Raw genomic sequence first — 144,179 nt, 5'->3', positions numbered from 1 at the left:
TAGCCATTACAAGTTCTGGAACAGAAAAAAACAGAACAAATTCTGTAATCAAGCCAAATCATTCATATGAACTACCTGAAAAAATATGACTAAACTGCAATGTTTTTACACTGTGAAGAACTTTGACTTTTCTAATCACAGTAATGTAGATTTCCACTTTCCCAGCACACTATGGAACACATGACAGCATTTCAGATTGTTAGTTTTTTTAAAAAAAAACACACACACACACAAGTTATTAATGTAAAAGATACTGTCTGGCCTCTTAAATGAATAAAATGACACAGGCAGAATGAATTAGATTCCCTTCAGTTCTCCGAAGCAGATTCTCCTTTGTGCTTTGACAAAGCAAAACAGCTGCTGCTGGAGCTATCGTGCCCTCTGCTGGAGAAGTCAAAGAATACATGTTCAAAACAGGTCGTGGTTCAATGAAAACAAAATGTGAAGGGCAAGATGTTCTCTTCTTGTGGAACACAGGAATCTACACTTCCATCAGTTGCCTGCTTGTTATGATTACTTCTTATCAGATGGATTTGGCCAGTCTAAGAGGTTCCTGTTTGGGTGGACCTTGGGCAGTGTGCCCCACTATATGACCTACTCACAGATTTCCACATCACCTACAGCTCAGTCCAGTGTGTGTTCCTGAGGGGCTGCTTAAAGGATTTATTTTTATTGCTTTTTAAATGTATTGTTTTCCTCAGGAATTCAGTAGTGTCTCGCCACTAATGGAGCTGGTAACACTGAACCTCACAATAGAGTCTGCTGTACGGTTATCACTAGGGCTAGCACCAGCATACCCTGAGGGGCAAGGGCCCAGGGCTTCTAGCAGGGCCCACTGTCACCAACTCCTTGCCCACATACCTGCCTTGCCACCCACCAGTGCACCTTTACCCTTACCAACACTTGGCTTCTCACATTCTCAGCTGCATACACTGCTGGGGAAGGTGGTATGCGGTGGTGACACTTGGCAACCACCAGCAGTGGCACTCCTAGTCATGCACTGCCTGGCACTACTGGGGAAAGAGACTGTGGGCAGCTATGGGTGCACTGGGAGGGATCACGAGTAGATGGAGAAAGGGTACACAGGTTGGTGTGGGGCGTACATGTGGATGGGGCGAAGAATGCTGTAAGTGGGAGGCTGGTAATGGGCAGAGGAGGGGATGTGTGGCCATTTTCTACCCAAAAGCTGAAACCAGCTCTGATTATCACAAACTAACATGGCTGGAATTGTTCAATCATACAAGTTCATTGCTCGGTGGCTGCAATTGGCTCACTTGTGATCATTTTGAGATGGCATTTGATGTGGTGAATCTATCCCACTAGGTAATTTTTGTGATGAACTAATGCCTCCCAAACATGAGGAGACTGGGACTTTACTTTCTAGCTCAACCCAAGGTGACTTTTGATAGAAAGGAGTCATGTAACCAAGCCAAAGTCATGTTGCTTTTCCTGTCTGGTTAGTGATGTAACTGTCATGCCCAAATGAACTACACTGTACACATTGCATCTTTCTTTTGCAGATTCCCCTTTGGATGTTATGATCTAATCTTTCAAGTGGAGGATAGCGGTTAGTGTTAGAGTAGGAATGGAGAGATCCAGGTTTAAACTTCTATTAAGCCTTGAAGCTCATTGTATCTCTCTCTCAACCTAACCTACCTTACAAGGTTCTTGTGAGGATAAATGGAAGAGAGGAGAACAGTGTATGTTATCCTGTGCTCCTTTAGAAGAATAGCAGGATAAAGATGTACTAACAGTGTAAATGCAGAAGTGACCCATGAATTTGGTCAAATGTATAGGATCATCATCTATGAAGTCAAGTTCCATATTTCATAAAGAGAATCAGTTTGCTTGTGATATATTTACCAGTAATAGTTTTTTTTAAAACCTTGTGATGGCTTCACTTCCAATGGTCATTCTAGGAAATACATGAAACAGTCTCCATGTGGATCCTACTTTTAGTTATTTTCTCTAGATTACTTCTTGACTTGAAACTTGAAGTGTTCTGGATTCAAAAGTGTGTGCTTCTGTTACGTTTTTCTACATAATTATAATTTTCTCTTTCACTGGATACAATCAAATGCTCTGTTGAAAGTAAGGAGAATTTAAAGACTTCTATAGAATACTTTCTTTTCCTCCTGCATCTTTTTGTATCTCAGGAATAAAACTTCAAAAGAGTCCTATCATCCATGGTATGACAATAACAAACACTTCATGAGGAGAAAAGAGATTCTGTATTTGATAAGAAACCGAAGTTATCCTTGAAAGTAAACAGGAGTTAAAGGAGACAGATGTATATTGCAGAGCCTTCAAAGAGGGTTGCATAGTAGGGCATACTCTTGTTCCAGAACCTATAATGAGGATTAACGTTTATCACTGCACCACTGAAACCATGGCTGGGAGACGGAGGACAGTCTAGCGCTGTGTCTTAAGGGAGTTTGAACTCCCTTACTGAAACATTTCAAGGGATACCATTTAAAATATGGTACTGCTTCTGTGTTGCCATAAATCAGATATATACATTTCAGTCATCTAGGTTTTCTTCTTTGGTATCTCTCTGCAAGCAACTGTTAAATAGGCAGTAAAAATGTATGGGAAAGTACAGGAGGCAAATTTGCCATAATGTTGGAGAATGCACAATTTATGACTGGTCTGTTCCACAAGAGTGGTGAGAATTCTCCCTTTTTTAAAAAAGCAAAGCCCCCCTGCTTAAAGGCTTCCTTTAATCAGACATTCCATTCCATTACACTTTCAGTAAAAAACTACAAGATTATTTCCATCTCAGCAAATTATGAATATTTTGTTGCACAGTTTTCTAAACACTGTTGTCAGGGGCCCAGGGCTAGCGAGGCTGCACAAGCAACCACATGATCATGGGTGGGGGGGGCAATGAAACAAGGAAAAGTACTCCCTATCTGTATCACTTGCATCAGAAAGGATGCTGGAAAGCATCTCTTGCGGGACATACGGCAACCTCCTCAGTGCTGCAAAAGAACTGATGGTTAGATGCTGTCCTACGGTTTCAATGTTATTACCCCATTTTAACTATTAGGTCTTGCCAGTGTACACTTCGAATGTGACCACATCTACCGAGAGCCTTTGGGCCACTTTGCAACTAATTAACTAATTCTCTACATTGTTACTTCTGTGTTCTTGCAATATGATTGCTGTTTGTCTGTGACTCTTTGAAAAAGATTGATATTGAAACGGGCCAATGAGGATCTAGATATCCCATTAGCGTTATTATGAGACTCTTCACACTCTCCACAGCCACTTAATGAAGAACCTTCATGTCAAGTCTTATTTCTTCTAATGCCATTGTGATATAAGTGCTTTTTGGACCTTCTTTACTGTTGGACTTATGTTTGATTGTTGGATATGCTCTGTAGACTAAATTTGTTATATGCTGCTACTCATGCACTTTAATATTTCCATGCTGTTATATGCTGCTACTCATGCACTTTAATGTTTCCAAGAACTCAAGGCATCCTTTGGTCCCTTTCATATTGGCTCTTTAACCCACTTCCACTTCTGAAAGCAGTTTTTTTTTTAAGGCTTCACATACCTTAAGGATAAGACATAACAACAAAAATTCAGAGTAAACACGTTTTGGAAAACCTAGATTAAAGCTTCATGAACTGAGAGGACAGTGTTTTATCCTCAAGGAGTGTGAAGCCTTTAAAAAAATTGTCTTCAGAAGCTAAAATGCGTTAAAGAACCTATATGAAAGGGACAGTTGATGTATTTATTAATATTTTTCCTGCTTTTCCTTCTGAAGTCTTATCATTCTCTTCTCCTCCATTTTATCTTCATAACAATAGTGATAGTGATAAAGTGTGTTGCCAACTTTGGTTTTGACTCCAAGTCTGGTGGCTTTGAGAAAGAAGTAAGAACGGCAGGAAAAGATAGGCACGCAGCAAAGTCACTTTCTCCATTACTGAACAACTGTGAGTCTCTCTATACAAGACAACTTACATGGGGATGCTCAAGTGACTTACTTTCTCTGTGGTCTTATATTCAAGTATACTCTGTCTCCCTAGCAGTGCATGTGTATCCACAATGGGAGAACAAGTATAAGATCTTTCACTTGATCCTACTTGTGTAAGATGTCTTGTGTAGAGAGACTCTGTCCCAGAAATATCAGCATCTGTGGAATTTCATTCTGTCTTACACCTTTAAAAGGCACACAGCTAGGTTAGGCTGAATGTGTGAGACTGGCCCAAGGACACCCAGCAAGCTTCCATGGCAGAGTGAAGATTTAAACCTTGGCCTTTCAGATTCTAGTCTGACACACTGACCACTGCATGTTATTTTTTAAAACTATCTGATCTTTGCTTTGTCTAACCAGGGCTTTTTTTCTGGGAAAAGAGGTGGTGGAACTCAGTAGTGGAACGCAAGACATCACTTTGGGTCAGCTGGAACAAGGTGGGAGTTTTTTAAAGTTCAAATTGCCCGTAGCAAAAATGATCATATGGCTTGTGGCCCCGCCCCCTGATCTCCAGACAGAGGGGAGTTTAGATTGCCCTTTGCACTGCTCAGCGGCGTGGAGGGCAATCTAAACTCCCCTCTTGTCTGGAGATCAGGGGGCGGGGCCACAAGCCATGTGACCATTTTTAAGAGGTGTCGGAACTCCGTTCCACCACGTTCCCGCTGAAAAAAAGCCCTGGTCTAACCTCAAATTATCTGAAACAAAATAAGAAGTTTGTTATGACGTATGAATGTAGCCTAATTGTAATAACTGTCAGTCCCATACTCTGACCACTTAAGCATAACTGCTCAAGCCACCTGCTCTGCATTTATGCTCAATATTCATTTGGTGCTCAAAAGCATTATAATACATTAACGAAATCAAACTTAAGTATTTCAGAATCATCATGTGCATTACGGGAGTGATTTGGTGGGGTAAGGGCCATCGTTTTTTTAAAAAAAAGAACTGCACAAGTGTTACGCAAAATGCTTTCATAGTTTTACTATAGTTTCAGTCACATGGAAACACTGATTGGTACTGTGCTGAAAGATGACTGGTGTGTATTTAATGGTATTTGCAAACATAACTGCACTTTTCACAGTATGGCATATAGAAGGGACATATTAGTCCACTTCTTATTTATACTCATATATGTGATGTTGCCATTAACTACCAAGATTGAAGTACAAAACCTGGAGACACTTCCAGATTTAAGAACTGTGCAGAACTGGAGGTTAGATCAGTCCTGCATGGAGTGCCAAGACAACATCCATATATTGTGGGACACCATGCTATTGTAATCATTTGTCTTCTGACTGATAACGACTTCAGCAGTGCATAATCCAACCATGAGTGGATGCAGCCCAAGTGTAACCTGCTGCTTAGCAAATGTTGTTTATTTGAATGGAGCTTGCATGGAACTCCTGTGAGACTCCTCCAAAAATGACTGACATTTGCTCAGCTGCAGGGCTTACAGACTTTGACTAAAACAGTGGCTATCACTAATACCAAAAAGAAAAATGTCAAGAAGGAAATAAGTTAAATATTGCAAATGAAGTATGCTTATTTATCAATTTATATATATATATATAAAAATCAATTTCAGTAGTTGGTTCACTGCAAAAAAAAAAAGAAAAGAAAAAAGCAAGAGCAGTACTCAGAAGGATATGCCAACACCTACATCAAAATCCCTGGAACAATAGCTCAAAAAAAGAGAGAATGCCAAATATCTTACTGCAGAGTAAACTGACTATTGGAGTAAATCGACTGTTCATTTACATACCTGCCTAGGAATACTGGAGTGAAGAGTCATAAATGGTCTTATTATATAAAAGTATTAAGAGTCGCTGAAGGAAAACAGGACTATTGTTGTGCATGAAATCTGTTGTATGGCCAAAGTATTGGCAGTTAGCAATGTGCAGCTATACCCACCATCAACCTATCTATCAGTGTTGCACTAGAAGGCATCCTAATGCAAACACAATCCAAACACAACCCTCAATTGCGTTCTGAGCATTCAATTTGATCTGTAGTTATAACTTTCATCCATGAAGTGTTTTGGTGGCCTGAACTTTCTGGCTGTTTAGACAGCTGTATAAATCTTCAGCAGAAAGACAGAGCTCTGTTCAGTTGCAATGAGTGATCTATGTTGATACCTGATGGGAAGAATCAAGAAATTGCTTCTGTATACACCATTAAACTATGAAATTATAAATTTGCGAAAGAAGCCTTGTACACACAAATTTAGATTGTATTCTGACATTATGAATAAACCATGGCTATTTCCATATGTTCTAAAAATCGTGCCCCCTCACCAAACGCTGGCGGCTTCTTTGTGCAATTTCTGACGTCACTGCTTCCAAAAGAGGAAGGCAATTATGATTCGGTTTTTGTGATGCCACGAAAACGGAATCATAACTGCCTGCTTCCATTTTGGAAACGGTGATATCAGAAATCGCACAAAAAAGCCACCAGCATTCTGTGAGTGGGGCACTATTTTTAAGAACGTGTGGAAATGGCCCATGTTGCACTCCTTTCCCTCTGTCCCTCCCTCCTCACATACCACACTGAAACTGAAGGCTTACTGCTTTAGAACTCACTACAATTTGTTGTGAACTCCAAACAGGAAATTTGAACCAATTGTGGTTTGTTTCTTCTCTACAAACTAGGATTAAATCACAGTTTTGAATGGTATAGGCAAAAAATAAAGTGCAGTTTATCACAGCATCTGATTGCACAAATTGTGCTTAGTCTGAAACCAGGCAGCACACAAGAAAAGTGGTGTGGAAGCACAGGAGCTTGAGGACTTCTGCATCATTTTGCGACACCGGGATTGGGGCGGGTCGACACTGCTGATACTTTTAGATCTCACAGCAGCGTTCAACACAGTCGATCATAATCTTCTGACCCACCACCTTGCCAATGTGGGGATTCTTGGGACAGCCCTGCAATGGCTGAACTCCTTCCTTCGCAATTGGGGACAGAGGGTGGCACTTGGGAAACAGATGTCCGCTCGCCATTCTTTGGTATGCAGTGTCCCTCAGGGGGCGATACTTTCCCTGATGCTATTTAACATCTATATGTGCCCCCTCGTCCAGTTAGCTCGCAGCTTTGGGCTGGGTTGTCACCAGTATGTGGATGACACCCAGCTCTACCTGCTGATGGACAGCCAGTCTGATCTCGCTCCAGATTCCTTGGCCAAGGGTCTTGAGGCTGTGACGGTATGGTTACATCAGAGTCGCCTGAAATTGAATCCCCTGAAGACAGAGGTTCTGTGTTTGGGTCGTGGGGCGATCAAGCTGGGGACCTGGCTCCCAATCCTTGACAGGGTACAATTGAAACCTTCACCGACAGTGAGGAGCCTGGGTGTGACCTTGGATGCCACACTTTCAATGGAGGCCCAGGTCATGACCATTGCCAGGTCTGCCTTTTTTCATCTTCGACAGGCCAGGCAACTGGCGCCCTATCTTTTGCCCCAGGACGTGGCCACAGTAATCCATGCAACGGTCATCTCCAGGTTAGACTACTGCAACTCACTCTTATGCTGGGCTGCCCTTGGGACTGACCTGGAAGTTACAGCTGCATACCTTCGGGACCACCTCTTCCATTACGTCCCCTGCAGGGCATTGTGTTCTTCAGACAAGCAACTCCTGGTGGTCCCCGGCCCAAAGGACATCTGTCTGGCCTCAACCAGGGCCAGGGCTTTTTCTGCCCTGGCCCCGGCCTGGTGGAATGCTCTCCCGCTGGAGATCCAGGCCCTGCAGGCCCTGTTACAGATCCGTAGGGCCTGTAAAATGGAGATGTTCTGCCAGGCCTTTGGCTGAGTGCCAGCGGGTGTCCCCCTTCTTCCATCTAAGACCACCACTTTTTGGGGGGCTGCCCTCAGCCATCTACTATGCCCAGGGCTTTTTTCCACCTGGAACACAGTGGAATAGAGTTCTGGCACCTCTTGAAAATGCCGGCGTGGAGGGCAATCTAAACTCCCCTCTGTCTGGAGATCAGGGGGCGGGGCCACCAGCCATGTGACCATTTTCACCAAGGGCGATTTAAACTTTAAAAAACTCCCCCCTTGTTCCAGCTGACCCAAAGTGACATCATTGTGCAGTCCTGAGTTCTACCACCTCTTTTCCCAGAAAAAAAGCCCTGACTATGCCCATATACGGACTCCCAAATATTTATTTAAATAGCCTGCGCCTGGACTATTTTAATGACTTTTTAAAGATTATTTTTGATTTTATGGTTTTGTGATTAATTCAGCGTTTTATGTATGTTGTTAGCTGCCCTGAGCCCATTTGTGGGGAGGACAGGGTATAAATCAAATAAATACATAAATAAATAAATACATTTTCTTTGTAAGCAACCCGTTATTTGTTTATGATGTCTGAATGCTGATTCTGTTTCAGTCATGGTTGCAATAACTGTCAGATGAGATTACTTACTTGAATTGGTATCTGGGTGAATTTTTATGCAAGGGTGAGAGTGATAAACTGTGTTGCCAACTTTGTTTCTGATAAAGGCTCCGAATCTAGTGGCTGGAAAGAAGAAAAAAAATAAAGGAAAGGCAGAAATTCAACAGAGCCATCCCCCTGCCCCAATCACTATACAATGCCAGGAATATCGGCATCTGTTAAATTCCTTCCTGTCCTACAGCTTTTCAAAGTACAGAACCTATGCCAGGCAAACTGTTGGCAACACCAGAGACAGAAATGGGGTCTGTATATTATATCCAGTCCAGATTTCACACTGCATCACTGACACTTGAGACCGCTTGTGGGTGCATGGAGGTGAATCTTTACCCACCTTCCCCATGATGTTCCCTACAAACCCTGAAAAAAATACTCTGCCAAGGGTCAGGTAGCCTAGGTAAACAAAATGAACTACCACGCAGGAGGCTGCAGTAAAGAGAAGGGCCGTTTCCACACGACTTACCTGTATGCGGCATGTCCCAGTAAATCGCGCAAAAAACGCGGAAGATTGCGTTTCCTCGTGCGAGATTTGCTCGATGTCACGCAATGTCGGGCAAATCTCGCGTGAGGAAACGCGATCTTCCGTGTTTTTTGCACGATTTACCGGGACATGCTGCATACAGGTAAGCCTTGTGGAAACGGCCAAGGAATTGGGCAAAATTGTTCTGGTATCTCCCTCTCTTGGGCAAACGGGTAATCTTCCTATCCTGTACCTTCTCTGCTAGCAGGAGCAGGGCAAGGCGGTTTTGCCTGCTTACTTCTCCTCAGCGCAGCCCGCTGTGCATTTTGTTTATGAGGATCCCTCAACCGTCATCAAAGGCTTTTCAGGGAAGGCAGCCCACTGATGGGATGAGGGAAAGGTAAGATAGATTCAGCCCTGTGAGCTTTGTGCTTGTACTCTCCATAGGGCCCAATCCACAGTATGTGCGCCGTGCTTCTACTGCAGAAGCAGATGTTGTCTTGGCATAGACTTACAGGGATAAGGAAAGTAACTCTTACTGAATCACTACATATTACAAAGCTCTTAAAGGCAATGAAGAAAAGGTAAAAAGCCTTAGCAACAGTTTTTACACATTTTTCCCAAGCTCATGAAGCAATTAGAAAGTGAATGGTGGGGCTTTCACAAACTGTGTTAGGAAATTGGGATGAGTTTGAACCAGCTGGTATGAAAAGGGCATACTTGACAAGCACTTGTCATATTTGAGAAGAGCAAAGGACGCCCACAAAATTCTCCATTGCCATGATACCCGATCTTGTTTGGGGTGCAGAACTGGTTGTTAGTGATCTACCATTCTTCCATTTTTGAGTTCTTGACATTATCTAGTCCCCTGAGTGTACAGAGTTTGGCACAGTTTTTATCTGGAGTATTCTTCTTACAGGTTATGAATGGCTACGGGCATATATACACATTGCAAAAAGAAATATCAATCGCATTGCATCCAGAGAGCCAGTTTGGTGTAGTGGTTAAGGGCAGCAGGACTCTAATCTGGAGAACCAGGTTTGATTCCCCACACCTCCACTTGAAGTCAGCTGGATGACCTTGGGTCAGTCACAGCTTCTTGGAGCTCTCTCAGCCCCACCCACCTCACAGGGTGATTGTTATGGGGATAATAATAACATACTTTGTAAACTGTGTCTGGAGTCTGAGGCTCAGCCCCCAGACTTACCAGGAAGAGGGGATGGGAGACAGTTGGGGGACAACTACCCAGACACCCCAACGAACACCCAGGGCCAGCGCGGACCAACAATAGAAGGGGGGAAAGAGGCACCCCAACCACAGGAGGGGGGAGCAGCTCCCAAGCCCCAGAGGGTCAGGCAGAAGCCAACTAGCCCCACCCTCCGGTGGGAGACCAAGGGGCCGGGCAGGGAGAGTGAGGAGAACCATCAGGAGGGAACTAGACCTGAGAGAGAAGGTACAGGGAGCAGGGGCTGCCAGCCAACAAGCCAGCCAGCAACCTTACCGGCAGGGGAGGAAAAGCAGCAGCAAAAACAGCTCAGGACCACGCCTCAGCCTCCAGGCAAGCTAGAGGGGATTAGCCAGGACCAGGAAAAGCTGGGAGCAAAGTCATCCCAGGTGTGGCAACCTGAGACACTCAGCAGGGAAAGCTTGGCAGCCAGCCAGGAAAGCACAGCTGTGGCTGATCAGGGCAGCCAGCAGAGAAAGCCCAGGTGTGGCTGCCTGAGACATCGAGGGCTGTGGCTAGAATGCAGAGGGGGGCGTGGCTGGCAGGTGGAGCTGGGGATAGTTGAAAGGATATAAGGAGAATCCACCCTGGGAGGGGGGGGGAGGAGAGCAGTGGAGAGGACCAAGACCAAGACCGACAACTGGATGGAGACAGCTGTTGTGGAAGGCAGCCAGGACTATGTCAGGTTGAAGGGACCTGCGGGTGGACTGAGAGGGTGTGAGGATGAGGTATACCCCCCTCCTTCCACAGAGCAGGATCCCGCATATTCTTTGAAGGTCTTTTAAGGCTGAAGTCAGGCATGCCAGTGTCTCACAGGGCGGCACCTATGGCAGAATCTGACAAACGGCTCTGAGTGGGCGTTAAGTTGTCCTGAAGGGCAGTATATAAATCGAATGTTGTTGCTATTATCTGTGTGTATGTGTGTTGGGATTTAGTCAATGCACACGTGATCACATACAGGGTCTCCCCCTCACAAAGCATTTTAAACGATATGCACATGTGCTCATATCCAACAGTAATGATTGGGGGTGTGGAGAGAGTGAACTACAAATGGCAGTAAAAGCCAATGTGGCCTTCGAGAAATTTTTAGAAATTCTCCTAGATAAAGTGGAATGGAAGTGAAGAGAAATATTTGGCAGTGTCACTTCATGAAATAATAACTATGTGGAAGAGGGAACATCCACCATCCTACTTTGAGACTAGCAATTTGACTTAAAAGTCTAACCTGGCCCATAAGTGTGAGCCTGCAGTGTGACCAAAGGGCTTTTAGCACCAATAGCTTGGAGCTGGGAGGAACATAAGCTGAGAGAACAAGACAGCAAGTGGTCTGCCTGACTAAGTATTTTTTTTAAAAACGTGCCCTATTTTAGTGATGGCGAACCTTTTTGAGCCCGAGTGCCCAAACTGCAACACAAAACCAACTTATTTATTTCAAAGTGCCAACACTGCAATTAAACCTGAATACTGAGGTTTTAGTTAAGAAAAAACAACTCATACAGTTGTCCGAACTAATTAACATCTCTCTCTCTCTCTCTCTCTCTCTCTCTCTCACACACACACACACACACACACACACACTCAGGAACCACAAATGAAAGTAAAGCAAGTTAAATCAAAGTTTGCCCTTCTTTACACCAGCAGCCCTGCTTGCAAGCTCTCTCTTTCTCTCTCTCTCTCTCTCACTCACTCAGGAGCCACGGATGAAAGTAAAGCAAATTAAATCAAAGCAGCTTACTCTTCTTTAGAAAGCCAGCCCCAGCAGCCCGGCTGCTGCCTCCGCTTCCTGCTGCTAAAGAGACGGGCAGCAGGGAGGCAGCCTTGAGGAAAAGGAATCACTTGGGCAGGGTCAAAACCCATGTGATCTCTGCTCAGAGCTACTGGAACACCGTTGCAGGCGTTCCCCCTCCAAATGAGCCCTGGACCTAGCAATCGGCGACTTAGCTCGCATGCCCACAGAGAGGGCTCTGCGTGCCAGCTGTGTCACGCGTGCCATAGGTTCGCCATCGCTGCCCTATTTGTTTCCATTGTTATTTTTATAACATAGGCAACTTTGGGTCCCCATTGGGCAGAAAAGTGGTATATAAATACTTAAATAAATACCTTTATACTGACAAGGATCTTGTTCCCCCACCCTCATTCCCCACCCGCAGTGCTCAGCAGAACCTATCAGAGGAGTCTTAAGCAAGTTTATATTATAAAGGAATCCTCATAAATTTTGGTGGTGATTTAAGATGCATGCATACACAAGACAATAACAATGGGACACAAACTGCCCAGGATTATAAAATAAATTGTACCATACCTTACCTCCTACTGGTCAAAGCATTCTCTGTGTTCACAGTCTTCTAATCTTAAAGGGGGAAATGTTGACAAAAGAATTAATATGATGGATGTACATGTTAACTTACAGATTCCTTGTCCTTCTAGGGTTCCAGTGCAGGGCACTCTGTTCTTTTACCCAGAGGTGCGATCTTGTGGCCCCTGTGATGAGCAGACAGCAACTCTTCCATCAGTGATTCAAAAAGTCTTATGGCATCATGCAGCCATTCTTGAAAGAGGGGAATGAAGACACTGCGCCCCTAGTATCAGTTATACCCCATAGGAACAGCCTACCATTCTGCACACAACCATTCAGACCCATGTAGAATTTGCACGTGTGCCATGCAGCTTGTGGTAAATGAGATTCCTCCCCCCCCACACACCCACAAAAGTGGGCATGCTCATAGAGCGCAACGTCATACAAATGGCATCTTAGTCAAAGACCCAAGAATATTGAGTAAGGGTGTACACTTGCTTTTAAAACAAACACAAGATAAAAAGAGCCCCTAAAAACAAATGGAGAAAAACAAAACAAATGACAAACCAATGAAAGAATTTCATTCATTTTTCATCCATGTTTCCATTACATGACAGCGCAAAGCAGTGGCAGAGAGCCATTTTGCAGTGGCTACACTGGCTGGAAGAACATGCAGGTTTCACAGAGAGAGCAGCATGACAGGCCTGGAAACTCTCCAACCTGCCGCAAAGAATCATCTGAGCAATGAGGAACCCATGAGAAGTATAATTGTCTTTAAAATGGCCACCCCTTTGTCCTGTCTCCATGAAATCTGGCAGGTCTGATGCTTTGAATAAGTAGTAGTAGAATACCTGAAAATGAGCAATAGGCCTCCTGCCCAAAAGAGCTGGGCATCATTGCAGCCAGCTCCATTTGAGGCAGCTCGGCATCTAACACATGAAGCAGACTTGACCAGGACTCACCATTCTGTCCTGAGGAATTTGTTTCCCTTTTAAAACTTTTTAAAAAGGGGTAATAACCACCAGCCTGAAGAAAAGTTCTGGTGAACTCGAAAACTCTCACATTTTTAGGTGTCATGGGGTTGGTCCTATAATAAAAGGTGGGATGTGGAATGATATGGTATAGCCTGATTCTGTCAGATCTCAGAAGCTAATTGGGACTCAGGACTCAGTACTTGGATGGGGAACCACCAAGGAAGACTCTGCAGAGGAAGGCAACGGCAAGCCCCCTCACTTGCCTTGAATGCCTCAAACAATTCTACAACAGCCCATGTATATTATTTAATATCAAACAATTTCATACATGAAACCACTGGGAAAATGATACTGAAATTGTCTATTAAAACAAAGTCTTGCATAATTGCCACAGCACACTGCCATTAAAATGCATTGGAGCCACTCAAAGACACAGTTTTTAAAAGTACCTTTTGGTGCAGTCTTGGTCTTACTGGAAACCTTGGTGGCAGCGTCAGTTGGTAGACCAACATAAACACCCCCATAATTCCTTAAGGGAAATCATAAACATGAAACATGGAATAAGGGCTTGCCTCCTACTCATATACGAAGCACATATTCTCTGGCAATGCCTTCAAATGGCACAATCTCAAGGGACTGACTGCCATAAGGGATAGTGAGTTTTAGGTAGCTTTATGAAAGCACTATACAAATCCACAGAGGACAGGGGACAGTTTGAAATGTATGGAGGAGAGTTACTATATGGTTTGGTTGTTTATGGAATTTATCAACCACTTTTCACAAAAGTTGAACATAATTTTAAAAGAACAATAAGAAAAAAGGAAAGCAAAACATATCAAGATCAAAACGAACATCATAAAGCAAAATAACAGAGCAAAAGTTCCTCAAGGGATGGCATTCCATAGCTCTCCAAGGCCACCACTGAAAAGGCCCTGTTGAGTAGATGCAAATCTGGTATCCCTTGAAGCTGTAATTTAAAACAGGGCCTCTTCAACTGATTTTAGATTGTGGGGAAGATCATATGAGATTAAGCATTCCTTGACATTAGAAACTGCCCTATCTTTCTTTTCAGTTCTTGAGAAGATGGTTGACGACCACTTTCTTCAAAGTGGCTTGCAGGAGACCCTCTCCCCCCAAAATAAAAATATTATTTATGTATTAGGCTGGTCAAATTCATATATCCTGGCTAAATGGCAGCATCTGCAAAGAGCAAGGATCAAGAGGACTCCTACTAGTAACACGAGGTAATCTTTCTTGTCTGCACCCTCAGGATGAATCAGCCTAAACTCATCAAAGCCATAGTCAGCAATAGAAGGCCGAGGGACCTCGGGAACTGAACTAATAATTAAAGAGGCAGCTGAATCAAATTGGATGTGAAAGGTTTTGCCTGCAAAGTACCTTTCAAAAGAGTTTTGTGGGATTCAGATGATTCTACAGATTCTTTAGACGAATCAGAATTTTAGCCACCCAGAAAAATCCGCCTGACAGCAGATGCCATGTTAGCAGAGAAGAACCGTTTCTTCACCAGCAGAATCACCATGCAACAATAGGCTCTTGATTTATTTATCTACCTCATTTATACCCTGCCTTACTTCCCAGTGGAGACCTAAAGCAGCTTGCGTCACTGCCATCTCCTCCATTTTATCCTCACAACAATCCTGTGACACAGGTAAGGATGAGAGTATGTGACTGGCCCAAGGTCTCCCAGCAAGCTTCCCTGGTAAAGTGGGGATTCAAACCCGGGTCTCCCAAATCCTAGTCCAACACTCTAGCCACTATACCACGCTAGTGATTTTATGTTGTGCCTCTACCTGAGTCTTCTACCACTTGCTCTCTAGTTATTGTCCCAACGGCATCACCTCCCACTGTGAGAAGCACCTTGGTTTTACACACCAGGAGCAGATGTCCAGCAATAATCATGTTATATTAAGGACTTTGTGTAAATAAGTGTCTGATGCTTACACAAAGTCAAATCATTGTTCCACTGAGCTCAAAATTGTCTACTCTAACTGGCAACAACTCTCCAAGCACTCAGATTTCCAGCAGTGCCTGATGCTTTTAACGGAAGACAACGGAAAAGGGACTGAACCTTGAACCTCTGCAAGCAAACCACATGACTTAGAACTCCAATGCAGCCTTCTGAAAGCATATCATTAACAATGCTCAACCCATCTTCTTTGTATTATTATTAACAACAATAACAGCTTCATATTTAGATAGTGCTTTAAAAGCACTTCACATTTCACTTATCTTACAACAACACTGAAGTCAGATCAACATTATAATCTCTGTGTTGCTGATGTGGGACCCAAGGCTGATAGAGACAAGGAGCAGCTATTTGGAGTTTTGACTGGGATGTTATCATTGCCACTGCCTTTCAATTATTTATTCAGTTCCTGAAAGGCCAATCCAGTCTCCTGTGACCTCAAAGTCTTCAGAGATTTACAGTAATCTGTATGCTGTTCTCCCTACATAACTGAAACACACAAAGTCGCCTATTTCATGATGTTTGAATTCCCAAACCTAAGTTGCAGTTGCCATGAATGTAAAACAGAGAATTCTTGCCATTCAGCTATACCTAAACCCTGGGAGGCTCCACCTTGGTAAACAATCCAAGGTGCAGCTGTTGATAGGGGATAAAAAACTGAATCCATTCCTGGTTTTTTTCCTTTATTTTTGATGAATAACTTCAGTTTAATCCATTACAACATACCTCTTTTTGTCATCTTCTGACACTGATTCTTCTGCTCTGGAATGACAAAAAAGGATGCTTGCTATCAACCAGATTTTGGCAAATGTTCTTATTCTTTATTACATTTATATCCCACCTGCTTCCACCACTGTTCTCAGCCTGCCAGTTAAGATCTGCCTCTCAAGCCCTGCTTTCTGCACACCTGCCTTCCTTGATGAGGTGGGTAGCAACTAGAAACAGAGCATTTTCAATCGTGGCATCTTCTGTACAGAATGCCTTCCCCCTTGAAGCTCACCTGGCACTTTCCATAATGTCTTTTAGGGGCTAGGCCACAACATTTCTTTTTATTGGAGCTTTTAACTGAGATGTTCTATCTTTTTTTTGCTGTTTTGATGTCTGTTTCTGGTCTGAGGTCCGCTTTATGGCTATCTTTATGTTGTTTTTATAAACCTGGCTTATTTTTTTTTAAGTCTTGTTTTATTTTTATATTGATAACTTAAGGTTATTTTATGGTGCTTTAACCTGTAAGCCACCTCAATCAGTACTCTGGAAAGGGGACATAAATTGTCCTACATAAATAAAATAAAGGCAGCATACACAGAGCTCATAAGGGACCTCCACTCCAAGCAATGATCAGACTCATGTCTACTTGGCTTCAGCATGGGCCTTCCAGCCATATCCTTGGCACTCATGCATTAACTCTTTGCAAATGTCATTCATGACTCATTTTCCTACTTCACAGAACATGATGGAGGCAAAGAGAGGAGGAAGTAATGGCTTAAAATGACAGTCTGCCATTGATTCCAGAGTTGGTGCAACATAGTGGTTGCAAGAGAATTAAAAATTACCATTTACTACTGACTGACTCATTAGATCTTGCTTTTTAATGAATTTTATAATGTTATTTATTCTTATTAATCTTTTTGATTATGTCTGTTTCATCCTATTTTACCATAGGGGCCCTCTTTTATTTGTGTGTTTGGAAGGTAAGGAGAGTCAGGGCCAGAGTGAGGCTAATGGGCACACAGCCCCATTTGCAGCACTGATTTGCCCCATATGTATAAAAATTGACATTGCAACTTGCATCTAAAGAAGGAGAGCCCATTTCCAGGAAGGTGGGCAGTGAAGGTTGGTGGTCTCAAAAAACAAAAATTCCAAACTTTACCCTCGTGAGTGACTCACTCGTTTTTCCCACCCAGTATTTCTCCTTGCACTTTCACCTTCTCATGCTTACCTTATCCTGCAAAAACAACCTTTAATTAATAAGACTGAGCAAGGCAACGTGCTTATGAAAAATAAGGGGTAACTTAAGGAAACTGTTAATGAACTGTGGTCATTATAGCAGGCAACCATTATAGAACCACACAGTATAAGACTTCTCATTCTAAACAATAGAGACTGTCTTACCCATGGGTATATGAACTTAGCTACTGGGTTGTACAGTTTCTGATTTTCCACTCTTTTCTTTAAAGTCCAACAGAGCAAGGAGGGCTTGTTACAGCCATGCCCATGAATGTAAGTGGTGTGGCTCAAAACAGTTGAAATGCTGTGACCGGATTTTCCCAGCGTCTTTTAAAGCTACATTGCACGCATACACGCCTGCATGAGGAAGCAACATTCCACATGCTTCTGTTGGATGAAAAAAAAATAAAGATATAAATAAATAAGTGAATAAATACATAATTTGGACAGTAGATGGTGCTAAATTCTAGAGCATTCTAGGACAGGTACAAATGTTTTAACTTCAGGGCCCCTCTGGTCTCCACCTACTTTTAAGGGCTCTAGGTTAGATGGCAGCCCTTCTTCCTTTTCCACAACTCCACTGCTGCTGTGGAAACAGTAGGGACCAGCATCCAATGCAGAGTCCTCTAAAGCAGACAGAAACCCTCTCTCCTACTATTAATGGCATTCAGTTTTTGCCAGCATCCGCCCATTGAGCAATGCTGCAGTGGGATGAATGCGACCAGACCACTTGTTAAGCAGTCAAAAAAGCTCCCATGGGCTGCAATTGTTCATCTCTGCTCTGGAACCTCTAAGCAAGGTAAGAATTGAATAGAACCAGTAGGACTTAATTTTAGCAGGTCTATGCTGTTTTGGTCAAATACAAAATATATATGTTTGGTTCGCTTTAGACACTCCCATGTATAAAAAGTTCATCTGATAAAAGTTCACTTGATAAAAAAGATCTTCCCCATCACCTTCCTCTCCTTGCCTGCCTCATGGCAATCTTAGTTTTTTAAGGATTGCACTGTATTCCCTTTTCTGCTGATTTGTAAACTGTCTTGGAGCCTAGGTTGGGACAAATGCTGCAGAGATATTTCTTAAAATAAAAACAAAATAATTAGCCTTGGTGGTGGATATACCTTCCCTTCCTCACAGAATAACCATATTAAGAGTCAGATTAAAGATGCCATTTTCAGTTCCTTACAAACCACAATGTTAGATAGATAAGCAATGCTGCTGTGGTTAAAGATTATGTAAGCACACTTCATGTGGTGTAACCACAGAGCACATACTGTGATTACAAATTAAGAGCAAAGTTGTGCGACTCCCTACATGCCCTCAGAACAACAGGAATCTGGATCATGGTGACTTTTTTCCATTTTAGGTTGCTTTGGTGAGATGTTTCTCACTTCACAAACTTTGCAATTAGAATTGCATAAAAAAAATATTTGCAGCCTGATTCTATGCACGTTTAGTCAGGGGATAAGTTCTACTCTTAAGCATGTGATTAGAGCCACAGTCTTTGTTACAATTGCCAGTCCTAATGACTCAGCAAATTCAAGAGGAAAAGGCATTCCATAAGCCAGATGCCACTACTGAAAAAGCCCTGCCTCTGGTTGTCACCTGCCTCACCTCTGAAGGCAGGGGTACAGAGAGTAGGGCTAGCAAGCTGAACAATATGCAAGGAGGAGGTCTTTCAAGTGCCCTGATCCCAAGCCATTAAGACTGTAAAGGTAAGAATCAGCATTTTTATTTGTGCCCAGAAACAAATGAGTAGCCAGTGAAGATCTTTTTGAGTGATACAGTCCCTGTATCCTGCCCCTGATAATAACATAACTGCTGCATTTTAGATGAACTGCAGTTTCTAGACCATTTTCAAAGGGAGCCTCATGTAAAGCACATTACAGTTATCTATAACCTGGATATAATCAGAGCATGGGTTGCTGTGGCCTGATCACAGTTTTTGAGGAATGGCTGTACCTGGTTTCTCAGCAGAAGGTGATCAAAGGCACTGTGTGCCTCAGAGCTCTGCCTACAGTTGGAGGCCAGGACCCAGCCATTACCTCCAAGCTACAACCTGGTTCCTTTAGGGGGAGTGCAACCCCCTCCAGGACAGGCTGACTCCTCAGTCCTCAAGCAGCTTTGTCTTTGAACAGCAGTAACCCAGTCTTGTCTGTACTGAGCTTCAGTTTATTATCCCTCATCCATCCAAGTACCATCTCCAGGCACCTGTTCAGGACTTTCCCAGACCCACCTGACTCAGCTGTTAAGGAAAAGTAGAGCTGGGTGTCATACGCATATTGCTGGCTCTTCACTCAAAATCTTCTCATGACCTCTCCCATTAAACAGCCTGGAGGACAAGATGGAACCCTGTGGGACCTCATCGCATAAATGCCATTCGGCCAAATAGCAGTCTGCCAACAACACCTTCTGGAACTTACGGTGGAATAAAAATGTGTTATTCTTTAAGGCATCACAAGACTCCGTCCTGTTCATGTTGGCTATGACAGACTACCATGGCAACCCTTCTGTGAAAATGGATCTGCTTGCTCTATCGCTGTCATACGGATATCCTTCCTGTACCTCATTCCTCCACTCAGGCCTGTGCTTTGATTTTGTTTTATGAATGAGGAGGCACGGCTCAGTGGAAAAGCATCTGCTTCAGCTGCTGAAGGTCCCAGATTCAATTCCCAGTATCTCCAGTTGAAAGTATCAGGTAGGAGGTCATGCGGAAGGCCTCTCACGGAAGCCCCGGAGAGCTGCTGCCAGTCAGAAGACACAACAACAACCTGATAGACCAATGGCTTGACTCAAATCAATATAAGGAAGCTTCATGGGTGTTCCTGTGCCTAGTCAGTGCAGAGTTACTCCCAAAACAAGTTACTAATTATAGTTAATTATTGCCTATTATTAGACAACTGCAAAGTGTTTCTTTTTGACTGCCCCCCCCCCAATTGCCCAGCAGGTTGATACAGTGGGAATTATATTTGATTTTGTGTTGTACAGAGCACCATTTTATCCCTCCTATACCCCTGTGAGACTGGCTGGGCTAAGAGAATCACTGGCCCAAGGACATCCAGAGAGCTTCACAGCCGAGCAAGGATTTGAATCTGGGTCTTTCTAGTAGGACACTATAAACACTGTTACACATTTCTTTCCTTGTCAGGATTTTTTTCTCCATCTTATTTTTTTTCTCCAGTTAGAACCTAATTAAAAGCTACTGCTATGCAGGATTATGCTGCTATGTGGAGGGGGCTTAGTGGAGGTGGAGAACAACCTGAAGACGAGTATTTGGGCCTTCTTCCCTCTCTCTCCAGGTCCTGTTACCCAGTCTGTCATCTGCCCCCCCCCCCGCCCACCCACTTGCTATATATTTCATCTGGGGGCTTCTTGCTACAAGGAGAAGGTGGGTGAAGCCACAGGTGCTTCATCTTAATTTATATATAAAATACTTACCCATCTTTTGCTGTCCCTGTAGTCCCTAGAATAAAAAGAAAAATGTGAAGATATAACTTTATAAACTTGTAAAAATAAGCAACACCAGCATACCATTTTGCTCTCTGCAATCTCAGACCCTGGCATGGCTGGGCTCAACAGGGTTGCCCTATTCCCATCACCACCACCACTAACAGACCCAGCTTTCTCCACTACCACATTCCATGCAACGATTAGCTTACCTGTTGGATTTGTGCCTGTCAAAGGTCACAGAGCCTAGCAGGGGGAAATGACACCTTGGCTATGACTAACCCACTTTCTCATTCTGGTGGAGGCTGCTTTACCTGCAGCTTTGGCAAGACCCAAACCACGTTCTGGAAATTGGATAGCTGCTGCCATCTGTTGCACAACATCTCTACCCCTCTCTGTACCATATTTTCCACACTGTTTTGAGTCACTGGTATTGTAAGCATACTTGCACATGCAGGAAGTTAGCAGTACATTATGGAGGGGGCTTGGAACTAAGGTAGCCAGCTCTGGTTTGGAAAATTCCTGAAGATTTGGGAGTGGAGCCCGGGAAGGGCAGGGTTTAGAGACAGGAGGGACCTCAGTAGGGTATAATGTCATACAGACCTCCCTCCAAAGCAGCCATTTTCTTCAGCGGAACTGATCTCTATCATCTGGAGAATAGCTTTAATTCTGGGAAATCTCCAGGTCCCAACTAGAGGTTGGCTATCCTACTGGAAACAGCAGGGGGGTGCTTTTCCTAGGTTAATTTCTGAGACACTGTGGTGTCTCTTGCTTTCTTTTAACCTTACAAAGGTGCTCTTTCTACTGAATTGTCTTTTTCATCCAAAGTTAAAAGCTGTGTGCTTTTAACTTTGGTACCATTTTTATTACCAGTTGTTTAGAAAATAGCTATTACAAACATATCCTTCAAAGGAAAGACATAAAAGTCAGTGAGGATCCTTCAATTTTGCAAAAACAACAAAAAAGAAGAAAATCATTCCATCGTATCTGTGGCCGTCTTTTCAGGACTCACTCAGCTACTAAGTGCAAGGAAAAGAGGATCAATTAAGGCTGACCTGTTTTTGTTCACCCACATCACAAAAAGCTACTTTCACTGAATCAGACCAGAGTGGCTTAGGTATTAGACACTTTTTTGATCGAAGGAAAAAAATTATTTATTCAATCATATCTGAAATTTGCTGCAAAGAAGAAGTATTTTCATCCTGATTTAAAAATTCCACACCATGGTTATGTGACCACATGTAATGGCTTACCATGCACAGGGAATTATGGTTGCCAACTCCAAGTTGGGAAATTCCTGGAGATTTGTGGGTGGAGCCTAGGGAAGGCTGGGTTTGGGGAGGGGAGGGACCTCAATGAAGTAGAATACCATAAAGCTCACCCACCAAAACAGACATTTTCTCTAGGGGAAATGCTTTCTATAGCCTGGAGATCAGCTTAATTCTGGGAGATTTCCAACACGGAATTGCTCCTACACAATGGGTCTTGCTCGTGGTTTCATGCTGATGCTTTGTAGCTATCCAAAAGAAACAAGAAGCATTTCTACAGTTTCCCACTCTAATGAAGAGGACGATCAGAGCCTCTGGACCTCTGCAAATGCACAGAGAGACTTCTCCTTTGCCAATGGTTCACTTACTGAATCTGTTTGTAGTTGCAGCTAAGTAGGGTTGCTTTTGAAAGGTTACGTCACAGAGGAATGGAGAAGATGGCAAAGAAAATCAAATCCAAGCACTGGCCATGGGAAAACTCCAGATGGCCAGCTCTCATTAATCAGAACTTGATTTTTAATCTGCAGCCAGCAATGCCATCCTAAGCAGGGTTACAGCTTTTTAAATTTATTGAAGTCAATGGGATTTGAAGCGCACAGCTCTGGTCACGATAGCTCTGTGAGCCCCTACTTTCTTTAATCACTATAATCAAGCAATACTCTAGCCCACATTCATTTTAAAATAAACTGGAATCTTCAGGCAGTTTTGCCGCAACAGACTAACAGGACTATTCCAGTGAAATACTTTCAAAGTTTCTCATGTTCCTCTGTTGCATTTGACCAGTTGCGGGGTTTATGCCCATAAATTACAAGCACACTCATCTAAGAAACCAAGCTATTTTCAGCACACAAGTTGTATATCAGTATTTGTTTCTGTGCGTACTTAATGCATCTTTATTTAAAATAATAATAATAATGTAAAATAATTATTTTTAAAAATATTAAAATGATTAAGATAATAATTCTGGCCCAGACTGGCCCAGACTTTATTGTAATCACAAAAAGTATTTGTAATTTGTATACCTCTGGATATCTAGTTTATTTAAAACAGCTATACACTGCCTTTTCATTCTGAGAATTTGCAAAGTAGTTCAACGTTACAAAAACATTAAACAGAAACAAGAAAACACAACAAACCTGTGTACAGACAGCTAATTATGTACTGTCCCAAATGTCAAATCTTAATCTGACCACTGAACCCCTGGTGGGTCTACACTGGGGACAGAGGCACCCCAGGTAACTCAGAACGGGTCAGAGTGCCACAATTTTGGTGCTACCCCTTAAAAAGCCCCATCTTGAATAGCAACACAAAGGGAGAATGCAAGTTCAGGGTCTTTTAAAGTTGTGACTAGAGATGGGCATGATCCCAAAAAAACTAACGATCCAGCTGATCATGGATCAGCGCTGGTGACGATCCCGAATTAACGATCCACACCAATCATCTCCCATTCCTGATCCGTGGATTGTGGATCATGGAGGCCAAAGCCGGCCGCTCTGCTATTCCCAGCTATGTGGGAAGGTGGGTGGTGGCAGCGGCCGCCGAGCCTGGTGGGCACAGGGAGGCGGCGACGAGCCGCCTCCCCCTCAGGTCCCATTCAGCAACACAGGAAGTCTGTTTGGCCATCAGAGCTGCCTATCAGGTTTGCAGGGATGAGATTGGAGTGCCCATGGCTACAGAACACCCCCTTCCCCCTCCCTCCCCTGGGTGTCTTCTCCCAACTTGTGACTGCTTTGCTGCTCCGTGGTTGGAAGGAAGCCCTGCTGATCAAGGAAAGCTGGGCTTCCATTCGGGTTTCCAGGGCGACAGAAGGAGGGCAAACAGAGCTCAGACTTTCCCCTGGCTCCATTGCCAGGGGAATAGATTGCTGGCGCCTGAGTGTCTGGATCCCCGATCCAAGCCCAAACGCAATGATCCAGGCCTCTCTCGATTGCTGGATCGTTGGCCATGGATGATCACGATCCGCCGGGTCACGATCACACGATCGCCATTATCGTGGATTTTTTTCGATCGTAATGTGGATCATGCCCATCTCTAGTTGTGACAACTTAAGCTGAATTCATGGTGAGGCATCAAGAATATTAATGAGCAGTCATCTTCAGGCTGATGCATAGCTCCTACCAGCTTCTCAAATTTCAGAAGCCACAGTCCCTGTGTTTACAAACTGATCTCCACAACCCCTGAAGACCTTTCTGAGAAATTACAAAGTCAAGCTGCCAATCAGAGTAAACAGTGCTGAGCTAGGTATGAGCCATACCTTACATAAGCATATTTGATGTTTGTACAAAGACAGGAGATGCTTGACAGTTCCTTTTCACTCGTTTCCCTCTCCCTGTGAGAAGAGTAGAATTGCTTGCCCTTTGCCATGCGGGATAGTAATGTAAGACTCCCGAGTCATCGATTTACAGTATGATTCACCAGTTGGTGGGTGGCTTGTTTCCATGCAAAATACCGCCCATTGAGAGACACTATCTGGCTCAACTAAACTTTCAGTTAGATCTGCTAAATGCCCCAAACAACCAATTCATGCAACAGGACTGGAAGAGGAAGAATGAAAAGCAAAATGCAAGCAGAAGTGGCATTTGTCATGGACTAGGATCTTTAGGCTGTCTGGGTATGTGCCTGAAACACACACAGATGAGAGAGAGAAACGGACAAAGTCTTTCAGTTTAGACAACACTTACAGTGCCTTCCTAGGCAAAGTTACTCCCCTCTAATCCCATTGACTTCAATAGTCTTAGAAGGGTGTAGCTCTGCTTAGGATGACATGGTAAGTCATCTTTAAGCAAAGCAATTAATTGTACACGACAATTAATGGCTGGTTTTTCCATACTTCTGGCACCAGTTTATATCCTGGTTTGGACTCATACAGGTTATATGAGTTTATAGGAAACAACCAACCTGGAGAACAATTATTAGCGAATAATCTTGATTGAGTAGTGTGTTTTTGAGTTAGAAAAGCAAACATTGTGTTAACGAAATCATCTTTGAATGAAAATAAGAGTTCCAAGATTTCAAAGCACTTTTCTCCACAAATCTAATTAACCCTACCAGTTAGAATTCTAGGTTCAGTAGACTTCCCAGAAGTTTCTCAACCAGTAATTCCACCATCTATCTATTTATCTATCTAACCATAGGTGCCCTAACTTACTAGCAGAGTACATGATCTGTCTGTGGTACGTCCCAGATTCACTACCTGGAGTCTCTAGATGACTGGGAGTGAACTTGCCTATCCTACTTCAGTCCATCCTTCAGCCCTATTCCATAGCCAACACACAAGAGACTCTGGCAGCTTCAACAACAGGTCTCTTTATTGCTTCCAACTGGGGAAAAATACTTATACACATACGCTGAGAAACTGTAACCAAGAACAAGACCTAAGTGAGGCTCTTCCCATACTGGTCTCGAGAGAGAAACAGAGACTACTTCTTGAGGGCTCACTTAAAGATATATGTATCAACCTATCTAAATAATCTCAAACAGCAAGTGCTAAAAAAGCCATTGGCTGCCTGAGACCCTGGAGCGGTGCTGTCGATCAGAATGTATTGTGTTGGATGAACCAGTGATCTATTTCTTATGTTCAATAAGGACAATGGTGTTCTCGGAAGCTTGAGGTAAATTTCTTTTTAGCAAACTATCTTGAGTTAAACAGACTATTGACACTTGACAGAAAGTTCGAATATTCTATAAGGCTTTTCTGACATGACAGTGACAGCAAAGAAGAGAGGAATGATAAATAGTCTGAGCCTCCCTTAGACAATTTCTGTGCAGGGCTAATGGGGTCCTTTTCTCCCCACTCCTTACAAAAAGCATTAGGAGGAGAGAACCTGAAGCAGGAACAGTGACTCCAGGGAATGGGAATGAGGGGTGGAAATTTGCTAGCAGAATGCTTCTGAGGTAAAAATCCTCCAGCCCTAGTGCCTGCTCTAAGAGCCGGACCACACAATACGAATTACACGTGAATGGCACGAAAACTTACTTACACGTGTTCCAACATTGTTTTCAACTACACGCGCCAGGACTGCAGGACCTCCATCAAACCTGTGTTCACGGTGGCACGGGTTTTCTCCACGTACCTCCAAGATATCCCATCATGCATCTCCACTTTGCACAGATAGGAAGTGGAAGATATAGGAAATAAGGACACTCTGAATTGACGACTTATTGATCGTGACCGCGTACACGCGTCATCGCGGCAACATTGGAGCAGAAAATTTTGAATGTGTGCTTGGACCAGGACACGTGCTCATCGATAGAATGCTGGACACGGGCATTTGGGGTAAGACAGGACGTCTGACACTTGCTCGGTCTCGTGTAATTCGCATCGCGTGGTCCGGCTCTAAGTGCTCCTCCAGTGGTTGACCAGGGCTCTGCAATTTCTGCTTCCCCACCAATTGTTATTTTGACAACCAGCTTGTCTCCCAAAGCCATCAATGACCAATGCTTACAGCAACTGGAGAAGCTTTACAGCTTATGTTGCCTATGAGCAAAGAGCATTCACAGGACTTGGCTCCATTTGCGTAGGAGAAACAATGCCTTTCTGTGTGCAGTCTACATATTTAAATGACCACAACCCCGCAAGGGAGGCCAAGGCTACATTCTAGTCCAAAATAAAACAATTTACAAGAGTTGTTTTATATATGTCTTTTTTCAGATGTGGAAGAATAAACAGAGTTCTCACCCTTGAAAATAAAAGGGAGCATTCAGACAAATCTGCTACATAGAAGTAGTGATGAATGCATTTTTCCCCCTCCAGATTCTACATGTTTACTGTGTCTCTGAAATAACAATAAATTGATATTTGATAGCCCTGCTGCCATTGCCAAATGCACACTGAATAGAAAACATTGTTTAAAAATCTCCCAGAGCTATGATGCATATTTAACTTTGCTAAAGACAGGCACAAGATTAGCTCCAGAGAAAAATTATGAAAAGTACAATACATAACAATGAGTTCTAAAAAGCAGTACAACCTTCTAAGCTCTTTAAATTCAATAGTCTTAGAAGGGTGTAACTCCTTTTATGATTGCACTGATTATGTCTAAAAATAAGTAAAAATATTAATACACAAATTACTATTATTACTCGTATTGTATGTAATAGTAATCTCCACTCCAATGATAAACCAGGTCATCATAGGGGGATTCTTCAGATATACATAAAATATAATTTTGTAAATTAACTAAAAGACAAACACACACCCCACCTACAATGTACAGGACTGGATATACTCCAGGAGGCATATAATGTTAAAAGTAACTGAGAGTCAGCTAAAGGGAGAAAAGAGGAGTGAAATTAATCATTTACCTTTAAAATGTTTTCCAATAAAATTACCAAGATGGTTAACAATCATAAAATTATACTGCAATAAAACAGCATTATCAAGACCAATCCCATAAATGACAGGATATTTTTTTCTCCAGGCAGCTTGCAACAGTATGTAAATAGAACTGCTGACTTTTCAACTGGTCCCTTTTGCTGTTTCTCTAATATCAGTAGTATCAGCTACATAAACCATAAAGCATTTCAACTGCTCTTTTCTATTCATTAAACCTCACTTAACGGGACAGGAATTTTTTTCCTCTATCTAATTGGCAATCTTTCTGCTCCTAATTCTAACTATCCTTCAAGGATCAACTGGCTGGATAGAACAATTCTCTTCCGCCATATTGGATCCAAGGTCTCCCTTCTGCTAAATCTTCCTCTAATGAGGAAGACTGAGATGTTCCGCCAGGCATATGGCTGAGGCCGTTCCAATAGTCATCCAGAAAGCCTCCCAACCAGCCTCCTTTCAGATGGGCCATGATCATCTGCCCCCTCCCCATATGAGGTACAGCTTGATTGAATGGCCTGTTCCCCCTTCTTTGGGCAGGGATGGGTTGTAAGGTCGCTGTCTGGGGGTGGTGTTAACAGGAATTCTGTGGTTTTACTTAAATTTTAATATAAATTATATTTTATTGTTGTAACCCACCCTGAGCCCGCTTGTGGGAAGGGTGGGATAGAAGTGTAATTAATAAATAAAAACAAGCAAATAATTAAAAAAGGGTAAGTAGAAATGAGTTGAAACAAAGCATACAATGAAGATATTTTAAATTACATTTTAGGTTGCATTTTTGGGAGGATTCTGTCTGTAAACAAGGGTACCTTTGGATCCAATCCAATTTTTTTGACAGAAAAATCACAACTCAGTGGCAGAGTATTTTGCCAAGCAAATTAGTGGGAATAGAAGGAATTTGCATTTCTAATAACTTACTTTTTGATCCTTGAAGGCCAATAACCTTTTGCAATGTAATTGTTACCAGAATACATACTAGAGCTATTATTATACTTGCCCCGTGGCGCAGAGTAGTAAGCCGCAGTACTGCAGTCCAAGCTCTGCTCACAACCTGAGTTCGAGCCAGGCAGAAGCCAGGTTCAGATAGCCGGCTCAAGGCTGACTCAGCCTTCCATCCTTCTGAGGTTGGTAAAATTAGTACCCAATTTCCTGGGGGTAAAGCGTAGATGACTGGGGAAGGCAATGGCAAACCACCCTGTAATGAAAAGTCTGCCAAGAAAACGTCATGATGTGACATCCCCCTATGGGTCAGTAATGACTTGGTGCTTACCTTTTTAAGCAGATGTTTTAAATTACAGATACTTATTACTAAGCAAAATTCCCAATGACCTCAATATAAGGTTGCCAACTTCACAGGTAGCAACATGGTCTGGCTCAGCCTTGTGCCTTTAAAAACACTTGATCAGCAGAAATCAGCAGATGAAGGCTTTTTTACCCACTGAACAGGCAAAAGCATCATCACTAATGCTTGCTGTTGAAAACATAGGAGCAGGGGCCAGTAAAGCCACAGTAAGAAGGAATTCACATATATGTCAAAATTTGTCCTTTTGAGAAATTCCCCACTAATCTCGGACAGAACAAATATCAGAATATATTACAACTTACTTGCATGGTATTTCATGCTAGCTGGTTTAGGGAATAATCTACTCAGAAGTCCCACGTTATCCAATGGGGCTTATTCCCTGGAAAGTGTCTTTAGTATTGGTCATCCATTTCCCAACTACAGCTTAGTCATAACTTTTTTTTGAAAGCGAAGTGGAATGATACATCAGGAAAATGCCACACTGTTGATAAATAACATTGGAAATAGGCATCACATCCTCAGAAATCATTCAGGAAAAAAACAGAGCTGGAAAAAAATCAGCTTGTCTGATGCCTAGCAGCTCAACCCTCTTCATTGTCTTGAGTATCCATGCCACACAGACAGTGAAGAAGCAGGGGTGTCAAACTCTCTAGCAGGATTTTGCATTCTAGTTCTCATTCATTCCTGCTATAATATGGCACGTGATGATCAATAGGTGATTCATATGCAAACAGGAAGAACAGCGGAAAAATTGTAGGACGCTGCCATAGAGCAGCTCAGCTGTTACATAGCTCTTCTATTAAGCTTCCATAATGCAGAGATTCTGCATTATGACTTTATACTTTAGCAAACCCATTTTAATACTTTAAACTGGGGTGGGTAGCTTCTGTATCTCAGGGGCCAATCCAACCACCAGCCTATTTCACCATACAAACTGCCTCCTCTAGCTTCAGAAATGGTCAGGCTCAATAATAAAGATGTCATCTAGCAGCAAGTGCTTCACTAATATGGAGCCCAAAATTTTTTATTAAAAAATGATAACAGTGAAATGAGGAATCTCTACTTTCTACAGCTTGGGTTTCAATGAAACTGTAGACAAACCATTTGCTGTCAAAGTCTGGATAAAATTGCTTTGTAGTTTTGAATCAGGTCTTGAGGTCAACATTTATGAATTTCTGCTTTAAAGATTCTGACTTTTAACTTTTCAAAGGAAATAGTATTACAACACTACAATCTGTTCTAATTTTCACCATTGGGTTTATTGTGGCATTGGTTTCACCAATGGCCATCTAACATCTTAAGGTAATGAACAAATGAGTGTAACAAAACTAACCGTCACCGTGTGTATTACTCAGATGACAATTTTCAATATCACTCTGTAAGTGTTAGCTAACAAGTGCAAATTATATAAGATGTTTGCCAAAGTAAGTCTGCAAGCTCCATGAACAATTTTCTAAAGATAAATGGGTTTCCTGGAAATGAGGTTCATGTAACAGCCAGCATTTAGCCTACCCAAGTCAGTAAACCCCTCTAGCCTTTGCAAACTGAAAATTCATGTTTGCAAAGAAGTGCTTCTGCCTAATTTAGTCACTGTCCTAATGGGATCAGAGTCCATGTGGTAATTGTCTTTCCAAATGAGTGTTATAAAGGCAAGGTCGCTCTGAGCCTCCTTCGATCAACAGAGTAGTAACACAGGAGTCTTCTCGCACAAGTAATGAGCTGGGAAGTGGGTGGCTTTTCCTGTCCTGCACAGGTTCAAAGGACTCATGACCAGCATCTTTTACTATTACTGGTAGAACTCAGATGTAAGAGAACTAAAATCTAGATACTGCTCTCCAGTTTCCTAGCAGCAGCCTCATGGCTCTCTGGGCTTGTAATAAGAACACGGGTGAACTGTGGGATCCTTTAATTCCATCACTCCCCCTTTTCTGCCTTCTTTCCCTCTATTTATAAAATTAAAGGTGTGCAGCCTCAGTGAAGATTAAAATGTGAAAAAATCATGGCAATTAGGGGGGTATTTGTCAAGAAAACGTCATGACGTGTTATCCCCCCATGGGTCAGTAATGATTCGGTGCTTGCACAGGGAACTACCTTTGCCCTTCCCCTCCCCCACTTTAGGCTGCATGCAGATGTTTTACTTAACTACAGCAACATAAAAATCTGCACAAACCCTGCTTTATTGTCAGGCTTGCACAGTGCACATCAGTCTTATTTTGGGGAAGAGAATTACAGTTAAAAATTAGCCAGTTCCCTATGCATGGGGGCATGTTAGTTACCCAGAGTTAGTTGTTCTTCTCTCACTAACCAAGATTAAACTCTGATTTAGGAACCAGTTGGAGTGGGGTCAGAAACTTACTCTGGTTACCTTGTGTGCCTGTGTTAATAACATCAGTCCCCCTATTCAATGCATGCCCCCCAACTGTTTTTAGGTACAAATAACATGCTGAGAGTTCCAATTATGAAACTTCATCATCACATGTCATTTGGTCCTAAGGTACATAATGAGGTACGTGCACAGAACAAGAGAAGTCTGGGCTCTGGTTACATGAGTGGAGTGAAAGAGGGGAAGTGGGGAATGTCCCTTGGTATAGACATAAGAAGCATAATAGCAAGTAAATGTTCTTGCAAAAGGACATTAGAGTGTACGCTCTTGTTTATGATGATGTATTTTTGGTTACTGTCAGTGCAATCCTAAATGGAGTTACAGACGTCTAAATCTACTGAAGTCAATAGTCTTAGAAGGGCGTAAGTCCATTTAAGACTGCACAGGAAAAATTCATCATTCTCAACTTATCTGAGCGCTGAGTCAATACACACCACAGTGCAATAACAATCCTTTCCTTGCATACCATATCAAATTATTTGGGAATACAAAGAAAATCCCTTCTATCAATATAGTTTACTTTTAAATAGTTACTTTTTTAGGGCCGTGTTATCCGAAATCACTGAAACATGTGCTATTTATTTGTATGAGAGAGAGAGAGCATTATAGATACAAAAAGTTGTGCATTAAAAATAGTAAACCCGTATCTTAAGTGTTACAACAGCCTTATTTAGAAATTAGCTTCATGGAACTCACTGAGACAAGTGAACCTCACTGGGTTACAAATCTTTTAAGTATTAACACCAAAAATAGATGAATGCAATGAAAATAAATGAATACTTTTTCTAGGAAAACAGAACAGGGGCAGTACAGGAACAATGCTCTAATCTTGGGGGAACACATTTTGCAGTATAGGAGCTGTTCTGCACTGATTTTAAGGTTGCGTACATGTGAAAAAGTTAAGTGTTAAAAGGGTCATAATAGCAATTTGCAAGTGCATTCCTAAAATGAGTGACATCCTTCTAAGCCTATTGATTTAAAAAGTGTAACTCTTTTGACTGATAAGCAAGCCAGCAAGGAAGCCAGCATGGTGCAGCATGGTGTCAGACTAGCATCTGGGAGACCCAGGTTCAAATTCCCAATCAGAAATGGAAGTTCGCTGGGCAACTTTTGTAAAAGATTTATTACCCTCCTCCCGTTCCTTCTTGCTGTCCTCGCCTGAGAGGTGGAAGGAACTGTGTGTGCATCTGAAAGGGCAGGAACCCTCTCCTTTGCTGCTGGACAGGGTAGTATGTCACCACTCAGGTTGCACCTTCCTTTTTCTACCTTCAGCTTGAGGCACAGATAGGGCTGTGTGTGTCTGAAGTGTGTGTGTACTGTCTCACACACCCCTCCCCTCCCCAGCCCAGCCAACTGCCAGTAGCCCAGTCAGGAGTTTCTGGTCTATGCATGGAATGAACAGTCAGGGACATAGATGAGATTTTTTATCGCAGCTTGAAATCTTTAAAAAAGGAAAAGATTCACTAAAACACATTCCAATTCACTGGAGAATAAGGCATTGGAAAAGTATGTCAAAGCACTACAGAGTATTACAGACTATGAAAATAACATAAAACTTAAGAAGCCAACTTAATTGTACAATCGTGTTGCCTCTTTCTTTAATTGGCTACAAGCCCCACTGAAACTCTGAAAACAGAAAATAGTCAAGACAGACTTCACTCCATTTGCTCCCTTTGTTCCCTGGAAATTTACTTGCATGCTGCTGATGGGTGGGCAGTCCTTTTAACCCTTCCTATCCAAGGCTGGGCAGAGTTCACTTTAACCTATCATGAAACTTTGAGTGGGTCCCATGTGTACCATTCTGCACCTATGTCTCCAAATGAATTAAGGTGCACATCCCAAACTTCTTATGACCCTGTTCACTATATCAAAAAAACATCTATCTTGCCTCTTCCTGGCAGGTAGGCAAATGGTCACCCCCATCTTATTTGTCTCCATAAAGGAAATTCATCTCCCCTCAGCAAGTAATCTGAGATGTTCATAGTTCTGTTCCCATAAAAATAATATTTTTTCTGAGACGAGGGGCTCCCTAAGTATCCATCAAGGGATGCTGCATCTCTGTTTCACAACCCCTTTAGGCTAGTCTCTCTCAACATACCTCACCTCACAGGGATTTTGGTGTAAGGATAAAATGGAGGAGGGGAGAACGTTAAGCTGCTTTGCATCCCTATTGGAGACAAAAGTGGGGTATAAATATCTAAATATAATAAATAATCCTTGCAGCTGGATTCTTGGTTAACTCCTGCAAGAAATCACTCCATGAGAGCCTTCATGGCTATATAGTGTTGATTCGAACCCAGCCTTTATGGTGGGGATATAGATCACTTTTTTTGTTGTTAAGATACATAGGGGGAAAGATTCTTAATTTTTTTTTCAGTGATTTGAATCATGAGATTTACAGGAATAAACCAAAATACCATCCAAGACAAAGATCTCATAGAACACAAGCACATAACTGTAAAGTCAATTATAGTCAATGCGCTATCTGCATTTTAAGTGGGTGAAGAGAAAAGGGCTTTTGTGCTGGGGGAGAGTGAATGATTCAAGGGTCAGTCACGAAGAATAAAAATAGTTTTTGAAAAGAGAAGTCATAAATCAGCTGTACAGACTGCATGTTTCCAATCAGCCTCTTCTATTCCCAGTACTGTTCACATTCCTAGTAAATACAGAATTATTCAATGAAACACTTTACAGGTAACAGAGGAATCACTGCCCAAAGCAGGCTGCATCACTTCACAGGATATACAGATTTTTCAAGAGCTCTTCAACCAACCTGACGAAGAGTTCTGGAGAACTCAAAAGCTTGCTCATTTTTGGTGATATTTTGATCCTAAGAAATGGTATTGCATGGATTTGGGGGCTTTGGGGGCAGATGTTTGTTTGCACAGCCTGCTTCACAAGGCGTTTGCTCAGGTTCCAGCAGCTGAAGCTGGAGAGAAAAAGAACTTAACGCGTTTGAGGGGCTGTCCTCCGAGCCAAAGCGGGAGCGAGGGGAGGCGCCGTGCCTGCATCCTCGACATTGCACTGAACCGAGCTCTGGCTGAGCGAAAAGAAGTTTCCACCCAGTTCTAGAAGCGCGCTGCCTGCCACAAAAGCAAAGCATCCTCTGTCCTGAAGGCAATTTCTGAAAGCTAGCTGAAGCCTCTGACTGACTTTCCCTTTCCTCCCCAAGAGTTGCTTCCCCTCAGCACTCCCTCCCTAGCCCTTCCCTGCAAAGCTTCCTTCAAGCCTTCTCCTTCTTCCTCCACGCCCCCCCCCCGCCACACACACACACACACATTGTCCCTCACCTCTGCTGCCGCCGCTGGAAGCAGTGGAGTTCCCACAGCCCATCTTCACCTGCCGAGGCTCTATGCAAGAGAAAGGCAAAGCTGCCCCCTCCCGCTAGAAGCCTCGGGAAAGGAGGCGGCGGCAGCCTTCGAGGGCGTCCTTAGAGGTTGCGGGCGGAGGCGAAGTAGGAGGGGGACGGAGCTGAGTAGGAGGGCGGGGGAGAAAGCACGGGGGACCCCCCACTCCCTCCCCTCCCGTCACCCTGGCGACCGCGGAAGCCAATCAACGCCGCGCGCATCCTGAACAGCGCGCTCTCGTTGGTGGCGCTGAGGAGCGCGCGGGTCTTTGAATAGGGACAGGGGTGGAGGTGGTCAGAATCTCCAGCCTGAGCCTCTCCGCATCCGAGCGCTCCGGGGGCCTTTCTCTTGGGGGCGGGAAAAGCCTAGCGCGGTGAAAAAGCAAGATCCGGGTTCAGTAGCACCGTTAAGGGGCTGTGGCACAGTGGTTGAGGGTCTGCGGAAGGTCCAAGGTTTAATCCCCAGCATCTCCATTAACATCTCCCTATACCGTTGTGTATGGTTTTGGAAAATTAACAGCACTATCAGTGGAAGGAGGAGAAGGGATCTTAAGGTCTGATTTTGTACAACTCAAAAGATTTATTTATTACAGTTTTAGCCTGTCCGTTCTCCAAGGAGCTCAGGCTGTTGTACAAGGTTCTCCTTTCCTCCTGCACTTTATCTTCATAACAACCTTGCGAGATGGGTTACACTGAGAGAGAATGAGTTTCATGATGAACAGTGATTTCAATCTGGATCTCCCCAGTCCACCATTTCTTCACAACATTGACTTTTTTAGTGCAGATGTACAGCCACAAGTCTATACGGAGCTGTATGTATTTCAGATCCAGAGGAGGAAAAAACAAGTCTCTTGGCAAGAAGTTTAATGGACAACACTCCAGTTCATGCCTGAAGCATGTCCTTACCAGGCATACACATGCAAGCAAATAGTTGAGACCATTTAAATGCAGGATCTATAGCATTTCTATGCAAAATTGAAAGCACTACAGCAGCAGTAATAGGTGATAAAGCAATCTTTCTGGACTTACTAACTTTCTCTAGAAAGCTCATACCCTGGAAATCTAGTTGGTCTTTAAGGTGCTACTGGACCTGAATCTTGTTCTTCTACTATAGACCAACACGGCTACCCACCTGAAACTAAACTGACTTAACAACTGTAGTTTGAAAGGAACCCAGAATCTACGTTAAACCCTATATGGATAGTATCAAGTTTCCTGAGAAAATATTGTGTTCAGTTAAATTCAGCCATGTATAGGAGTATGGACTTCATTCTATTTCACACACAACATTATTGCTACATGGATATAAAAACTAGAAAATATGTACTTGTGTGGAAATTATACATATGGCTGCATTATTAGATACTGAACATTACTTATGAAATATTCATGCAATAAGTGCATATTTATTTTTATTTTATTTTTTATTTATGTCATTTATAGTCCGCCTTTCTCACTGAGACTCAGGGTGGATTACACAGTATGAGATTAGTACAATCAGTATCAAATATATTTCAATACAGTATCATGGGTATTTCATACACAATTCCATCAGGTAAATAGATACAAGTTTAAAAGACATAGTATTAGCAAGAATCCAAACACAGAGTAGAAAAAAAAACTGAAGCAGAACATAATCAATTTTAGGACTAACATTAGACAACATGGAGCACTGGTGGTACATAGGAGTACATATTTAAAGCAGCAGATAATATGTAAGGCAATATAGTGATGGAGTCTATGGTCCCTAACTTGTTAGTGAAGCACCTTCCCCACAATATATTATTGGTCCACAGAGGTAGCATTTTTGATGATTTTTGGAAGGGTTTTTTTTTTTAATTCATCTACCCTGTTCAGACACTGAAAGGGCAACCTCTTGCAGAGTCACTCCAGTATAAGCCAATGGGTTGCCTCTAAACATAATTATTTAGTAAGTGTGGCTAACTGTGGCTTTATAGCTCATAATGCTGATTTGGACCATATCAGACTAAGTTGTCTGATATGTTGGCCCTGCACTGCCTGTTCTGGATGACCCCCACGGGCTCTGATATTTAGAGAATGGGGATGCATTGATAAATCCCTGAATACAATCCCCAAAATGGAAGAAAGCCTTAGCAGCAAACAGATAAACCGTGCTAAATATTTATATTTATATATTAGATTTACATCCCGCCCTCCCCGCATGCAGGCTCAGGGCAGGTCACAATATCACAAATAACAATACATACAGCAATATATAAAACAGCACAGTATAAAACAATAAAACACTAGACAGACAAGAACCTCCAAGATGCGGCAAACCAATAACTTCAGACTTATATTACTACAAGCAGGTATGGCCGATCTAATCAAACCTTAATCAGCATAGGAGAGAGGCTGTGGTTCAGTGGTTGAAGATCTGCTTCACATGCAAGGTTCAATCCCCAGCATCTCCATTTAAAAGAATCAGGTAGTAGGTAATGTGGAAGACTTTGAAGAGCCACTACCAGTAAGAGTAGATGATACTGACCTCCACAAGCCAATGGTCTGACTCAATATAAGGAAGATTCACATGGTCAGCAAATAAAAAATGATTAGGTACCCACCGGCATCTCCCTGGAGAAAGTGTTGACCCTGCGCTGCCTGTTCTGGATGGCCCCCACGGGCTCTGATATGTAGAGAATGGGGATGCATTGTGTGCGCTGCATTGATGTTTTAATATAATTGTAACTGCTATCATTGTTTTTATCCTTATGTATACTATTATCTTGTGCTCTGCTCTGAGCCCACTGGTGGGGAGAGTGGACTAAAAGTCTAATAAAATAAAATTAAAATAAACGCCGATCAAGCCTGATTCAGATATAGGCATGCTCTCAAGAAGCCCTGAGCATCTAGTTAACTTTCCTATATAAAATCATTTAACTACTGGCAAGAGGTACACCACAGATAACGTTCTAGGTATGGTACACAAGTAATTCAATTATGGAATCTCTGCTTCCATTCTAAGCCTGTATTTAAAAAGCATAATTATTTAGCACTCTTCACATTAACTCAATCAACAGAAAATCATATCATTCATTATAACTACATAGACCATTCAAAGTCAGCAATCACATGAGCCCAAAGAAGCTCACACGAAAGGAGCCCCTTCTAAGAGGAAGCTCTCTTATCAATGTAGCTTGTCATATTGATAGGGTTTCAAAACCTTCTCTTAACAATAGTGCTGTGTGTGTAGGAGATCTCTTTGGGTCAGTAATCACTGAGCTCTTCATTTTTCCCTTTTTGTTTTCTTTTTAAAAAGCAGTTATTGCTTATATGTATATAGTTTTGTTTTATTTTGTTTAGTTAACTATTTGTGTATTTGGTGCAAATATAAAAAATACTAGAGGAGAAGGGAAGAAAAAACACTAGGGGAGATCATGGAGAAAAAGGGAAAGATCAGGTAAAGGTGACATATCAGCTTTATGTTCTCTTAGGGTGAATTGACTATCCAACATACATTTCTCCTATATTTTTACAATGATTAACAGTGCAATTCTAAGCAGAGTTACACCTTTCTAAGGACAATGAAGTCTTAGAAGGGTGTACTCTGTTTAGGATTCCACTGTTATTCATTATTATCTTTGTTAAAATGAAAAAAAAACTTCAATAAATCTATATATATAAAGACAAGTGTCCTGACTGACTCATCATCACCCAGCCCAAACCCCTGGACCTAGAAACATGAAATTTGGGAATAACATTCCTTTCATGAACACCAACTAAGAAGGGATTTTAAGAAATTCGCCCCCCCTAAGGCAGTAAAAAGGGGTAAAATGTGTTTTCCCATAGGGCTATAGCTTCCCTGAGTGGCTGGCAGGCTGCTGCCTGCTTGCCTCCGCCCTCATCAACTGCCAGCTTGGCCACTCTTCCCTGATTGGGCCAGCCTTTCAGGGTCATTTGCACATGGGGCCTGATTGGTCCTCACCCCTGTATTCTAATCAGTATGCAGTTGCTATTGGGAGTCATTGAATGTGCCCTGAGATAAAATGTACCTCCCAGTCTTCCCCTACTAGAGTTGCCAATCTCCCTGTGGGGCCTGGCTTTCCTGTGTGGCTGGCAGGCCCCTGCCGGCTCCCCCCGCTCTCCATGGCCGATTCCAGACGACTAACCTTAAATCGCTCCATGCCGCCCTCTTCCGGATCGCGATGGGGAAAATGCGAAATATCGCGTTTCCTAGCGTGAGTTTTGCGCGACGACGCGCAAAACTCGCGCGAGGAAACGCGATATTTCGCATTTTCCCCGTCGCGATCCGGAAGAGGGCGGCATGGAGCGATTTAAGGTTAGTCGTCTGGAATCGGCCCATGACTGGTCAGCTGTGGAACTCTATGTTCTGAGGTAAAAATCAGGTCAAGGAAACTGCAGACAGTTGAAGAAAGACAATCCAAGACTCCTCCTGAATAGGGATTTTATATAAAAGTCAGTATGGCAACTGAGTTTTCCAGTGTTCATGGAGAGATGGTGCACGACCTTTCTAGGGGCCATTTCAATGTGAACCTCTCATATGGACCTGCCAAAGTGCCCACCACACCACCGCTCCCTCAGTCCAACTCCACCTCACACAGCCATCACCAAAAAATGTTACATACCCATAAGTATTATAACTTAAATACCATAGCGAAGCACGGGTATCAAGCTAGTTATTAACAAACTAAAATGATGAAAACATTTGTCAAATAAGCCCATCATTGCCAGACTTCAAAAAGAAAGCTTATGAGTCACTTTGGTTTATTAAAGCTATGCTTGCAGTAGGCATGATAAACCAAAATTCTCTTACATGTCTGTTGAGTCAGAATAAGTTCCTGGAAATTTATTTAATTTTTAGAAAATGACACATCAAAAAAATCTATTTTGATTAAATATATTTCTGTTGACTGGAAGAACAGCAAAAGCCCATAGGAAATTCTGTGAAAAAAAACCACTTCCAAAAGGTTCCTGCTTATATAAAATCAAACCACCCTCATCTCTCAACAGCAAAAACTATTATGAGAATTATATGGTGCAGATATTTTGCTTTCATGGTTCAAATGCCAAATACATCCTGAACATTATTTGTTCACAATTGTTTATCGCTACAAAATGTTCAGAAGTGACAATTCCTCTCTATTTTATTTGATCTGCTTCCTTCTCTTCCCCACCCCGCCATACTGTCACCCTAACACATGTGAATCAGCCCTGTGTACTCCCTCCTGCGTTCCTCCTTCACTTTACAGAACACACCAACTTCTCTTGTCCTTTATGCTCACAGTTTCCTGAACATCCAGACTGCTAAAGGGTTATGCTTAAGAGGGGCTTGCCAATCATCTAAATTTGTGGTAACTCCTCAGTTCACCCAAGGCGGTTGGCAGAAAATCACCTCCTTAAATTACCTATCATTGTCAGCCTAAGATCACCCAGTAACTAAAGAGATGAGCTGTACTTTGAATCTGTATCTTTTCTCCCACTTCTCCACACACCACCAGTGATAAAATGCCAGCTAGTTTTAGTATTTTGAGATACAAGTCACATGAAGGCATGGACATAATTCAGTGCCACGTATATTATTGCAGCCCAACCAGTCGATAACTTTCTACCGAGTGCCTAATATTCTGCTGAGGTAGCACACATATGTCTAATCTAGTTCTTCCGCTCAGCAGTTTTTCATGCTGTTAAATATGAGGCAGCCAAAAAGGAAGCACAATGCCATATGTCTTTCGTGTTACTGTGGATTATAAGAAGCAGAGTCAACAGCTCTAGTAGCTCTCATTTGTAGTTCTTGTTATCAAATACTAACTTTCCTGAACAGTTTCTGCATATATGAGCAAACACGGTAAACCTTCTAATTAGTTTGTGTGTGCATGTGTTTATGTGTGTGAGGGTCTAATCTGGTGTTAAGACTGAGGAAGCTTTACAGAAACCTATTTGTTTCTAAGGAAGAGCCCTGAGTGAGAACAGGCTAAAGAATTATAATTCAATGGTAGTTTAGTGCTGACAATCTCTGATTCTAATAAATTAACATGCACTTACTGAAGCTTTAATTAGAGCATAAGCAATTAGTTGTCTCAGCCAGGCTATTCCTTGTCTGTATCTGGAAGCCTGTGCCTGCTGAAGTGTTTAAACATCTCTCACAAGTTATATAAACTGTTTTTTGTTATTCTCTTTTACTGTTTCCTTAGAGGTTTCAGAGTCTTCTCTACACATCTTACGTGGGGACGTTCAAGTGAAAGATCTTACACTTGTTCTCCCATTGTGGATACACATGCACTGCTAAGGAGACAGAGGACACTTAAATATAAGACCACACAGAAAGTAAATCACTTGAGTGTTCCCATGTAAGATGTTTTGTGTAGAGATCCAGAGGAGTTAGCCGTGTTAGTCTGTAGTAGCAAAATCAAAAAGAGTCCAGTAGCACCTTTAAGACTAACCAATTTTATTGTAGCATAAGCTTTCGAGAATCAAGTTCTCTTCGTCAGATGCATGATCCAAACTGGTCAAATACAGAAGAGGAGAGGAGATAGGGGAGAGAAGGAGACATATATCAGAAGGGGACAGGATGCAATTAGCGGGGAGGCAACCAAAACATTCCTTTGTTAGTAAATGTAAACATCTCCTTTAGGTGTGGAGTCAGTTTGCTGTGTTAGTTTGCAGCAGTAAAAGCGTCCAATTCCTATGTAGTATAAGCCTTCGATAACCACAGCTCTCCCCCTGCCAGATGCATCTGACAAAGAGAACTGTGGTTATCGAAAGCTTATACTACATAGGAATTGGACACTTTTACTGCTGCAAACTAACACGACAAACTGACTCCACACCAAAAGGAGATGTTTACATTTACTAACAAAGGAATGTTTTGGTTGCCTCCCCGCTAATTGCATCCTGTCCCCTTCTGATATATGTCTCCTTCTCTCCCCTATCTCCCCTCCTCTTCTGTATTTGACCAGTTTGGATCATGCATCTGACGAAGAGAACTTGATTCTCGAAAGCTTATGCTACAATAAAATTGGTTAGTCTTAAAGGTGCTACTGGACTCTTTTTGATTTTGTGTAGAGAGACTCTCAATGCCCTGCTAAAACTCAAATAAAATTATCTCACAACAATGAACTCTAGTATACAGCCACTCCACCTAAGACTTTTAGACACCCTACCATATTTTCACTTAATGGGAAAATACGGGAAAGGTTTATAACAACAAGCCTAATTTTGGTTGTTGTGGATTTTCCAGGCTGTATAGCCGTGGTCTTGGCATTGTAGTTCCTGACGTTTTGCCAGCAGCTGTGACTGGCATCTTCAGAGGTGTAGCACCAGGTGTAGCACCAGAGGTGTAGCACCAAAAGCCTAATTTTCCTAAATTATAGAACCCTGCTCTGAGAGGATGCCACACCTACCTTCCCCAAACTTCCCTTTATCTTCAAGGTAATTTATAACATATTTAAATCAATACAAAATAACCAAATAAACATTTTGCAAGCCAATTTACCATTTCTGTTACACAAGTTTGTTATTTCTTAGGTGGTGTTGGGGAGGGGGTGTCCTTGGCTTTCTTTGCATGTCATACCAGAGATTTATAAGTAAGTGCAGCATGGCATAAACAAGATGCTAAGAACAAGTCAAGGTTCAGTCTTGGAATGTAGCCCAATCGGTTTTGTGTATTCCAATAAACAGGGAGCATTTGTGATAAAATTAATTTGTTTAGCCACTTCTGACCAAAAGTTGCCCAGGACAACTAAGGACAAGCACAGGGATTGCAGAAAGGATGATATGCCATCCCTGGAACTCTTGGGACATGAGGATGTCTTCCTAATCGTCCCAGCCAGAAGCACCATGTGATGGCAGAAAGTAAACACAATTTCCATTCCCCCACCTCCTACAGTCCAGGGCTAGTACCTGCATGCTACCCTCTGCAGTCAAGAATATACCTCAGCAATGTGAGTAAGTTTATACAGATAACGCTAATTAAGGAACAGATTTGGAGGTGAGTGGGTTTTTCTGAATTCTGCTATTATTGCTACAATAGACAGCCTTGACTGTGGTTACAGACCCTCACCTGTCACGAAAAAACAAGTTTTCGGCCATCAGTCTTTATGCCATCCATCCATCATAGGTATATTTTCATAGCAAAATTGTATAGAAATCTTAGTAACTCGCATATATTATCTGAAAATAAGAGCCAGGTAATATTTTTTTAATTAGAACCAAACTAGTTCTCCAGAGTTCTTTATCAGACTGTATGTAAAGGGTAGAAAAAATGGGAGGATGACCTATCAGTCAGAGAAGTGGTTCTATGTGCTGCAGACTTCACTGCCAGGAGCAAAACTGGTTTCAAGATGCACCAAAGGGACAGGGGGGAAAAGTTTACTCTCTCTTGTCAGCCAAGTTACCCAAGAATGTGGACCAGGGACAGACAACTGTATTTAGTCCATGCTGGGGGAAAAAATGCACTGCCTACCTGGGAAGATGCTATGTTAAGTGAACAAAATTGGAGGGGGGGGGGTTGAATATGGAGAAACACTTGGAGCAAACCAAGCCCCAGCAGACTGCCAGCACATCAGGAAGTTGCCTTGTGTACCTCCAGGAGGCAAAGACGGACATAAGCCCTGTCTGTTGCCTTCTCCCATACTTCTGACCCCAGCAGTAGGACCAGTGGCTTGGTTGCTTGGGTAGAGATCTGGTCCTGGGGTTTAAAGCAAAATGGTCCAGTGGTGCTGCTGTTGGCATGCATACTAGGGTTGCCTACCCCAGATGGAATACGATCTTTATTCATTATTTGAGCAGTCCAAACAACAGTCTGATAAAAAGGCAATATTATTATTTCCATATTTGAAAGGGAAGAGCACTGAGGTTTGTCAGGGTGAAAGCGGAGTGACCTTCTGGCTCACATTCTTATGCTACATCAGTTATGAAATGTTTATCTCATAGCATTTAAATAGCTTATTTAGCCTTCAGTAGCCTGAATTCTATGATATTATGCATGTATATGAGATGGAAGGAGGAAAACCTGGATTGTTCTTCCAGTTCCTGTTTGAATGTTTAAGTACTTTGAGCGGTGTTTCTTCAAAACTAGTAGAACTGGTCACATCACATAAAAGCACAGGAGAGATTAAAGCTGGCATAATAGTCTTCCAGACCTGAATCACAGATGAAACAATACCACCCAAAAGCAGGACCTTTGGGGCAACTGTTGCACACGGAGTATAAAAGTTCAGAAGCAAAACTGATGGGTGCGGCTCGGTTGACAAAGGTTGCTTCACAATGGGAAGGATTGCTTTGCTGGTATCCTGAGCTCTAAGTATCCTGAAACTGTTTATGAGATAATGTACCTCAAAAGCAGTGAAAACCTCTGGCCCATCCTCTTTATAGTATATACATTTCAAGATCTGCACATTTTGAACTGTCAGTATTTCAAACAGCCAGTGGTGTAATCATTAACGTTTCAGACTAGGATCTTGGAGAACCAGGTTTGAATCCCTACTATGCCATGAAAGCTTACCAGTTACCTTAGGCCAGTCACATTCTCCCTCAGCATAACCTACCTCACAGAGTTGTGAATATAAAATGGAGGAAGAAGAATTATATTTTAAGCCACTGTGAAGAAATGATGTTTTAAGCCACTGGGGAGAAAAACGTGGTATAATAATCAAAATAAATAAATAAATAAATAAATAAATAAATAAATAAATAAATAAATAAATAAATAAATGCAGGGTAAACAGACTCTCAAATGTTATGGGGCTTCAAAAAAAAAAAGACCATCAGTGACACATATACCCCCACTTTATCTGACCTCATCCTTTAAACATCCCTCATCTTACAGATTCATGCCAGGGAGAGAGGTTATCCTTTAAGATTCTCTGTCTCTAGCTCCTGTCCCTTCCTTTCATTTCAGGCAGCTGTTTATACCTTTGTGAGTCCAAGGGGACTGTTCTCTAATCATCTGCCATCAGAGTTTAGAAGCAGATGGTTTTTAGGTTTGAAAGAAAAGGAAAATTACCTTATTTGAGAGTTTCTTTTTCAGTAATTATGTTTTCATGTCACTATCCTCCCTCTTACTTATCCTCAAATCCTCTCCAATGCAATTTAGCATTTAAAATCTCTTTTGGTGTTGCTATTTTAAAATACCTGATATATTGAGTAAATGTTGCCCCCAACATTTTATGGGAAATTAGCTGCCTTGCTTCGTTCTCACATAGCATCCTTCTTCCTGAGAAACAAAGTGAAGAGAGGGCAACAATCTTGTTTATGGGTCTTAATTAAGAGACTGGAACAGAGCGTTCAAATTCAGCACTGGCAGAGAGGAACTGTGCCATGGCTGGCTTAGCACACTGGGTTAAAGGTTCACATCCCAAACTTCATGTGCAATATCAATCAAAGCCAGAGCTACATAACCCCCCAAATGACATTCTTTAGCTAGCAACACAGTGTGGCTGGGTTGCAATTAGCGTCCCTTACTTCAAACAGAACAATCTTTTCCCTGCCTGCAAAGCACAGGTGTTATTGGAGATCTCCTTCATTATTTATTGTCCCCCTGGTTCCTTAGATGGGCTAGAATAGATTCAGCACTTGTTAACTCTTAACCATGGTTAAGAGATCAAGGACTGTGGGATAGCATTCTTTCCTCCACATCCCAGCCCTTCTTATATGGTAATCCCTCCTATCCTTCCACTGCGGACCTCAGCCATGGCCAAACATTACATCAGCACAGATGTTAACCATAGAGCCAGTTTGGTGTAGTGGTTAAGAGCACGTGACTCTAATCTGGAGAGCTGGGTTTGATTCCCCACTCCTCAAGTTGAAGCCAGCTGGGTGACCTTGGGTGACCCACCCACCTCACAGGATGTTTGTTGCAAGGATAATGATAACATACTTTGTAAACCGCTCTGAGTGGACATTAGGTTGTCCTGAAGGGCGGTATATAAATTGAATGTTATTATTAGTTTATATAGTATAGTGAACACTAACCAGGATTATCTGTTAACTAGAATTTACAAACAAGGTTCAAACCCTTGTTAAGAGGGAAACCTCCTCTACAGTGAGGGAATTTGCAATCCCTTGTCTTATTCCCACAGAATGCATATATTTGCATAATACCCAACTCGGAAAATTTCTTACGCTCCTTATGCTAACTAGCAGATGCCTTATGATAATTCTGCTAACCCTTTACTTCCTAGGGCAAAATAGCAGACTTTGACTGTGCAATTTTATGCATGCTTACTCAGAAGCCCCATTGAGTTCAGTGGAGCTTGCTCCCAAGGAAGTGTGCACAGGGTGGCAACCTTACATTAGCAGCTTTTCTTTATCATATAAAAACATGTCAACTTTTAGAATAAGATCCAATCTAACGGGTAATGGTATTACATATCTAGTAGTGCTGCTGCATATTTTATTATTAAAACTTGATTTTGATAATCTGCTGCATCTTGGATCATTTTAATAACTCATTTGTGTGTTTTAGTATATACTCTGTATATTTCACTATATATTCTGCATTATTATTATTCTCCTATAATGACTGAGGGGGAGGTAATCAGGCAGGTGGAGATTTGTTCGGAGGCAGCCTTATTCTTAAATAACTTACTGATATGGAGGTTTTGGCAGAAAATTCAAATGGTCTTAGGCCACTTCCGTCTGCCCTGGGTTCAATATTGTTAGGAAGCTGGGGTGGGGGTGGAGGGTCTTATTTCAATACAGCGTTCTGGAGTATTTGTGCATATCCTGGAGTTTCCCAAGCTTTTCTCCCATCTTTCTCAAACCTGCTTTGCTGTGAAGCTTTGCAAAAGACTGCAGTACAGTGTGGGAGGCTGCAGTGTGATTCAGGCGGTTAGGCTTTTCCACAAGGCATTCCTTTTCCATGACACTGCCTTAGTGGTGGCCATTTCCTTCCCACTGCCACTAGGGGGCATTTTGTTTTTAAATCACCAATTGAACATTATTATAGTAATAGAACTTTTTAACAATTTGTGCAAAAAGTTCTCTGAATTCCCAGTTTTCATTCTTTTTTTAAAAAGTCGCTAGCCCCTTTTATTACAGAGATATAAATGAAAAGGCATATATCCACAACAGAAGGGGCTATAGGCTTACTTTTAAAAACAAAAAGCTGAGGATTCAGAGAATCCATTACACACATAGTTATAATATATAAAACTGATTTTTTAAAAAAAAATGAAAAAGCCACAGTGGCCAGGGAAAGAGTGATGGCTTCTGCTGAGAGACTGGATCGGGGAAAACTGCCAGGGGGAAGCTCCATTCCCAGTGTGCCATACTGGCAGCTGCATCAGCAATGGGGAACCCACACAAGCCTGTCCCCATGCGCAAAGCACCTTAATTACATTACCTGGGCTGGCTGCCACTGATCTATTCATGAAGAATGCTTTACTGGCAGGAATGCTAACACAGCAGGCTGCTTGGTAGCTAAGCACACTTGGATTCATCACGTGAGTCATCCTCATTAGTGGTTTGATGGCACAATACGGGGAGGTTGTCTCCTCTCTGGACCGGTCTTACTTGATTTTGTATGACCCTGCTCCTTTTGCTCTCCCTTGGACCACGGGCTTCGAACAGTGTAACTCTGCTTAAGGCTGCACTATTAAGGTGCCAATGGCCACAACTGTTTATTGGCACTGAGATTATTGAAAAGAAATTGGTCTCACAGCCCCAAAATGGAGAGGGAAGAGAGGCCAGCAAAAATAGAGGCTAGGTGGCAACATGGATGACACATCCCACTTTTGATCATCAGTTTTTTCCATCACCTATAAAAGTATTCTTTTTTACTATTGTATCTTGAAGAGCTGTGGGCTGGATCCTATGAAATGAAAGGAATTGGTGGAGCGGATTGTCCTGTTTATTTATTTGTTTTGTTGCTTTTAATGTATTTAATTTGCAACCTTGGGTGCCCTAATATGTGGAAAGGCAGCATGATTTAAATGAATAAAATCTTCTCACCTTGCCCATCAACCAACAGTCCTCTGCCTGCTCTGGAAATACTCTGCTGAGGTCAAGAGACCCTCATAAGCACATGGCGGATTGTGGTGGGGGACCTGCGGTGAGGAAAAGGCAGGGGTTTTTTTCCACTGGATCGCGGTGGAACGGAGTTCTGGAATCTCTTAAAAATGGTCACATGGCTGGTGGTCCTGCCTCCTGATCTCCAGACAAAGGGGAGTTTAGATTGCCTTCCGCACATGGTGCGGAGGGCAATCTAAACTCCCCTCTGTCTGGAGATCAGGGGGCGGGGCCACCAGCCATGTGACCATTTTCTCCGAGAGCAACCCACTGAGTTCCACCACCTCTTTTCCCAGGAAAAAAGCCCTGGGAAAAAGTATGTCCAGATTTACCTGCCTTTTCTCCACCACTAGCAGAGAGCGCGCTCCAGTATTAGGAGAGGAGGGAGGCCATTTTACCAATTTCCTCTTCTTCACTGCAGCCTCCTGTACTGGGAGCACTGACTTGCAACAAATGATTTCTGGGCATGCAGAAGAAAGGGAAACATGGGGAAGATTTTCCTTCTCCTTCTGTGATCTTTTTAATATAGGATCCAACCGAATGCTTCTGTGAACAAAGTGAATGGTTGCTTCCTGAAATAAAGTGGATTGCTGCACCCCCTGACATGCTGCTGCTGAGGGTCAGAGGCTCTGGAATTTATTTCTGCTGATTCTCCCTCCCAGCTGCAACCCCCTCTTTGCTCCTTAAAAGCTCCCCCCACCCTCAGCGGTAACTTTCTGGAGAGAAAATCACTGCCAAGACCTCACAAAAGCACTGGATCCAACCCCAAATATTCATGATTTCACGCTCTATAACAAAAAAGTTTTTTTGACTTGGCGACAGAATAAGAAACATGCTATTGTAGAAGAGACTTCAGTTATGTTTAGAGGGCACACCCCATAATTTAATTCAGTACACATCAGCAAATGACACACAAAGTAAGAATACATATGCAGTTAGAAGGCATGCAAAAATGCTATGTTAAAAACATTAACTCCATAATAATTAATTTGAATCTACAACCACTTTTGGGTCTCCACCATTAATGAAGACTAGACTCCTCACTAAAATGTATATTCCACTTATTCCAAAACATCTCAAGGTATATATCTGTGTTGGGGAACACAGGCTGACGTTGCAGTCATCCTACTTACGCACTTCCTAGTGGCAGCTGGTCAGCCACTGTGTGAACAGAATACTTGACTAGATGGGCCTTTGTTCTCATCCAGCGCAGTATGTTCTTTGGTAGCTATTAGCTAATCATAAACCATAATAATCCTTTAAAATTGTAGAAGAAAATTCACCTTTAACTTCCAGACTAGTAGAAGAATTGCTGTCTTCTTTTCTCTGACCAGTTCTCTAGCTGCTCTCATACCATATAGCCTATGGAAAGCAGAATCTGTTGAATGTTGTTCTTACAAGCTTAACATTTTTGCTGGAGTGGAGGGGAGCTGAAAACTCTAGCTGTACTCCTAAGAACACTTTCCTAGGAGCAAACCCTATTGCATAAATTAGTGCTTACTTCCAAGGAGACATGTTTGGGATTGCTCCCTAAAACAGGACCATTTCTAAAAGGAGTGGAGGTGGGCCTGGAAGGCCGGTTTCCTAATCCCAGAGCAGTGTGATGACTGTGAGCAAAAGCTTTTCAGCTCAGTTAGAGGTACTCTTTTAGTTCCTTTTTATATGTCTCTTGAATACAAAAAATAGCCAGGTTAGAAGGCGAGCACAGCTAAAAGCAGCCACATTTTGCCCCACCCCCTTACAGGAACTAATATTTGGCAACAGAAGTTCCATTTATTTATTATGACTAATAGCTGCTGATAGACCTTTCTTTCAAGAATTTGTTCCAAAGCCCAGAGGCCATCAGTTGAGCATTTTATAAAAAGAGCAGCCAATAAATGCTTTAAATTAGCTTATCAACAACTATTACCATGTTGATTTGCTGTAGTTTTAAGAAACAAATTCCCTCAGTGGCTGTTGCTAGGCAACTACAACAGTATCGTTAACCTTCCAGCCTTGGTTTCTGTCAGCAAAAGGCAGAGAAAGAGGGCAGATCCCTTGCAGCTCTATGTTTCTATGCAGAAGACAAGGGGCAAGTAGGCGGGAGAGAGGGGAGAAAGGAAGAGGGAAAAGCATGGACTGGTGAAGATATGGGGGTTAGGAGAAGTGGTGGAGAGGGATACATGGGAAAGCGAGGTATCCGTTGCAATTCCTTGTGGGTCCCCCACTATGCAACTGAGCCCAGCTCAGTGACTAAAACCACAGAGTTTTCCCAGGGAGAGGGAAGGAGGTAAAGCTAAATACAGAAGGGGAGATAATGGTACATTGACTGATGGATGGGAAGGAAAGAGGGGAAAGGGGAGAGGCTATGAGTGCTTTCAGAAAAGGAACAGAGGAAATAGCGGAGGAAGGAAATATGAGATTTTTCTTTTAAGTCTTTGCAGATCCCCCACATAATCATTCCTCATCACTGAACTTTCTTGCACAGACAAAAAGTTCACCTGTTGGTTTTCTGCCTCTCAAACACCTGTAGAAAGATAAACACAGTCTCTGAATATAATGGTGTCTGGGTTTTTAATTGTTGCCAGCTTCTTGAGTTGGGATTTTGCTAATGTAAGAGCAATTCTAGGCTTTATGTGAAGTTGAATATAACAGAAAGCCCCATATCACATTGTAGGACAACAAATTTACTGTAGCACAAACTTTTGTGGATAAAAAGAGCTTGTTGTGACTATTGACTTAAATCATCATGAGGTGCCCTCTCCCAGATGCCCCTGAATCACAGAGCCTGTTCGGTGTTGAGACAATTCCATAGAACACTCTTCCCAGAGATTTCTGCCCATGCTTACTTTTTATGTTCCAAGTGAAGTCTACCTCATTTTTCTGGACTTTTACTTGAGTATCATGACTCGCTAAACTTATTTCTAATGGATTTGATACTTCATTTTAAATACTGCATTTGCTTTGTCTTTAATTGGTATTTTTAATTGTTGTAATTCTTTTTAAATTTTTGTGTTGAGGGTTTCAAATATGTTAAGAAAAAAATGGCCTATCCTTTTAATAGAGGATTATAGGGAGTTATTTAGCAGGTGGTTATTTACCTCAATGACATGAAAAGCTTCAATTGCCCATTAAGAGTTTATTACACAGGCAGGACATTTTTCTTGCGGCCTGTTGGCAATCCAGAAGTCTGGGCCAAGACCCCTGGGCCATCAGTAAAGTGTACCGATTTCCTTTCTCCCACACATTTTCCAGGCCTGGTACCACAGGTATCTGCACACACATTTCCATCTCTTGCCCCAGCCAGTTTCAGGTGTCTTTCCACTTTTTATTTGTAGCTTTAAAAAAATGTATATTCCACCTGTTCCAAAACATCTCAAAGTATATATCTGTGCTGGAGAGCACAGGCTGATGTTGCAGTCATCCTGTTTATGGACTTCCTAGAGGCAGCTGGTCAGCCGCTGTGTGAACAGAATGCTGGACTAGATGGGCCTTTGTTCTCATCCAGCGCGGCACTTCTTATGTTCTTTGGTAGCTATTATCTAATCATAAATATTAAAAGGTATTTAAGTTCTACCCCGAATTTTAAGTTCAAGCCCTAACTTTCAAAGGTAAAAAGACAGTGATAAAATAACAGACTAAAAATAAACCTGAAAACCCCAATCTATCAGTATGCATAACTACTATGTGAGTATGTGTGCGCGCACACACACACACACACACACACACACAAATAGACTTGCAACCCCAGCAAGGGGCTAGCAAGGCAAGTGAGAAGCAGACATGGCTTGCCAGTGCGTTCCTTTGCAGGGCCTTTCTTGGTGGTCAGTCACCCATCCAAGTACCGACCCTAATTAGCTTCCAAGTTCTGATGAGATGCCCCCTTCTCTCCCATGGTTAACTAATACAAAACTAAAATACAGTATCAGTGCTAGGGTTGCCAACTGCCTGGAGAAAAATGCCCTGCCTTATATTAGAGGCTTAATAGGATGTTATTTACAGGGACATGTTATTTCCCACCATGCTATGAAATGCTTCAACTGCCTGTTTCCGCAAATTAAGCCTCTATTCAATTATCAGGCAGGCAATGGCAAACCACCTCGGTTAGTCTCTTGCCCTGAAAACCCCACCAGGGGTCGCCATAAGTCGGCTATGACTTGAGGGCACTGTCCCCCCCCCACCGATCAGGTCATTTCCCCCCCAGCCTGCTGGCAACTCTCGTCAGCGCCCCTCACTCATGTAACAGCCTTGTCGTTCCTTCCCCTCCATCCAGAACCAGGTTTTGCCTTGGGAATCTGCATTGAAGAGTTAATGCAGGGAGGGAGGCCCGCAACGCCACACTTCCTGCGCAAGATGCGGCCGCTCTCCACTAGTTGCTCCACTTCCTCCCGGAGACAGGAACCTGCGGGAGTGGTCCTCTGGGCAGCCTGCGGACGGGGCTCGCAACAGGCAATTGCAGCAGCAACCTGTTTACACCTTGGCTGGCGAGCTCGCTGCCTCCTCCTCTGCCCGACGCTGGGGGAGAGCGGAAGGGGGAAGGGGCCGCTCCCTGGCTGCAAGCGGCGCCGCATCAAAACAATACGTGTCACAGGGCAAAGCTTGGCCGCGGCTCTCGCAGCAGAATTCACTCCAGCTGAATTATTCACGGCGGCCTCGGCGCTCTTCTCGCAATGCCGGCCGTCGACAAACTTCGCCTAGAAGAGGCTTTGCAGGATAGCCCGCAGGTAAAGGGGGAAGATCGTGTCGATCTTAAAGGGGGGGGGGCGCATCGAGCAGGGCCGGTTGCAGTCCGGAGCGAGGCGTTTAGCCGAGGCCGACGGGTCTTTTGATCTTTTTATAGGTTTGGTTCCAAGCGACCTAGTTAATTTTTGTTTGTTCATTAAAGTTAATCGAGACAGGGTTCCTGTTATTAAAATCGCCCCCACCCCCAAATTAAGAGATATTTTGGAGCTGGGAGACCATGACGGATTTTAGAAAGAAGGAAAAAGGCAGCCGTCATATTTTATGGGAGAGCGACCCGAAATCTGTTAGGGCATCTGGTTATGTGAAAAGCAAGAGACGTTGCCATAGCAATAGCAAAATAATCATTTGTGCTATGATACTCGGAAATGCTGAGAAACTGCATTGCAGAAAGCCAACAGAAGGAAACATTTTATCGTCCCGTTTTACAGGCTGGGAAGTTAGGAGAACAAGAGGCTCTTCTGTGAAGTATTATCTACATGTGAATGAGCTTGAAGGGGGATGGGAGGCGACAAGGAACTGGCTGCTTCGTCGTAGAGGCATGACTCCCCTAGGACAAATGGAGGTCACTAACTTTTTAACAAGAGATGCCCTAAAGGAGGTTCCTGTGTTTAAAAGCTGGGAAAATTGTGTTTCACTCTTACATCTGATTGCTTAGGCTCCATTTAAACACCTCCCCTTCCAAGAATAGCCATTTAAGGAACAACAATGGATAATTAAGATGTGCAGACCCCCATAAGTGTATGTTTCCTCCCAGTCTTACCTCATTTTGGGGATCTCTGATTTCTTTGTCTAGGAGGGGTCTGTTGCATTCTTTCTGCCTCTCCTTTCAGGGTGAAGAAGAGTCTTTTTGGATTTAAAAGTCCTTATTATGAAGCAAGCCTTCACTTCCTTCCCTGTCATCTTTTAAATCTTTCCTAGGGAAAGGCAGTGCTGCAAAACAGCTTTTTCCTGCTCTAATGGAGAAGGTGCAAGCATCAGGTGACTCATCTCAGCGGGTGCCATGCATCGCTCGCCTGGCTGCTAATTTTGTGCAGCATGAAGGCCTGATTAGAGGCTGCAGAGTACATCAAAACATGGGCTATGGCCTCTATTTCTTTGCAGAGCTCCCAAGGTCAGGGGACTAATTGCTGAAATTCAAGGCATTCTTTCCTGACTTAAAAGGGCTGAAGATGCAAAACTGTTCACACAAATTTACAGAATTTCCTGGAACATGTCATGTAATGCGTACACATCCAGTTTTCCTACTGGAAATGTTGTCCCCACAAAAATCCAGGACTGCTCTCTTTATCACAGTAACTTCAAGAAGCCAAATGAGAATTTCATTTCTAATTTGATAAGGAGTGACACTTTGAAATAACAGGAGTCCAGTAGCACCTGTAACAAAATTTGTAGTAGAGTATGAGTTTTTGTTAGTCGCAGCTCACTTCTTCAGATACCTGCCTCACAAAAACTCATACCCTGCCACAAATTTCATTAGTCATATAGGTGCTACTGGACTCTTTCTCTTTTCTACTGCTACAGACAGACTAGCATGGCTACCCATCTTGATCTGTCACCTTGAAATAACAAGATGGGTAGCTGTGTTAGTTGGTCTGTAGTAACAGAAGAGAGCAAGAGTCCAGTAGCTCCTATAAGACTAACAAAATTTGTGGTAGGGTATGAGCTTTCATGAGCCACAACTAAGAAGTGAACTGTGGCTCATGAAAGCTCATATGCTACCACAAATTTTGTTAGTCTTATAGGTGCTACTGGAGTCTTGCTGTTTTCTAGCGGAGTCACTAATGCAACAATGGGGCTAAATGAAGTTAGCTTTCTTATCTTAACCTAGGGGCCTCCAAAGGCCCAAAGCTGAGCATCCTTTGGGAGTGCTGTGAGGGTCAATTTATGCCTTCATCAAAGTAAAGTGGTAATTATTTTTTGGACTGTACTATTTAAGGATACAGGTGGGGTGTACCTGTTTGCTTGTGCCCCCATCCATCAATACTTTTTAAGTCCACTCTTTCTTCAATAAGCTCAGGGTAGCTTGTGTGGTTTCTGAAAGTAGAAAACTAGCATATCAGAAAATAAATTCAGCCTTTTCCTGGACATGCTGTTTTGCTATTTACAGTATATTTTTTCACCCTTGTATTCATACATGAAACTGTTGCATCCTGATGTGGTACAATCTAGAAGAACGATGGTGCTATTTGATTCTCTTCAGTGTATAAACTGGGCCAAAGATGTAGTAATTTGGAGAAAGTGATGGGGTGGGGATAAGTTGTTGTTCTAAAATTTATTTTACTTGTCACTTTTAACTTAATTACCTGCTCCTCAGCCTTTGGAATGGGTCAGGCAGAAAGAATAAAAAAGAATGAAACCACAAGGAAGATGATTTCTGTGTTCTTCCAGTTTTCCTCTTGAGGGCAAATGTCTATTTCTGTCAACTGATCGATGTTCTCATTATCCACTATTGCAGTTTGGATTTCGAGGGTTAGAACTGGAGAGAAGATACAAAGAAAACTTTTTCCCCTCTTGTTTTTTTCTTGTTTGAGTTTAATTTGTAAGACTAGTCCTCTTCAAGATGAATGCTGTGCTTTTCCACTTATGTTGCTTAGTGTCTTTCTTCAAAGGCTTAATGAACTTTTCCCATCAAGATGTCTCAAATAGGATTTTCCATGCTCCCTTCCCCCCCCAGCTCCTGTTAACTCACTGCTACAAAGGAGGATTTGTTTTAAAATGATAGAAGTAAAAACCTTTTAAAAGTACTATCAGTCTGAACCTGCTAAAGTCGAGCACTTTTAAGATCTATTACTTCAATAGAAGAACACAATTTCCCTATTATTTCAGTGATACTTAAATGATTATAACTTTGGCTGCATTATGGCTTCTGTGTTCAGAATTAGATTCCTACCTCTTAGGTGAAAAACAGGATTTTGAGTAACATTCTTTAACTTTGCAATTTGTAAGAGTTAATTGTGTGTTTTTCTAAAAAGTAACACCTTACATGAGTTGCTTAAATCTTTATTGTGTTGCTCCAGAGGAGTACAAAGTAGCAATATGTTATAACAAAAATGGCTCAATACATTTTAAGATATAATTTTGGGTCTTTATATTTCTTTTCCCAGTATCCTTAACAGTGCTATGTACCTTGCTGCAAAAAGGTGTTCTGCAAAAGGGAACTTTAGACTAAAACTTCCTGATCCTAGGACACTTGCTTGCAAATAAGTTCAATTGAGTCTGCTGAGACCTATTGCCAAGTTCAGGATCAGGAAGAAATTTCTTTCTTTCTGAGGCTCACAAATTTTGCTCACAGATCAAAAAACAGAGGGGGAAAGATGATTAGCAGTGGAGTTCTAAGTGGAGTTAGTTTATAAGTGCCCCTGGACTTCTGTTTAATTTTGTTGTAACAGGCTAAGATGGCTACCCTCTTGAGTGGTAAAAAGTGATTTTTACAGAAGTGCAAAGCTCAGATTTCTACATGAAAATTCCTAAGTCTGTTGTATCTTTCCTTTGTTTTGGTTATTTCTGAGCAGAAGAGAGAGCTCTTGGTTTGTCCTCACAGACATTGGCAGGGAGCAGGTGATAAGCAGGGTAGCATCCTGCTTTGCCTCCTGTGGTTGGGTTTACTCCATAAGAGACCACTTCCAATGATAGCTTGCTTGTGATAACTATCCTACTGAGCCAACCAATGTATTTGTGAACTAGATCCCACTTCTTCAGCATCTAAAAATGTGGACTTTAGCCCACAAAAGCTTATGCTTCAGTAAAATGTTAAGGTGCTGCAAGGCCTCTTGTTTTCTTTTTTTCCTTGTAGCACATTAATCAGATCATTTATCACCTTCCTTTTGTCTCTCGCGGGCTCTCATCCCAAAGCTGTGTTATCAAAGCTGAAATGTATACAGTTTTAAGTGTAAGCTAAGCTTGTAAGTATTTGCAGTTCCTTGGAAAAAAGCGATTAGAGTATTAGGCAATTAGTATTTTGTTTTACATTTTTTATAGCCTGCCCTTCTCACTGAGGCTCAAGGTGGATTACATAGACTAAGTCAATACAAATGGCTGGGAGTTTTAAAAACCAACACAATAGAGTAAGGATAGCAAAAATTTGAAAACAAGTAGAAATCCAACAGCGAACTGAAAAACAATGCTGAAACACAGCATGAGCAGATTGGTATGACATACTAAACAAACACAGAGCTATCCAGTAGGAGTATCCTTACAGCAACAGATCACACACCATAGTATAGTCTGTCCCTGTACCAACACATCTCCTTGGACCGCTTCCTTGCAACATAGTCCTATTGCCTGTGTAAGAAAGTCCTCCTGAATAGTTCAGGGATGCAGAGTTTGCAGAAGGCCAGGAGAGTAGGAGGTTTCCTAACCTCCGCAGGCAGGCCATTCCATAAAGTGTGGGGGGGGGGACACTACAGAGAATGACCATATATGGGTAGTTGTTGATTTTGCTAATTTGTAGGGTAGAATACCCTCTGCAGAAAACCCTGTTCGGATGAGCACAACTGCCATGGCAGAACATAGGGAGAGAGGTGGCCCTATAGATATGACGGACCAAAGCTATGAAGGGCTTTGTATGTGATAGCCAATACCTTGAATTGATCCCAGTAACTGATGGGCAGCCAGTGGAGTGATGCAGAAAGGAAGTGATATGCATGCTCCACCTAGCTTCTGATAACAATCAAGCTGCTGTGTTCTGCACCAACTGGAGTCTCTTAGTTGACTTTGAGGGGAGACCTGTGTAGAGTGCATTACTGTAGTCAGATCTCAATGTTGCCATGCTGTGGATCCAGGTGGCCAGCTCAGCCATGGCAAGGGAGGGGGCTGGACCAGTCACTGTCACCCTAATCTAATTTACAAGGCAGAGGTTATGAGGATGAAATGGAGGAGGAGAGCACCACCTATGCTGCTTTGATTGCTTTAGAGTTCAAGCGGGTTAAGAATATTCGAGAGATTTAGTTCTTTTGGTTGCATAGAGAAGTTTGTAAAGGGGATGTGAAGACATTTAAAGATGAGAAAGCAAGATTTTTATTTGTTTAAAGCCTAACTTAATTAGTTTAAATAGTTATATACGTTCTAGCCATATATTGCTGATTATCAATGGCTTATTCAATGTTTTGATGCATTCACTTAGAATAATAAGATTCCAGATATGTCCATGCTCTCATTGGTTGCTTGTCAGCCTTCTGCAATTCATATTAAAATTGGGCATGCTTCATTTCTGATATGGCCCTCCATGCTGCATAAATTGTCTATTCCCAGAATTGCCTTGATTATAGAAGTCTTCTCTGAACCATTTAGCTTGGCACTAGCTGCCACACCCATTGTGGATTGGATAGAATGGGTGGCAGCTCCTGTTGGTGGCAGCTGGGAAATGACAGATCCATGCAACCTGTTATAGCAAGCTTGTAGCAATTTGGAAAGATTGGAAAAACAAGAAAATAGAAAACGAGAAATAAATAGTATTCAGAAAGTGATCCCATGAATATTGCCTTCAGTCTCTAGATCTTTTGTATCTCCTCCTAGGCCAGTTCTGTGTTTTGAACCTACTCAGGTCATACCTGTGCAGGCATTTCCTGTATTATCAATTAATAATTGTCATCAGTTATGCAGCATTTAAATAATTGTGTATCATTCTATTAGGATCATGTAAATGAGGGAGGTAATTGTTGTAAACCTGTTTTGCAGGTTAGGAGCTGTCCCTGAGGGCTTCTTAGCTGTCTATTCTCAGTGTGCTTCATAAACAGGGATCTTGTCTTTTTGGATGGAATGTATTTGATGTGAATGTGATTTAGGAAGCTGTGACTGGTCCTTGTTCTCTCTGATGTGTACACAGTTTTTTTAAACGGAAGAGAGGGATTTTTCTTCTGACAAGGTACATAATATGCTCCAGGTTTAGACAGCAAACCTATGAATTTTGTAATATGTAAAGCCTAAAAGTGTGACAAAGTTGACCTTGCCCATAAAGCAATATGAAGCATTTTCCAAGTGGGGAGCATTTTCTTGGCCCCAAGCTCCTTCTTCATGTAGTATTAACAAGAGCAAGTGAGCTGTAGTCAACGTAAGTTTGATGTTGGTATAATTTTGATGGGCCAGGCACCAAAAATGTCTGAACTTGCCTCTGGACTATTAATTGCCCTATGTCACTAGAACAGCCCATTGTGCACCCCCCAATGTATGTTATCTAGCCAGAGAATCTTGCCTACTCTTCCACAGTAGAATTTAATTCCAGTCTAGGATCACACTAGGGACTTCAAAAACAGTTATCTTATCTGGTTAACCTGAAAGTTGTTATGTAAGTCCACAGGCAGCTATTTTGTAGCCTGTATGGTATTGTGGTTAGGGTGCTGACTAGGATCTAGAAGAATCCAGGTTTGAATCCCCAATCTGCTATGAAGCTTGCTGAGAGCCAAGCAACAAGTGACGCCTGACACAGGTTGGACACTTGTCAGCTTCCCTCAAGTTTTGATGGGAAATGTAGGCGTCCTGGTTTTACAGCTTGGCTCTCCATTACAGCTGCAGGACCAGGATGCCTACATTTCCCATCAAAACTTGAGGGAAGCTGACAAGTGTCCAACCTGTGTAAGGCGTCACTTGTAGCTTGGCTCTAAGTGAACTTGGGTCAGTGACACACTGTCAGCCTAACCTACTTCACAGGGTTGTTGTGAGAATAAAATGAAGGAGAATTAGGTAAGCCACCTTGAGTTCCCAATGGGTGTAAATGAAGCAAATAAATGTCCAGATATACTACTACTTAATTACCAAGAGAGATATGTTAGGCCCACTTGGGGTCACATCCATCAAGATGTGCTGCTGGGCTGTGGTGGGGTGATCGTGGTCAGCTGACGTTACACCACTGCAGGCCCAAACTCCCAAGCTCAAACGATCCACCAACCTCAGTCTCCTGTGTTTAGGCTGGGATTACAGGCGTGTGTCACCGCACCCAGGCAATACTGGTAAAAAACTGGAGTATGCATAATTCTTACATTTATCCATTAATATTCTTTGATCGTAACCATGGCTGGCATAGAAACAGTTTTTCTTAGTGTGTATGAAGTCACCATGTGTTGGGAATTGTATAAAACACAGTTCATCTGAAAGGGGTTAGGCATACATTAGTCTCCACAGCAACCACTCAATCAAACTCAACGTGACTGGGGTAGGGTGTGTGTGGATCTACATATGTGTAATTGTTCATTTATTTATTTATATTTATATCCCACCCTCCCTATGAACAGGCTCAGGGCGAGTCACAACATCAAAATCATACAAAATTCAAACAGGATAAAACAATATACATAAAATCAGCAATACGAAGTGTCAGTTATCTGGACCTAAAAAGGCTGCAAAAAGCTAGAGCTATCTGCCCATTTATGTGTATCTCAGGCATGTGTGTCTGTTTTTAAGATAACATGGAGAATTTATTTATGAGATTTATAAGCTTGTTTTTCTCCTAACCAAGTCAGAACTAAATATAGGCAACAGTAAAATAAAATACAATGAATGTATGAAATCACATAGGGTTGGATCCAGCCAGATTGTTTGCTCAATCTCTCCCAATTCTCCTTATTTCAGCCCTTGTCTCGTATGGCCTTTGTCCATGCAAGTCTCGTGATCCCAAACTAGTCTTTTTTGGTACTCATCCTCTTTACTCCAGTGGAAAAGCTGATTGGATTCATAATTAAAAATACACTTAAACCTCATGAAAACCCACCCTTTTAAATTGCCCTGTGTGTATATTTCCAGTAGCCCAGACTCACATCTCTTGGAGTGCTCTGTGGAATAGTTCTTTTATACAGCCTTGATGGAAAGCCAGGAGAGTAGAAGGCACTTTGAGTTCTCTCAGGAGGCTGTTGCTCAGGCATGGAGTTGCTACTGAAAAAACCTGAGCCTAGGTGTACAGAGCATGCCCTAAGAGGGGAGACAGCGAGTAGGCCGTACTAGGAAGAGTGCAGCTGCTGCATGGGAATGTTACTTCTCTTATACCCTGCCTTTCTCCCCAGTGGGGACCCAAAGAAGCTAAAAAAAATCTCCTCCATTTTGTCCTCACAACAGAAAACCTGTGAGATGGGTTAGGCTGAGAGTGTGAGACTGGCCCAAGATTACCCAGCAAGCTTCTGTGGCAGAATGGGGATTTGAACCTGGATTTCCCAGATCCTAGTCACCAGTGAGGCGAGCTAAACCCTGCCCATTTCACCTCCCTCTGTTTCAGTCCTCCATTGTTTAAGGTATTTTTGTTCCATTCTTCAATGCAGGACTAGGAGAAAAAAACTTAAGACCCCCCATACATACACACAACCATACCATCAAACATCTCCTTTACATATGAATCGGTGGATATGAGAATCTCTTTGCCGCATCTGCTTTGGCCTTCAGACAAGATATTAAAATCTAGATACAGTTTAGACCTAGATACAAGTCCTGGGAACATTTCAAGTATAATGTGAAAAGACTGTTACAAAAATATCAGAGTTGACAGAAGAGGTGAATGAATATTTTCTCAGAAACACAGACACAGACTCTTTCAGGCTTCACACAGTTTGCCTGTTTTGACCAGAATGAATACTTTCTCTCAGCATACTGACTAAAACTGCAGTTCATTCCACCCCTTAGGGTACAGCTACCATCTAATCACAGGGCACTTCATTCACCCATCCAGCCCCCCTACTTTTTTTCCTCAGAGGCCTGCATTTAAACTCACACTAACAAATACTAGAAAACCCATATTAGCAAGCAAAAATAAAATCCAAATTACATACATTACATGCAGTACATTACATTGACCTTGAGCCAGTCACGTACCCTTAACCCACCTCACTGGGTTGTTGTGGGGGGGGGGAATGGAGGACAGAAAAATGAGTAAGCCAGTTTGGGTCCATGTTTGGGAGAAAGGTGGCATGTAAGTGAAGTAAAATAAAGTAAAATAGCCATAAAGTTATTATTTTCATTTTACACATTGGGACTAAGGTTGAGATAACAGTAGATGGAGGGGGATGGTTTACATGATGCCCCCCTCTATGCCAACATCAATACTTTTAAAAAGAAAGTATTTCATAATGTAGGCCATGCAGTACATATTCCATATAGAAGTATTCCATATAGAAGCCAAACACACATTCTGGTTCCATCAGGCAATCTGTGTAGAGCCTGAGCTGTCTATTTGAATTTGTGAGAAATTCCATCTTTCAGGCAATCTGTGTGTGAGCCTAAGTCAGTCAGTGTGTGTCAGACAAAGGATTTTGGCTAAATCAGGCAAATTGTGTAGAAACCTGACAGGCTAATTATGTTGGAGTCAGGCAAACTGTATGTGAGCCTGGCTCAGTTTGTGTATATCTGAGAGAGAGATTAATCTATCTGTGCCAGGCATGCTGTGTGGAAAGGCCTGAGTGAATCTGTGCCTGTGTGGATGAGAAGAGAGTTTATTCTGTCAGTGAAGATCTGCGTGGAAAATTACTCTGTGTGGCTGAGTCTCTGAATATACCTTTAAGATGTAATTATTTTTGAAACCACCAAGCTTAAGAACTATTCTGAAACCAATATTGCTTATTAAAAGTCTGCAGCCATCATGCTCATGTTCTTATAAATAAATACTACTTTGGTTTAAGCAACAAAGATGCCTTTCCCCCTTCACAGCTACCCTCACTCATTGACCATTCTGCCAAACTATCATCTATAACAAGGCTTCCTATTTTGCAAGTTAAATGAAACAGACCTAAAGCAAAAGCCTTTGGTGGCAGCAAAAACCTTTTGAGGGAGACAGTAATATAAAGGTCACACAAACACAAAAGAGAAGGTATTTTTGAGATAAAAGCTCAGGGAAAGCAGAGAACACGGGAAATTCTGTGTGCGTGGAGATAATAAGAGTGCTAGTTGTGACGAAAGCCCTCCTGAGGTATAAGTTTAAGGTAAAGTAAGGAGGAGCAGGATTAAAGGTCCAAATATGAAGATTTTTAAAAGATTATAAAAACTGATTTGGGGCATTAAGTTATATGTAACATTAAACAATAAATGCTGGTTGTTTGGGAAACTTTCACTGTAGTCAGATGATACACTTCCACAAGCATCTTCTTCCCTGTTACACACTTGCCTTCATCATAAGGGTTTCACCTTATGTTACTGAAGCCTCCAGTAAAACATATCTTTTGATAATGGTGCTCTTACATGTTATTACTGACTACATCTTTGATTTCAAAAGGTAATTTTATTTGTTCCTCTCCATTTGAGTGTAAACTGCCTAATCCTTTTATTTTGTCAGACTCGCTCGTTGCTGAGTGTGTTTGAAGAAGATGCAGGAACACTTACAGATTACACCAACCAGTTGCTTCAGGCAATGCAACGGGTATATGGGGCTCAGGTAAATAATTTTGTCTGTTTTTCTTCTTTCAAATTATTGGAGGCAAAGCTGTTAGTTGGATGGACAGTAGCTGGCTGACTTGAGGTTTGATTACCCTGTCTTTTGTGAGAGCAAGATTTGGGTCCATTAGCACTTTAAAGACCAACACTGGTGCTGGGATCTCAAAAGCTAATATAATGCCATGTCAGGTTTATTGTGTTATTATTATGTACATACTGGAGATGACTCTTTGGCTGCTCTCACGCACACTGAATAATACACTTTCAATTCACTTTGCAACTGGATTTTATCATATGAAACAGGAAAATCCACTTGCAAAAAGCGCATTGAAAGTGGATTGAAAATGCTTTATTCAGTGTCTGTGAAAGCAGTCTAGTTTCCCCATCCTTTGCAATAGGAGAATTTCTCCTCTTATTCTAGATCAATTTTGGAATGCTGTGCTCACGAGGATCATTGGTGAGACCCAGGGCTTTTTTTCTGGGGAAAGAGGTGGGAGAACTCTCACCTGGCTGACTCTGCTTAGTTTCTGAGTGTGAGGAGATAACTCCACTGTCCCAGTATGGGGGACTCCTTTCCAATACACTAGATGTCAATCAGACCAAGGCAGCAAATATTGGCAAAAGCAAAAAAAGTTTATTAGAGAAAAGACTCAAACTAATGCATATCAGACAACTTAGGGAGATATGCACTTTGTTAGAAGTGCATATCTCCCTAAGTGATCACCTATTCTTATATCCTCTTACAAGCAAAGTCATCAGAAAATAGTTTACAAAAACAGAATAGTTTACAGAATACAAAAGCCTAAGTCAATAATTTCAAAGAAATTGGCAGGTCATATAAACTAAAGAGGTGACATTATAACACCCAACGAACACCTTTTGTTGTCTTCAAGAGGGGTCCATTTGTGATTTGATAAGAGAGTGCTAGCACATCAAGGCCATAACATCCAAAAATCTCGGATGCTACATCCTGTTGTAACTCTAAATACCTGTTTGTTTTACTTATCTTTTTACCTATGTTTCATTTCCTAAAGGGAGACAGTAAAGTAGGGGAAAGGTTAGATTTAGAAACCGAGCAGCTGAGCCTCATACCTATAATGCTTTAAGAAAAGAAATTTAGAAAGGCCTTTTGCTATAAGTTTAATGGTTATAGAAATTCCTCTAACACTGAGATCTAACAAGATCAGGTGGGATAGCATTTATTTATTTATTTATGTCATTTTTAGTCCACCTTTCTCACTGAGACTCAAGGCGGATTACATAGTGTAAGATTAGTACAATCAGTATCAAAGACAGTTTCCTACAGTGACAAGGTTATTTCCATAAACAATGACATAGGGTAAATAAATACAAGTTTACAAAGACATAGCATTAACAAGGAGCCAATACAGAGCTGAAGAAATGTTGAAACAGAACAAAATCAGTTCTAGGACTGACATTAGACAACAAGAAGCACAGGTGGTACATTGGAGTACATATTTAAAGCAACAGATAATATGTAAGGTAACATAGTGGTGAAGTTTAAGTTCCCTAACTCATTAGCGAAGCATCTGAGACCCCCTCCCTACAATACAGCTATCTGAGTCAAAAGCATTTTTGAATAATTCGGATTTGTATAATTTGTGGAAAGCCAGGAGGGTAGGGGCTTTCCTGACCTCCTCAGGCAGGCCATTCCACAGGGTAGGAGCCACCACAGAGAAAGCCCATGTACGGGCTGCTGTTGATTTTGCCCATGTGCAGGGTGGCACCTGCAGGAGACCCTGCTCAGATGAGCAAAGCTGCCATGGAGAAACATAGGGAAGGAAGCCATCCGGTATGTATGCTGGACCAAGGCCATGAAGAGCTTTGTATATAATAACCAATACCTTGAACTAAGCACAGTAACTGATAGCCAATGGAGTGACTGTAGGATGCTCCTGATAATAGTCGAGCTGCAGCATTTTGCACCAATTGGAGCCTCCTAATTAACTTAGATGGGAGACCTAAATAGAGAGCATTACAGTAGTCAAATTTTGATGTTACCGTAGCATGGATTCAGGCGGCCCGGTCACCCATGTCGAGGTAAGAAGCCATCTTCCAGGCTATAGTATAGCTGTAGAAAGCATTTTTTGTGACTGCCTTGGCTCGTTTTTCTAGTAGTCGCGCTGGATCCTGTATAGCCCCTAGGCTTTTAAACGAGTCTGCAAGGGTCAGACAAACCATCGAAAGTGGGGAGTACAGTGTCCTTCAAGATCTCTGCCTTCTCCACAGGCATCACTTCTGTCTTGTCTGAGTTCAATTTGAATTTTACCAGTTGCCAAAGCCATGGCGTGAAGCATTTAATTTGCCTGTATGGTCAACTTAGTATGTAGAATAGAAAAAACAATGATGCTGAAATGGTTATCAAGGGATATTAGGTGGACTGGGTGTCAAGCAGGGAGGGATTGTGGAAAGGAGTAATTTGGAATTCCTGCCACATTCCTTAATCTCCCCCTTCAGGGTTTAGTAAGATGACAGGTCTGAGAAAGGTAATTTTCTCTCTTCCTTTTTCCTCTTTAACTAACATCAGCTGCTCTGAGAATTCTGTTCTTGGAATATGGTTTGTCTTTATCAAACCAGTGTGTATGGGGAGGGATTCCCTTATTAATTCACAAAGTCAGGGTTTTTTTCTACATTCCTAGGAAGTCCTCTGAGTATGTAGAAACCTCTGCATTGCCTGTGGGTGGCCTGCATTTGTTACCTGTATATGGGCCCACTAATGTACTATTAGACGGTGATGAAATGATGCTGTGGTTTTATTGGTAAAGTGATTTCATTCTTATCTGATACCTTATATACAAGGATATCAGCATATATATATAAATATACGTATGTATATATAATATATACTTACGTATTATATATACATATAAATATATGTGTGTGTGTATACGTATATATGTGTGTCTGTATATATATATGTGTGTGTGTATCTATTTATATCTATATCTGTATATCTATATGATGTAAAATCAGAACATGCATAGACTTCATTTCTTATGCTTTTCACAGATACTTAAAGACTTTGAGTTTTTGGTTCCCTTGTTTTCCCCCAAGGACTTTAGTATACTTTCTTTTAGTATTCTTTTTCTTTTCAGGAGTTAGGAATGTTGGTATCCACTTTCTAGTACCTCAAAACCTTCTCTTCAGACACCAGTGCTTTCCTTCAGTTTGTTAACTGAATCCGAAGGGCTCCATAGTCAGTTTTCAACCACACCCAACCAGGGATCTCTTCACTCTCCAGAACTATCTCCCTGTTTGACTGGAGGGAAAATCTCTCCTTAGAAGATATATTCCTTTCTTTGGCCCTTTGGGAGTGCGCACCTACTTCTCAAACCTACTTGCCAACTTTCCCCAGTTCTGCCAGAGTTAAAATTGCATTGGTCTCTGATAGGAATCTGTCTCCCAACTCCTCCCCTCAGCTAGGACTGAAAACAGCCCCTCCTCTTTCCAGCTCATGCTACCCAATCAGATTCCTTGTTACTCAAAGATCCAGAGGAGTTAGCCCTGTTAGTCTCTAGTTGCAAAGAGTCCAGGGTGGATGCTTTACCCTGTTACTCAAAGTTCTCTGATTCTGTGAGGGATTAACCCTTAACAGTCTTGCGGCTGTAAGTGTACAGTACTAAAAGGCTTTTTTAAAACAGGCAGTCCATCACAGAAGTGTTGTCTGAATATGGAAATTATGATTCCTCTGTATGCATAAAGCCACCTTATCAAAGTGGTAGGGAAGCCTTTGGATGTATAAGCAAGCAGCCAGTTTTGAAGAGCCTGCAAAGGATGAATGGGGATGTGGCTCACTACAACAGGAGCTCTGACCTTATGGAAAGCAGAGACAATCAGTGGTACCACAGGAATGGTGGTTTTACCATGTTGGTATTGCTGTTGATCAGAATTTGAGCTGAAAGCAATGTGTACAAGTTTCTTTTGCATGTTTTATGTATATGCTTTACCCAGTATTGTGTTACATGGTTGGGTTACAAAATCCGTTAGGGTAGCCCTGTTAAGTTTGGTACAGAGAGAACAAAAAAGGAGTCTTGTGGTAACTTGAAGACTAATATAATTATTGAAACATAAGCTTTTGTTGGCTAGGGTATACTTCGTTAGGTGTTTAAGGTTTTTTTCTTTGTCCAGTTGTTGAAAGAGTCTCAACACCTTGCCTCTGGCTCTCATATTCAGTGCAGTCCTAAGCAGATACACACCATTTAAAGTCCATTGACTTCAGTAGACTTAGAAGATGTAACTCTTCTTAGGATTGCACTGTTACGCTGTTACAGTGACTGAAGCTAGTGGGGAGGAGTGATGGAAAAGAATCAGTTTGGAAACTGTTTCCCTCGTAGAGAAATTTTCTTTGCTTCAGTCTTGTTTGTGGTTTTGCTTTACACTCACAATGCAAACAACTGCTAACAAAAATAAATAATACCAAAAGCACCATTTCAGATTTGCAGGGGTGGGAGTGAGGGTAATTGAGCAATTCCTGTTTTAGGGTATAGGCAAGGTTCAGTTTCAAAAAAAGATATTGTGATTATATTAAATGAATTATTAAAACAAACATTTGTGCTTTCTATGATCTTTATCTTTATAAATATATCTCCCCTTACCCCTGTCACTCAGTATGTAGAATAATCAAGCTAAAAGGGAATCTGGTGCCCTTGAAAAATAATCACATGTGATCCTAAGCAGGGAGGGGGAGTGACTGGCCTCCTTAGTGCTGCCCTTGAGGGCTGCAAAAAGTAAGAGGATTAGTCTTAAGTGTGTGTGAGATCCTCAGTAACGAGACACCTTTTCTCTTTGTAGAATGAAATGTGCCTGGCAACACAACAGCTCTCCAAACAGCTTCTAGCCTATGAGAAACAGGTATGTGTCATATTGCATCTGCAACCTGAGCAATTGCAGATTAGATGGCAGAGCTGAACGAATGACATGGCCGAAGATCTGGACATTACCTTTCGTCACACAGAGACGTTAGTGGGGGGAAAGCCTCAAATTTTTATGTTGGCAAAACTGCACTGGTTGACCTCTTTTCTGCTCTTTTGAGCTATTGCACTGAGTTAATTCCTGAAAATTCAAGACAATATGATGCATTTGGTAGTTTCTTTTTCTTACACCGATCTGATAGAGGTTCCTTAAGATGCTGTTTTTATTTTCAACTGCAGATATTTATTTTAAAATTTTTCCTCTATGCACCTCCTTCATCCCCAGTGGGAACTAAAGAAGCTTAGATTTTTCTCCTCTTCTCCATTTTATCCTCACAACCACCCTTTGAGGTAGGTTAGGCTGAGATCGTGTGTGACTGGCCCAAGGTCACCCAGCAATTTTCCATGGCAGAGTGGGGATTCAAACCTGGGTCTTATAGATCCTAGTCTGACACTCTAACCACTACACCACACTGGCTCTCAGAAAGTTGTGTGGGTGGAGAGCTCTCTTAAGGGCACTGTTTTGCTTTTCCTCCTCCAATTGTATGTCAGCCACTTAATTGTATGGAGGAAATGAGAGACTCAGAGGTAGAGCCAATGCTTTGGCTTGTCACTCCCTAGCATGATAGTTTAGAGGATCTCAGATCACAGGTATTGGGAAAGGCTTCCCTCTAGTTAAGAACTTGGACTGGTTGCTGCCAGTCAGAATAGACAATACTGAACTAGAAGGACATTGGCAGCTTCATATTCTCATGAATGTATCATATTCATGCATTTTTAAAGGCGCATGCTTGGAATGGGTCTAAACCTGCTTTCTGTAAAACCAGGATTCCTGCAATACCTTAAAGACCACCAAGTTTTCATTTTAGTATAAACTAAGCAACAGGCCAGCGAGGTGAGGTCATTTCAGTGGTGGAGATAATTCCTCCATGGCTCTGATTCTTGACTTTTTCTTCACTAAGGTATACCATGTGGAGTTTGCCTTGTGTTTCTTGTCCTGGTTCTCTTGTTCTGCTGCCCACATTTCTAACCTTGATGTCAATGATAACGTAACTCTGGCTCCTCCTCTTCCTGTTACATGACTCTGATGCCACGTACTTGCAGCTCCGCAGCTTTTGAGTCTGGAAAGTTTGGAGACGGCTGCTCTAGTCAGTGAAAACTTCGCTTGAAAGCAAAACGTGTTAGTCTTGAAAGTGCCATGACTTGTTATTTTTGCTGCAACAGACTAATGTGGCTGTTTTGCTAGAATTCTAGTGTCTCTGTTAAGGGGAAAGCCTCTGCCACCCTTGCCTGTGTTTGATATTATAGCTTTATTTTACATTATCCTCTAGCATTCATGGGAGCCACTGAAAAACTGATCTGTTTTCTCTTGTTTGCCATGCAGAATTTTGCCCTGGGTAAAGGAGATGAAGAAATGATCTCTACTCTTCAGTACTTCTCAAAAGTTGTGGATGAGGTAATCCAGATGTAAAATGTGCACTTAAATTTTTTGGTAAATGTACTGGTTAAGTGCTGTAATAAAGAATATTACTATTACTATAGGTAATCCAGATGGCCAGAAACCGCTTTCTTAGTTTCTCCTTCTACATGCCTGTCTCATTGAAACTAGCCTGTTTCACATGGTACAGAGAAGCTGGAGCTGAGTAGTTAATAGAAAAGAGGTGCAATTATTGTTCTGCTGAAACAAAGGGTCAAAACAAATCAGTTTTGAAATGAGTTTAGGAGTTTTTTCACTCCCTTTTTATTTAGCGGTTTGTATCTTCCATAATCTCTAATCATGTTTGTGTGTGTTAAAAAAGCTCAAGTACATGACAATAAACCTTAGGTTGGATCCCAGTCATGGAGTTCTATTTAAAGGCACCCTTCCACTTACAGATCCAAGCCTACTTAATATTTAAAATTTATGGTATGGAGAAAATACCTTTATTGAACAATTTTTTACTGTTGCATTTATTTTTTTCAGTGTGATTCTATCTGAGACAGGACCATCTGCAAGACTTGGCACTTGCAGAGCAATCTCGGCTTAAACCGGGCTGCTACCTGAGCAAACTAGCTGCTCTGTGTGAGTAACAGCCCAGGGCCAAATTAAACATGTGGCTTTCTAAAGAGTTGGTCTGGAGAACTCAGATTCCCTGCAGCCACACAGCAGCTCTGGGAAATGGCTGTTAAAAATAAAGTAGAGACTATTTGGACTCAGAATACCACCGTGAGGTGAGGAAGGGCTCCTGCCTTCACCTCCCAAGTCATTTTCCCAGGTCATGTGCACAGAATACTCCACATGGAGCAATGAAAATGGAAATAACCCCCCTCTGCACTATTTTGGCACGGGAGAACAGCTTGAGGGGACTTTAACTTTTGACCTGGAAGTCACATCCTAGGATATGACATCACATTGTTCTAAGTAGAGCCCCCCCCTCCCCAAATCTCCAAGAATCTCCCGAGCTGGGGTTGGCAACCCTGCTTAAGGTTAAAATAGTTCTGGAGATCTGATTGATCCTATTCTTGGCATTTTTAATTGAATAGTTGGACTTTGTAATCTGCTTTGAAAATCAAGGAAAATGAACACACCACTGATTTTCTTCAAGAATAGAGTTGGGGGGGAGGGGCATAGGAGCAGTCCGGGTTAGGTGAGAAATTGATGTTTGCTGAGTAAATATAATTAACTTCAAGACCTCTCCTTTAGTAAACTATTCAGTCTGGAAATGAATATGTTCCTGCTGAGCTGAAGGTTGTTTCACAAGTTCTATAATTTTTTAAAAAGTCAACCACCTTATACATCATTATTTTGTTCAGTCAGTTTTTGTCCCAGCTTGGGGTACCTGGTCGTTTCTTCCTCCAGCCCCTTATCCTCAGAACAACCGTGTGAGGTAGGTTACATCAAGATATATTTAATAACTGGCCCAAAGAAGAACAAGAAAGGAAGTTTCTGCTACCTTTTCATTTTTGTTAAAGGTGTATTGGAGCTTATTTGTTATGCGGTTATTAAAGATCCTGCAGAATTTATTTTTTAAGACAAATGTGGCTTAAGTAAATGTAAAATTTCCATTAAATTTTGAAGCCTTGGGGAAAAAATAGGAACTTGGAGGAAAATTGAATGCAGTACTTAGTTTTCTACTAAACCTAAACTACTTTAACTGGTTTAAGAAGATAAAATGTTTTAACATAACAGCATATCAAATAGTACTATTTGGCATATTTATGAAATGTAAAAGTATAAATGTCTTAGTTTTCTGCTTTAAAAAACCTGTAAGTATATCTAGTAGTTGAGAAAGCATTGCAAACTGCTGTACCCTATGCCACTATAGTGGAAGTATCTTTTTATATATATATATATATATATACCTGAGAGGTAGGAAGAAATAAAAGTTGAAGATAAAAAAATTTGTTAGTCAACCCACAGAACTATATTATTTGGACAGATATATTGTTTCTACCTTCATAATACATAGGGCTACCAGCATGCTTGGATATCAAGTTAAATTTTGTAACGTTGAAAACACTGAACTCTTCATTAAACCCATTGTCACCTAATTCTCAACATGGCCAAATCTGTTGATAAATCCAGAGACTGAGGTCATGAACAGACAGGACAGATTTTTCTACAAACCTGAGAAAAGATCTAGAATTGAAGGAAAATGTGGAATCTAAAAAAACCCCAAAAGTTTTTTTTTTTTTAAACAAATAGGAGCAATGCGTATAGCTTTAAGAAACAAATGCCCTCTGCGGCTGTTGCTAGGCTCCCACAATGACTTTGCCAGTTGAAGCCTTGATTTGTGAGCAAAAGAAAAGAGCAGGAGGTAGGGCCATTTCCAGTCTTTTGGCCTTTGGGAGTGGACTCATTGGTGCCAGGCCTGGAAGCAACCACTGGACCATTTGATACTGCATGACTCATTCAGGTCCTGCTACTTGCTACTGTTCACTGACAGCTAGCCTGCAAAAGCCACTGTGGTGAAGTGGATAAAGTTTCAGACTAGGATCAGGAGACCTGGGTTTTAATCCTCACACTGGTATGGAATGACATTGGGCTAGTTACACATTCTCAGCCTGGTCTATCCTACAGGGTTGTTGTGAGAAGATAAAATGGAGCAAAGAAGAATGATGTAAGCTGCTTTGGGTCTCCATTGTGGAGAAAAGTGGGGTATAATTGAAGCAGATAAATATGAAATGAAATCCAGGCCTCAAGTCAGAGTTGACTTATGGTGACCCCTGGTGGGGTTTTCATGGCAAGAGACTAACAGAGGTGGTTTGCCATTGCCTGCCTCTGCAATCCTGGTCTTCGCTGGAGGTCTCCCATCCAGTTACTAACCAAGGCCAACCCTGCTTAGCTTCTGAGATCTGACAAGATCAGATCAGGCCTATCCAGGTCAGGTGATAAGAATTCCTGCCCTCAACTCATAACTGACTTATGGTGACCCCTGGTGGGGTTTTCAAAGCAAGAGACTCACTGTGTGGAGAAGATGTTGGCAGGAAGATATAAATTACCTGCCAACATCTCCTCCACACTGTGACACTGAGAGATCTCTGTCTTTTGGTGCCACACCTCTGAAGATGCCAGCCACAGCTGCTGGCGAAACATCAGGAACTACAATGCCAAGACCACGGCTATACAGCCCGGAAAATCCACAACAACCATAGTGATGATTTTCAGTTCTTACCAGCACTTTAGGCATATGCTTAGGTATCACAATTATTACAGTTCTTGGCTGCAGTTCCTATGAATTTTATTCTTAACCCTTCTCAGTTTCTTATTTACTCCAGCGAACGGTGCAAATTCCCCTGGTGCTGCCTCCTAGCATTCCTGTCTCTCAGTATGGAAGTTCCTTTTAGTTGCGTGGCTAGTAGCCATTTATGGACCTGTCCCCTATGAAACTGTTTAATCTCATTTTAAAACCGTCTGTACCAGTGGCCATCACTACATCCACTGGAAGTGAATTCCACAATTTAATTACTCATTGAGTAAAGAAACACTTCCTTTTGTCCCTCCTGAATCTAGGGCCCATCAGTGACATTGGGTACTTTCAAGTTTTAGTATTATGGGAGACCTCTGTCGAGTTCTATATACAATTTTATAAACCTCTGTTGGGTTCCCCATTAGCTATATATTTTTCTAAACTGATACAGTATGCATATACCCTGGTTCTAATGGAAAGGCACTTCTGTACACAACTGGAGGACAGAAGTTTCTTTTTCTGTTGCCTCCCCCCACCCCCTGCACTGCATTTCACTTTATTCTTGATTGTCTCCTACGCCCCAGGAGCAGCATTGGATGTAATGAGAATAGCAAGGCAGGTAGAGATCTGTTCTGGGAGTGGAATTCACTGCTTTCTTTTAGAACCAAGCTGACAGATTCATGTTCTGACCTTAGAGAGATGGGATGGTGACTTTGCCTTCTAAATTAAAATGTCTCCTATCTTTCAGCTTAACATTCTTCATACTGAATTGGCCAAACAGCTCGCAGACACAATGGTTCTCCCCATCATCCAATTTCGGGAAAAAGATCTTACAGGTAAGTACTGGTCAAGCAGTTCTACGTTTTGTTTCTTTGTATCTTTTGTTTCGTGTTTTTCAGTGGGAACCAAATCAAGAGAGGGACTCTTTCTCTAGGTTTGCTGTATAATCTCAAGGCTTCTTTGGTCTTGCTGGAGGCAAGAAGGGAATTGTAAGGGGCCAGAAGTAAAGAGGTATCCTGGTTCCTTCCTCTATACTCTCCCGAAACCAGGAGACTACGAGACCACCAACTATCTATTGCCAGATGATAAATGAATCCTTTGATCTTGCATGAAATCAGTCCAGTGCAGTTATGACCAGGTTCTACAAGAATTGCTCCAGGGTTTTGTGCAGTATGCTGCACCACAAACAGTGTCTCTTTAACAGGCTCATCTTTGTATTAATTTGAAGCCAAACCTTGTATGTAAGTCCCTCTCCCCCTTCACCTCCGCAGCTCAGCAAGTGCAAATATTACAAATTGTTTTAAAACAATGCAAAAAAATTATTGAAATTGATATAATAAATTTGTTTCAAGCTCATGAAGAATGCATCAATGTTTCTTGAATAGGAACTGTCAATGAAATCCTAAACAGAGTTACGTCCTGCTAAGTCCATTGAAATCTGTACATTCATGCTGTCAATTTCTGCATGATTATGTTGACTGTAATCAGAATGTTAAGTTAGAACTAGCTCCTGTGGTATGTCAGGCACCACATGTAGAGGTTGACCAGGCTGGTGAAGCTCCTGTCCACTGTTCTAGCCCTCACTAGCTCAGTTGTTGCTCTTAGCACATTGATGATGTTCCTTGTACTGTACCACAGCAAATGTGCCCATCTCCTATAATATGCTGCTTTTAGAGATCACATTAAACTTTTATTTAAACAGTGATTTATGTAGTTAGCAACCTCTGCATACAGTGCAATTCTCTACAGAGTTATTCCATCTGAAGGAATTAGTGCAAACTATGGCTAGCAAACCAGCAACAAACTTTAGTTTGCAATCCCTGTTTGGTACAAATCAATAAACCCTGGTTTGCTGGACTATGAGTAGTCATAAATTGCAGTTGTTTGGGGTTTGATCAAACTATGGTTTATTAGGGTTATCATGATGTCCAAATATAGCCATAACTTAATATGTGAGGCGAGACTCTTTTAAGGCAGGAGACTTGTGTGATTATAGCCTGTAGCCCTATACTATTTGTAGGGTGGAGGAAAGAGGTATTTTGACTGCTCTTTCCATGCACAAAGAGGATCACCAGTCCAGTAAGCGTATGAAGCAGACCTCTTTCTTTGTCTCCCTAATTCTGTGATTCTGTTAATCACATTTCTGCCACTGCTTAAAAACAATACACTCAGCATGGCATGAAGTAGTTCTTTGTTGGCCTAATTAAGAAGCTGGTTTGGTGAAATGTTGTACAAAGAAATCTCTTGGAAACAAAATAAAACATTCAAACTGGAATTTGAAAATGTGTGTTGTGTGTGTTAATGAGAAGCTTAACAAGCACATGTCTTCAGTTTATCTGAATATCTTTCACACTGCTTCTTTAATTATTGCTGGTACTGTCTGTTTTTTGTTCTTTTCTTAGAAGTAAGCACTCTGAAGGATCTGTTTGGCCTTGCTAGCAATGGTAGGTTTCATGGTTTGTCTTATGTTCAAATGAAATTTGCTGATGGTATCACGGCAGGCATTTAGTGTACGCCTGCTTGAGATGTGGTGCTCCAGTATGCCTTTGCTTTGCAGAACATGATGTCTCCATGGCCAAGTACAGCAGATTACCCAAAAAGAGAGAGAATGAAAAGGTAAAACAAAAATATGTATTTACTTTATAGCCCTTCTTTTTGACTGAGACACAAGGCAGATTACCTGATATAAAACAACAGATTTCAAATGGCATGATAACATGAGATATGCAATAGGACTAGTTTCAGGTAGGTAGCCATGTTAGTCTGCAATAGAACAGCAGGATTTGAGTCCAGTGGCACCTTAGAGACCCAACAAGATTTTCATGTTGTAAGATTTCAAGAGTCAAATCTCCCTTCTTCAGATTGTCAAAAAAGTAGAAACAATGCCGTACAGCTGATTGAACAGAATTTTGCCCCTTGTCTTTCCATCGTAACTTGACACCAGAGATCTGTATGCAGCCTTACTGCTTCTTGACCCTTCAGTGAAGGCAAATAGCATAGGACTGGATCCAGGCTAAATTTTCTGTTGATGAAAGGCAGTGAAACAGAACTTTCTTCCCCCACTTCCAGTCTTCCCAGAATGCTGCTCCTGGGGAACAGGGTGGCACGATGGGTGGGCAAATCAGGTGTCTGCAGCTAGAAGGGGGTGTTGGTGGAAATTACTGCTCCTCTTCTGTTAGCAGAAAATTTAGTCTTGATCCAACCCAAAGTGTTCAAAGCAGACGTGAAGACAGAACCCTCTGTGGAGATGGGGATACATTCAGATTGATTTGTTTACTCTTTATGACATAACATCCTGCATGACTCATGGAAGGTAAAGCATTTAAAAGTGAGAAAATTATATAAAATTTTGCAGTTAAAATAATGTTCTTATCTCTATCGACTACCAAGTAAAGAAGAATAAGTGTGTAAAAGTGCCTGATTTTTATACAGCTCTAAGTACCCCTTTTGCGCAAAATTGGGCTCTCTGGCACTGTTATCCTGTGGAGTTTAGTTCGTGGTCCCAATAGCAGACCATGTTTAGGTTGAGAACATGACAGTAAGGGAGTGAATATGGCTTGGATCCCGTGGAGTTTTTCCATGGATGGAAGGATTTCTGCCCATGGACCATGACTTCCTTGTTTCCCAGTGCAGTTCCAAATACCCCTTGAAATGCTGTTTCAGGGGGAAAGGAGGCAATTTTGGGCTGCAGCTGGAACAGGGAGGAGGAAAACAGGGAGGCTCTGCAGGAAGAAATCCTTCTGCCCATGGACATGTTCTACTGGATCTAAGTCTGTGACTGAGTAGCCTTGATCTGAGTTAACTTGCTTGAATCTTTTTCTGAAGCCTCTTCTAATATTAATATTGTGGCACAGTTACCCTAAAGCAAAGGTGTTAGCTGCATGCAAATATTTCTGGAGTAATCAGAATATGACATGCCCCCCTCCGGATACAACCAACATCTTTAAATTACTTTCTCCCTATAGCTTTTTCCTTGCTTGGCTCCCAAAGTTTTTTCCTCATTCTCCTGGCATTAAATCTCATAGCTAGCATGTATATCTTAACAGTGTTATAACCATGCAAGCTGTGCTTATATTGCTTTGGGGAGGGGGAAGCCAGAGAAACCAAATGTTTTTGTAGGCAAATGGTTTTTCTGGATGCAATTCTGAGAAAAGTGATTCAGCCTACAGGGTAAGATTCAGCTCCTTGGGATTTCAGTGGCATTTAGCAGTCATTCAGTGCCTGTGGATAGATCCTGTTTTGAAAAGAATTATCTGCTGACATGTGGCGGTTAGTTGCACGCTTTTTTATTGTTCAGCTCAAGGCAGAAGTCGCCAAAGAAGTGGCCAGTGCCCGAAGGAAGCAGCATCTCTCATCACTGCAGTACTATTGTGCCTTGAATGCTTTACAGTACCGCAAAAGAGTAGCTATGATGGAGCCTATGCTAGGATACACACGCTCACAGGTATGTACCATACACACAGTACGGTGAGAAGCAAATGCATTTCATCCAAGCAAATTCTGTCATTGCAGCAGGACATGCTTAAGCTGCCCATTCTAAAGTAGCTATTGAACACAATCTTAATTTTAAAAACCTGTTGGCTGGAACAGCCCTGTTGTGGATCAATAGTACCAAATCTACTGTCTTTCTTGCATTCCCACTGGCCATCAATACTCAAGTCTTGGCTTCAGTATCTCATAATAGTTCCATTTGCCCAAATTAAAATGTCTCTCTTTAGGCCAATTATTAGAGATGGGCACAAAGCAAACCACGGAACAAAATTCCAGACGGAACAGCTAGTTTGTAGTCAAACACACATTCCGTAGGGCCGCATTTTTATCAAACAAAATGACTTTTTCCTACCATTCTGTTGCCAGTTTGGGAAGCCAGACACTTTGGTACTGTTCAATCCATCGCCCAGGCAGTGATGGCAGTCTTTTGGTTGCCCCCAATCTGAGGCCTCCACGCTTGATTGGCAGCTGTCCCTGCCAACTAGAGAGCCCCCTTTCTGGCCCATCCAGCCAGGAAACGGGCCAGCCCCTCAAAGTAGCCGCCAGCAGACACTCCAGTTTTAACTACTGTGAAGAGAAAATGACAGGGGGGGGAAGACCCACGGATCATGTCTTTCCCAGGGTTCAATCTCTCTGAAACTTGGGGATCTTTAGAGGACAGTGAGGACTAGGTCCCTTGGAAATTTGGTGGGTATTGGACATTGGGAAGGACAGTTTGTAGCCCCTCAAAGTAGCTGCCAGTAGACACTCCAGTTTTTGCTACTGTGAAGAGAAAATGGCAGGAAAGGGGGGGTCCCATGGATCATGCTTTTCCCAGGGTTCAATCTCTTTGAAACTTGGGGGGTCATTAGAGGACAGTGAGGACTAGGTCCCCTGCAAATTTGGTGGATATTGGACATTGAGAAGGTCTTGTTTAGTTTGGCTGTGAGCGTTCTGGGCTGTGAGCGTTCTGGGCTCCCTCGAACTACGAACCGGTTCACAAACCGGCTCAAGTTCAGCAAAGTTCGTGATTCATGTTCCATGAAACTGAACGAACCACGAACCACATGGTTCATTTTTTCCCCAGTTCGTGCCCATGTCTACTAATTATTACTTTTGTCATTTTCAACCCGATTATGCCAGTATCTGCCATGAATTGGACACATCATTTTATGATTCGCGCTTACATGAATGTTACTTAGTCTCATGCTTCACAACTGCATTCTCTCTGTATATTAGCCATATATCAAGCCACTTTCATTCTCATAAATAAAATACTAATTTGCACAGATATCTCACTTTTTCTGTGGTCTCTGAATTACACAAACATTGAAGCAATGTAACTGTGAGCAGAATGCATATCTGTGAAAATATCCAGGGCTCCTAACTGAAGCAAGCAACACCAGAGAAATGGAGTGGAACTGAATAAAATTCAAATAGAGTGATTTCCATGTAATTCCACTACATGGAGTCATGAAAACAGAACTGAAAGTGCTTATGTTAACAGATGTTAATACATGCCTATGAATGATGTTTTACATATAGTTGCTGTAAGTTTTATACTGAATTATTGGGACACCGGCTGGTTGTAATTAACAGTAAGAGAGAAGATTCAAGAATATTGGTAGTGGGTTCCTTTACTTGTTCTCTGCCCCCTTTAACTTTCCCTCTGTGCTGTTCCTGAGCATTGGGAAGAAAAAGCCATTCTGTGTGCTGCTGCTCTTAGATATTTGCCTGGTTAATCCTTATGTGATGCTTTTAATGTGATGCCAGTTTGGTGTAGTGGTTAAGAGCGCGGGACTCTAATCTGGAGAGCCAGGTTTGATTCCCCACTCCTCCACTTGAAGCCAGCTGCGTGACCTTGGGCTAGTCACAGATCTCTGGAGCTCTCTCAGCCCCACCCACCTCACAGGGTGTTTTGTTGTGGGGATAATAACAGCATACTTTGTAAACTGCTCTGAGTGGGTGTTAAGTCATCCTGAAGGGCGGTATATAAATCAAATGTTGTTGTTGTTATTAAAATGTTTAAAACTTGTTTTTCTTTCTAAAATACATATCTGGCAGCTCCATGGCTTTTAGTACTAGACACTATTTCTCACCAGTGCATTCTATGCTGTCCCTCCTAATTTCTTACCTGTCCTCAGGGCTTTTTTTCTGGGAAAAGAGGTGGTGGAACTTAGAACCACACAATGATGTCACTTTGGGTCAGCTGGAAGAAGTGGGGAGTTTTCAAAGTTTAAATCGCCCTCGGCCAGTGGCGCAGAGGGCAATCTAAACTTCCCTCTGTCTGGAGATCAGGGGGTGGGGCCACCGGCCATGTGACCATTTTCAAGAGGTGCCAGAACTCCATTCCACTGCATTCCGGCTTAAAAAAAGCCCTGCCTGTCCTCAGCCTCCCCTCCCCCCATTACTATAAGCTGTTGAATTGGCAAGTTTCAGAATTAATTTTGGGAATCCCATTTTTTTTCAGATTAATTTTTTTAGGAAGGGAGCAGAGATGTTTACCAAAAAAATGGACAGCTTTTTATCGTCTGTTTCGAACATGGTTCACAGGTAATAATAGATTTAGTGTGTGTGTTTGTGCATGTGTCAATGGACACACATTGGGCTTGCTCTCCTTCTCTTTGTTTCCTTGTTATGTGAATGGGCATGAATGAAAGAGTCCCATGCTAGGCAGCAGCCATGGTTCTGCCACCATCCTTGCCCAGCTACAGAAATGGAGGACTGTGGTTAGCAGATGTCCTTTGTTGGTTCTTAGTTAGTGCCTCTGATGCAGCAGCAACAACATCAAGCTGAAAGTAGCAGGAAATAAGATGGGGATGGTAAGAAAAAGAGAAGGCACCAGTCCACCCCTTCTGTTCTTATTAGCATGGATGATATAATGCAGGTGTTGCTCAGTGCATTAGGATAGTTGCTGTCCCGTGCTCCCCCGGGGTCTGTGCACTGGGTGTTCTCAATCTGCCCAGTCCTCATGGTCCTTGCCCCCACCAAATTGACTTAACATGTGCTGGGCCTTAGGCATTTAGGCCTGTTTCAATGCAATATACAGTGACTGAAATTGAGTGGACTTGTTCTGGCAGGACAGGGGTTAGGTGCAGTCCAGATCCATTATTGTGCCATGCTCCATTAAAGCCACATCTGAATAGGAATACTGCTGCTTTTGCCTTCCTTGGAAAAAGGGGTACAGCAGCATTTAAAAAATATTTAATGGGTCATATGGCTTAGGGTTATCTATGAATACGTTTGCCTGGGTCCAGGCTTCTGAAGTGAGGGAAGGGTCTGGTCCCAGGGGCTCCCCGTCCCTTGTATTTCACTTGATACCAAGAGTCCCTGTTTGTTTCATATGAGGGGTGGAACAGGATAGTAAAATGAGTCTTTGTCAGAGATATTGCTGCTGGACAAATGCATGCTGGAAAACTAAAGTTTGTTGTTATTGAAAACTATTGCTGTATGATGCCACAGAGTAGGAGTGGGTTGGATCCAGGGACTTGCATCTCTGGAGGAATACGTAGCAGGCAGGAATCAAGGATGCAGCTTGGTGGAAGGGAATTGTGGGATCCAGCCTTCTGAAAGCAGCTGTTTTCTTTTGAGGTGCAGTTCTTTTCACAAGTGTGCATTGAATCTCTGAAGAGTCAAAAATGGTCATTAATAGCCCTGAAAGTAATTGTGGACTCTACATCCTGTACTAGAATAGCCAAGCTGCTTCCAGGACTTGGAATAACCATACATAGAAGTATTTATTTATTTAAGCATTTATACCCTGCCTTTCCACATAGTTCAAGACCGCTTACAAAATGATTTTAAAATTTGCACATTAAAAGCAAGATAATCCCCACCCCCCCAAAGATGCTTGCCGTGCAGCAGGCAGTGCCTCATGAATATCTCCAAGGAGGGGGCTCCCCTCACTTCTTCAGGGAGCCCATTCCACAAGGCAGGGACCATGATGGAAAAAGTCGGGGCTCTGGTCAATAACAGACAAGCCTCCCTAAGTGTGGGACAGCCAACACATGGCTGCTTGAGGATCATAGTTGGCACACTGGAACATATTCTTAAAATAAAAATGATTTGTGTCTGATGTTTGTAGGATGCTTGTGCAAGTAAGCTGTGACAGAGAAGTGGTTGGACTTTATTTTTCCACAGTGTTCAGGAAGAACTGGATACCGAGGCTGAAGCCATGCGGGTTTCTCAACAAGATCTCCTTTCTGGGAATGAATCGGTCTACACGCCTGATTTTGACGTGGCCTCTCCCATCATTAACAGAAACCTTATTCAGAAGGCAGGCTACCTTAACCTTAGAAAGTAAGGATGACCCTGCGGGAGAGAAAGTAGAGGGGAAGATCTTGTCTAATGCTGGATTGCTGAATTGGTACATCAAATGGTTCTTTTGCTTTGGATTTTCAAAGGTGATAGGACTTTTCCTCCACTATGGAATAATGAAAAATGCATGAATGGTCACAAGAGTACAGCCAGAATAGCAACAGCTCTGTGTGAGAGCAGAAGGCACTTCCATACCATGGATATTGGCATTTCCCCATCCTCCATTTTGTTGGTTCTCTTTCCCCATTACCTTGTTTCTATTAAATGCTGCTCTGGAGGGTGCTCAGACTCTCAGGAACAGATTTTGGGTAGCTGTAGAGATCTGGGACAGCAGAGGGAGTTGGAAAGTCCTGAGGTCCACAGTTACCTGGATCTCAGCTTATACTTGAGCTCTTGAACATGCACTGAGAGCCAGTGTAGTGCAGTGGTTAGAGTATTGGAGTAGTACCAGGGAGACCAAAATTAAAGTCTATACTCAGCTGTAAAACTCAGTGGGTGACTTTTGGCCAGCCACTCCTCTCTCAGCCTAATGTACCTCCCCAAGGGTGATGCAAGAATAAAACAGAGAAGGGACAGACATTGTAAGCCACTTTGGTGTAGTGGTTAAGAGTGCGGGACTCTAATCTGGAGAACCGGGTTTGATTCCCCACTCCTCCACTTGAAGCCAGCTGGGTGACCTTGGGTCAATCACAGCTTCTAGGAGCTCTCTCAGCCCCACCCACCTCACATGGTGATCGTTGTTATGGTGATAATAATAGCATACTTTGTAAACCGCTCTGAATGGAAGTTAAGTCATCCTGAAGGGTGCTATATAAACCAAATGTTACTATTATTATTATTAAGCTGCCCTGAGTCCCTTGAAGGAAGGGCAGGTAAAAATGTAATAGATATTGCTAACTCCTTTTATGTGTGTGTAGAGTGCCCTCAAGTCAGAGTTGACTTATAGTGATCCCTGGTGGGGTTTCCATGGCAAGAGATTAACAGAGGTGGTTTGCTATTGCCTGCCTCTGCAACCCTAAGCTGACCCTGCGTAGCGTCTCTGAGATCTGACAAGATCAGGCTCACCTGGGCTATCCAGATTAGGGTGCTGCCTCTTTTTACACTGGTAAAAACTGAATGAACACAACTCTGAGTATGTTTCATAGAATTCTTAAGGCCAGGGCTCCGTATCAGTGCCCAGTTGTCTAATTCTATTTAGAGGCTATAAAATACATCTAATGATGATGAACAGCCAGATATTGCCATAAAGCCTCTCTTGTAAAATAGCAGGCTGCTAGAAGAAGACAGAACTCAGGGCTGTTAGGTGAGCCATGAGTTTTACCTTTTAAGATGCTTTTTTTTAAGCAGTGTTTGTTTTTGGACTGTACCCTTTCCGCAGTATTACATTTGGTGCCCTAATTTGTTTAAAACCCCAAACCAGCAGGAAACTTGGATGTTATCCAATAGAGATGGCCTGTAATGCTCTTGAAGCTCCTTTGGGTTGACGCACTTTTTGAAATTTCCATTGAGAAAGGGTATAGATGTTGTTTCTTTTTAATCTCTATATAAAACTTTGCAAGCTTTTCCAAATAGAAGACGCCAAAGGTAATGTTCAGTCAGATGAAGCCATAAAATCAAACCATAGCCAAAACACAGTAGAAGCAGTAACTAATAAAAGTATAGAAAATGGTGTGACTTTAGTGGACTTAGAAGGGTGAAACTCTGCTTAGGAGTGCACAGGTAAAGGTGTGTTGGGACGGGAGTATTGGAAGAGTCATGTCCATTTCCTACTCCCATTTTCACAAGTTCGGTTTGTTGTCATTGGGTGACTGCTGCTTAAAGAATCACTTGGGGCGGGGGGGGGGATTAGTCATTTATGATCTGAAGAGAAATCAGAGTATTACTTGTGGTCACTTGTGGGGGAATTAGTCAGTAGATATGCCCCCATAGATCTTTTCATTGATGAAAATGAGTGACTGCTGCTTGGCTACTTAAAGACATGCATGTAGGGAAGGGATTTCCATGGGTCCCAATTTGTACATGTTAAATATGAGCTGTTCTGTCAGGTGACATATCAAAACTTTGTGTCCTGTACAGTAAAACGGGGTTGGTGACTACAACGTGGGACAGATTGTACTTCTTCACTCAAGGTGGAAACCTGATGTGCCAGCCCAGGGGAGCTGTTGCCGGAGGACTGATCCAGGATCTGGACAACTGCTCTGTTATGGCAGTCGACTGTGAAGACCGTCGATACTGCTTTCAGATCACCACTCCCACAGGAAAACCGTATGGATTTCAGGGTTTCTTCTAGAGAATCAATGTTGTTCACTCTCCCAAGTTGTATGGTGTAACTTGTAGCTGTCAGACCACCTATTGCCTGGACTGCTTTGAATATTGCTTTGGCTTCAGATGTTCTTCATGCAATTTTGTAGTTTTTTGCAATCCAAAACTGAGATCTGATGTGCCAGCCGATAGCTGCTTAAGGTGGAGAGGGGTATACTGACCATTTTCACCAGTGCATTATGGTCATCCCATTCTACATTAATAGGAATATTTCTACACCATTCTGATCAATGCAGGTTTTCTTTTCACTCCTGCATGGCATACTACCTGTCAAAACAATCTCTCCTGTACACCTTCTCTAAGAATGGGATGCCTGTCTCTTGAACCTGGGCATCCTGAAATAAAAAAGTGCCCCTACATGGTTGGGATGGCCAACTTTCCAAGATTAGCCCTATCATTCCTTTTTTAGTTATATAGAATTTTGGCAGGGGCAGTTAGTCATAATACAGTTCTGCATGGGGATGAAAAACCAAATGTAACCCAGCAATCAAAAGTCAGGGAAGGGCTGTTGCCTTGATATCCTGTTGTCCAATGGGCAATTGTGAGGAATAGGATGGATGCTGGACTAGAAGAACCTTGGTTTGATTCAGAAGGGCTTTTCTTATGTACTTTTATTTTATTTATTTTTATTTTATCATATTTGTATTCCGCCCTCCCCGCAAGCAGGCTCAGGGCAGTAGTAGTAATTTTCTATCCAGTCCTAGAAGCTAAAATAACAAAGGCTATCATACTTTGCCCACATCATGAGAAGACAAGTCAATAATGCTAGGAAAAGTGGAAGGCAGTAGGAAAAGAGAGAGACCTAAAATGAGATGGCTTGACAATACAAGAAGCCAGTTTGCAGGATCTGAGCAAGTCTGATAGGACGTTTTGGAGGTCTTTCCTTCATACAGTTGCCATAGGTTGGAGGCGACTTGACAGCACATAATACACACCCACACATTCATCCCAAATAGGGGAGGAGGATAATTAGAGAAATCGACCCAAAGATTAAAACTTGGGACCCTTCACTTTTAAGGACTAGATAAGCATTCAGGGGATAGATATCATGAAAGCTACAAAATGGCAAAAGCTTATTGATAGTCTAGGAGCATTTGGCTAGCCACTGTTTCTGAGACTCCTCATCCAGAGATCTGAGTTGGCAGTCTTATGTTCACTGCATGGTCTTTGCCATCATCCCAAGCCCTTATGCTTGGTTGATTTGTGTGTGTGTGTGAGAGAGACAAGTAGAGGTTCCCTTTAGATGTGATGGGATTAGTTGGATCTTCAGACACATATCTTTGCAAGCTCCCTCTGTACAAGAACTGAATGTGTCTGCATCTTAACTGTGGTCCAAGGCAAGAAAGTAACTTTCAATGTATTTCCTTTTAGTGGCATAACTCTTCAGGCAGAGAGCAAGAAAGAATACGAGGAGGTAAAAAAACCACTATTGTAATGGTTTTTCTTCTTGCATAGAATCAGTAGCTCAGGATCTTCAATTTTTTTGTTTTTTGTTGTTACAGTGGATATGTGCAATCAACAACATCTCGCGACAGATCTATCTTACTGACAATCCTGAAGTGAGCAGATTTTTCTTAAAATAGTCCTCTGTATTTCGTAACTTAGTCACCCCAATGACTTAATTCTGTGTCTTTCGCTTTAGGCAGTTGCCATCAAACTAAATCAGACAGCATTACAGGCCGTGACTCCGATTACAAGCTTTGGGAAAAAGCAGGAAAATCCATGTCCTAGGTAAGTAGCTGGAAGGACCAACTGAATCTAAGACTGTACCCACACATCACTGGATGTTGCACTATCATTGCATTGTTGCAATCAGTCACAACTGTCGTCTTTGTTAGACATTACAATTTTAGCATACCGTGAGGATATCAGTGGGGGTGCTTGCTGCCTAAGAGGCTGATGATAAGCTGCATGGTCATCAGAAGAAAAATAGTCTATCAGGGATGTGATCTTTCACATGCACTAGCAGTGAGGAGGCTATTGACAGGGGCAGGGGTTCAAAGATGTGATTCCCCTCCCCCCACATTCTGAAGTGCAATAATCCTTGCAGGATTGTATTTTTGAATGTGTATTTTGGTTTGTAAATGTTTAATGTGTGTGTTACTCATCTTACCACCTATACCATGAAGTGGCATGTAAATACTGGATTTTGCTAGGCTGACCACCTTCGTATGTTCACTCATGCATGTGCTTGCATGCTTATTTGGAATTCCAACTAATAAAGATCTATCTTTATTTCCTCATCCCATTCTTATATAGCTAACCTACCAGAACATATGCAAAGTGAAAATATGGATGAATTAATCCTTGAGCCGTTTAGCCTTCTGAATGCTGTTATATCTGGTGTAGTAGTTAGAGTGGTGGACAAGGATCTGGGAGAGTCAGATTTGAATCCCTGCTCTGCCATGAAAGCTTGTTGGGTGACCTTTGGCCAGTCAGTCATATACTCTCAGTCTACCTTAACCTCAGTGTTGTTGTAATGGAGGAGAGGAGAACAATGTAAGCTGCTTGGGGAGAAAGGAAGTAAATAAATATACAAATAAAATCCCAATCCAGCATTGAATGTTGATCTGTCTGTTCTTGCTTGGTTCTCAGTTTGCAGCAGCCCCTTTCCCCTTCCAGGGAGTTGCATAATTGCTTTTGTCATATGGAAGCAGACTGTTATCTCTTGTTTTAGCCAGGATGTGAAGAATGTGGAGATGCAGAATGACAGGATAGCCCCTAAGGAGCATGCCAGTGTTCCAGACTCAACTGAGCTAATTGCACCCGGAACGCCAATCCAGTTTGACATCATGCTTCCTGCCACAGAGTTCCTGGATCAGAACAGGGGTGGCAGGTACAGTCTGTGGAAAAACCTTCCCCTTGGCCAAAGTACTCCCTATCTCTTACTGGGTCTCTACTCATTGTATGAAAAAGCGCTCATTTAGCAACAGTCTCTACTTTTCTGTGTTGCAGGCGCACAAACCCATTTGGAGAGTCTGAAGATGGCCAAAAAGAGAACGAGGAAGGTAAATACTGTTATTTATTTATTTATTTATTTATTTATTTATTTATTTATTTTATTCAACGTATACCCCACCCTTCCCACAAGTGGGCATTAAGCGGCTTCCAACAAAGTATACTGTTAAAATATAATGAAAACATTACTAATTCATTAATCCAAATAGCAAAAATTTCTGACACCATTAGACAAATCAGGCTACTGCAAGATCACCATAAACCACGGGCACCAACATGATGTAACTCCAGGGCAGCTGCAAAAGGAGGGTGTGGTGGTCAGAAGGGGGGACAAAAGCTGCCTCCTAATCAAAGGCCTGGCAGAAATCTCCATCTTGCATGCCCTGTGGAACTGTAAAAAGTCCCACAGGGCCCGGATCTCCACTGGGAGAGTGTTCCACCAGGCTGGGGCCAGGGCAGAAAAAGTCCTGGCTCTAGTTGAAGCCAGCCAAATGTCCCTCGGGCCAGGGACCACCAAAAGCTACTTATCCACAGAGCACAAGGCCCTGCAGGGGACATAATGGGAGAGGCAATCTCATAGGTGTGCAGTCCCAGTCCATGGAGGGTTTTAAATACTAAAAAAAGTACCTTAAACTGGATCCAGAACTCAACTGGGCCAGTGCAGCTGGCACAACACAGGGCGGATCTGCATCCTAAATGGCGTCCCCATAAGGACGTGTGCTGCTACATTTTGGATCAGCTGTAACTTCTAGGTCAAGCCCACAGGCAGCCCAGCATAGAGCAAGTTGCAGTAGTCCAGTCTAGAGGTGACCATTGCATGGATTACCAAAGCTTGGTCCTGGGTTAGAGAGAGGCCGCCAATTGCCTGACTTACCAAAGATGAAGAAATGCAGATCCAGCAATGGCTGCAACCTGGGCTTCCATAGAAACTCTGGCATCCAGGAGCATACCCAGGCTCTTCACCATCGGCAAAGGCTGTAGCGGCACTCCGTCAAGGGCTGGGAGCCAGATTCCCAAGTCCATCGTCCCATGATCCAGATACAGAACCTCCGTCTTCTGGGGATTTAACTTCAGACAACTCTGACACATTGTCGAAGGCTTTCACGGCCGGAGAACAATGGTTGTTGTGGGTTTTCCGGGCTGTATTGCCGTGGTCTTGGCATTGTAGTTCCTGACGTTTTGCCAGCAGCTGTGGCTGGCATCTTCAGAGGTGTAGCACCAAAAGACAGAGATCTCTCAGTGTCACAGTGACACTGCAGACTTGGACAACCTGAAAAATCAGTAGTGGCTGAACATAGCCTAACTCAAACAGGGCACAGTATCTTATTCCAGGACACCAAAATACTGGACAACACTTCCAACTACTTTGTCAGACTGCACAGGGAAGCCACTGAAATTCACAAGCATAAGCAAAACTTCAACAGGAAAGAAGAAACCTTAAGAATGAACAGAGCATGGTTTCCAGTTCTGAAAAACACCAGGCTAACAAAACACTCTATACTCGACAATAGCCCTGCAGAAAAGATTAGCACATCAAGCACCAATCCATATGTAAAAGAACCTCCTCAGGATACAGTGAAGCCTCCCGCCATTAGCATTCCACACCCTGGGAAACTCTTACAGGATGACTCAGCTCAACCCCACCCCTCCTGAGTATATACAAATGACCTGCCAACATCTTTTCCACGCTGTGACACTGAGATATCTCTGTCTTTTGGTGCTACACCTCTGAAGATGCCAGCCACAGCTGCTGGCGAAACGTCAGGAACTACAATGCCAAGACCACGGCAATACAGCCCGGAAAACCCACAACAACCAACTCTGACACAACTATTCCGCCACAGCATCCAGACACAGGGCCAAAAAGTCCGGGGCATGTCTAACTGGCTGTCCATCAACAGAGAGAGCTAGATGTCATCTGCATACTGGTGACAGCCCAGCCCAAAGCTATGAACCATCTGAGCAAGGGGGCGCATGTAGATGTTAAATAACATTGGGGGAAGAATCGCCCCCCGAGGAACGCCACACACCAAAGAATGGTGGGCAGACATCTGTTCCCCGACCACGGAGAAAGGAGCTCAGCCATTGCAGGGCTGTCCCACGGATCCCCACAGCGGTGAGGCAGTGAGTCAAAAGATCGTGGTCGACTGTGTTGAAAGCTGTAAAATCCAAAAGTATCAGCAGTGCTGACCCACCCTGATCCAGGTGTGTCACCGCAAATCATCTGTTAGGGTGACCAGAGCCGTCTCTGTACCATGGTGGGGCTGGAAGCTGGATTGGAATGGGTCCGGGGTAGAGGAATTATCTAGGAATGCCTGTGGCTGTTCTGCAACTGCCATCTCAGTTAGCTTGCCCAGGAACAGAAGGTTCAAAACTGGGTGGTAATCGGCTGGATCAACAGGATCCAGTGATTTTTTTTTTAATAAGGGCTGCACCACTGCCTCCTTCAATGAGTCCAGGAAAGCTCCTGAGCTGAAAGACAAATTAATGATGTCAGCTAAAGGGGCCCGGATCCCAGCATCGGCAGCTTTCACTAGCCATGACGGACATGGGTCCAATGAGCACGTGGTAGGCTTCACAGAACACAGAATCCTATCCACCTCATCCTGGGAGAGTAACCTGAAGTGGCCCAATATCAACCCTGAAGGCAGCCAAGAGGCCTCTAGTTCACATACTGTCTGTCTCAAGCGTTGCTGGCGGATCCCGACGGAGTGACAAGATCTTACCCACAAAAAACCTTCCAAATGCCTTACAGCTTAGTGCCGAATTAACATTTTTTCTTGTCCCCTGCGAGAGGGACATTAATGACCGAATTACCCTACACAATAGTGCCGGGCAGGAGCTTGCAGAGCTATTCATAAACAGTAGGGTTGATTTAGACCATGTAGGACAATACCCTGCCCATCTTTACAGTAACCTGTGAGATCTCTAAATGGGGTGTTGTAAGTGGGGAGCTGGAGCATATATTACAGCAGTGCCTCCAGCTGGCTTAGCAGGCAAACCAAATTATATAAAGGTCGCTTGTCAGCTTGATTTGAGGGAAAGCTTTCCCCATCTCAAATGTCCTCCCACCTTCATGGAACAAAGTGGCGTTTGTCTAGGGCTAAGAAGACAAGAACTATCTTGATGGATCAGATGAAGGTCTATCAAGTCCAGTATTTTGGTTCTGGCAGCGACCAGCCCAGATGCCTTTCAGAAGCTCGTGAGAGGGGCATGGAGGCAGTAGACATCTGCTTGTGTTTTCCTGAGTTTGCATTCAGAAGAACGCTTGCTTTGGTATAGAACAGCCAGAGCATGGGACGGATTTGGGTGGGAGTGGGGAATTAAGTCACCTGATCAGCATTCTCGGAATATGCTGCCTGGTAATGATGCCAGAGTTCTGTTTTGGATGAGGACTGCAGGCGGCAGGAGGTTTTAAGTTGACCCCTTCCCATGTTGCTATTCCTGAAATGCCCATAAAGCTGCTGTTTCACCCATGGGATTCCTGACATGGCCTTTCAGCTCAGCTCTGATGGGGTCATAGTGACATATGCGTTGGTGACTGCCAGACTGGACTATTGTAATACATTCTGCATGGGGATGTATTTGAAAAGTTATCAGAAACATTGGGCACAAAACATGACTGTCCAGTTGTTATGAGGAGAGAACCCCTGTGAGCAGGTGGTGCCTGTTTTGAGGCATCCTGGTGAGCTCTTGGCTTGTTTCTGGGCCCAGTGTAGAGGTAATGATGACTTTGAAAGAGGTCAGTAGTTTGGGTCCTGGATCTCCAAATGCCTCTTCCACATCACACCATCTGGAGAAGCCAAGGTCCGTGTCCCTTATCTTTGGATACCCCACAGTTGGTTACACAGGAGCAGGCTTGCTCAGGGGTATCACGGAGGCTGCAGAACTTCCTTCTCTGTAAGGTTTATTTGGCATCATTCCAAGCTAAGTTTTAGAAGGGTGGTTGTGTGTGTTTTCTGTAAGCTTTCAGTCTAAGTAAATCACTGTTGCTGTCATTTTAATAAATGCTGGCTGTGGATTCTCTTTACCTTTTACACATTTGTTTACTTTGCTTTCTTAAAATGTTTGGGTTTTTTGTTCCTTTGTCCTAGTGATGCAATATGTATTTTAACTGGAATAATAAAAAGCACTCTTTGAGGTAAATGGAAAGGTATCATTGGTGTCACATGTTAGAGTGCATTCACACATACTACTCAATGCTTCAGTGTGCAAACTGACACAACAGTCACTTACACTGAAGAAAAGAGCTCTTAAGAACCTCTCAACATGAGACCTCTTATACAAGGGCGCTCAGGTGTAGGGAGACGCAATGTTAGCCAGGAAGCCTAGTTCCAAAAACAGAGCCGAAGCAGGCAGAGATCACTCCTGAGAGAGTTTTGTTAATTTCATCTTCGCCTCCCGGAAGGCTGTCAAGCCGCTGTCAAATTAACAAACCCGCTCAGGAGCGATCTCTGCCGGCTCTGTGTAGAGAGGTGAAACTAGGCTTTTGAACTAGGCTTCCCAGCTAACATGGTGTCTCCCTACACTTGAGCGTCCTCGTGCAAGAGGTCTTGGGTAGACAGACTCTTAGAACAGTTGTCATTTTGGAGAGGGAAACAGAAATCAACAGGGGGAAAAGATGCTCTCTTTTTTGTGTGTCTTTTTTCCAGATTCACTCTTGCAGCAGATGTTTATAGTTCGCTTTCTAGGATCTATGGCTGTCAAATCAGATCATACTGTTGAAGTGATCTATGAAGCCATGAGGCAGGTGCTGGCAGCTCGGGCCATTCACAACATCTTCCGTATGACAGAATCCCACCTCTTGGTCACCAGCAGTGACCTGAAGTAAGTCCAAGCTTGTTGCCTGTCCATTTCCTCTTTCCTTATCTCTCTCTTCTATTTTCCCTCTAGGATATGGGAGACCCAGGTTCAAATCCCATCTGTGCCAGGGAAGCTCTCTGGGTGACCTTGGGCCAGTCACTCTCTCAGCCTAACCTACTTTACAGGGTTATTGTGGGGATGAAATGGAAGAAAGGGCAGCAATGTTGTAAGAAGGGCCTGGTTAGGTTTGTAGCTTTATCCAAGGCTGTAGTCAAAGTTTGTGAACACAACTTGCATTGAATGTCAACTCCAGTGTGTCCGGCAGCAGTCCACAAATAGAAATAACAGACCCATTATGCACACAGATCTTCTGCATTTACATACATTTCCTCTATTAAAATATAGAGAGTTTATGGACCAGTACAAGTAGTCTGGAGACCTTGCTTCTGGCTCTAACCTAGATGCCACCTAGTCATGACTAAAATCATGTTGAAAGCAACTTGACTACTTTAGTCACAAGTAACCCATTACTTGGTTTCAGTGGAAAAATCACAACTAACTTCAGCTACCATGACTCTTTAAATATATAACAGAATAGTTAAGAGTAAAAAAAAGGTGCAGTCTTCGGCTATTTTCACACATGCTGAATAATGCATTTTCAGTTACTTTGCAACTGGATTTTACTTTGTGAAATGGGAACATCTACATGCAGGTGACTGCTAAATTTTATTGAAAGCGCAGTATTCAGCATGTCTTAAAGCTTTGAGAGAGTTACACCTTTCTAAATCCATAGCTTAGAAGGCTGTAATTCTACTTAGGATTGCACTGAAAAGTGCACACGACAGTTGCTTACCAAGATTTACAGCCCTGGTATATTGTTAAGATTAACTTGCCCGATTAGGGCCTCTGCTCTTTCTGTGCTCTTAAATCATAGGGGGTGGGGTGGGAACTAATCTCAATTTTTCTTCTTCTTAAAACATTTATTCTAACTGCAGGTTAATAGATCCTCAAACTCAAGTTACAAGAACAAGTGTAAGTATATTCTTGCTCACTCTTAATACCACAGCCATACCTTTCAAAAGCTAAGCCTTTGTTGTGGGATAAGCATTTACTCGTCTAAATTCTCCAACTTATTTTTCCAGTTTGAACTTGCCAGTGTGACACAGTTTGCTGCCCATCAAGATAACAAGAGGCTTCTTGGGTTTGTGGTTTGTGATGCTGAGTCTCCAGGAGAAAATTCCATGAGTGCTTATGTCTTTGAGAGCAACACTGAAGGCGAAAAGGTCTGCAAATGGCTTTGTTCCTAATGTATTTTAACATTAAAAAGTTCCAGTTATGATCATCTGTAGGAATTTCATGAGTTGTTAACATCTGTCTTGCCCGGCTTGCTAATAAACAAGTTCCAAGATTTCTTAGAAATGCATTGCCCACTCAGCTTGAAAAGTTGCCATTCGATGACTGCAGTTCAGATGAATAAGGTTCTAAATGAGAGGCATAAACACATCTGTTTGCTAGCTTTCTAGAACCCACTGGTACTTGTGAGCCAAGTTGTTGGTTTCTGGCCAAGTCCTGGAAGTAAAACATCATTATCCCCTTGTACTGTATTATCTCGTAACAGGCATGGTTGGCAAGTGTTTGCAAAGGCTCTACAAAAAAGTTGGGAAAAACTTTTAGCCTGAGGGTCACATCTAAGGTCTCTACCCACTTTTGAGAGGCTTCAAAAAAGGGTAGAGATCCAGATGTGGCCCTCTGTCCCACTGTGCTGCTCCTTTTGGGAGCATTGGCCAATGGAGCTTATGCTCCTGGCACATTAAGCCACTTGTGGGTCAAATGTAAATTCATAGACCAGAAGTCCACAGGTCATAATTGTCCATCTCTGTTTACTGCCTACTCCATAGTCCCAGCAGTGTTTAGGAATGGATTCCGCTTCTTTCTTATGTAAGCATACAAACTGCCTTTCACATGCTTGGCAGTGGGAGGGCGAGGTGGGGAAGAGTATAGCAAGAGAATAGGACAATGCTGATGTTCTGTTGCTGAGCGCTAACTCAGTCTGTAGAAATTTTCAGAAGCATCTTGCCTGGATGTATTCAAACAGCTATCTGCCCATAAGATAGCGAACAGGGAAGACTCTTTTGGGAAAGTTATTCTAAGGTGATTTCTTCTTCCTCTGCAGATTTGCTATGCAATAAGCCTGGGGAAGGAAATAATTGAGGCTCGTAAGGTAATGTCATGCTGTTGTTAATTCCATCTCCCTTCACCTCTGCTTTCAGGCCAGGACGCTAATGTTGGGGACTTAAATGTTGCCATGGGATTTCTAGTCCAAACAGTTCTTGTTCACTTTGATATCATGTCATTTTGATCCAAAGATGAATGAAATTCCCTAGATTAATTCAATACAAAAACTGATTACCTAGTTATATTACTTAAACATTTGTATAGTGACTGTGATCTGGTGCAAGGGACAAATTGGTAAAGGATCCGAGCCCAGATGTTGTACAACATCTGAGTATGAACCAATAATAGGGAGCACTTTTAAAAAAAAATTCACTGATTTCAGATGAAACAAGCAACATATGTGTGATTTGCTTCCCCTTGAATTCAGTGGGCCTTAAGTTAGTTAACTAGTGTGGACTAGTAATTAAAGTGTCAGAGAAAGATCTGGGAGACCAAGTTTCGAACAACAACTCTGCCATGGAAGTTGACTAGGTGACCTTGGGCCAGTCATTTTATTTCAGCCTAACCTACGTTACAGAGTTCTTCTGAGGATAAAATTGAAGAATTGAGACTGATGTAAGCTGCTTTGCATCCTCATTAAGGAGAAAAGTGGAATATAAATATCTAAATATAAACCAGCTTTGGAGTAACAATCATAAGAGTGGCCTATCAAATGTCTGAACTAACTAGGAATGAAGTAAGTGATCACTGTGGGGTGAGTTAGGATTTTAGGGTTGGGAAAGATGGCAGAGAGGAATAAAGAAAAGGATGGAAGTTCCTTAGAAGTTAAATCTGGCTGAACTTTTTCCTTCCAACACGGCTCACTGGTAATCCATTCCCAGCATTTCCTTCTACACTAAGAATTGTTATGCCAACACTAAATGTTTACATCAGCTTAACCAATGGAAATGTAAAGATCTCCTGCAGATTCAGCGGCTGGAATTTTGTGGAGGTTTGGTTAATAGAGCATAGTTAATCAGGAAGCACTAATAAAATGGCGAGTAATTTACAAATACTATTTTGTTTGGAACCTAGAAATAATGTCTTCCCATTGGATGGGATCCAAAGATGCATGAGAAGAGTTCTCCCACAATTGGATTTCTTGCTTTACCCTTCCTTTTGCAGCACTCCACTACCCCAAAAGCTGCTCTTAACATCCCCTAATCTTCAAGGGCTTCAGTGTGTGTGTATGTAACTGGTGACATCACTTAAATGAGCTGAAGCCCCTTCTTGTACAAGGAAATTATCCGATTATTCAATTGAGTTTCTCCTACACTGTATCTATGATGTAAAAACAGTACAATCAAAGATAATTAAGAGTCCTGGATTAACTTAGTGTGATACAACCTATGTTAACTCAGTTTTTGTCAATTTACCTAGTTTGTATGTCAGATTACAAGGCATTCTAGCAGCATATTAGTATTTTAAAATATGCAGATCATAAAGGAGTAGACTGATAATTTCATCATGTTCACTAGCTTATTTTCATTACAGAATTTATTGTACTATCTTTCTTTTAGGACCCAGAAGCACTGGCTCAATTAATGTCATCCATGCCCTTGACAAATGATGGAAAATTCAAGCTACTGAATGACCAGTTGGAAGAAGACACTGCTGAACATGGAGATGGGCAGGAAGAGTCAGAAGCATAAGTTGTACTGTAGGGGATGTGATGTTGCACATAATAGGTCAAATTCTGTGCTCTCAGTTGTGATCCAGTGTGAGCGGGTTCCTCTGGGTGATAGGAGGAGAACTGGTCCTAGGTTTTTGGTATGGTGACGATCTTTGAAGTTCTTCCAACAATCAGCACTGTCACCACTTACTAGCATTTAAGGAAGCTTGATGGTGTACCAGCAAAGTTCCTAATGCAAAACATACATACTTATTGGGGCTGTTCTTGAGATGCTGAACCACTTTTTTGCCCTGTGTCATTTGCTTAGGAATCAGACCTAAACTTCAGCTACGTAGTTTCCTACTGTAATCAGGACTACGTAAACCCCTTAAATTTACTGTATTCAGAAAGCAGCATTTTGCAATCCTATAAATACTATGTAATTGTACATTTCTACTTCTGGTAGTCAGGGGAAGGTAAGACTTCCCCCCCTTGTCACTAGCGCTTCTAAGACTAAACCAAGCGTTGTGTATCCACCTGCTCAGTTTCTTTTTACCCACAAGGGAAAGTGACTGGAGGGTCCCAGGAGGCTGAATGCAGCACCCAGTAACATGCCTGGAGTGCACACAGCTTAAAAGAGTCTTTATTTTCCACACTTTAAATGAAAGGCGTTGTTTAATTCCATGTGGTGTTGGGTTTTAGGCTGTGGTGTACTTTTAAAAGTATAACACTATTTTGTGCTAGGCTGTTTACAAAACTTTGATAAACAATTTTTCCTGTTAATATCTATTTTTATACTGTAGCTGGAATAAGCTGTTAACATTATTCTAAGTGCCTACTATTTTTGTGGGGACCGTACCTGTACATTCAATGAATCAGGCACCTCAGCCCTGAAAGTTAGCCAGTGGAGCAGATGCTATACATTGCCCCATGAACAGGTTTTGATAGTTACTCCTCAGGTATGCAAGGGGTTTTTTTTTTGAGGGGGTGGGAGTAGCAGCAAGCAGCTTGTCAGAACCAGGAGAGTGAGTGTGCGTGGGGGGGGGGGTATAAAAAATTCCTCCCCCAGTTTAAACTGAAAAGGGGCCTCTGGCAGGTTACGGAAAACAGCACTTCAGCAGCAAAGCAAGGACTAGGAAAACCTGTTTCTTCAGAAGACAAAACTCTAAGCGTAATCTTGTGCACAATTTAACAGCACAGAATTGGGAAGCACCATGACTGGAACAACTTCTAGTCAGTTTTAAATGCAAGTAACAACAGAGTTGGATCTAATAAAGAAGTTCACATTATTTTCTGTGAATGTTTTATAAGTAATTGTTTTAATGGTAAAGTCTCCATCTTGCAATATAAATGTTTGGCAATAATGCTAGATTAAAATCTTATTTGAACTATGTTTGGTGGTTTGTTTGACATCATGGCTTCTGAAACAACAAGCAGCTCCTCTTCAATTCAGAGTGGTTACAGCTGACACAGAGCATGTGCCTACAGTATGAAATCTGGAAGCAAGTACTTCTAGAAGGCTTTTTGGACAAGTGCATTTAGAAAAAGGAATGCTTGTTAAACCAAAAATTTTGTGATCTCAAACTAGCTTTGTAGGGCCCATAATCCAGTGGTTGAGTACAAATTTAAAGGCCCTGTGTTCTTTTCAAAAAAATAAATCACAGGAGGCAAGTCTTCCTCAATGGTATCTTCATGTGTAAAAACACACACACTTTCTTCCTATATGACGAGAGAATTCTGAGATGGACCACCCCACCCAACGAATTATTTGAACTTAATCTGTTTAAGGCTAGATGGAACTGAGAAACTGAAGTATTGTCAGTTTTGTATCAGCTATAAAATACACTGTCTCAAAGTCCATCCTTGTCCCAAAGTAAAGTTTCAGCTGTCTGCTTACCACCCATAATACAGGAAGCCTCTGTCCAGTGTAAGCAGACATCCTATATTATATAATTTAGAACTGTTTGCCCTTTCAGTTGCAAGAGAACCATATAAACAAGATACAGCATATGAAAAATAAGTTTTGAGCTAGTTCTCCAGAATACACTAATTCCAGTACTCTGTTCTGGATGCGACTACATGCATACAGTACCAAACTTGGTAAATATAGGTTGGATTCACTGGAAAAGTTCACAGGAGTCAGGGGAGTGGTTCTTTGCCAAAGCAGCCTAACTGCATTAACAAATATTAATTGGATAAAACTGCTGCTCTCCTGGAAGGGCTATTTTACCTTATTTCCCTCACTGCCATAGCACCCTCTCCTGGGGTGCATTTTATGGGTGAGGCTCCCCCATTCATCAGAGGAGCTTCAGGACAAACAGCAGGGTGCTTGGGGCGGGCAGGTTTTGATCTACTTCTGCCAACTGCTACTGTGATCCTTCTGCTGGATCCATCACTTTATGCTGAAGGAAGCTCCTGTCTATGGCTACAGCATGTCAAAAACTAAAATCCAGCCTCAGATCACACAACTACACCCCAAAAAGGAAAGTAAATCCAGTTTCTAACATTACATTTATTAACATTACATACAGAGTATTTAACAGAACAAAAAAAGTGAGGTAACAAAATACCTTTTAATGAAATGAGTTAGAATAAGGTGTTCTATTTGGTCCCCTTAATTCCTGAGAATTTGAACATAAAATTACTGATCAGGTGAAACTGGTCAAATTTACCTCCATGACAACATGCAGCAGGACCTCAAAAGCTGCATTTTGGTCAGAAGCTTGAGCATACAGTCCAAGTGCTTTGGCGGCTTTGCTGTTTTGACCCCCTTTCCCACCGTTGCTCGGTTGGGAAAGCTCTTTTGAGACCATATAACAGCCAAGGGCAACCTCCTAGGTTTAATCCTCTTCCACTTGGACTTGTAGATTCCTATTCTGTTACAAATGTCTCAAAAAAGAACCTGGCAAGAAGAAGTCAAGAGTATGTAAAGTCTGGATGTGGGAAGAAATTTCCCTTTTGTTCTGCCTTTATAAAACCCCAAGGGAAATGATTGTAGTTGGTGCTTTCATGCCTGAAAACAGACAGGAGAGGGGAGGAGGGAGAACAGTACTGCCACAACTTATGCCAGCTTGTATCATTTAGCTGCAGACATTTCCTCCCAGATCAATCACACACCACAGGTGCAAGAACAATGGTCTGCTTGAAGCCCCATGAAATAAAATGGGCTCTTCTATAGATCCCACAGCATGGCACTAGTAGGAACGTATCACTAGCAGCTGCGAGAATGTAAACTGGAAATAGTCCCCTCCCCTTAACTGGTTACAAAGGAAACAGCTTATCCCATTGGTTATACTGCATTGAGAGAAGGTCAGAGCTTAATGACTACCATCCTATATTCACAAAGAGAATAGAATGTACATATGTATATATTCACAGAAACAGTGCATCTGCATGAATTTAAACATAGCTGAAGCCTAAATATGTTCGTTTTTTAGAATGTATTGTCAAGAGTCAGACCATGTTAGTTTTTCAGGCCACATGATACTCTTAAAATGAAAGCTGCTCTCAATCTAGAAGCCAAAGAGAGAAAGGGGAGTGCAGTGTCAGTCTAAAGGACTGAGGCTGACCTCCTAAGCTGGCAAGTTCTCTGGATTCCAAAGGTCTATGGGCTATGATGGAAAACTTTTAAGCAAGGACATAAGTAAATAAGCAAACAGTAATGCCAAAGATGTTAATTTCATATCTATCCAATTAAAAAAAACCCAAATGTATGAAATTGTATCAAAATAGCAAATTCAAAAAAAATCATGAATTAGGCTACATAGCACATTCAAGGGACACCTGAACAGAAAGGCAAATCTGAATTAAGAATTATTGTTCACTCGGATGGTGCTGCTGGGTCACTTTCAGATCAGATGGTGAAAAATTCCATGCCAGTTTGGTCCCATCATTTTCAACAAATCACTGCTTTAGATTTCTATGCAACAGAGCAAGAAATACAAGTCAAAGATGTTTTTGTACTCTCTTCTTTACATGTGTTTTTATCCTCCAATGAGTTCAGGATGACCTACATGGTTCTCCATGCCTCCATTCTATCATAACAGCCTGAGAGGAAGACTGTGCTGCGTGGCCCAAGGTCAACTAGCAGGTTTGATGGCAGATGGAGGATATAAATCTAGGTCTCCCCCAACCACTCCATCACACTTACTATTCTATGTATATTTTTATCTAAACATGTTCATCAAATTCTTATACAAGTAATTATTGTTCTTATTATTCACATCAGTTTCCTCTGCTATAAAATGATGAGAAACACAAAGATAATCTTTACAAATTGTGAAAAAATAGCTCCCATAACCATTTACTGTGTCTATAAAAGAATTGTGCCAAATATTTGCAAGGAGTCAGAGATAATGGGAAGGAAAGGAAATTGATACGAATGTAGGAAAAAAAACAGCAAAACTATGCTGAATGGGAAAACAGTGGGACAGAAGAATTACTGCTGGTGGGGAGGAATGGGAAAAAGGAGTCAGACCCAGCACAGTAACAGAGAGGGGCAAACCAGAAACTAAAACAACATTTCAGTAAAGGGCAGAGGGCCTGGGAAACAAAGTGAGTGGTATAGGGAAGTCAGCAAAGTTAAAAGAGCAATAGCCAGTCAAATGAAGGAAGAGAACAGATACAGTAGGAGGGCAGGGAGCGGTAGGGATGGTGGTGAATTTGATCTTGTGAGTCCTCATGGGCCCCCACTTTTAGACCTGAAATGTAGTTACTCTTTGGGGGAAAGCCTTGTGGCATACATCACACCATGTACATAAATGCATTACCAGAGCTTTCACTTCACAACAGGATCTACAGAGGAAGAGTTAGACAGGTCTCCATTGCTTGTTTTTGCTGATTCTTCTAGAAGAGAAAAGGGGGGAAGCCTCTAAAACATTTTGTTCTCTCAGTACTATTATGTTTATAACAGTCCTAACTCTTATACAGATACCACAATAATCAGTTGACTGTTAACATTCACAACTCTCTCAAAAGAATCTCATTAAGATATAAAGGCATAAAAACAGTATATTTTGCAGCAAAAATGCATAATTACTATTCAACGCTTGTGATCGATTGATGTATGTATGTATGATGTAAGTTCTGTAGTCCATGGACTACAGAACTTTCAGGTGACCCATCCACTTAGTTCATGCACATCCTGCAACAATGGCCACTCCTGGCAACAACAGGCTGCTCTGCTGCCTGTCAGGCATTCCCACTTCTGAGTTAGGGTTCACCATATATGATACCTGATCATTACAAATCTCTGCAGATAACCAGTTCCACTGAACACTTCCTTTATGCATGCATTCAGGGGATCATTTCAAAAAAGCACCTCAGGAGTTTCGATCAGTGAATCAGGAGTGGCCATTAATAGAAAATGGATGTCCAGTAGTACTTGTCAGCTTGGAATAAATCTACAAAAAAATCAGCTACCAAGTGCCTCAAGTTAATTTTGCAGAGAAATGTTTGGATGTACCTTTGCTTTAGAGTATAATCCTTCATTTAGAAGCAGGTCCCTTTGATTTCAATGGAACATTTCCCAGTGTCCTTAATTAACTGATGATCTTGCAAGTTATCTTCAATTTCCCACCATATGAAAGCTGTAATGCTATTATATATCTCTGTTGAATTCTATAACTGAACTTTGAAGTGTTGATCTAAACCAGTGACTAAAATTGGTTGTAGAAAAATCAAATACTATTTTACTAAGAATAAGAATACCCCACAAGACTTCTTAACTCAGGAAAAAAGCAATCTGATGCCATGGTTCCCTAGAAGCCGCAACACTTTTCACTAACCTTCTCTTTCTTTTTTCTCTTGATTCTCTTCTGCTGCAGTTTTATCTGCTCTAAAAAAGATCCTTGCACTGCTTAGTGAGAAATAGAGCAATTCAAATTCCTATAGGGAAAAACATCAGACAAAAAAAAAAGATATCCTTAGCAAAGAATAAGAATATTTACAGTATATACTTGAAATACACCAGAATCTCCTTATATGGTTACTTGTGTCACTGGTGAATAATTTGTATCCGGTAACTTAAGAATACAATAAAATAATCATAAACATTTATACAGTATATAAAGTATCCACCACAGGAAGACATAACTAGCAATTAAAAACAAGCCAGGATATAAAACAGCTTTAAAATACTGAACCCCTTACTTAAAAGCCTGGGTAAAAAGAAGGGGCGATGGATTTCCCAGTTGACAAACTGGAGATGGATTTCCCAGGGGCGATGGATTTCCCAGTTGACTTGACAAACCCACACAGAGGATTTTTCCTTCCGTCCAATATAATTGCCCACCTACTCTGTTGCAGTAGGGTTCCAATAGCAAATCAAAAGAGAAAATGGCTCAAGGAGCTAGGATCTGGGCCTGAGTATAAACCTGGATTGATAACCAAGGTAAAACTGACAGGCAAAAGATAGCATCTTTTTAAACGTGAACAAGAACTAAGTTTATTCAGTAAAAACACACAACAGAGGTATATGATAACAATGATCTAGAAATTGTGAGATGTTACATTTTATACAGAACATTCCTCAGGGAAACTCTCTCAGGCACTCTGCTACAACTTAGTTATATGCCAGGCCCCACAAAACCGCCCACTGTGTAACATAACCGTCCCCAGAGTTTTATTTGTGATTTGGCTCACCATGGCCAAGTCCAAAGACACTGGAAGATAATAAAAACATTTGATTTATATACTACCCTTCAGTGCAACTTAACACCCAGTCAGAGCAGTTTGCAAACTGTGTTATTATCCTCACGACAATCACCCTGGGGGTGGGACTGCGGGAGCTCTGGAAGAGCTGTGTGACTGACCCAAGGTCACACAGTTGGCTTCAAGTGGAGGAGTAGGGAATCAAACCCGGTTCTCCAGATTACAGTCCTGCTGCTCTTAACTACTACACCAAACTGGCACCTTTCCTTCACTGTTGAGCAACTGCAGCCAATCTTTATTTTAAATACACATACACATAAAACATTTTAAATACACATACACAATACACATACAATAAAGGTGTTGTGTAGGAAAATGGCATGGTTCCTATACAGGTCTGAACTTCATTACCTCTTTTTTTCTAACAGAGTTGACCTGTCTTGTCCCTTATACACACCATTCTATAACCAGGAACCCAGCCTATTTTTCACTAGGGATGCTCACACACCTGCCAGTTCTGTTTGTGACTTGCCTGCCAGTTGTGAACAAAGATCTGATTTTTTGCAGATCAGTTCAAAATTTAATTTCTGTTCATGCATGTTCAACAGGTTGTTTCATCATATTCCTTTTCCTAACCATGCAGTACAGCGCAACTGGATTTCTGCACATGCATGTTCAAGCACAGTCCAACTGAACTCTACCACCTTTCCATCCTTACTGCATAACTGCTCTGCTCAGCAGGAAATAGTTTTTAAAAGACAATTATATCACTCACAAATCATATAGGTCAGTCATCAATAATACTGTGCTTCAATAAAATTCTACCCTTAGGTGTTTGGCTAAATACTCCTTATTGATGCTAATGGCTGCCAAACAGTTTGAATTAGCAGTGTCTTTAAGCATGCACAGTTTGGGGAAAACCCAATTAAACCAGTTTGGCAGACATTCATAGCTGCTTGGCACAAACTAAGTGATCAGCTCACATCTGACTACCATCTTCAAACACAGTAAGTTCAACCACTGGAACATGTGTGCAGTACAATTCACAGCCTCCCTGTTCATCTCCACACAAAAGCCGCTCCCTCAGTTCTTCTAAAAGGGGCAGCTCTGGCTGCTTCCATTCACGTGCCTTAATTTTTGCTTTTAGAGCCAGAGTGCAGGTTAAATTAATGGGGTGAGGATAACGGATGCTCCAAGATGGAAGCAATTCAGATTGAACCTGAACTTTTCAACAGGCACTCCCCACTCTAAATACCTATGACCATAAATAAGGAGTACTCTTAAAAAATTACATGATTAATTGGTCCAATAAAAAATACCTACTCTATGGGCCAGTTCCAGAAACAGTACACATGTGGGAGGTGTGGAGCATGCATTAGCAGGAACTTTGGGAACACTTTTGCATATATATTTTTAAAAAGCTATACACTCTTGGCTGTCATTGTCAATGCCGAATCAATAACCTTGAATTTTAAACTTATACAGCTAGGATTCTTCCAATATGTCTCAATTCAATTGAACACTTTAGGTAACTAAAGACTGGAAATAGTACAATTATTTTAACTCGTGCAAGTGAAAGTAAACAATACCTGCAAACAAACATCCAGTCGCTTGTGAGTAAGATTCATCGTCTGTAGCAGCTTTTCATCTTGACTAGTCGACTGAACGTTCTGCTGCTTTGCTACTGCTCTTATCTCTTTCACGTACTTCTCTCGGACAGATTGGAACCAGTGAAGGGAGTCAAATTCTTGGTACTGATCCAAAAGCTTCAAAATGTAAGCCACACCTGCAAGAATAACAAGTCCGCTTGATCAAGACATGCACTAACTAAACAAATTAGAATGCTAGTATATTCTGCACAGATACGAATCTGTGAGATCTGTCTGAGGGAAGCTCATACTGGAATCGATGTTATTTATTTATTTATTTATTTATTTAATTACATTTTTAGACCGCCCTCCCCATCAGACGGGCTCAGGGCGGTTTGACAACAAATTAAAAACTGTAAAAACATTATTAAAACATCAAAACATCATATAAAAAACCATTAAAATTGGCGGGTGTAGAATATTAAATATTAAAATGCAGCATTGTCCTGCATGGGTGGTGGTCTTCAGTGGTATGGCCAGCGAGAGGACAGCCTAGCCCCCACCAAACGCCCGGTGGAACATCTCCGTCTTGCAGGCCCAGTAGAAAGATAACAAATCCTGCCGGGCCTTAGTTTCCTCAGACAGAGAGTTCCACCAGGTCGGAGCCAGAACTGAGAAGGCCCTGGCTCTGGTAGAGGCCAGGCGGACCTCCCTGGGGCCAGGGACCATCAGCAAGTTCTTAGTGGCTGATCGAAGCGACCTCCGGGGAACATATGGGGAGAGGCGGTCCTGAAGGTATGCTGGGCCCAGTCCGCATAGGGCTTTATAGGTCAACACCAAAACCTTGAACCGGACCCGGTACTCAACTGGTAACCAGTGCAACTGACGGAGGATAGGTGTTACATGAGCCATAAGTTGTCAGTCTTCATGGTGCCACTAGGCCTCTTGTTTTGTTTAGCTGTGAAGTATGACATGTAGTTCACGCTTTCTTGTTCAATGCTTTCATGCACTGCAGTTCGTCTCATAGGCTATATTGCAGACAGCTGCAGCAGAGTGACACAGCCACCTCTAGGCGCAGCTTACATGGAAAACAGACTGTGGGTGGGCTGAGGATAGATATCTCTGCTCTGGCAAGGGGGAACAAGTTTCTGAGCCTCACACTCTCCAATGACACTGCTGGTATCTGATAATCCATAGTGGCAGGTGCACAGGGGGATCAGTGTTGACCGGGAACAAGGGCATAGCACAGAGGAGTTGTGAAAGAATGTCTCAGTCAAAATTATGGAAGTCTGGGGCAGCCTATCAGCTGGGCTGTCCTGTCCCCACTTTTGTAGTTTGTTGGAGCAAAACATCAGCGCCAAAATGTTTGCCTGCCTTCAGTTCTCTTGCCCAGACAACCCATATGGGACTGAACCAGGAGCCCTGGCCATGCTATCCCAGTGCCTTTCCACTGAACCTCCCTGTCTTTCCCACATTGTCTGCCTGGTCCCATATGGGTGATGGTGACATCAAGGCTTCCTGATGGCATCTCCTTTACATTTGCCTTCTTGGCCCAGAAGTCAGGGTGCTAGTCTTGATGTGAGGACTACGGTTTTGAGACTGACCTTTAGTTATTTTCCTTCCCCAGGGGAAAGGGTTATAGCTTGGAGCAGGGTTGGTTGCATGTTGGCAGCGATGGCAGGCATCCTGTCCATCATGTGGGCACCCTCCCTCTGTGGGCTACGGGGAGGGGGGCACTCAAGCCATGTGCCTATGTTTGAGCTGTGCTGTCCTCTGGGGCTTCATTGGCGAGGTGGCACTGAGAGGCAGCAGCTGCATTGGCAGGCTGTGGTTGGCTGTGCCTGTGTGCGCCACGGGCATTGGGCTGCCCACTAATTTTAGTAAATTAAATTTTTCCATTTTTTGAAATCCACTGCTGGATTCAATCCTTGGTGAAAAGTTTTCTTCTGTGCCACCCTTAGTCCATAACTCAGAGTTAGCTAATGACGCAACTCCCCAAAATATATTATCTCATTTTCTATCAAATGGTTTTTGGACTGGGAAACTCAGGAGAAAATAATCCAATATGCCAAATGAATACTGTATATACTTAAATAGCACTTAGAAAGAAGCAAACTAGACATATAACATATGAAGCTGCCTTACACCAGTTCAGACCAGTACTGTTTACTCTGATTAGCCTGGGCTCTATGGGGTATGAGTCAGAAGTTTTTCCACTGCTGGTACCAAAAGAGCCTTTCACTGGAGATGCCAGATACAGCACGTAGGACACTATGTATATTCAAACATGCATTCTACCACTGAGTTATGGTGCCTCCCTTTTAAAGCCTTAAAGCCCTATATGACCCCATATTTATTTTGAATATAATACTAGGCAGTATCCGTGACCTTTTTTTGTAAGGGGGAACAGTTGTTTAAAAAAAATGTGCAGGAAGGCTGAACCATATTCCTAAACTCACCCATGGCAAAACCATCATCAGTGAAGGCTGCACCTGCTTTGTTCTTTTTATTCAGTTTTTCCTTGCAGCTGATTGAATGTTCTATGAAGTTGAGGGCCTAAAACAAAGGGGCACACAGTTTCTCCAAAAGGCAATACAATTCAAAAGGCGTACTAAAGACATGTCAAAAGCCAGGAATGCTTCATGCATCAGACCAGTTATAGTTGTAAAGATATTTTTGATGGTGTTAACAGTGCTGGTGTATAAAGAAGGTAGTTCTGACTCTCAAAAGCTTACATCCTGAAAATCTTGTTGGTCTCTAAGGAGATACTAGACTCATACTCTGCAGCCCTTCTAAGTTTTCTTCTGGAAAGTTTTGGCTGAGATTTTTAAAATACATTTCCTATATAAGACATAGCAGTCATAACAGCATCTCATCTAGCCAGTTGTGTGTCTATCACTCTCCAAGTTCTCAGTCAGCCCTGCTAGTTGTTACCTTTTTCACATGGGAAGCTGGTGATTGAGACTAGGGCCTCTAGATGCAACACACATGCTCTTTGACTGAACTATGCCATATCAGTATTGCGAATACAATGCTTGTAGAGATCAATGCCCATAGCCCAAGATCAAGTATCAGAGGAAGATTTAACATGCTTGCAGAGCCTGATTCTTTGCATATGTACTTAGAAGAAATCCCACTGATTTAAACAGGGCTTCTTTCCAAACATATATGCATAGAACTGAAGCCTTGCTTGTAAAGTTAAAATAATCTTTTAAAATTCTAGTTGTTTCAGCAATCACATTCTGAAGGCGTGGTTAAGTCACTTTTATCATGTAATAAATCTAGGAAGGAAATAACTAACCAGTGGGGGAACAATTATATAAAAATTACGCAGGTGCATGTTCTTTGGACTACGAAATTCAGGAGCAAACACGTCCACAAGCATTTTGAAGTATTCTGTGCCTTCAGCAGAGTTCCGTGTGAGATCGCCAAGTACAAAATCCAGTTGCCTGTGAAGTAAAAGTATACATTAAATACTGATAACAAAATTTTCCTGTTGGACTTCATGCTAGAATTATTTGTGCCTTAGAAAAAAAATATGCCAGCAAGTTGCTTCAAGATACACTCATGCTCCACTTTAAACAATCATTTAACAACCTCAACTGCAGTTTATATTAGAACTTCAGTTTGAAGCTTTCATATCTACAGTTCTAATACCAGAGGTCACACTGCAAATTTACGATGGCTAGTGGAACATACTAGGGAATTTCAGAAGAATATCAGCCTGTTTTTTATAGATTACAGCAAAGCTTTTGACTGTGTGGATCACAAAAAGCTATGGAGAGTGTTTAAAGAAATGGGGGTGCCACAACATCTGATTGTTTTGATGCACAACCTATACTCTGGACAAGAGGCTACTGTCAGGGCTAGAGGTGGGCACAAACTGAAAAATGAACCAAAGTTCAGCACGAACCAAGTTGGCTCATGGTTTGCGAACCAGCGGCTTGTCAGAGCCCACTTTCTGATGAACCACTATGAACTTTAGGCTGGTTCGCTTGGTTCGTTTTTCGATTCATCACTGCAGACAGCCTGGAACCGATCAATCAGTTTCCTACACAACAGGGGATGGGCTTTCTGCAGACCTTCTGCTGACCCAGAAGTGACGTTTTCACGGACCAAACAAACTGGTTCGCAAACCGGGGCAGGTTCATGGAAATTCGTGGTTTGTGAAACATGGTGAACCACAAACCGCATGGTTTGTTTTTTTCTGGTTCGTGCCTATCTCTAGTCAGGACAGACTATGGGGAAACAAAATGGTTTCCGATTGGCAAGGGTGTCAGACAAGGATGCATATTATCTTACTACCTGTTCAACCTCTGCAGAGAATATCATAAGGAAAGCTGTATTAGATTGTGAAGGTGGAGTGAAAATTTGTGGAAGGAACATTAACAATTTGAGATATGCAGATGACACCGCATTAGTGGCAGAAAATAGTGAAGACTTGAAACGACTACTAATGAAGGTTAAAGGAGAAAGAGCCAAAGCAGGATTACAGCTGCTGAACATCAAGAAGACTACTAAGGAATTACACAATTTTAAAGTTGACAATGAGGAAATTGAAATTGTTCAAGATTTTCTATTCCTTGGCTCAATCATCAACCAAAAGGGAGACTGCAATGAAGAAATTAGAAGAAGATTGAGACTTGAAAGAGCAGCTGTGAGGGAGCTAGATAAGATCCTTAAAGATAAAGATAAACTATGGTATTCCCATTACTATGTATGGATGTGAAAATTGGTCAGTGAAAAAAGCTGACAGGAAGAAAATTGATTCATTTGAAATGTGATGCTGGAGGAGAGTCTGGGGGCTACCACAGAAAGCCAAAAAGACAAATAAGTAGGTACTAGATCAACTCAAGCCTGAATTCTCCCTAGAAGCTAAAATGACAAAAATAAGGCTATTGTACTTCAGTCACATCATGAGAAGACATGATTCTCTGGAAAAGTCAATAATGCTAGGAAAAGTGGAAGGCAGTAGGAAAAGAGGAAGACCTAAAATGAGATGGCTTGACTCAATAAAAGAAGCCACATCCTCCAGTTTGCAGGATCTGAGCAAGTCTGTTAATGATAGGACGTTTTGGAGGTCTTTCATTCATAGGGTCGCCATAGGTCGGAGGTGACTTGACAGCACATAACACACATACAATACAAACCCAGTACAAGAGTGATTGACAGCATTTTTTATTATTATAGGACAACAGTCAAATGACAGATTTTACCAATGAAAAAATGCATGGATTACAAATGTACTGGTATTGCCAAAAATAATATTTTATGGAACTTCCTACCCCACCTCAAAAATTTTTATGCTCTAACATTGTCAGTGTCACGGTTTTGAGCATTTTTTAAAAAAGGAATGAGGCAGACAAGGTTAAAAGTTTTTGGGGTTTTTTGTAATTGTATTAAGCTAGCCTACCTGGCTGCCTTTTGTGTTTCTTCTGAGAGGCCTTCTTCTTTTACAAGTTCTTCAAAGTTTACAATGTCTTCAAGGTCAGGAACAAACCTACAAATTTCACATCATGTTCACTAACTGTTACATATCAGAACATGCTTATAAATCCAATCTAGTCTTCTTATATCTTACATTGCTTTGGATCCAGTGGAATGTTTCTGGAACAGGGGAACCGTAGGAGCAGTATGTTGGTGGGGCAGCGGGAAGGGGAGGAAGCATACACTCCCTAGGCAGAAATCCTTCCACTAACAGAAGGTGCATGTCCTTAAAGTTAGCAAAGACTGTCTCACACAATGGACAGCCTCACACAATGCTAAGACAGTAGCACACTTACTTCGGGGGTACAGGGATTATGCCTATGCTGTTTGTTTTATGAGATTTCCTACAGAAACTGTGCTCTGTTGCACATTCTTGAGAATTTTGACTTTATTAAAAATAAATAAAAGCACGCTTTTAACTATCATGTTTGCAGAGATGTATTAGAAAACGTGGAGACGTCATCTAGAAAAATTCTGTAGTACTGGGGGAATCAGAGCTCCTGTGCTTTCTATCACAAAGCACTCCTCTGAATTTCCAGTAACTATCCTAATTTCACACTCATATTGACCCTTAGGAGGGCTTCTCCTTCCTACTATCATATTGCTCCTTACAAGACAGCCCACATTTTACAACAGGTCAAATATCAAGTTGATAAGAACATTTATATAAAACATCACATCACAGTAATTAGCATATTTTTTTCTAAACACCATGTTCTCTTGGTCTTTACTGTGAACCATCCTGCCTATGTTCATACCTGTACTCTGCTGTATCCAACAGTGCCTGAAGTGAGCAGCTGTGATAAATTTCTGCATGTCTGTTAGCATTAATCCAAGTGACAAGGAGAAAAACTTGAACAAAAGTAGCTGAATAACAGCTACACAATGTAACAAGCAGAAATGCATTTGATATATACCTAATCGCACTACTACAGCAGTGGAGCCCACCTGATCGTATCATTCGAACATAGCCCATGGCATTTCCTTTAAAAACAGAAACAGAAGAGAGAGGCAAGTTGTTAAAGAGAAAGAGAGAAAGAAAGAAAGAAAGAATAATAAGCATCTGAGCAGTTTAAGATCAAGTGACAAATTACATCTAGGTGCAGGAGGTATTTAATGAAGTTGTGCCTATCTAGTCAATATAATTTAACTTTGAAAATAGACAAGATGTATTTTGCATAAAAATATGCAGGCAATAGCAAATATATTTGTAGAATGTATACAAACATAAAGACTAACACATTTATATTACTGTAGGAATGAGCATAACGCAGGCAATATGCTTAACTTCTGGTCATTCAAGTACAATCAATTTGTTAGTAAGAATCAACTCAGCGCTGAAAAAATCTATCAAGCTTTTTGAAATTCCACTAACTGAGCTACTTAACTCATCCACTGAAATTAGAATTAGCTTTGGCTCAATAATGTAAGAAATTAATTCTGAAGCTTAAAAAGCAAAGATCAAGAGTGCAAAGTTAATGTTTTTCAATATACTTTCATACCTATTTGGCTTATTAATTGCCTGAACTGGTCAAGGTAACTTTGTCCATCAGGTGTAATTCCAAGCTTTCTGATTCCCCGGTTGAACTTTTCTGCTCTCTCAAAAGGGTACTAGAGAAATTATTTTGATATAAATAAATAACAAACACTAGCCTTCATGTACTTTATATCAGTCGCATTTTTGCTTTCCCACATTATTTTTCTTCTGTATTAATAACTAACTGTGCCATACAAACTGAAAGATGCATCTTTCCTCTATAAACTATGTATCAGTATGGTGATGACCCAATACAAAGACTTTTAGAAAACTCAATTGCAGGCCTCACTGCCTTTTTAATTTATAAATATGAGATCAGCAGCTATAGTTCTCTTTTGATAAAGTTACTGGATTAGTCTTTCAGAAGCCATTTAAAGTACAAGCTCAGCCCAATGCTGTCCTACATGGGAAGTCAGATATTAAGTCTGAATTTTTTATTTGAAATGCTATCTTTTAAAAGTAGTTTTTTTGACTCTGTGATGGAAGTATCCTCTAGTGGACACTTGTTTTGAATATATTTTTATATGTTAAACATACATACTATAGTTAGACTAGCTTTTAATTATACTAAGTTATATGAAATACTTGGTTAGACCAATGGATAAAACATCAATTGAGACTGTATTAGTAAGTATCAAAGTAATCTTAGCAATGCAATTGAGATTCTCAAATGAACAAACTTACAAAGCTGCCTTATACCAAGTCCAATCCTCAGTCCAGCTACCTCAACATTGGATCCTCAAGCAGAAAAGGGCCTTCCCCAACTCTCACCACCTGAGATCCCTTGACTGGAGATACCTGGGACTGAACATGGAACCCTCTGCATAAAAAGCAGGCACTCTACCAACTGAGCCATGGCACCTCCTCAAAGTAAATATGAGAGCATGCTTCTGCCATTATCCCTCAAGGGAATATGGAGCAATTGCCCCACCCCTTCCCAATCATAGCTTCTCTTCCCTGCCATTTAGTTTTTTTCTATTGCCCACCACCATATATATCTGCACCTCCCCTGCATCAGTACCCGTATCATGCTAAACATACTTAAGGTGCAGTTTCTGTACATGAAGATTCCATTTAGCCCCTGTGATTAATATATCCTCTACGACTGACTTGGCCTCCTCCACATGCAGACCTTTCCACATCAAAATGAAATGCTGAATGTTAAAGGGTGGTGCGGTGCAGCAAGAGGTGTTATGAACTCATGAAGATTTCACATACAGCATCATACCTTGTGATCATTTTGATCCTTAACTTCTCTGAAGAATCTGATATCTTTAATCAGCCGGGATTTGATGTGTTCATCGTACATGAACTGGCTAAAGATATAAAATTTCTTTCTCAGAAACTGATATGTGAAATTTACCTGAAGAAAAGTGTAAGAAATTCAGTATGAGGAAAGCTATCAATTTGGCAGAGGAAGTTAAAATAACATTTGTTGTTTCATTATTTTTCTCATATTGTATACTAACTGAGTCTTTCTCAGGGCATTTCAATTAATTTTCCCATATATTCAGATAGTTTCCTCCAGTAATTTGTTCTGCATTGTTTTACAATGGTTTTAAACATTTGAATGTAAATATTTGAAATTTCTGAACCCTATTAATACTTACTGTTGTGTTCATAATTCCTGTGCCATGTGTTCGAATTGAGTTTGCGATGTGCCTTATATTTATGGTGTTCAAATGCTTGTTATTGCTGATTCTTTCAACAAAGATCTGCAATTAAATGGTTGCTATTTATATAATTATCATAACTCTAGACTAGAAATCAGCCACCAACTAGGAATCACAAGTGTCAACTCCCACACTCACCTGGTTATTGAGATTGTAGAGATAACGAGATACAAATACATGAATGTTCCTCATAATTTCCAGAACATCAAGACCCTGAAACAACAATCATTTTTAGGCAATTTTACAACCACCTCTTGGAAAAAACCCTAGTAACTACTGTTGGAACAAAGCGTAAAGGGATTCGTGATTAAACAATACAGCTGTTTAAGAAAAGCACCTACAGGAGTTGGAAATGAAGTGTAGCTCAACTTCAATGTCAGAAGTTTGTTATTCTCAATTTAATTATCTAGATCTGCTTTCCCCCAAATGATTCATTAGTTTTGAATCCAGAAGGCAGATTTGTAAACTGTTTTTGAGCTCTTAATGGCTTGGGTCTAAAATACATGAAGACCCACCTCAACCTACATCCCGCCCATCCTCTGACATCAGTGAAGGGGCCATGTTGCAGGCACCTGCTTCACTGCAGGTCCATCTAGTAGAGCTCTTGTATGAAGACTGTCTCAGCAGTCACTCCTATGCTGTAAAACAACTGTGCCCAGGGACATCATTTAGCCGCCTCGCAATAAGCCTTCCCCTTCCATCTAAAGACTTGAAGAGTTCTTAAGCACTGAACTCCAAGCCAGTGAGAATAAAACTGAGAAGATTGTTTAAGTACAGAGAGACTTAAGCCAAAAATCAGGAAAGAAAGTATGTACCTGTTCTAAAGTCTGACTAGGAAGATGTGCTTCAGTCATTACTAAACCATAGCGCTGAGTTGCTAAATTTCTCATTTCACTGTATGTGGCCCAGTCATGCAGGGCTACTGTAGTTAGATTGTAGAAAGTCTTGTCTAGGTAGTGTGTCACATGGGCTGTAAGACAAAAATAGTACAAGTTAAACTGAGGGTTGTCATAGGTACTCTCTGAGGATTATGATACAAAACTAGGGGATAAAAAAATCCACTGCCCATTCAGAACTGGATAAGCTGAGAAATAGTTCTATAAACCATTTCGGGATCTACATTTTCCATAGCATTAAATGGTGGGGGGAGAAGAAAGGAAGAGGAGGAAGAATGAAGTTTACCGTCCAGAAAAGTATTAAAACAAGTGAAGACTTAGTGAGGCCTACCTTTAATATCTATAAGCCGATTGAAAAAGCGGATTGGGTTCAAAGAGAAAAAGTGGGCAAGGTCCTTCATCCCAACTTTGAATGGATTTCTGTCATCCAGCTTCAAGTGGGTATGGACAGAGAGACGCAGGTCTTTTTCTATTTCCTTACATAATTTGTCCAGAAGGTGCTGCACAAACAAAAAGAGTCATGATAAGCACATATTTAATAGGATGGAACACTTAATTATGCTATGAAATGGGTCTGCAAAGAAACAAGAAAATCCTGAAGTGCAGTTTGCCATCTTTGATGCAAATCTGCAAATATGTAACTTGTTCAAAAATAGGCAAGTTCTTTCTTTCATGTGCCATATGTAAAAATTTCAGTACAGTTTTCTGCCATTCTCCAATTATCCTTTTTGCTGGTCACAATTGTTTATATAAAATCCTTTCTGAAAAGGAAGTGAGATGGTAACAAATCATAAATAAAATCAAAACACATCAGCCTATAAAGCATAAAACCAAACAGCCATCTTTCAATAAATACAATTCCAATTAAACACTAACTACTACAAGTTCAATTTTGACAAATTAATATAGAAAAGAAATATATGACCATATCTGTATTTTTCAGCCTACAGACAGGGTATTCTGGCAGTTTGGGAACTTGTAAGGAGGCCAAATCATAGCATCATTGCCAGGAATGGCATTGTCTACAAGTTAGATAAAATTTTGGAATATGCAGTTTATTAAGATTTCAATACAGCCCCCATCCACTATATCCCCCCAAAGTACATTTTTCTTCCACTACATAAATTCTACAGAAAATACAATTTATTTGTGCAAGGGGGGGAATGTATCTTTGTACTGAGGATTCATATACAGTACTTTAGTAATAACTTTTATGTACTGTTTGTAGAACTTTTCCCTACAAATCCACAATAGAGTGCATTAAGTAAAGAAGATTCAATCAATCAGATTTATTTACAGTTAATAACCAGTACAGACTTGTAAATTAAGTAAAGAAGCAGTATCTTACACACAGCAACAGGTTCCCAGGCTATATGCATCTATACACATGTTTATAAGTCTTTCAACAGCTGTAGATTTTAATAGATATTGTCAAATTGTTGCAAAGCAACAAAATACTTGCATTACCACCTTATTTAAAACATCCATGATTTCTTTGTCATAGCTTTCCAGAAGCATTTCATAGGATTCCAAGTGCCTTGAGTGCATCATAGCTGGTACACAATCTCGCAATGCACTGAACATGTACTGTAGAAAAAGTAATAAAGAAGCCAAGAACAGTACGATCTAAAATACAGGTTACTGAGCACAAACAGCCTATTGGAACACAAGATCCAGCAAAGTGATGCATCATTAAGACTAGAACACAGAGTTATCAAAGTCACTTGTTCTATTTTTGATACAGTTGTACACCATTATGACTCAATTCAGATATCGTGACAAATCATGCATTACTCATAGTTTAAAATCCAAATCATAGTTTAAGCATCCAAATGTACAAGGGAAACTATGGTCTAGAATGGTTCATCTTCATTTTTCATTGCTTAGCACTCCAGTCCCGAGGTAAGTGACCTCTGCAGGAACTGCAATGGCCTTACCTATTTTCTCAATTCAGAAATCATGCTAAACTCACTCCACAGCCCCAGTCTCAATGACCACCAACCAGAAGATCCCTGTTTTAAATACATATTGTATGCCTGTGTGTCACCTTACCAAACACACATACAAGAATACAAGATATAACTCTTAAATATATAACTATAACTTTTTACATTACCAGAATCCTCGAGCATATAAAATTGTCTCTCCCAATTACTGCTGAACCTTACCCAGCTCCTGTGTTTCTGGAGTAAAGAGAAGGCTTCCCTCTCTACCTTCTCACTCTCTCCTCAACATGAAGAGCAGCAGCTCAGATGAGAGAGCAAGACTGCCAAGACTCCAGAAAGAAAGAAAGCTGGTCATACAGGAAGGAGAATAAAGCCATTACCACGCCAGTCAGTTTGCTCTTTTCCTGGGCGGCTGCTGTGGTGGACCTCTTTTCTCTATGGCCAGTTTTCTCTCCTTCTGGCAGCCACCCTAGTGCTGGGGTGACAAAATAAAGGATGAGAAGGAGGGGGGGGAGTTGGAGAAGATGGGCCCTTTACTTCCAACCCTAGCATGAGGCCTGCAGCTTACAGCTTATCTATCCGCAATTCCCTCCAGCAGCAGCTGTTTCAAAGTGGTAACCACTTGCAAATCACAAATGCTACCGGGCAATGACCTTGATTCCCTGGAACACAGAGTGGGTGCCGCATTAGGGAACAGTGACCAGAAGAGCCACAGGTGGCATGTCAAAAAGCTTCCAAGCAAGCATCGCTGTGCTAAATCATAAGTAGGAAGCCTACTTTTTCAAACCATGGCTTCTGATATTGGTTTGTAAACTGATTGCAAATCTTTATCTGTCAACTTAGATCTCATGCTAAAGCTGCAATCCTGTGCATATTTAATTGGCAGTACTTATTTCTGAGTAACGTTTACAGGATTGCACTGTAAATCATAGTCAAACTTCCATAACAGCCCAGGACTTTGCATATCTATATAGAAGTTAAATCCAAAGACCCATCAAATTTACCCCAAAATAAGAGTTCACAGGATTTAATTTAATTTATTATATTTATATTCCACCCTCCCCGCTTTCACAGGCTCAGCCCGCTTTCGCAGGATTGCAGCCTTTGTTTTTTCAAACTCAGCTGGCCTTCAGCTTCTGCTAAAGTGATCAATGGGCAGACTGAGACATGGACTGAGAGCTAAATTAATCTCAATGATCTATTGAAAACTAACTTTTAAAATAGTTTCAGCTTCAAGGTCAACCCATAATGGTAAGCCTTCCACAGATTTCTCTGAAAATCCCAGCCATGAATATATTTGCCATTAAAAAAATTGTCTTCAGATTTTTTTTACTTACATGTAACCTGGCAGCATCTACTGCATTTTCATAGACATCATCCAGATAAATTGGAAACACAGTTCTATGCCAATATAAGAAGCAACAGTCACATTGTGTTCGGATTCTAGAACAAAAATAAATTGAATTAGTAAAAAAGAAATTAATCACACTGAAAGCAAACATAGAGCATTGATTCCAATGGTTCATTTACTTGCCTTTCTACTTTCTAATATTTCTAATATAAGTAAGATCCAGCTGTATTCTTTTCCATCCCTTGCACCCAACCTATTGCTGCCAAAATTTCAGCATGTGATGCTCATATCTTTTCAGGCCTGTGTTCACCAGAAGACTGGTTCAAATTTTTTTAAAAAACAGGCAAAAGCTAAGATTCTCAAGATTCTAAATTCTGTGTCCAAAGAAAAGTTTTGCACCAAATACATACAATTCTGTCTATGATATTATATGAGGCAACATTTTAAAAGAGTCAATGTAGTCTTCTTGAAGACATCTTGTATTTATTTCTCATTTATTTATACCTCACTTTTCTCCCAAAGTGGCTTACGACATTCTCCTCTTCCACATCATATAATGTTTATGTTATAGTAACATGATGCTGTACTATTTTCTTCCACTTTTTCACTATTTTCACTTTCTGTGCCACTACCTACCTTTCTCGAAGTTCACTGATTAATGCCAGCTTTTTCATCACTACTTGAAGAGGAAGGAGCTCTTCATCTTTAAATGTTCTCTGGGGAAAAAAGAGAAAAACACAGTATACTTTGATAAGAGCCAAATCCCACTAAGTGTGGGGGTTATACAGTGTCCACCGGCCAGCTGCCCAACATATGGGTACAGCACAGGGCTACGTAGTGCCCATTCGTTTGTTGACTCACGTATGGGTTGCAGTACATTATCTGTCCGCTTCCCTGCCCCTGTATGTTGATGGGCAGGAATCTGGAATTGACCTTATCTTGGGACAGTTATTATCTGTTTGTTGATTTTATGATGAACTGTTGTTTTATGAACTGTTTTAATATTTGTACTATATTTTTATAACTGCTGTACCTCGCCCTGAGCCCACTTGCAGGAAGGGCAAGTTAGAAATGTAATAAATGATAATAATAAATAATTCTATAAGAGTTACACCACAGCCATTGTCCACATAACTCCCAGTGTTTTATCACTGCTGACCGAAGTGTATAATATATTGCAGATGGGGAGCAATAACTGTCCCACTTACCATTTGTGTGCCAACGCTGAGAGCAAGGGAAATGATCAGTCGCCTCTGTTTTGTACTAGGACCATTGAGGATGTTTTCAGCCAGTACAAGAGCAGAGAGTACATCAAGGCGCTGCTCACTGTATTTTTTGTCAGAAATTACTCTTTTCTTTATTAAAAAAAGCAAAGAAAAAGCATTTTGGATTTCATACTGAGAACTTAGCAGCAGATAAACTGTATGCATAAGTCTGCCACAGTTAATTGGGATTTTCATCCTAACGACTCGGATGAGGAGATATTTAAAACCCCAAATCCATTATTAGTAACTAAAAATTACTTACATCTATCAAAATAAATCCCCCCTCCCAAAACTGTATAGCTCCCCCCAAAAAACCCGTAAACTTATAGGTGAAGACTAGCTTTCCGTATGTTCACTGTACTGAACACTGCTAAAAGTCCTGAGAAACTGGGGTTTTAAAATTCAGATATCTTTTCCCTTTCCCCATTTGGCACCTTAAAATACAAGCATGGCAAGGGGAATTCACAAGCTACAGTTCCCCCATGCGGATGCAATCTTTCCAGCACAACACTATTAAGAATTAAAGTCACCACAAACTAAGAAAAAGTAATCACAACATGGACTAGAGGCTATAATTTGAGTAAAGATGAAGTTTCAAACTAAACATTCATATATAGATATCTTGGTGTTATCTTGAATTAAAACATGAAGGCAAAACAAACAACTCAGCTGTAATGAGAGAAGTGTTTTGAAGATGTGACAGAAAGCTGAGAAGGCTAGAGAACAAACACACAGGGAGAAAGGAAGAAAATGACATGCTTGTCGGCTGCTGTGTGAAACAGGATGCTGAACTAGATGGATCACTAGTCTGACCCAGCAGGAATCTTTTTATACTCTTATGTTAATTTACTAGGGACATCTCTAGTGCAAACCCTATTGAAATGAATAACAATGCATGTTCTGGCCAAGTCCAGTTTCAAAAGCGTGCCTCAATTAGACTGTGTATGTCGCAAAACAGACAATACAATTGATAATGAACTTGGACACAAAATATACAAGTACACTTGACTTCATACCTTGGCTACAGAAATAGCATTAAGAGCCTGATGCTGAAGATGCTGAATTATGTGCGTGACGGAATCAGCAACGATCATACTTCTTCTGTAAAACGTATGTTCTATTGCCTGCAGTCACATTTTGGAAAGTGTTAGCATCACAAATCTGTAACTGTGATTTGAATCCACCCTTTCTTATACCAACTGCATTCTCTATATTATCCCCAAACCTTAAAAAAGCTCCAGTCAATATGCAAGACACTTAGAAATTCTGACACTCTTCCACTAGAAAGCTAAGCCACGTGTATTTGGTAAAGTTGCTTTGATGTCAGTGTATCTCATTGTATATGCAAATACACTCTTCAGAAGAAACATACCCAACATACTGCTGTGCTATCCAACTATGCTGGAGTTTTAGGACTAAGCTCCAGGATTGCAGTCCTAGATACATTTCAGAAACAGGGCTAATCAGTGCCTACAGACTCTGCCGGCACAAGTGAAACTAGGATGCAAGCCTCAATGCTGATGCAGGATTCCAACTCAAGCATCATATTTCAAGCAACTGGCCTAAAGATGGTTTCACCATTACAAAGCACGAAGCACAAGCGCATCTTCTAATACAGAAACTACGCTGCAAAACAAATACTGTTAATTTTAGGGCAGTAAGTAGCACCACAGCACTGCAACTTACTTTAAGAAGTTCCACAAGCCTGCACAACGCTTTAACTGAGGTTTTAGTCATTGGCTTCTGCATCGACATGTGCAGATTCATTGTGGTTTTAATGATGTTACTAAGGCTGTAAGCATACAGAAAACCCTGGAAATAAATTGGGAGGAAAGGTGAATCGCTACAAATTACTCCTCTATTACAACAAGATGAATAAATTATTCACAAAAATAATTGGTTCTTCCAAGCATGGAAATGCAGCTGTCCAGGACACAAGAACATTTGCTTTCATGGAATTAGAAAGATGTGTTAAGCCCTTAATAGTTACAAATAAGACTTTATTTCATGTTCACCGACCCCCCTCACTGCAGCCACACATACAGGACTAAGCCACTTACTAAGGTGAGGAACACTATTGGGCTTAGCTGCTTACTGAGAGGTAAGAACAACTCTGTCACAGTATACTTGCACAACTGAAATGGAGATGGGAGAGGGCACACAAAACACTATTTCTGAAGAGGAATCTCTGGAACAAAAGTCATAAAAATGCAAACAGACAGTAAATATTAAAATAACAGTTTAACTGGTCCACTCTAGCTAAATGTAAATACACATTTAATTAGATTGTAAAAGGCAAAGCATGAAATTGACTGGACTAATCTCACATTGTGTAATCCGCCTTGGGTCTCAGAGAGAAAGGCAGACTATAAATGACATAAATAAAAACAAATAATTTACCTGTTTCCTTATAGATAACAGAAGTATCTGGAACAAAACATCACCTAGGAATACAGTAAGCAACATTTTCTAACCATGTAATCAATTTAAACTCTAACACACACCTGTATAAAAATGTTGCATCTGTTTGTGAGATCTTCAGCAAACTTATCCATTCGTTGTTCCTTTGACAAAATAGATTCCATTTTCATCATCCATGAGCTCACAAATACATAGTATGACTGCATTTCTCTGGAGAGAAAATAATAAGATTACTTCAGTTGGTCTGTCAATCTTCACACCAAACCATGGTTAAGCACATTCTGAATTTATAAGCCATGGCTTGCAAACAGTTAGTAAACTAGAATCAGAAACCACAAATGGGAGGACCAACAAGGACTTGTGGTCCTCCCAATGTAATTTATTTTAGATTTCAGATTTTTCTGCAAACCAGCAACTTTTCTCAGGTTTGTAGAAAGATCTATCTTGTCTGTTCATGTATTTAGTTTCCAGATTTCAGTATCCATAGATCTGGCCATGATAAGAATTAGATATATTGATGATTTGAGGTAGGCTTGCAACCAAGGCTTATGCCAAGTATTGTTTGCCATGATATCCAAATTATTTTAAACAATCAGAAGGGACTATGAAAAATAACCAATACATTGACTATAATACATCGATGTGTTTGGTATATACAAAAACAGAGAGTCCAATTTATCCTAACAAGTTAGATCAAAATAATAATGTTAGAAAATTCTGCAGAGCAGCTGAACTTTAGCTGCAATTTGTTTAGAAAGAACGGACTTTGTAGACTGTGACTACATAAATTGAATTGCAACTGTAATAACATTGAAGAAACTGAACAATGACTTCAGACTAGAACTTCAACAGAGCATCTATTTCCCCCTCAAATTTGTTGCCTTTCCAAACAAATAACTACCACTCTGTTTCCAGAGCTAAAACTGAACACAGAACCAAGTGCTGAAAAATTAGTGGAAAAACAAAAACAGACAAGCTGTTCTAAAACACGACTTAGGTTCTAAACTACAACTATCACAAACCACAGTTTTTAAAACTTACTTGGTAAGTGACTGAGCCTTGTGTTGTAGAAAACTTTCCCTGTGTGCTTTAATGGCATGAAGGCTTTTCCTGTCTAAAAGCTTGGCAGCAGCTGGCACCTTCTGGATCAGAAAGGTATCAGCAAACCAAATTATATTAGCTGTAAGTGTGATAGCTGGCACCTGGCACATCAATGATAAAAATGCAGACAGACAAAAAAAAGCTCACATTAGAATTGATGATGTTATATGAAAAATCTATTCAAATACACACTGAAAAAACACCTCCCCATACACACACACACAATATGACCTCCAAATATGTGGAATTGTCCTATACTTTGCAGAAGTTCTGTTAAGTACTCCAAGGAATACAAGCATAAACCATTCTCAGCACATTTCTTAGAAGTAAAGCCTGACTTCATTTTCTGCATTAGATTTCAGGCTCTGCTTCTCAGTCTATTCTCTGCTGTACCAATATAGCATAGGAACACCATAACATGCTTTAGGAAGCTAAGGTGGGGGGAGGGGAGGCAAGTGAAGGAATCAGCTAAACAAGCAACAGCCTACAGCATCCTAAGAACTGTAGATGAGGACCCATCGATACAGCAAGAAGCTGTAATAAGAGATTGAAAGGGTTTTAGAAGGCAAATAGAACAAGTGTAAGAACTCTCTGACACTCTTTTTTTAAAAAATAGATGTTGCCACTTCAGCTACTGGAGAAGCTTGGCAAGAGGCCTACACTACCACTGCTAAGCATCTGGACTGGGCAGAATGCAATCTGCAAATTACCAAGCACTTTATTGCTGTTCATGGACACTTTCTATTGAACAGAAATACAAAAGAAATGTTTCCGTATATTAATATTTACTCTCACCAACAAGAGAACAGTTTTAAGATTCTTTATCCCTCAATAAGGCAGCATGAGAGTGAAAATGTAGTTGTGCAAGTCCCTTGCTTACAGCCAAGACATTTTGTTAATGAGAGAGGATTGCAACTATTTTATAAAACAATGCACACAGTAAACAAATCACTATAAATATTTTTTAAATTATCAGAGATTACTGAATTTAAATTAGAGATTGCTAAATTTAAAGATTACTAGTGAATTTAAATGTTCCTATTTTGTACATTCTCATGCTTAAGAAACTATAGCTATATTTGAATAAAAAATATTTTCACACCGTGTGAAATTTTTAACTTTTAGAGAAAAGTTACAAACAGCAAAAACGTCACCTTTTTGCAAACATCCAGTAACGATTTGTAAAATTTCTTGTCTATCGTCCGAAAAATCTGAAAATGTAGTACAAAGAGCCCACAAATTCCTACGTACTTATCTCTCTGGTCAATTTCTGAGGGTTCACCTTATACAAATACACACAGAAAAGAATATTTTTGAAATCTGACACTGGACAAACAATGTAACAACTTTATAAAACAATAATGTCACTGTGAAAACAGTTCATCTTGCATTACCAAGCTTAGCTTCAACATTCGCAAAAATTGTACGAATGCTATGTGCAAACTCCTCCGCAAAAGAGCTGTTCTTTGATACTGATACTCCACCATTCAGGCAATCGAACTGCTGTTCTATACAAGCCTAGAGGAGGAAAAGAGAAGAATGATTAACATCATCAGTATCAAATGGAACTTACTGACAACTTTACTGCAAACAAATCATACACGTACAATGTACCAACTGTCCTTTATTTTTGGTTGTCTTATTTAACTGAATTAATCTTTTGAACATCTGATTAAAAGGGAATTAATATTTAATTCAGTGGTTGTTAACTGACAATTCAGCATCTTTGCTCATTTCAGTTTCAGTTTAATTTCAAATGACAGTTATTTTAAAACATGAACATATTTCTGGGATAGCAGATACGTTTTTAAATATTTAGTGATGTTTTGGTGATGTTAATGCTAATTTTTTAGATATACTATATAAGTAGTAGACGAATATATAGCTTTAGTTAGAAACACAGAGCTGGAAAGGATCTCTAGTGTCATCTAGTCCAACCCCCTGCACAAGGCAAGAACATCACAGCTATCTCCTCCCCTCACCCCCACAGTGACTCCAGCTAACAGAAAATAACTCCACTCCATCCTCTGTGACAGTCTTTCAAATACTTGAAGACAGCTACTATATTACCTCACAGACGCCTCCTCTCCAGACTAAACATACCCAGCTCTTTCACCTTTCCTTGTAGGACCTGGTCTGTAGTGCCTTCACCATCTTTGTTGCCCTCCTTTAGAAACGTTCTAGCCTGTCAACATCCTTCTTAAACTGTGGTGCCCAAAACTGAATACAATACTCCAAGTGAGGTCCAACTAGAGCAGAGTAAAGCTATATCTAACTTCACATGATCTGGACACTATACTTCTGTAGATACAGCCTAAAATCACATTTGTCTTTTTAGCTACCACTCATGTTCAGTATATGATCTACTAAGATCTTTTTTCATATGTACTACTGCCAAGATTAAGTTGCCCTGATCCTATAATTATGCCTTTGATTTTTCCTGTCTAAATGCAGAACTTTACATTTATCACTGCTGAAATGCATTTTGTTAGTTTTATTTTCCAGCCTGTCAAGATTATCCTGAATCTTGAGTCTCTCTTCAATTATATTTGCTACCCCTCCCAATTTAGTATCATCTGCAAATGTAGTCAGCATCCCCTCTATTCCTTCATCCAAGCCATGTATAAAGATGTTGAACAACACAAGATCCAAGACAGATCCCTGAAGCACTTCAGTTGTTACTCCTCTCCAAGAGGATTGAGAAACCATTTAAAAGCATTCTTGTGGTGCCATCTGCAAACTAGTTACAACTCCACCTAATAGCAGTAGGATCCAAACCACATTTTACCAACTTGTCAACAAGAATATCATGTGAAACCTTATTAAAAACTTTACTGAATTTAAGATAAACTATATCCACAGCACTTCCCTGATCCAACAAAGTAGTAACTCTCTCATAAAAGGAGATAAGGTTAATCTGACATGACTTGCTGTTGAGGAACCCATGCAGGCTCTTCATAATCACAGGTGTCTTTTCTGAATGCTCAAGGAGCAAGGGTTCTGCATGCCCTTGTGCAGAGGTAAACAGCAGCTCCTAATGCCATTTGGCACACCTAAACTAGCTCTTAGGCAACAAGCCAGAATGTATTGGAAATATGACTAAGGAAAGATATAAAATTTAAAATTCAATCATTACCAATTTAACCACCATGGTTTCAGAAAATAAGCAACTCTAGGATTTTACAAACCACATTTTAAATGTACCAAAAATATATGTTGCTCAGTATTCGTTACGTTACCTGGAATATCATCCCATCCAATAACTGGCTTTCCAGTTTTAATAGCAGCTTTTCAAATGGCTTCAGTTTATCCTCCTGGATGCCAAATTTGGAAGGATTGTGATGGACAGACTTTAGCAACCTGGCAAAGAAAACAACAGCAATCCCCTTAAAACAAACTCTGCATAAACATGTGTTTTCTCTTAGCTACTGCCTGAACCAGAATTTCATTTATCATAGCCAAGGCAACTTGAATGCTGTCACTCTTTTGAACAGTGAACTGAATAGATCTGTATCTCTCAGTATTGCAGTGATAGAGAGCCATGCATGGACAAAGAAGTGATTCTCGCACACTTAAAGGACTCCCAAGGTATGTTCATTTCACAATCTGGGGAGGGGTCCCGATGAAGTCTGAGCATGCTCATTTTCCCCCAAAGTGCCACAAAATCTTGAGGGCAGTGGAAGAAAATTTAAAGGGAAAAAGAATAAAAGGAAGATCAGGGAACAGAGATAATTGGCTTAATCAAATAATTAAAAGCTTATAGTCGATAAGGATCAAGGAATTTGCACTATGTGGAATACATTTCCTGTCCTGAAATGGAGGTGCTACTGGTGGGGGAATTAGGATATTTCCTGTTCAGGACGGGGTTGCACTCCCACTAAAGGAGCAGATTTGTAGCTTAGCTTGGAGGTGCTATTGGCCCCAGGCCTCCTGTTGGATAAATAGGTGGCAGCAGTGGCCAGAGGTGCTTTTCACCAGTTTGGCTGGTCAGCCAACTACAGCCCTTCCTGGGCAGGAAAGATCTCACCACTGTGATGCATGCCCTGGTATCATGGAGATCAGATTACTGCAATGTGATTTACATGAGGCTGCTCTGGAAGACTGTCCAGAAGCTACAGTTGGTAAGAATGCTGCAGCCAGAATGTTGACTGTAGTGGGTCATAGGGAGTTATCACTTAGTCTTGTTCCATCTACAATGGCTCCCAATATGCTTCCAGGCTCAATTCACGGTAATCATATTAACCTGTAAAGCCCTATATGGCTGGGGTCTGCATACCTGAAGGCCTGCCTCCTCCCATATGAATCTATCTATTCTGGTCACCTTCAGAGCTCTGTTTTGGATGCTCTTTGGATGCTGGCAACCTGAGAAAGGGCCATCTTGGGTGTGGCACCAACACTTTCAGGTGTGGAAAGGGGAAGGATGACTTTCAGCGCAATCCTAAGCAGAGTTACTCCAGTCTATCAAGTGAAATCAATGGTCTTAGACTGGAGTAACTCTGCTTAGGATTGCACTTTTGGTTATGTACTAAGATAAGAGGAAATTCAAATACATACAAACTCATGCAGGTTTTTCCTAATTGCCAAGGGACAGGATCCCTTAACACTTTATAATCTCCTGGAATGGCATGTGCATGTGTGAAATTTGGAACTGGGCATTCATCCCTTTATTCTATCCCCCCCCCCCCCCACTCCCAACACACACAGTAGGGAAGAAAACTTTGAAACTCCCAACTCATACAGATTCCTAAAGAAGTGAGCTGCGGCACACAAAAGCTCATACCCTACCACAAATTTTGTTAGTCTTATAGGTGCTACTGTACTCTTACTCTTTTCTATTGCTATTGCTTTTCTACTGCTACAGACAGACTAACATCTAACTGCCAATCTTGAAAAAATAAAGTGTTTCTAACAAGGCTGGCAAGGAAGTAGAGGAGAGGCAGAAAGATCCTGTTGGCAGCATCTGGGATAAGTTTATCTTTCTATCCCTGCAGATAGCTAAAAAACTTGGGCATGACCAGAGGAACAAGCCAAAGGGTTCTGGCCCTTTGGCTCAGAGCTTGTACTATGGATGAACAAATCTGCTGAATCTTGGCCAACCCAAGATAGTATTTGTTTGTCTGTTTATTTAGTTTATTTACACTATATTTTCCTTTTGCTATTGTAAACCACTTTGGGCCCCTTTAGGGGAAAATATCAGGATATAAATGTTCTAAATACATTTTGAGACAGCTGGCTGCTGGGAAGAAAGTCAGGGCTATACAAACAAATCACTGATAACAAGGGGCCAAAGAGCAGTATGAGTATGAATACTGGAGTTTAGGAGCTTGTTGGGTGAAAGCCAGAAAATCTCCTAAGCAAGCTTCTATTGAAGTGAATGGGAGTGATGGAGAATCAGTGCTTGGAGGACTGGATCCCCTCAAAGTGTCTACTGCACTATTCATGCTCTTATTTTTTCTAAAGAAGAAACTCCTTTACCAACGCACCTTTTGTACATGGTCCAGTGATCTTTCAGCATGGTATGATTGTCTACTATCTCATCCAGAGTGAGTAAAACAGTCAGCAGCTCCCCGAGATGCTCATACATAGCCTGTTGGGAATGGACATGTTTCAACATAGATTTAGCATCCAAAAGGAAATTATTAAATACTGCACAATTGTTGGAGATGTACAAGTTACACAGGTCTTATTGAGGGTATGATTCTCTTCATTACAAGATGGAAGCAGGATAAAATCCCAGGCCTTACAAGACCTTAGGCAAAACAACAGATGCTGATTTTCATTTCTATTGTAGAATGAAAAGATAGCAAACCCAATCTCCTGCCTACCACTACCCCCCTCCCCCTCCTCCTGCCTTGCCCTGAGCAAGTGGGCTCAGGGTGAGGCACAACAGAAGATAAAATATACAAGATAAAATCACAATCAATTAACACAGCTTTCTAATAAAACACCTGCTCACCGTATAAAAACCATTTGAATCTGACAGAGGTGGAGGTGAGGCTTAACCACTTATATGGTTTTATGACATACTACAAGAAGTTCTCCAAATAATTCTCACCTGAAAATGTACTCCTGATGTTTCTATAACTTTAGGTGAATTCCTAAAAAACAAAACAAAACTATATTACATTTTACAACACTTAGAGGGTTTTTAAAAGCATTCTTCAATGAAACACAGTAACTGACAATAACGGAGAAAACAACTCCTTAAAATGCAACAGATACATTGCCCAATAACTGAAGACACTTAACCTGGTTGCAACATTACAGAGAACATGTCACATACGTGATTAGTTTGAGCCTACACAACTGAGCACAGCACAGGAGCCATGTGTCTGCCAGGGCACCCAACAACCGCTGCTTCAGCAATTCCATGCAGGCAACAGAAGCAGGAAGTTTCGCACATCTCTGGCAGTTCACAACAAATGGCTGGTGGGTAGTGCTTGGAGTGGTACAGCCCCGGTATAACCATTACACTTAATAATAGTATTTTGTATGTCGGTGTGGAGTTTATATAGAACCTTGGAATGATTGCTGTGAATGCTTTGATAAATAAAGATTACATACACAGTTCCATCCATTAAGAAAATGAGTCATGCTGCTGTGCTGCCAAATATTATTACAAAGAAATTCAGGACAAAACTAACACCTGCTTAAACAGCTGAGAGAATACTGACAAGAGATTATTCGGAATATGTCCAAAAGACTAACGTTAACATCTGTAAAGCATCATGGGATTTCCCAGTGATCCCAAACTCCCTGACCAGACTAAACATTACACTTTAAAAGGGGCTTACTTTTTTAGAAGCGAACACAGTAACTTCAAACAGAACTTCACATCTGGAAATCTCCCTTCTGGTCTTTTAAAATCATACACATGATTCACACTAACACTTACTATGCAATTCCAACTTTAAAAACCAACTAGAAATATTAAAAACTGCACACAACATCTGGCTGCATTAACATGGCTATATTAAAGCAAACCAATGGGCTTCTCGGACCAGATAACACACTTTAATAACACACAGTCTCACACTTTTATTAAGTGGACCTGCCAAGAAATTTTGTTTTTGTATGAAGCAGTCAGGGGATTTTGTTTCCAATAATTTTATGTTGTACACCCTTGATGATGTGAGTCTATCTTTATAAGAGAGTTAAGACCTTGGGTGCCTTTTCAGATGGGAATGGCAGCCAAGAGCAATTCCTTTCAGTTTTAACAACCCATGGTACATTAATCTCAAGGCTAGGCTACTGTTGTATGCCTACATGGGCCTCTACTTGAAGACAACTTGGACACTTCAGTTAGAGCAAAATGCAGCAACTCTATTATCAGGACGGAGCAAACTGCTATCCACATATATCTATTTGCGTAATTTTTCATTGGCTGCCTACTTATTTCTGAGTTCACTTCAAGGTGCTGATGGTTATTTTAAAGGCTTTCACAGACTAGGACCTCTCTCGATATAATATCATGTGGCACTTTGCACTATGGTCAGGTATGCTCTTTTAAATGATCACTAACTGGTCAGTTCTAAATCTCATTTTAGCTGCTTTCGATGCCTTTTGGGAAAAAGCAGGCTGGAGATATTATATATGCACAAATGTATAGAAGAAATCCACCTATCAATTTCAACTCCAGACAGGGAAGCAAAATGTTCAAAATTGTTTGCACCAATTGGTCAGACACACCTCACACAGGGCAGCCCTTGTTCATACAATGCAATCTATGTCCTCACAACAAAATTGCTGTAATATGTAAATTAAGTCAAGCAGATTTTGTTTCTACTAATATGAATGTGTGCATGCAAACTTAAAAAGAGTTCCATTCCAGAAAACAAGGACACTTCCACAAGACAATTCAGCCAGCACAAGCGGCCATGGCTCAGTGGTACAGCACGTGCTTTGCACGCCAAGAGACCCAAGTGTAGATCAGGGCATCTCTAATACAGGCTTCTCAGGCAGCAAGTACTGGGAAAGACCTTTCTGGAAAAAGCATACCAGTAAGAGCAAGCAGCGAGCTAAATGAGCCATGTTTTCAAATCTTTTCAAATTTGCATTTGTATACTCTAATGCATTATTTATTGGAAGTCAGTGCTGTTGATTGTACTGACTCACACTATGTAACCTGCCTTGAGTCTCAGTGAAAAAGGCGAACTATAAATAATATAAATAAATAAATAAGCCTAAGTATAAAGCAGCTTCGTATGTTCATAAACCATCTCTATCTCCTGCAAATAGGGCAAAGCTTCCAACCATTCATGGACAAATATACCACATCAGTACAAAATATCATCATGATTAGATACTTCTTCATGTCTCCTTTAGAATTTAATATAGCACAACAGCCCACACAAAGGCATTTTATGAATTCATACAGTATTTTATATCCCATATTCCTTGACACATGTTCCTTTCTCCTCAAATGTGTGTAATTTTAGGAAGCCCATCAACATGCTAAGTTTTCATCTGGATATCCAAAGATAGCATTTTCTGTCAATATTTACTTGTTATTAGTATAAAGGACAGCGAGTTGATGCACTACATTCACCACCACTTCATAGCACCGTGTCACGAAGCAAGACAGCTCCTGAAATGACAAATTTTCCACAGATTTATATTACAGTTTCCTCACCACACAAAAACTTTTATCCATAGATCAGAAGCTAACAGTGCAATCTCTCTCACTTGAAAAATAACGTGCAGTCACTCATGCAGAGGTGAAAGCTCTAAATAAAATGTGCATTGAAAGACTATTTATCAGATTGGATTTTGACATTAACTAACACATTTTACACCATGTGTTAAGATGTTCTATTATGAACAGTCAAATTCAATACAGCTGTAAACAAACATGAGTATTCTGCACACACGGGCTTAATACCAAATACCATCAATTCCCTTAATGTTAGCAGTTTAATGCTTGCAATGGTTAAAATTACATTGTTTATAAATTCTTAAATGACTTCACATCTGTTTAGAATCTCCAGAGATTAATAGCTGGATCTGTGAAGTCCCAACAACACAGCCATTCATGGTTATGTTAACAGCTGTACCATAACAGTATTTACTGTTACTGAATTTCTAGCAAGAACCAGACTAAATTAAGACTCCACCTAGAGACTGACAACGATGACGTCAACATTTCCTGTCTTCTGGAAAGTGCTAATGGGCTCATTTCTTAGAATGATTCAAAAGTAAGACAGTGAAACATGAAAAATCTAAACCATCTGGAAATTCTCCACACGCTTTCTTATGATACAGCAGATTGTGGTCTGCTAGATCAAAGAATGCACAATACAGACAAAACCAAATAGGTCACGTATCTGTCATATTAACACACAGCAACTAGGTCAAAAGAACTTCAAAATATGTCGATTGCACGTTCTTCTGTCTGAGACAGCACAATCCCATGCCACTGAAATGGTGTCAGGCACGAAATACCATTTCTACAAAAAGCAGAGGAAGCTGAGCAACTCAGACCCTGCTTTCATTTAAGAATGAACAAGCAAAAATTCCTCTGGTAATCGTTCCTTGGGAAATCAAACTGTAGTTTCTTTGAAGTACTAAATATTTTAAACTGAATATTCTTTTTTTAAAAATCAGGTCTTCAAAGTCTTTACTTTGCTTTGTGGAAACAACTGATTTGTCAAGCTTGTGTCCATACTTTTTTCCTGACAGCTTTTGCCCATGAAGGTAAAGGATCTGCAGGAGGTTAAAATTCTGACAGGTGGACCAGCCCCGCCCCCAAAAGAACTAGTTAACCCTTTCCCTGTCACACCCAGCTGCTTTTCTCACTGCAAGGGAAAACATATAGAAGCAATCCTGCCTCCAACTCTCTTGAAAAGCTGTTTTCATGTGTAAAGGCCAAAAGAGGTCCGGGTAAACCTTTTCAGTGAAGGTCATTAACTTGACGCAAACAGCAATTATAAAGTCCATTGCTTAGCAGAAACACACTACAGCAGTTGCAGAAAGAATGTAAACATTACAAGCTCACTTTACCTGTAAAAATGAGATAAATCTTCCCATTTGTATTTGACTATCTCCTTCCACCTTACTGGAATCCAAAGCTTGAAAAGCAAAAAAAATTGAAAGACATTCTCGCATTAGAAAATGTATCATCCGTAGTATTGATTACTCTGAAGATCTCACAACCAGTTTCATGTTACCAACAATTTAAACATTTCCAATGGATTTCAAATTAAAAGTTCATTAGAACACATTTTAAAACTTGCAATGCTGCCTTATCCCCATGAAAAGCAGCTAAGTGGAAAACACTTCTACTCTCTACTACAAGATAAGTTTCATGCAAAGAGAACAGGATCTTAATATATGCCATTGATTATTATATATATTGTCTTGCTATTATTGCATTGTTTTCTACTTTTGTAATTCTATTTTTGCATTGTTTAACATATCTTCCCTGGGCCGGATCCCCTGCCCCTGCACTTACTGACTCAGAGGGAGGATATCAAACTCAGAGAAGGAGGAAAGAGGAGCAGAGGCAATGCAACAAGGCAACCAGTCTCCTGCAGTGGGTTAGTGGTGATTAAACTGTGACCTCCAGTGGCGAGCCAGCAGTGGCAGGCATTCACTCGGATGGCCAGGCCCATCCCAACACTGCCAGAAGCAGCAGGGGCATCATCACTGAAGCAGGAAACCCAGCTCCGTTCCCAACCAAACCCCAGCCTGCAGCAACAGCAGCTGTGGATTCAAGGCCCCAGGTCACGCCGTCAGGAGAGATGAGGTGGAAGCGCCACTTGAGGGAAAGCCAGATAGGCTGGACCAGACATCCTCACCCTGTGAGGCACAACAGGAAGGCTGGCCCCAAGCGAACCTGGCAAAGCAAGGCCCCCTAGGGTCAGATAGTCCATGCGTCAGAGGAAAAAACACCCCTGGGGGAGGGTGGCTGGAGAAGCCCAATGTTGGCCCTCCCCGCAGGCAGCATTTATATAGCAAACCAGGGCCACCCCATTTCTGAGGCTTGCTCCAACCCCAAGGCTGGAAAAGTTGACCACAGAGTGGCCTCAGTTCTAATTTTTGCAATCCTGTGCTGTCTAACAGATGTCACATGCTATCCAATTGCAATGTTCTATACTATGCAATACATCAAATCTCAGTGAGAAAGGTGGGCTATAAATTTGTAAGTAAACAAATAAAGATCCCATTACTTGATATTAGTCAACAAAAATCCTTGATTATAACTACGGACTTCTCAGCAAAAGACAGTTTTGGAATGGGTATTACTTCTGTACAGAAAACTAGAAGTACACCATCATTATGTGTACACCATGAGGCATAACAAGCAGACATAGCTCTCTTGTTTGTGCACATCATGAAAACCACTAATCATATGCTCAAATGGTAAAATACACACATGTTGACTGTGCACATAGATACAGACAATTTACTAACACAGAAGCAAGATCTACAGAATTTTTTCCACCACTGCAACCCATGAAAGAAACAAAGCACAAGTTACATGGTTAGTTTGTATGGTACCAAATTTGCCTGTTTTGTTTAAATTGCTTAGTTTATATGCAAACAGGAAGACACCATCAATTTTTTTAGAAGTGTGAATCTTGCAGCTGCTACAGCCCTCTCTCGTCCCTGCCAATGAGACAGAAATTCAAAGGAAGTGCCTTGTTTCAATTCTGGCAACAAATCAGTACATCTTTCAAAAGAAACTCCAATAACATGCAGCATAAAATGAAAAATTCATCTTAAAGTTGCTCATTTTCAAAGCAATGTTGCATTGCCTGAAACATTTTTTTCTGAAAAACATACCTAAGAGGATCATTTCTCTAGTGCATGCTAGCAACTAAATGAGAAAAACTTCATGTACTGCACTTCTGTATCAAATGCTGTCCTAGGATCTCAGATATCGTGAATGAATTAAATGTCAAAAGACTATTCTGTTCTGAAATCAGTGTGTCTCATTCATCATACACTTGCGAGAAGGGAAACGGAGACCTGCCCTTTTAGCCACTATGCTGCACAGAAGTATCTGATTCAGTAGCTGTCATTTGCATAGGCCTGGGAAGACCCAGTTTCAAATTCTCATGCAGAAGTCACTGGGCAACTGGGCTATCCTTCTCTCTCAGCATAACCAACCTCACAAGGTTGCTGTCAGGAGAAAGGAAGAACCTCATGTGCCATGTATGCAGAACATGAATATATTACCAAGTGCAAAGACCAGTTTTGCCAATTACAAGCTCCTTAGAGAAAAGGCATGATCAGAATGTAATAAGCAAATAAAGAAATTGTGGCAATAATATTCTTCCTATTGAAGAGTCAGCATCAAGACCCCTCATCAATTATAATCTTCACACCAGCTTTTCTTTCCATCCCTCCCTATAGAAGGGCAAGAACCATGGCAGTCCATTCTCAGAGACAGCTCTAGAGGTATGGAAAAGGCTGCTCCAGGCATTTCTGTTTTTCATAGGCTGTGTAAAGAATCTCTTATTTAAAAGAACTTTCAATTTAAATGAAATTATTTGACTGTATTCTTTTTTGAAGGTTATTCTGTTAATGTTTTAAGAACAAACCATTCTTATGTCTCCTCCCTTCATGCCCAATGTTTTAATTGTTGCTTTTATGTTTTTGTATGTATGTTAGCTTTGATGCATTTTGCTGGTTTTAATGATTTTTAAAACGTGGTTCTATTATGTATGTTTTTATTTGTTAGCAGCCTTGGTGGTCCTTATGAGGACAGAAAGGCAGGGTATAAATTCTGTAAAATAAATAAAATAAATAAATAAGAATTTTATAGAGGAGTATTACAAATGTGCCTTTGGTTCTAACAAACAGTATTCAAAGTACATTCAACCAATGGCTTGTAACCGCTTTTCATGCAGCTTACTGATTACATGTTGAATATCTCTGAGCTTTACTCAAAATATAAAAACTCAGAGTTAAGCTTACAGTTTTTTCATTAAGTTTATTACCACCAAGAGGTTTCAAACCAGAAAAATTATTCAAAGTGCAAGCATCCTGCCAAGATGATTTTGCGAACACATAGGAATCCCGACTTGATATGCATGCAGTCCTTCTGAAGCACATAATGCTGCTGAAGCTCCACTATCTAAAGCCAACTTGTATACCCTCACAGCTAGCTTTCTTCTCTCTTTTGCAACTAAGTACTTCTACAAAATGGTTTAACACAGCATGTGCAAGAACTGAAGTACTGAGTGTGTGCTTAACTTTAATCTATAAACCAACTCTAACTATACCAGAAAGTTCATATATTAGCATAACTAAAGAAGCACTTACCTCCTTCCCCATAAAACAAGAGGCCATTGTAAAATTTTGTTTCTGCCTAGGAACAAGCACAGAGATGTTTTTCCTTGAAATGACAACTCTACAAGGACTTAATGTAGAAAACACATGGCTACATATTTAAGTTGTAAGGACATGAATATATTACAAGGTCTAGACACATATTTTGCCAAATGCAAGTCTGTGTTATAAAAAACGATATTACCTCATATTTTAGTTTTTTGATTTCACAGCAAAGGGCAGCATACACAGTGATGACTTTGTTCAGAACCTGGTAAATCAAACAGAAGAACAACGTATTTGTCTATGCACAACATAAAAATGAGAACAGTTCAAAGGAATTAAAGGTGACAATATAACATTTATGGTTGATTCTGGACTTAAGAGAACATTTGAAACTTGAAAACTTTACCTTGTTTTCTGTCTTTATGAGTTCAAGTAAGGAAGACTGTTCATAAGGCAGAAGCTAAAATTAAACAAACACAGGAGCGTATTTAGGAAAGCCAGGAAAGCATGACTGACTAAACTAAAACATCAAATCATAGTAACATAATTTTGTCAAGCTGAGTTCCAAATAAAAGAATATGAGGGGAAATGCACTTTTTCTGTTGCTGGCAGGCAATTCTCTATGAGATGATCAGTTTTCATATTTTAAAAAAGGACACAGAAAGAGAATACATTTAAGCCATAAGATTTCTTTTAAAATACTCATTCAAAAATGCTAAATAAATAATGAATATTGCCTAGGAAAGATCGACCGAGTAGTAGCTGTCAATTCTGTACTTCTCCATTTGTATACATGCCAAGAATTATATGAACATGATTTGTCCCTAGGCCCACAGCTAACATTACTGCTGACAAGAAGCCATTTTGCTTGACTTCAGAGGGTCCTGCAAGCTACTAAAAATGTAGTCTCAGGGGTATTTTAAAACAATGTTCCTAAGTAGCAAACACAATTATGGGTTTTCTGTAACCGTTTGAAGTTTCAGATGTACAATTCTTATTCACATTAAAGAGGCTCAGATTAAAAATAAAAGGGGGCTATGGAATCATCAAGTTTCAACAGAAAAGGCAAAAAAAGTTCTATTATTTTCACTTCATATGAGACATGCAGTAATGTCTATATGATGATGTGATCCAGAAATTTAAGTGAGATCTCTTCTCCCCATTTGTAAATGACATAAATCTTTGATCATAATAATAATAATTAAGAGGAAGAGAAAAGGTTGTGGTCTTAAAGCAGACTTTTTTTTCCAGAAGGGGAAGGAAAGCTAGGAACATAATTCCCTTGGGCTCCTGAATCTCATTTTAAATCTAAGCATATGTTGAGAATCATGTGTTGGTCCCTTATTCTTTATTAATGTTCTATAGTTCATCAGCTTTTACCACATAGGTTTTTCATGATGACGTTTTATACTAATTTTTATGCTACGCACTTTTTTTAAAAAGCAAAGGAGAAGCCATTACAAATGTGCACCAAAAAATATCCAGGTGATTCAGATCTAGGTTTCATGTTTTAAACAAATCTGGGACTCCTGAAATCTAGATCAGATTCTCTGATTTGAGTTACAGAATCCTGGGTTTAATCATCCATTATTCCCTATGAGGAATAATACCCACAGGGCTGTTGGGACATTTTTTTAAGCAATCCCCACCAAATTTGCAGGGAACATACTCCTGACAGTCCCTTAAAGACTCCCATAGTTTCAGGAGGATTGGATTCTGGGTTTCAATTCTATGGGTCCTAAACAAGCTGCCCCCAGCCCCTCTTCATTGTTTCCTATGGAGGAAACGTATTTCCAAGACTTTGAAACTCCACGGGTTCTACCCTCTATTGCTTAGAATTCTCTGGTTCAACATTAACTCCCTTGCAAACTTATGACAAACCAGAGAATCCCTATGTAGAACTAGGGAATCCCAATGTCAAACCAAAGAACCTCTAAGGAGGAGCCCTTTACTAAAGCAAGGCAGGAGAGCTAAGTCAAACAAAGTTTAACAGGCAGCCAGTGCCGGCAGCTTGATGGGGTTCTTCTGGAGCTTGGGCAGAGGGGAGAGGCAGAATAGGATGGGAATCCACTCTGCCTGCTACCTCCTCCCCCACCCTGCTAGCCTCACTCTGCTTTCTGCTTTTCTGCCACAAGGTAGAACTCAGTTTGGCTCCATTTGCACCACTGGCCTCTTGCTTGCTGCTGCAGTGGAATAATCCAGCTCAGTAGAGTATGGATGCCAGATCAGTTCCAGTTTTTTTCAATGGGAACCAGGAAAGCCAGATTTAGCCAGATCGGCAAAACCCCAGCTTCCCTCTCCCCAACCCCACCAGTTCCCAGTCCTAAGCTACAAGAGACGAATTACACAAGAACACGCATGTGAAGGACGTCGCAATGTTAGCCAGGAAACTGACTGCTCAGGTTTGTTTATTTCCTCTTCGCCTCTTAGAAGGGGAGGTGAAACTGACAGCGCCTTCTTTCCCTTCCTGAGGCAGCAAAGAGGAAATTAACAAACCCTCTGAGCAGCAATCTCCCTGGCTCCATAGAGAGGGGAAATTAACAAAGCCTTCGGATCTCTTTTAAAACTCAGCTTCCCGGCTAACACTGTGATTCCCTTCATGGGCTCCTTGTGTAATTCATCTCTTGTAGCTTGGCTCCTAGATCACACAAACTAGAAGCCATGCCAGGAATCTCTTATCAGCTCCTGAAGAGCCACCAGTAGTCTGGGAATCCAACTGAACCAGCCACACCCTGTTTCTGAGGGGCCTCAAGGATCTGTATTCTGAGGGAAAGGCCAAATAAGGAAATCCCAAGTCAGGAATGTCCAGTTAATATTTTTTATAATGTATGTATCTTTAATTATATAAGAAACAACATTTACCACAATACACTGTATGTGGGTCTGTTTTTGAAAAGTATTTGAAAACTTCAGTTGGTGCAGAATGCTGCAGCCAGGATGCTGAGTGGAGTGGCTGAGAGGGGCCATATAACTCTAGTCTTGGCTCATCTATGCTGGCTTCCAATCTGTTTCTGGGTACAATTCAAGGTGCTAGTGTTTACTTTTAAAGCCCACATGGCTTGGAAGCAACATACCAGAAGGACCACCGACTCCCTTATGAACCTACCCAACTGCTATGGTCATCATCCAAGGCCAGGCTTTGGGTGCCCTCCCCTTCAGAGATTACACAGCTGGAAACCCGAGAGAAGGTCTTCTCAGTTATGACACTGAAACTTGGGAATTCTCTGGCCTGGGAGACTTGCCTGTCCCCTTCTGTTGTTGTCTTCTGCCAGCAGGTGAAACCTTTTTTTGTTTTGTCTGTTCCCTCAGCGCTCTCCCCTTCCTACCCTGTTTTTAATTGTTATTTTTATCTGTGTGCACTTTATTATATTGTTTGTGTATTTTAACTTGGTTTTAACTGTTTCATGTGTTTTGATTTGGTTTTAATGGTTTTAAAGATGTTTTTATTATATATGTTTTTAATCTGTTAGACACCTTGGTGGGCATGATGAGGGCAGAAAGGCAGGATATAAATTCTGTAAATAAATAAACACAGAAACTGCTTTGAGCTTGAAAAGCAGTTTATGCCTTAAATAATAATTTTAAGGATCTATATATCATAATGGCCAAGCCGCTAAATATAATGCCAGCTTATCCCTACATCTTACTAAATTATGGCTGCAGATTGCACAAGTTTCTTCCTAAAGCTGCACAGTTGCACAGAAGACCTATCCCTATCAGTGCGATTTACATGTACACTACTGTATGAAGCACTAAATTCATTCTCCGAAGGCCTTTAGCACCCAACTGATCTCCTCATGTATTTTAATAACTCAACAGAATTAAAGAGTAAAAATATATATGCACATTAAACACAAGCATACATTTAATTCAATGGGATCAAGATTAAAGTCCCAAACATCTCCCACAGAGTCGTCCAGTGCATCTTCAATTCTCTTCAGTTGAGAGGTGTATGCCTCAAGGAATTTCCCATAATTCTTCAACTGCACTTCAGCATGGATTTCTAAGAATAAACAGTATTGTTTTCATTATAATAGACTAGGGGTACAACAGCCGCTAGACTATCTCTTAAAGTTTTGATAATGTAAAAGGTCTAGAGTAATTTCTTGCTCTGTGTCTGTTTTTTTTTATTACAAAGGAAAACAATCTTTACTTTTCAAAGCTGTATATGCAAATTCATCTTTCTACAAGTAACCTCTTTGTCTAAAACAGAAAGCAGCTAAATATTTAGACCTTAATCCTTTTCACATATTCCATAGCTTTTAAACAAAATAATGATACCACATATTATAAAAACTTTCAGATGGTAAAAAGTCATAGCATGTAAACAGATAATATAAACATTTACTATGCCTAAATTTTCCTGCTGTCTTGGAAATTACAGTGGAAATTATACCTGACTTACTCTTTCTACTGAAGTAGGATGTACTTTAATGTACTTTCGTAAAACGCAAATCACATTTTGATCATTATCAAATTCTAAGTTACAAGACAACAATTCAGAAACCCCTCCAATCATGTCCGTGTAAGCAGAATTTAGAACTCACATGTGAAAATTTTGACCTTCTTTAAAAAAAATGCAACTTGTTACTAAAATCAGTCTGTTTTCTATAAGGCTGGAAGGTAGTTGATACCAATGTTTTAAAAAATCCTATGGGAAACCAGGAAGTCTGAAGGGTTTAGAATTCTTCATTTTCAAAAGACATGGGGGGCATGGTACAAGTTATTGTATAAAAATGATAATGGTGTAGAGAAAACTGATAAACATTTTTCTCCGTCTCATGCAACACAAAAAACTAAGGGTCGCTCAATAAAATTGATTAGCAGTAGACAGGACAAACACAAGAAAAATTTCTTCACCTGGATAAATTATAGAATTGGTGATGATCACTAAGAAGGATAGTTTTAAGAGAGGATTAGACCAATTTATAGTGGATGGGTTTGTCAAATTTGTGCAGGATGGATCTGTGCAGCTGAAGGCAATGTACTGCTGAATTCCACTGGGCAAATACTGAGTTAGAGCTGTCACCATCATGCTATGCCACTGCTGAAAACAGGATGCTGGAATAGTACAACCCTTAAAATCCAGCAAGATTCTTATTTCCCCATTACTAAACGCCTACAACACTGCAGAACTGCACTACTGGAAGTTTTTAAAATGTAAATAACTTTGAAAGCTACTGTTTTAACCATCTTAACACAGACTGTTTCCATTTTATATTGGGCAGGAAATGAATGCAGTCAGGCAATGTGCAAGATGATTTGAAAAGAACATATTGCCCCATCACTTTTTCTAAGTTTCACATTCCTGCTATTACTACGTTATAATCATATTATTATTCGCTGCTTATATTGGCTTGCACTTACAAAATTGAATTTGGGAAAGTGATACACTCTTTTACATTTCCTTGCAAAACATGCCAGAATAAGAGAGCATTAAGATGAAAAAGTTAACCTGTTCTATCAAGAACCAAAGGTATTGATATATAGATCACTATTGTGCAAAATTAATAGTTCATGAAATATTTTTAATAATCATTGTGTAATGCATTCAGCACGAAAATTCATTTCATATTATGCAAACAGTGGGACATACACATGCACTCTGTTTAACTGTGTGGAATGTCTCCAAGAACAGTGCAGATAAGGATTAATATTTGATGTAATTGTCAAGGGAAGCTAAATTTTAAATAGCTGCAAAAACACACGGAAAAGATTGTCCGTTACCAATTCCTTCAAACCAAAAACGAAAGAAACCTAACCCACCATATAACTAAATTATTCCAATGTAACAAGTTCGCTGGCTAAAATAGGGAGAAGTTACAATAAGCCTTATTGTATCTAAAACAAAGCTGTCTTAACAGGAAAGAACAAACTATCCCCCTAATGTTGGTACTTTGTAAAAAGAACAAACAAGTAAGAGAAGGGAATGCAATGCTCGCGAAGAATGAAGAGTGTCAAGTGAAACAGAAATCCACACAGGAAGACCAAGGGGAAGGAAAGTATTAACAGAGAAAATGCTTGCCCAAGAGGAAGAAAGGAAGTACGATATAGAGGGGGGAAGGGAATTTAGTGACACTGCTCTGTTCCAAATCTGTGGTACAACAACAGATGATTTTATGAGCAATTCAAATGAGATATATTTGAATTCAAATAACTTTTATTCCTAAATTTGCAGCACATAATCCAAGAGCCCACTTTTTTATTCTGCATTCATCTAGACTACCCTCCCCCTTTCCCCTCCTTCCATGGTCACAATCACTAAGAACAGATTTGAATCCCAACCTCACCTGAAAAAAAGCAATGAAAGACTGAGCAAAAAAAGCAAAGAAGTAGATAAAGCATATCCAGGCACATCTCAGTGATGCCAGTGATCTTGAACACAGGTGTGCATTAAGTGGCACATATTTTCCTTGCAGATTAAACCAGAACTAACTCCGCTCCCCCGTTCCATAATCACAACCAATATACAGGATCACTATCTCCATTCCATTCATTGGAAACATACTTGAGATTCCTTAACCACTTATACTTTAAAACTTTTAATCCCTAGTAATCATGGAGGGCAAAGAATAGTTTTAAAAGGAGTGATTTTTTAAATCCATGATTTCCATTGCACAGCTACAGGGGAAGCTAGAATTTTAACCAGCACTGCCATGCCTGATTATGGAACCCCGCACTATTTCCTCTATTCCTGCTCCTGGCATCACTCATATCCTCATCTTTCCCTACCTTCTCCTCTCCTTCCTATCTATACACCAACCTACCTTTTATCTGTCCCCATCTTCAGCTATATTTACTTTTTTACTTCATTTATACCCCATCTCTCTCTACGACAGGTACCCAAAGCAGCCTACATTCTCCTCCTCTGCTCCATTTTATCCTCACAACAACTCTGTAGTAAGCTAGGCTCAAGTCTTTCAATGAACATCATGGCAGAATGAGGAGTCAAACCTGGGTCTCCCAGATCTTAGTCTGAAACTCTAACCACTACACCACATTGGCTTTTGTAGGATGGCTGTTGAGCAGCAGCAGCAGCCAGGCCTGTGTGAGTCATGCAGGCAATGTTACCTGGTGGTTGCTACCAGGCCCAGCCTAAAACAAGCAGAAAAGGGACCTGTTCCCTCCCCCTGCCTTTTACTTAGAGAAACCAAGGCTGGAATTAGCTGGCAATATTAATGTAGCTGCCTAGCAATGGCCACTGAGAGCATTTGTTTCTTAAAGCTATAGGCACTCCTTTTATCATTTGAGGTTTTTTAACTCCCCCTCCTCTTGTTTTTTAGGTTTCAGATTTTTCTGCAAACTTGAGGCATTTCTCAGATTTGTAGAAAGATACAACTTGGTCTATTCATAACTCCAGTCTCCAGGTTTAAGTATCCACAGATCTGGCCACGCTGAGAATTGGATATGTTGATGATCATGCCTACAAATGTACATTTCATGCATCTGATGAAGCAACCTCTAATTCACAAAAGCTTATATAGGAATAAATTACTAGTCTATAATATGCCACTGAACTCTGTATTTTGCTGCAGCTGATTTTGCTGCTAAAAACTAACAAGGCCACCCATACAAAAGTGTCTTGTGGGATAAGAGGTTTATTCTAGCACAAGCAAAAAACATGTTCATCTTCAAGTGCCAAAGGCTTGCACGCACTCTCTCTATTTTGGCAACAGCAGCTACACCTTTAGAACCCATTGCAGGATAATTCTGGGTGGTAACCACATTCGCCCAAAGCAGCAGAACAAAACAGCCCAGGGGCACCTTCATGGCTAACAAAGTTTATTATCATTGTTGTTATGCCAGAATACATTTTTGGCAGTAGCTGTGTTGGTCTGTAGGAGAGCAAGATTCAGGTCCAGTAGCACCTTAAAGACCAGCTAGATTTCCAGGGTATGAGCTTTCAAGAGTCAGACAAAGGGAGCTTTGACTGTCGAAAGCTCACTCTGGAAATCTAGTTGTTCTTTAAGGTGCTGCACTGTTACTTAGGTTTGCCAGCTCCAGGTTGGGAATTTCCTGGAGATTTGGTGGGGGGGGGGTGGAGAGCAGAGTTTGGGGAGGTGAGGGGTCCTCAGTGGAGTGTATTGCCATACAGTCCACCTTCCCAAACAGTCATTTTCTCCAGGGGAACTGATCTCCGTCACCTGGAGATCAGTCGAAATTCTGGGATATCTCCACCCACCACCTGGAGGTTGGCAACCCTACGTGTGCTACTGGACCCGAATCCTGCTCTCAGAATAAATTTTGTGTGAGTCTTTAAAGTTGCCACTAGACTCCCGTCTCTGAAAATAAGGATTCCTGTAAGCTGTGGTGACAAGGAATTAGCGGATAGATTTGTTATACTTCTTTTAATTGTAAGTATTGTTTCCCCCTAAGGAGCAGGGTAAAGGAGGCAGATATGATCTTGGAAAGCACCCTTTTTACCCTTGACCGAAGGAGGGGTAGGGCTGAGGGGCGGCAATAACCCCGTGGCCCTCACTCCGCGGACAGGCGACAGATCTCCTTCGAGGGGCCGAGAGAAGCTACCAGGAGGAGGGGGCAAGCCGGGAGGTCCCATTTCGCAGGACGGGGCAGGCTCAGCGACTCCCCTTCAGAGCCCCCCCCCATCTTAGTTCCTTGAGAGGACGCGCACTCCCCTCCTCACTCTTTACCCGCTCTTACTCTGAGATCCGTCGTCGACGCGATCAAAGTCCCACTCCGGGGAGAGGGTCTCCAGCGCCATGACAGACCCGCACACAGCAACAACCAGTGGCGGCGGCGGCAGCAGTAGCAACCGCGGCTCCTCGACTCACAGACACGAGACTTCCTGCCACGCCCGCGAGGCACACTGGGAAATGTAGTCGCTTAGTCTGAAGGGAGCGGAATCGGGAAGAAGCTTATTCAAGCTTGGGCGGGAGCGACGGTTGAGGGAGGCTCTTCAGCGACCCCCGTCGGGCGACGCGAGGATCGTAACGCAAAGCCCCGCAGCTCATCCTCTTCGCCAAATTCGAGGTAAATTAAAAGTACGATTAAGGATGAAACCTTAAACGGGTTTTAATCGTCGTGACGTTCCGGCTGTCGTCCTCAAGGAATCATGGGGACTGTATCCCGTGGTGAGGGCAATCTATTATAGTAGTCTCCTCACTTTCAGAGAAATGCGGATCCTGGAAACCCAAAAACAATTTGATTGGGTTACGATATTTTAATATGCAGCCTCTCTACATTAGTTCGAAACGGTTTCCAGGTAAACATATAAAACTTCATATGAATAAAAACAATTTAAAGTATATGGCTGTGGAAGTGGATTAGGTTTAGATTTGTATCAAATTGTGTCAATATTTAAATATTTTGCTCATGAAGTATGGACTTCTCAGGTCAGGGTAGCTTCAGAGCTGTAATATCCTCTTACCATCTCTTTCCAGTCTTTTCTAAGGAGTTAAAAAACATTTTTTATTTAGACTAGAGTTTTAAATTGGCATCTTTTAAGTCTTGATTATTGGCCAGCTTAATATTCATTCATTTATTTATTTAATTATATGTTGCCTTTCTCCTGACAAGGCATGCAAAGCTACTTATGTAAAAGCACAAATACAATTTACCAAACCAACAAAAGAAAACAAATTCAGTGCACTGCAATTACTGTATTTTATGTATTGGCTATATTTTATAACATTTTATAATAATTAACTATGTTTAGGGCCAATGGAGTCCTGCTTTATTGTTTTAATTGTACTTAAATCTGAACTCTGCTTTGAAAGGGCTGAAAAGTACCTTCGAAACGCTGGTTAATAAATGGCATAATATATGTGGAAATTGGCATGAGATTCAAGCCTCTGATCTCTCAGCCCAAACAGTAGAAACAGTTTCCCATGCTAGAGCGTATTTAGGAGAGGAAGGAAGATGGGAAAGAATATGTTGCTTTACTATATGCATCACTGCATACTTTATCTTTTTATCCTAGTGTCAGCAACATATCCTTTGTCTTTCTCACCAGCTGTTATCATAAGTTCTTTCACACTTATTTAGGTCTCTCTGCAGCGTTTCCTGGCATTTCCCATGTGTACTGTACATAGGGTTGCCAAGTCCCCTTACTCTCCTGGGGGGAGGGGGGACCTGGCCCTTACCTTTATTAGTATGTCCAGCCCTGGGGTGGCGCAATGACATCACTTCTGGAAAGTGACATCATCACACAGGTCTGGGAGCACTCCTGCACTGCGCAGCAGGCCATTTGGTGCCCAGAAGGCCTGTTCCCTC

The 144,179-nt window shown here is 41.3% G+C and overlaps 2 protein-coding genes across 5 annotated transcripts; one reads left to right on the top strand and one right to left on the bottom strand.

Moving 5' to 3' along the window:
• Nucleotides 1-51,768: 51,768 nt before the first annotated feature.
• Nucleotides 51,769-96,141, top strand: APPL2 (adaptor protein, phosphotyrosine interacting with PH domain and leucine zipper 2). Its single transcript, XM_054989279.1, has 21 exons — nucleotides 51,769-52,091; nucleotides 62,354-62,452; nucleotides 67,264-67,323; nucleotides 68,767-68,838; nucleotides 72,801-72,888; nucleotides 74,455-74,496; nucleotides 74,610-74,668; nucleotides 76,350-76,496; nucleotides 78,993-79,075; nucleotides 80,663-80,821; nucleotides 82,916-83,104; nucleotides 84,533-84,575; nucleotides 84,664-84,720; nucleotides 84,804-84,892; nucleotides 85,839-85,997; nucleotides 86,117-86,169; nucleotides 90,772-90,946; nucleotides 91,918-91,954; nucleotides 92,065-92,205; nucleotides 93,096-93,143; nucleotides 94,657-96,141. Exons 1-21 carry the CDS (start codon nucleotides 52,038-52,040, stop codon nucleotides 94,786-94,788), a joined length of 1,986 nt encoding a protein of 661 aa, XP_054845254.1. The 5' UTR covers nucleotides 51,769-52,037; the 3' UTR covers nucleotides 94,789-96,141.
• WASHC4 (WASH complex subunit 4) lies at nucleotides 75,257-142,700 on the bottom strand. Of its 4 annotated transcripts, none has more exons than XM_054989276.1 (34): nucleotides 142,608-142,700; nucleotides 137,810-137,949; nucleotides 134,353-134,406; nucleotides 134,146-134,211; nucleotides 133,935-133,980; nucleotides 130,665-130,732; nucleotides 129,170-129,252; nucleotides 126,721-126,763; nucleotides 126,149-126,252; nucleotides 123,905-124,025; nucleotides 122,060-122,183; nucleotides 121,820-121,947; nucleotides 120,606-120,766; nucleotides 119,648-119,774; nucleotides 118,830-118,955; nucleotides 118,160-118,267; nucleotides 117,087-117,233; nucleotides 116,515-116,594; nucleotides 115,865-115,970; nucleotides 114,052-114,168; nucleotides 112,913-113,081; nucleotides 112,501-112,655; nucleotides 111,824-111,898; nucleotides 111,623-111,727; nucleotides 111,241-111,375; nucleotides 109,978-110,086; nucleotides 109,393-109,459; nucleotides 108,402-108,488; nucleotides 106,290-106,437; nucleotides 105,448-105,544; nucleotides 102,989-103,185; nucleotides 100,535-100,634; nucleotides 99,518-99,593; nucleotides 75,257-75,291 (listed from the first exon to the last, which is right to left on the bottom strand). In XM_054989276.1, the coding sequence occupies exons 1-33, from the start codon at nucleotides 142,666-142,668 to the stop codon at nucleotides 99,526-99,528; spliced, it is 3,522 nt and encodes a 1,173-aa protein (XP_054845251.1). In that variant the 5' UTR covers nucleotides 142,669-142,700; the 3' UTR covers nucleotides 75,257-75,291; nucleotides 99,518-99,525. The 4 variants fall into 4 exon arrangements, with proteins under 4 accessions (XP_054845251.1, XP_054845250.1, XP_054845249.1 ...); XM_054989275.1 differs by lacking the exon at nucleotides 75,257-75,291 and adding an exon at nucleotides 97,243-98,667 and having other exon boundaries at nucleotides 99,505-99,593; XM_054989274.1 differs by lacking the exon at nucleotides 75,257-75,291 and adding an exon at nucleotides 97,243-98,667.
• Nucleotides 142,701-144,179: the final 1,479 nt, after the last annotated feature.

This window comes from Eublepharis macularius, chromosome 9 (genome assembly GCF_028583425.1).
Source record: "Eublepharis macularius isolate TG4126 chromosome 9, MPM_Emac_v1.0, whole genome shotgun sequence".
In the NCBI taxonomy this organism is placed as follows: domain Eukaryota; kingdom Metazoa; phylum Chordata; class Lepidosauria; order Squamata; family Eublepharidae; genus Eublepharis; species Eublepharis macularius.
This window is presented reverse-complemented; position numbering and strand designations above follow the sequence as displayed.

Bases quoted from the DNA above. Each gene is read 5' to 3' on its own strand.
- WASHC4 (XM_054989276.1), bottom strand. From the start codon at position 142,668: ATGGCGCTGGAGACCCTCTCCCCGGAGTGGGACTTTGATCGCGTCGAC. The intron at 129,253-130,664 runs GTAAAGTGAGCT...TTGTCATTTCAG, and splicing joins GATTTATCTCATTTTTACAG to GAGCTGTCTTGCTTCGTGAC. The intron at 126,764-129,169 runs GTAAATATTGAC...TTTGTTTTTTAG, and splicing joins GTCCTTTATACTAATAACAA to GAATTCACCTAAAGTTATAG.
- APPL2 (XM_054989279.1), top strand. From the start codon at position 52,038: ATGCCGGCCGTCGACAAACTTCGCCTAGAAGAGGCTTTGCAGGATAGC. The intron at 62,453-67,263 runs GTAAATAATTTT...TTCTCTTTGTAG, and splicing joins AACGGGTATATGGGGCTCAG to AATGAAATGTGCCTGGCAAC. The intron at 68,839-72,800 runs GTAATCCAGATG...CCTATCTTTCAG, and splicing joins TCTCAAAAGTTGTGGATGAG to CTTAACATTCTTCATACTGA.